At 40.0% G+C, this 144,179-nt stretch overlaps 3 protein-coding genes across 5 annotated transcripts; 1 reads left to right on the forward strand and 2 right to left on the reverse strand.

Moving 5' to 3' along the window:
* Window positions 1–13,993: 13,993 nt before the first annotated feature.
* On the reverse strand, window positions 13,994–72,611 carry LOC134839506 (uncharacterized). Its single transcript, XM_063855084.1, has 5 exons — window positions 72,152–72,611; window positions 67,615–69,169; window positions 66,201–66,249; window positions 14,866–15,118; window positions 13,994–14,460 (listed from the first exon to the last, which is right to left on the reverse strand). The coding sequence occupies exons 1-5, from the start codon at window positions 72,533–72,535 to the stop codon at window positions 14,155–14,157; spliced, it is 2,547 nt and encodes an 848-aa protein (XP_063711154.1). The 5' UTR covers window positions 72,536–72,611; the 3' UTR covers window positions 13,994–14,154.
* A 4,704-nt stretch (window positions 72,612–77,315) lies between these two features.
* Window positions 77,316–120,269, forward strand: LOC134840340 (uncharacterized). Of its 2 annotated transcripts, none has more exons than XM_063856102.1 (7): window positions 77,316–77,482; window positions 78,333–78,532; window positions 115,383–115,553; window positions 118,277–118,403; window positions 118,831–118,975; window positions 119,369–119,517; window positions 119,902–120,269. In XM_063856102.1, exons 2-7 carry the CDS (start codon window positions 78,379–78,381, stop codon window positions 120,125–120,127), a joined length of 972 nt encoding a protein of 323 aa, XP_063712172.1. In that variant the 5' UTR covers window positions 77,316–77,482; window positions 78,333–78,378; the 3' UTR covers window positions 120,128–120,269. The 2 variants fall into 2 exon arrangements, with proteins under 2 accessions (XP_063712172.1, XP_063712173.1); XM_063856103.1 differs by having other exon boundaries at window positions 78,336–78,532.
* Window positions 120,270–133,641: 13,372 nt separating this feature from the next.
* LOC134840685 (ammonium transporter Rh type B-like) lies at window positions 133,642–136,835 on the reverse strand. Of its 2 annotated transcripts, XM_063856657.1 has the most exons (4): window positions 135,352–136,835; window positions 134,792–134,955; window positions 134,191–134,426; window positions 133,642–133,881 (listed from the first exon to the last, which is right to left on the reverse strand). In XM_063856657.1, exons 1-3 carry the CDS (start codon window positions 136,469–136,471, stop codon window positions 134,220–134,222), a joined length of 1,491 nt encoding a protein of 496 aa, XP_063712727.1. In that variant the 5' UTR covers window positions 136,472–136,835; the 3' UTR covers window positions 133,642–133,881; window positions 134,191–134,219. The 2 variants fall into 2 exon arrangements, with proteins under 2 accessions (XP_063712727.1, XP_063712726.1); XM_063856656.1 differs by having other exon boundaries at window positions 133,642–134,426; window positions 135,352–136,834.
* Window positions 136,836–144,179: the final 7,344 nt, after the last annotated feature.

The following is a 144,179-nucleotide window of genomic DNA, read 5'->3' on the forward strand; positions in this document are numbered from 1 at the left end:
TTCGTGAAATTTTATCATACGAGCGTGTATTTTTGCTACTTGAAATGTTGTACATGTGTCTTCGGGGAACCAAACAATTGTTGCTTGTGTTCTGGTTGTAGGGTCGCAATAACCTTGGTCGTTTTTACAAGGTAATCTAATTCCTTGATAAATCATTGTGTTGTCTGATAAATCTCGTGTGAGTTGTATTTTTTCGAGTTGTATTTTCCAATCGAAAAACATTATTTCTTGGTGTCCTTTATTTTTTGTGTCTGCTTTGCAGTTTGATGGGTCATTTATACCAATGTGTGGTATCCAGTGTTTATCGTGCATGTCATAGGTTAATCGTCCGTGTGCGCCGTTGTATGGGTATTTTTCATCTAATTTTATATGTCCTTGATATCTTTCAAGTTCTGCTTGATGTACAGAATCTGAAAAAACTTGGAAATATACTAAATTTCTATCTGTGTTTTTATTTTTTGTGATGTTTAGTCGGAGTAACTCGTTTTTACAATCTTCGGGATTGAGATGTAAAAGTTGTTCTATATTACTCTGGTAGAATGATTCATGGTCAAGTCGGTTTTTATTTCCGTTTGAGACTTGTGAACAATGTACTTTCTTTTCAGAAAATGTTGCTGTGAATTTATATCCTATAACTGTAGTTGCTCGGGCTTTTGAATAAAGTGTTGCTATGACATTTGTAGTTTCTATGGCTTGGGGTTCTGTTTCGCACTGTGATACTTGATTTATTGCATACTTGTGTAGTGTTTTTTGTTCGTTTTCTTCACAATCGTAATGTGTTACTAATAAATCTTGGGGTCCTGTGCGGGGAGAAGGGTTTATGTTTTGATTTGAGATTACTAGAAAAAGGAGTTGGAGAAAAATTAATAATTTTAGAATATACATGTGTATGATAATCCTGAGTATGGGTTATAAAATGTGATGTAACCAATTGTTTTTTTTGTATATCTGTCGTATTTATATATTACTTCAGTGGTTATAAATGGTGGTGGTAGTGATTGAGCTGTTATGTTTGGTGGGTTTAATGGGTAGGGATGTTGAGTAATGTTGTTTAATTTAACTGTGATTTCAAACTTTAATTGTAAACTGTTTTGTTGGAGTATTTGGATATTGTGATCACGGATATCGTCGTGAATGTCTTGTCGGTATTGTAATCTATTAAGTGCCCAGTTGTGGAGGCGATTACTTTCTAGATGTTGTCCAAATAATGGTGGAGGGGCTGTAAATGTATTCCAATCTAGTCTTAAAGGGATATTTGTTGATGATTGTTCTCGATATCTGGCGTCGAGATTATTTGGAAAATTTAAGTTAAAAGGTGGTGGTGAAATCTGGCTTATTGATGGTGTTGATGGTAGTGATAATGTTTCTGGTAGTGATGAGGATGTTGTTGTATCCGTAGAAATATCTATTGGATCATTGACTAAATTTAATTCACCTTGTGTAAATGAATGTGTTGTCCAATATGGTAGTCGTGATGCCTGGTTTGGGGGGTTAAAGGGATTTTCACGTATTTGTTCAGATGTTGGTGTTGAACCTAAGTAATCTGATGGTAGGCTTGAGGTGCTACGTTGTGAAAGAAGCGTAGGGGTTTCTGGTAATATACCAATGGGGTTTTCTGGAGTGTTTTGTGATGGGGATTGAGGTATATCAAAATGAACTCGGGGAGTTAGAAAATTCCTGTTCCGTCGAGGATGTATAATTTGTCTTTTTATTTCGACTGTATTTTGGTTTTGACTAGGATTTCTTATTCTACTTAATTCTTGTGGTAGTGTTGGGTATAAGTTATATGTTGGTTCGCTTAGAGGTGCTTGTCGTTGAACTGGTTCTAGTGGTTCTGATAAACGAGCGTGTCGTTCTTCAAAAGTGTATGGGTTATCTTGAAAGGAAATTCGTGTAGATGTTTGAGGATTATTGGTAGTTGAAGGTGTTGTTGGGTTATCTTGGGATGATGTCGGTGAAGACTGACTTGGTGACTTTTGGGTAGCATTTTTTGATAGCTTTTTGGTCTATTCTTTTAGTGAAAAAGTTAATGTTTATTAAAGTATTCTTCTAAGAAAAGAATTAGAAGGATTGTTGCTAGAGCGAATGTGATGATTGCTTTCTTTATACATTTGCATATAGTCAAAATGAGGGATGATAGAAATGTTATGAAAATTACAAATAGTAGAAAAATATCAGTTCTACTGAAAATAGTTCGTATCATTTAGACAATTTTATAAATCGTACCTGTGGATATAATCAAGGGTTTTTGAAAGTTGGAGAAATAGTTCGAATATAGTGTAGAAAATTAAAAAAATATTACAAAAAATGATTAAGAGTATTAGAAAAGATTCAAGGATATCAAAAAGAAATATTATGAAAGTTTCAAGTATCGTAAAAAATTGTTTGAGGTTTGTGATAATTTTAGTGACTGTTTGATAGAAGAGCATTTAAGAAATGGCTTCGTGATCGAATATTTTTTGTTGTTTGGGGCAATTTTCAAGTGTGGTCGGATTATTTATTAGTTTTTTGACAAGTGGGTTGAGTTTTGTAAAAAATTGTTGGGGGCAATTTTTATGGTGATCGGGAGGTCTTCTTTGTCTTTATTTTTATTTGTCAAATGATCTGGGGTATTTTTGAGATTTTTATACTTTAGGCTAAATAAAATGGTCGTTCTTTTACTTTAGGCTAATTTAACATATTTGTTTGGGGGGTATTTGAGGGCTGAGTTGGGGAAATATTGTTGATCTTTGGTTTATTAGATAAGGGAGGGTTATGATATTATGGTGATATTTATTTTAGTTGTCAAGTTGGAGTGGTTTGCTTATTTTTGACCTGGAGGTCGTAGAGTTATAGTTATAGATATGCCTGGAGTTTAATATTTTTCGTCTAGTTGGTTTGTGTTAAAGTTATAGAAGGTGACGGATTGGATGAATCCTATTGGCTAATTTTGAACTAGAATCGCTGCGTGTTTATCAGCATGTTATCTTGAAAAATGAAAGTGTGAAATGTTTCAGAGGTGCAAAGATTTTTAAATGTAGAATTTAAGGTTGTTTTTGAAATTCAACTTTCTTTAATATTTTAGATTGTGGGATGAATACTTTATAATTTTTACGTGGTTGATTTCTAAGTCGTGAAGACTCTCTATGTTCTGATTTGTCGATTTGTTTTTGGGGTATTATTTGTTCTGTCATTTTTCTATTTTTTCTTTCTTTTTGAGATGTATTTTGATCGAGATTTTTTGTATTGTTTTTTGTGGTGTTTGATTTTGTATTTTGATTTTCGAGGTGAATATCATTTTGTTCCTTTGTTATGTTGTCCGTATCTGGGTTATTTTGAATAACTTTTAAATCTGTAAAAGAATATAATTGAGTTAGTTCGCGGAGTGCGTATTCTTTTGGATAATAAGGTAATAGGTTATTTCGGTGTTGAACGATTTCTTTTTTATCTGAGTCGGTGATTTTATATGTGACATCAGTGGGTTTTGCAATTATTTGGTATGGTCCTTTACGAAGGGGTTGTAACTTTTTTGAAATTCCTTTTTGAGTATTAAAATTGGGTATTAAAACAAATGTTCCAATTTTTAAATCGGAGGCTGGTGTAAAGCGTGAATTTATTTGTTCATTAATATTTTGCCTTTGTAACAACTTTTTTGTTACCTTTTGGTGAATTTCATTGTGTTTTTTATCTCTGTTTAAAATCCATTCGGTGTGTGTACCGGAGGCTAATTTAAGAATTTGTGGGTGATGAAAATGATCTTCATCGTGTGTATGTAATGGTAGGTTATAACAAATTGAGTCTTTATTTGGTTGACAATAACCTTGTGCGTTTTTATGAGAGTTTGCTGTAAACATTATTGGTTTGCGTGGCTTTTGGTTAAAAACCATTCCATATGGTGACATTCCTAAAGTTGTCGTGATTTGTGAATTATATGCTAAGGGAAATAGTTTTACATCTGCTGACCATTCGGTATATCTTGTATCATTTCCATTGATGATACATCTGAGGTATTCTTGTAATGAACGGTTCATACCTTCGACTAAGCCGTTTGTCCAAGGTGCGTGAGATGTACGTGGTTTGTGTTTAATGTTATATAAATGACATAGTGTGATGATTTCATTATTTATGAATTCTGTACCGTTGTCTGTAACTAAAATTTCTGGTAGTCCGAATTTTGCTATCCAGTGTTCATAGAGTGTTGTGTAAGCGTAATAAGCGTTACAATGTGGTACTGGGTTAAGTGCTACATAATGTGTAAATGCGTCAACAATTACCATAATGTAGGAGTTTCCTTCGGATGAGGGTGAAATTGGTCCTTTGGTATCAAATGAGATACGATGATTAAAGTACAAACTTTGTCCTTTAAAATCTTGTTTTTGTGCTATTTGTTTTTGATTTGGGTAAGGTTTATTTAGTTGACATACTATACAGTCATTGCATAGTACTTTTATCCAAATTGGTGCATTTGGGAAATAAAAGTTTTGTATAAAATTTGAATATGTTTTTTCTGATCCAGAGTGTCCTTTAATATTTTGTGTATGTGAAATATTAAAAGCTATAAGAATCATACTTAAAGGGAGACAGGGAGCTGTAGATTCATTTAGTTTGTATTCTAGAAGGTCTGTGTTTTCGTTAATTGTTGTATTGTTGAATTTTCGAAAATATCGGAGGAGTGTTTTGTTTCCTAGAATAGTTGAATCTGCTTTGATAGGTTTAGTTTTATATTTGTGCCATGATTTCAGTTGTCGAATTACTGGGTCAAGGTTTTGATATTGTTTCAGTGTTGAAATTGTAATTGTTTCTGTTGGGGGGAGAAAAATGTTTTCGATTTCTAATTTAGATAAGGGTATTGTGTCAAGTGGGTCATGGAGGTCAAAAACTTGATTTATTGTGTATTTTGAATCGTTTGTTTGTGGTCCTGATAAGTTTATTTTATCACTCAGATTTTCTTTTTCAATTAGTGGAAAATGGTCTTTTTTAGGCGGGTGTTGTTTTATTCTTTTTTGTTGGGTGTTGTTTTTTATCCATTGTGAATATGGGATTGGTTTAAAAGTTGATGTTCCAAGTAGATCAACTTCATAGTGATTATTTTGACAATCTAAATAAAGTGGGGAATGTTGTAAATTATTTATTTGTGATTGTTCAACGTCAGTTTTTACTGCATATTTGCATTCCAATCGGGGTGATGTTTCATTTTCTGCAAGGTAGAATTTTATGTTTTTGGGTATTTCAACTGTGGTTTTTCGTGTAAGTAATTCAGGTGGCGTATTTCGACTTAAGGTGTCTGGTAATGCAAGATTTTTTCCTGCGGTCCAAACTATATGTAAGTTTGGGAATTTCATTAAAATGAGTTGAAATCTATAAACTCGGTGGTTTGGATTAGACTTTTGTGTAAAAAGAAAGATGATTGGTTTGTGGTCTGTGAATAAAACTGTGGGATGTTTTGATCCAAGTATCAGAAATTCATATTCTGTTAGTGTATATATTATGGCTGTACATTCTCTCATTAGAGTTGAGAGTCTTAGTTCTGCTTGAGTGAATAATCGAGAATTTGCTGATATGAGGTTCATTTTATTTGTACTATTATGTGATTGTAATAATGCTGCGCCGATGCCAAAGTTCGAAGCATCGCACATTGCATAAAATGGTTGATTTGAATCTGGAATTGTGTTTGAAATTTGTTCAGTTAGAAGTTTTTTAATTTCTTCAAATCGTGCTTGATGTTCTATATTCCATTCAAAATTATTTTGTTGTCTAAGTATGTTATAGAATGGTCGTAGATATAATTGCATTTTATAAACATATTTGCTTAAAAAGTTTAACATTCCAAGGAATTCTTGGATTTTCTTTTTATTTGTTGGTGGTTGGAGTTTTTGAATAGCGTCTATACGTGATTTCAATGGAGTGATTGTTTTTCTTTCTATATTATGCCCTAAGAATTTAACTTTTGTCAAAAAGAAGTGTGATTTATCGGGGGCGGCCTTCAGATTTTCGTTCTGAAGTATTTGGTGATATTGTTCTAAAACATTGAACATTTCCTCTTTTGTTTGTGATTGCATAAAAACATCGTCTAAATAGGTGATTGCGTTTTTCTTGAGTATTAGTGGTCGAAAAATTTTGCTCATAAAAGCTGAAAATGCTGCTGGTCCTATGGATATTCCATAGAATAAGCGGTTGAATTCGTATTGTTGATTTCCAATAACAAATTGTGTTAAGCGTCGTGGTTGTTCATCTAATGGCATTTGATTATATGCACTATTCATATCGGCGGTGGTAAAGTATTTTCCGTTTATTTTTGTTAAAATAACTTGTATTGGTTCAATGGGCCAATTACACTTTGATTCATCTATGAGTGAGTTGAGGTATCTAGCATCGAGAACAATTTTTAATGATTCTCCTTTGGCTAGAATGATAACAGGGTTGATAAATGTGTTGCCTTTTGGTTGTTCCTCTTTGTTTACTGGTGATATAATGTTGTATTGTTCTAAAATGTCGAGTAATCTGTTCACTTTATCGTGTAAGTGAATTGGTACTTTACTTGCTCTTTGTTTTTTGAAAACTGCGTCTGGTTTTAATGGGAGATGTAGTGATGAGCTGATTTTGCCAACATCAAATTTGGATGTTGCATAGACTGATGAATATTTAATTAGCTGTTTTGCTAGTTTTTCAAATTCGTCTTGTGTTATTTGTGAATGTTGGAAATTAAACATTGTTAAAAATTTCTGTTGATTCTCTGTGTAGTTACTTATGTTGAATGTAGGTTTGAAATATGGGGTTTTTGTGAAATAATCCGTATTTCTGTTTTCGTTACTTATTATATTATTTATAGATAATTCTTCATTAAGGATTGTGGATTGGCAAATATCTAGTAATTGGAGTATATTTTTTACACGATATGCTTTTTCGTGTATTGGTAATATTGTAGCGTTGGTTTCGCAATAGCCTAAAAGTCCTAAAGGTAATGTTACTTGGTAAGGTGTATTGTTGTATACATGTAAGGAAATAATATCTGAATTCGATTTTTTCAAATATTTTATTGATGAGATTGTGATTTTGAAAAACTTATGAATAGGTTTGAATTCAAAATCTGACATATAAAATTTTTGTTTGTTTTGTTTTTTATCATATTGGTGAACTTGTTTGATTGAAAAATTATAGATGTTTCCTGATAGTGGTTTCAAGTGTTTTCTTTGTTGGTTATATATTGGGTAAAATTTTGAAAAAAATGGTGGTTGTTTATTTAATCTTTGAAAAAATGTTAGGGATGTGTCTTTTGTTTTTGTATATTTATCTTTGATTAATATTTTACTATTCAAGATGTTGATTGTTGGTATATATTTAGAGATAAATGGTATTCCAATGATATTATGTTTAATATCAGTGATATGGAATATTTGTTTAAATGGTTTGGTTAAAATTTTGTTTTGCTCCATTGTTCTTGTGGGGAGAAGAAATAATTGAATTTTTCCGTAGTTTATTAATGTTGATCCTTGTGCTGTTGCTAGTTTGCTGGAGGTTTCAAGAGGTGTTAGCTTTGGGTGTAAGGTTTTTATTTCATTCCATGTGGGAATGTTTATTATATTTGATTCTGCTCCTGAATCAATTAAAAAATCAATTTCAAGATCTGGTGGTTGAAATTCTTTGCTTTTTGGACTTTCCAAAAGAAATGGTATTGTCCAAATTTTTTCTTTGGGTTGTTCTTTTTGTATGTTTTGATAGATGTGATTTGTATTCAAGCATTTTGTTTTTTCTTTCTCATTGGGTTGGTTTGTAGTGTTTATTTCATTAGTTTTTTGTGTCGTCGGTGTGGAATGGACGGGTTCAATATAATAATTGTGAAGGAGTTCTGATTGATTTTCATATATGTGTGATGAAAAAGGTTCTTCATATATAACAGGTTCATAGTCATTTTCGACTTTTATCATGTTGATGGAGAGAGTGTTTTCTGCATCGCTTTCTGAATCTGATGATCCACAGTTTATTTGGTTGAGTTGTAACGTATCAGTTACTGTGTCATCAATACCTGGAGGGTCTGATGTTGTTTCTGGATTAGATTGTACTTGATTATTATGTCTTTGATGTTTAGGTGTACTACTTCTGTGGCGATTATTAGAATTATTATAGTTATTATTATTCCGGTGTGGTGATTGGGAATAATTTCTATAACGATTATTATAACTTGAGTGTCGATTTTGTGAATTATTTCGCGATCTGTTTTGGTAATTATTGTTTGGTCTGTTATAGTTCGATCTATTATATGAGTTATTTCTTGATTGATTGTTCGGGTAATTCTGGTTTCGGTTGTTTGAATAACTTCTATTCCGATTATTTGAGTAGTTTCTATTCCTATTGTATGATGAATTTCGTGATTGATTGTTTGGATAATAATTATTTCTTGATTGGGAATTAGATCTAGAAACAAATCGTTGTGTATTTGAATGTGATCTGGAGTAGTTATTTCGACTATTTGGTCTATTGTAGTGATTTTGTGATGAATTATGCGTGTTTCTTCGTTCTGGTGATCTTCCTCTATAACTTGAGTTATATGGTGATTGATTTCTTGTATAATTTGTATTGTTCGGGAGGGGTTTTCCTGAACTGTTGTTGCTGTAGACTGTTTTGTTCGGTAGATTTTGATCTTTTTTCATGTATTGATAGAATGATTTATTTGGTTCTTTATATTTTTGAGGTTTATGTTGATTGTCTTGCTGTTTTTGTCTACATTCAGAAATACTATGTCCGTATCGTCGGCAATAATTACACCATTTTTTGAAAGATGGTTTGCCTTTAAAGTTTGGGTGTTTTTCGTAAATTTTGAGTATTTCAGTGATTTTTTCAACGAGATCTGTATCTGATTCCTGTATATTGTTTATATTTGTGGAAGCTGTTTCAATTCTGTTAACGTATTGTAATTTCAGATTTTCCGTTTCTTCCAGTTTCATTGTGATTTCTGCTTGTTCTAGTTTGTCTACTAGTTTTCGAAAATCTAAATCGGGTTCTCGAATTGACGAAGGATGGGATGCTCTCTTTTTTATTGCTATTTTCCTTAATTGTGGTGTTAAGGTCATCATTAAGATTTCTGTCATCTTTGTGTTTTTATAGTCATGTGTATTTAATGAAAATGCTTTTCGAACTAGTGTTTCAATTCGTACTGCTAATTGCTTGATGGTTTCGTTTGGTAATCTGCGAATTTCATTACATAAAACTCTTTGTTGTTGTTTGTTTCTTTCGGAGTCAAACATTTTTGAAAATTCTTGTGTAAATCTTTTCCAATTTGATTTTATTTCTATAGGCAATACTGAAAACCATTTTTGGGCTGCGTCATCTAGAGTTGTTTGTATTAACGCTGTGCGTCGATGTATCCAGTTTTGATGTAGTGGCGTATTAATTGGTTCGGGTCCTATATTTAAAATCAAATTTGCTGTGACTGCATTTAAATAGTCTTCTACAGAATATTCAGGGTCTGTTCCTGTGAATACCATTAAAGGTTTATTTGATGTTATTGATGATCCACCCATAATGTATGGATTCATCGTCATTTGTAATGATTCTGCTGCATTTGGCATTTGAGAAAAATTTGAAAGTTGATTTCTTGTTATTTCGTGTTGTTGAAGATAATATGGGAGTGGTATTTCATTTTGCATTTGTGCTGGTTGGTACGAGTTTGCAATCATTGGGTTTTGTTGCTGAATTGGTTGAAAAGATTTATTAATTGGGTTTTGTTGTTGAATTGGTTGTTGAATTTGTGTATCTGTTGGTTGTGGAGAAAAAATTCTATGATATGTATGTGGTTTCTGTATTCCTTGTCCACGATATTCTTGATTATTGGGTGTAAATATATCTGGTTGTAAGAAATCATCATCTGAGGATAAGTAATCCATTTGATAAGATGTTTGTTTTTTATTTTTATTTTGTTGAAAAAATGGATAGTTTTCACTACGATCCTGTGGAGGATGTAAATTTGTTTGGAAATTTACTGAGTTAGGTGGTGCCATTGGGTTATCCCAGTTTCGAGATCTTGTATAATTACTAAAATTTTTTCGTGGTTGATAATTTGTTTTTGATGGATGTGTGTAATTATAATTATGGTCTGCAAAGTTGTTTCTAGTGAACGTTTTGCGTGTTTTTGGCGGTATTGTCATGGGTCTGTATGTTTGGTAATCCATGTGTGAATATTTTGGAGCAACCGAAGGTTTAACGGTTGATTGTAATGTTACCTGTGTTTGTGAAGAATTTGTATTTCTTGGTGTTGTTAAGTTTGGACGTATTGGTGAAATACTTTGTTGTGTAGTTGTTGTGTGTACGATTTCTTCATTTATGAAGTGTGATGGTGTCTGGATATCTTGTTGAGTAAGATTCCTAGTTCCATTGAGGTTTTCATTGTGTATGACTGTAGAGTTTAAACTATTATTTTGCATATCGGGTAAAAATGTATTATAGTTTAATGGTGTTGCATCAATGGTTAATGGTATTACTCGTACATAATCTCTTACATAAGATATCGTACTTATTGCTTGACTTGAGATTGATTGTGGGAAGTTTATGAATGCGGGATGAGACCATTCGGGGTCCCAAACATAGTCTGATTGTTCTGTGATGGCAGTATCATCGTTTGAGTTTTGGGGTCTAAAATTTTTTCTTGCTTGTGAAATTAAATCAATATTATGTGTGAAATAATCTATTATGAACCATGCCAAGATTTTTTGTAAGTCGTGTTTTGTATGTTGTGAAACTTCATCTTTCGTGAAATTTTCTTTAATTATATTTAGAAAACTAGAGAGTAGTGTGATTTCATGTCGTACTCTTATATGTTTAGATGTTTCTGTCGGTGAGACATTTGGTATCTGGATTTCGTTTTCTAATATCGAGATATAACTATATATTATCGCAAAAACTTCATTGGTGAATATGGAGTTTGCTCTTTGTGAGTTATGATATTGGATGCTTTTTATATATTCTGAGAATACTTTTGAGAATTCTAAATCAAGGTCGTCTGTTTGAATTATATATTTACTGTGATTCTGGTTTGGTGAGCTGAATTCTATGGAGTAGATTCCGTATTGTTGTGTTAGGTTACATATATCTTTTAGATAGTGATCGATAATTTGTCTTTTGATTTTTACATCTGGGAATTCTGTTTTACATGGACTGATTCCGGGTTCAAACAAATTTAAGAGTAAATTTTTGCAGAATATATGCTGTCCTCTATCAGTGGTTGCATCTACGATAAAGGGGAAAATATCATCATCATCTGGACTTTCTTCACCTGGGGTGTGCGTTGAGCTCATTTTTTCGTTCGATGACTGTTAATATGTAATTATCAATGTGTCTAATTGGTTGATTCCAATTGTATAAATGTACTGGTTTGTGTTTATACTGCTTTTTTATTCTTCTTTTTCCTCTTTTTGATGAATTTGAAGTTGTTTCTGAGTCAGAGAAATATAATTGATCGTGAATTGGGCAATTTTTATCTATTGATTCTTTTAGTTTATAAAGTTCGTCTAAACTGTTGGTTTCTGATTCTGAAAATGCGTTTCGATTTTTTGAAAATCTTTTTCGTGTTATTTGTCTTTGTTTAGTTATTATTTTTCTCTTTAATGTTTGTCGTTTTGTTCTAATGTATCCAACTGTTTGTGTATGAGGTGTGATTACAAGGTCGTATTTTTTGTTATTTATTTCACAATTGTGTAAAACGATTGTTTGTTTATTTCCTAGGTTTTTAAATGACATAAGGTTTAGGATGATGGATGCAAAAGGTTGTTAAATGATTTCTATTTGCTTAAACTGTTAGTCCTTACGATTTTTTTGTTAGCCTAACCTGGGTCTATTTGTTCAGGGTTGGGGAGAAAAGTATATCGATTCCGAAGAATGATTTTATACTTTCTCGTGGCTAGTATAAGCTAAGATGTTAACTTACTTAATCTTACTTAAGGGTAGTGATTGTGTTCAGGGTTGGAGAATAGTAAATCGATCCACAGGGTTCAGGTATAATTAGAACGCGAGTAGTTCGTTAGATACTATTTTAAACTTACTAAGTCTAAGATTTATCCTGGGTCTGGTAAGAGGGGGGATCAAGTGAAGGATGAATAACCGAAGTTCTTCACTGTTTATCCTAATTTGAATGATTAGTTTTGTTCAAAAATTTCTATTAGTCCTGGGTTTTTAGAAAGGGTTGGATAGTGAATCGACGTTTGAGGTCGTTAGACACTCGTTTAGTGGGTGGGGGAGAACAAAGTTGTTCTTTTTGATCCAAGGATAGGCCTTGATGATCAAGTTTTAAATTTAATTAAATAGAAAATGATTTAAGATCCAAGGATAAGCCTTGATGATCTGATTTTAAAATTAAGTGAATTTAAGTTTAAAATGTTTTAAATTTGTGTAAAGAATAGATTTAGTATTTTTATGATATTAGTGAGCTTATGATTGCTGTTATGTTTAGGCGATGAAGCTGGAACAACAGGATGATTTATAATTACTAATCATTTATTGTCATGCTACTAATTTTTATTTTGATTTTTCAATAAATATTTTTCAAACATGTTTTGTATATTACTGCAGAATTTTGGAAAACGATCTGAGATCTTTTTATCAATCGTTATTGTATATTAATAATTTTGTTTAGTGCCTGAAATGATTTTGAAGATTGACTTCAAAATTTTATGTTTGCAAATGAAAATCTAAATTCATTGCTAGTAGTATTCTAAATACAAAAGTTTGTTCTGGCTTTTGCCGAACTATCATATAACTATATGGTAAGTTTCTGCTTTGTCGTATGTCGTCTCTGGTTCGAGGTCTTCTTCCAATTCCGGGTAGTTCTGTTATCGTTCGGAATATTGGCTCTGATCTATTGAGTCGTAGAGACATTTCGATTAAATTATTGTCGTATAACATTTTGTAAATGTTTTGTCTAAATTCTAATCTATTATTGGTTAATGCTAAGCTATTAAGGTCTTGTTCGAGACTTATGGTCGCACCAGATGAGTTATTATCGATGGGTATAACTCATAGAGTAATTTCGGATAGGGTACACCGTCTGCTCGTCACGCTATCTTATTTTCGGCCGGATAGATTCGTGCAACTTCTTAGTCTAATACCGATCCTAATCTTACTCTTATACTATCTAGTCTCAGGTTGTTTAACTAGTCTCTGCTAGGCTCAATAGATCTAGGGTATACTGGTTTATTGCGGCTGCTGAAGTACTCGGGAGAGTTCAACTAATTTCTAAGTTAAATTCAAATCTCTCTGGTGCTGAAATTACAAGTAATTTCAGCACTTACAAATAAGTGGATTGTTAGTTAGATGGATCATGATTGGTTAATATTAAATACTTTACATTGGTAAAATATCTAATTTATCCAATCATAAAATGTAGTTTAGATCAGGTTCCATTTCGAACTAACCTACTTGGAAGTTCAGTCAAAATATAAAAAAAATTAAGGAAGTTAAACTTCATGAATTATGGCCAGAAGCCAGAAGTACTATAGATTCCTTAGACTCACTAGGTAATGAGGATCTACTTAACAATATCCCCCTACGGTAAGGGGGAGATTGTTCAGTAGATCCCATATGTGGGCAGAAACTTTTTTCCGGTGCCTAAAAAAATAATACTTAGATGCGCCACGACGGCCAAAAAATAACCAGCCTCGTTCCAAACGGTCGATGATACTTCACTTTTAGGCAAAAAAGCTGAAATGTCGCACAATTAAGTACCTCATTACCTAGTGAGTCTAAGGAATCTATAGTACTTCTGGCTTCTGGCCATAATTCATGAAGTTTAATTTCCTTATTTTTTTTTATATTTTGACTGAACTTCCAAGTAGGTTAGTTCGAAAGCTTCCATGTTAGCGTTATATGTACACGCTCTAATCCCAGATATGTCATAACTTTTTGTTGATTGGCTCAGATATGTTTTGAACAAATCAACCAAGTTTAGGCGTGCGTTCGTTAACTAGATATAAATAGACTTTCTAAAAAGATGAAAAGTTGAATTCAAAACAAATTAGAAAAACGGCTATTCGCTGAAAATATCAAAATTAAGTATCAAATCACTGTTAATTAAATCTATTTATTTATTTAAAAGTTGGATGGATATGGTTTTGTGGTCTTATTTTGTTTGCAGATCATCATCTTATCTTCATCATCATCTTCCAAATAGTCAGGGGTTAAAATTAAGCTCTATTTTTGCGTTTTTAAGATATACGTGCGAATCAGTCGCGTGTTTAAGCTCGGCATCCAATGAAATCGGGGCATTTCGTCCTCCTTTTGATCATAGAGAAATACCATCAGAGTGTTTAAAAGTTGATAAAATATCGTCTGATCATTCAGTGAAACTGCGAGCAGGCCTTTAAAACATAGACTTGGATTCGCTTTTTCATCCTCGAAAATGTCTTTGAAACACTTGCCTTTGCGGATCAAAAGAATAAAAGCATAGTTGATGAAATGCATGAGCTGAAGAAGATATGTGGCCTGGTACAAAAATGACTGGAAAAATATAACCAGAATTACTTGAAGACTAGTGCACATAAGCAAGTCATTTTTGAAAACTATCGTGAAAAATTAAAACACTGATTTTTTTCTAATAATCACCAAATGTTTGAAATCTTGGGACTCGAGGATATTCGAGATTGTTAAAATCTGATGAAAATAATTTGGTAGTTTCTTATTCAGAAACTAATGGCGGCTCACACTTTAGTCAACTCATCTAAACGGTTTAGTCAAAAAGTCCCAACTTTTTTGTTTTTAAGAGGAAGTTCGTTTTTTAGAAGATTTAGTGTAAGCTTTGTCGTTTTCTAATTACACTTTTAACGCTTTTTGGTGAAAAACTGATTAATTACAAACTCCAGCGTTACTACTAATCTAAGTAATTCTGCTTGATTTTGGCCATGCCTGATATCCCGAAGACATGTCCCAGGAGGCGCAAAACTGATCAACAAAGAGGGCGGTTTCCTCAGACTGATGATTGGCTCCTTCAACATGCTTGTCGGTTTCAGTCACCAAAAAATACGATGTCTTCATTGTACCTCTTTTAAGTTCAAATGAGGGCACAAATAACTTTAATTTCCCCGCGCTTTTTCGTGATGAGTTTTGAAAAGTTTGAGCACCTGTCAAAGCGCAAGCTGGAAGATTGTTCTTTCCAAATCTACAACATGAACAAGCATGATCTGTGGTTGTTGTGCAAGCAACCCAAAACGTTCCGGTCACAAATAATGTTGAAAACAATTTACACTTTTCTAAAACATGTAAGAGAGGCAAAATATAGTAAATGCTAAAATTATGGCAATATTCTTTTAGGTCAACGCATCTGAGCAAAGTTAGTTAACTAAAAAATCTCATTTTGACGTTTGAAATCAACTTTCATTTCTTTTCCATAGTACAACCGCGTGAAAATATAATTTGGAAAATTTAATTAGCCTAAAATTAGTAGCACAAAGTTGAAACAGACAGAAAAAATTGAAAACAGCAATCTGCCAATTTTGAGTAAGTTTTGCACGCAAGTTTGAGTTTTAGGGTGATCTTGAGTCAAACTTTCTGTCTGAAAATTAGCTTTTGGATGCAAACGTTTTTTCGAAATGAGTCATTTGCTCTTATTAATTAGTTCTGTCTATTCCAACTTTTTGTAATTCTCTTTATAATTTAATAGCAAAAGATTTCTTCAGACAGAAATAATGAAAAAGAGCAGTCTGCCACATTTATGCTACTTTTGCGGGCAAACTTGAAATTTCAGGTGACCTTGAGTCATATTTCTGTCTGGAAAAGTAGTTTTTGCATGCAAAGGTTCTCTATGACAAAAGCTCTTTTTAATTAAATCTGTCTGTTCCAACTTTTGGCAACTTTCTCTGTTCCAGGTGACCTTGAGTAATTCCTTTTTTGTAATTCTCTTCATAATTTAATAGCAAAAGATTTCTTCAGACAGAAATAATGAAAAAGAGCAGTCTGCCACATTTATGCTACTTTTGCGGGCAAACTTGAAATTTCAGGTGACCTTGAGTCATATTTCTGTCTGGAAAAGTAGTTTTTGCATCAAAAAGATTTCTTCAGACAGAAATAATGAAAAAGAGCAGTCTGCCACATTTATGCTACTTTTGCGGGCAAACTTGAAATTTCAGGTGACCTTGAGTCATATTTCTGTCTGGAAAAGTAGTTTTTGCATGCAAAGGTTCTCTATGACAAAAGCTCTTTTTAATTAAATCTGTCTGTTCCAACTTTTGGCAACTTTCTCTGTTCCAAATTTTGGCAACTCTCTCTGATAAGCATGCATACGCACACTCAGTAAAAATAAAAAATAATAGATTATAATGAATTTTTATTGTCAGTCTTCATAACTATCAAAAAGAATTATTTATAAAAGATTGAAAATGGATTATAATGTTACTATTTTTCGAAACAATAAAAATCATTATAATCGTTTATAATCAGTTATAATCGATTCTTTTAAAAAAATTCTCAACCTTTATTGAATTATGATCCATAGTAGTATAGATATACGACACTGGGATCGGGGGGGGGGGGGGTGATCCCTACAGGGATCATTGGGTATAGATTATACCTAATGATCCCTATGTAAATATTTATACCTAATGATCCCTATGTAAAATATTTATACCTAATGATCCCTATGTAAAATATTTATACCTAATGATCCCTATGTAAAATATTTATACCTAATGATCCCAATGTATAATTTTTATACTTAATGATCCCTACAGGGATCATTGGGTATAGATTATACCTAATGATCCCTATGTAAATACTTATACCTAATGATCCCTATGTAAAATATTTATCCCTAATGATCCCTATGTAAAATATTTATACCTAATGATCCCTATGTAAAATATTTATACCTAATGATCCCAATGTATAATTTTTATACTTAATGATCCCTATGTAAAACTTCGGTAAATTATTGAGTATTCCCACTGAACGTTGTGGAAACGGGAATGGAATTAAGTTTCGGTCGGTGCATGTTTTCCCTTCTAAAGTTTGGGGGTATTGGCTTGTTTACATGTAAAAGGACGTTATATACCTATTATATGTAATAGGAAAGCACCAGATTTTGGCAGCGTAGCTTAACTGTTGGCTGCGGTGAACGATTTCCTTCAAAAATGCATGTTTTATTGCTGAATCTCAAAGAAAGGAAAATTCGTCAATTGCGGCGGCCGCCACCTCTATTTAGGCAAAAGCTAATGATCAATTTGACCGAAATAAGAATGAAAAGTTTCTTTATGCCAAATGAAAGTAAAAAACAAAGAAAAATTATGCAACACTGAAAACTCTAAAATAATGAAATTGGCTTGAAAATTTTGACATTTCCATTTTCCGTGTCTACAGGAGACTGAAAAATAAACGTCTGAAATCTATGACAAAAGCTTTGATTTTATAGAAAGGTTGAAAGAGCTAATAAGTTGAAGTGGGTTAAGATCTTGAAAAACGAGAACACTGATGAAAGCCAAAAGTGCCCAGAAATATTGTCAAAACTTGTACCTAACTTGTTACTATAAAATTGAAGTGGAACAAAATTTCTTGGGGTCCGAGTAGAGGAAAACGCATGGCGCTCGACTCTCAGCCGAAAGGCGGCGTTTCGAAACCCGTCCGGAAATTGTACTGAAAGGAGGCAACAGTTGCTGGTATGGTGATATCCCCCCATAGATCGATTTTGTATTTTTTATAGTAATCTAACTTCTCGGATTACTGCTATTCAGTTAAAAATTGGGTAAAAATGTCAATTACTAAAAAATGTAGTGTTTAAAATGAAATTGAAAAGTGTACAAAACAGCCATATTAAATTGTTAGTTAATGGGTAAGCATGTGAGTTAGGAAACGTTTCAAAACATGATCATTTATGTAAGCAAAATCAGAAGCATCACCATTAAAGTTTTTATCATAAATCAAATGTGCAATATAAATGCAAAAAGAACCGCACATGGTAGAGTTTGAGTCTTGCATGGGAAAGTGTGTCATCAATTCAGTCACCTGATGAAAATTCTCATTCAATCGTTTATACAGATTGGTGTACTGCCAAAGAGGAAGACCGAGAGGATCAGCAAAATATAAAACATTTCTTCTGTTGCAAATTACAATCCAATGTGTCCCCGGAGAATCTGATTTTGAAGTGTTCACAATCATAAAGATATTGTTTGGGATGTGAGGTGGAAAATTTTTCGCTGCAAATACTCCAAGAAACTTATATTTCAGATGTTTACAGTTCTGAATGAGATCCTGCAACTGAATTTCATCCATTTTTAGACGGTCGAAATTGGAAGGACGTTCTTTGTAACTTTGCGGTCGGATGTAATAAATACATTGGATGAGCGTATACCCCAAACAAAAATTTCAAGGTTTGCTGTCAACGCGTTTGAGAATTGAAGATCGAGTGAAACTGAGCAGTTAGTAAGTTCTGGATGCAAGAAGTCATGAGCTGCCTGCTGTGTGCTAGTGAGATCAAAACACATAATAAAGTGCTGTTGGTAGTTATCCAGAGTGATTCCCAGCCCGCAGTGCAACAAACCTAGCGCTGATAGTGTGTTGAAGAAGAGACGTTTATGATCTTGTGTACTGATTGGTGTACTTGCTATTGGCAAACCGTTCCGTCTCAAGGTAACTTGCTCCAATCCAAACTTTTGATAATGAAAAGGATTCGTTCGGTTTGTTCCTAGAAATGCATTATTTGTGATCAATGCTATTATAATTTGTCTCACCGGTTCACGAGCAAAAATGTCTTCCTGTTGCCAGCTGCGCTGACCAGCTGTTGCAAGAAATGTTTTTGTAATTTCTTCTTGATATGGGTAGTTCGCAGGAGTTTTGAGCAAAGTTGATTCAATGGCAGAGAGCACATGGTCGGTCACAGTCATTTTTCTAACATATAGGTTCGCTTCGTGTATTTGCAGCTTGTAATGCTTGGCAGCATCTTCAGAATAATGAGAAAGTCTTCAAGAGAACGTCTGTAGGAAAGTCTGAGGGTAACACCGCTCAACAAATGCTTGTCACAAGTGAAAAAATCAACTCCAGCGGGTCCAAAGAACCAAATTTCCCTCGATTCACGAACCAGTTCTCGTTGAGATGTGAAATCAGCTGCATCTATTGCAGCGGGATTGTTTTCAAAACGATATCCCTGACACTTAAGCCATGAATCCTTGGCTCCTTTGCTGTTAGAAAATTCTTTTCCAATAAAGCTTTTATGCGCAAAATTACTATTGGCATTTGAGATTTTGAGTCCATTAGCAGAGAGGGTACAGTCAGAGAAAAGGGAATACAGGGAGTTGTTTACGAGGAACGGTGAATCAGACACAGTAGGATCAGTGTTGTCGTATCGCAGATCAGCTCCATTTGATTGCGTTACTTTACATCGTATTTCCAAATAAATTTTTTGCAGGTCAACAAAATTATTACGGTCACCGGTGATTTCAAATTCAAGCATTGGTCCATTGGGTGAATAGACAGGTCCAATTTTTTGATCAAAAGGGTTTTCAAAAGTAATCAAAAGAGGTTGTTTTTCAAACAAATCCAGTGATCTATGGGTAGCTTCATTGGGTAACAAATTAGCGATCATTTTTGATGTTTGAGAAAAAATCTGCTCGACTTCTCACTGGTCTGATTTTTCTTCGAATGGTTGTTTTTCTTTTTCGAGCCCCTACTGACCTTCCTCTTCGTAATCCATTCATTGGTGTCTTTCGACGACGACGTCTACCACCACCGAGTTGTTTTCTTGCAGTTTTTGTGACAGTGTTTTTCAATGCTTGTTTAGGAGACTTCTTTTTCATAGCGACATCAATTAGTTCTGGCGCTGCACTCATCAAAAGTTCTCTGCCCAGTTTTTTCGCAGCCGGTAGAATAACCCGTCGTGCAAACGGTATAGCAACACGACCAATACCAGCAGCCAAAGCGCCAAACCCACCACTGCCGCGTTGTCGGTAGTGTCCAGAGAAATGAGGAAGTGAAGCTTGCTTTGCATAATATTGTTCCATTGGTTTTCAATCAAAGCGCTTGAATTTTAGAGTCAACACAACTTTACCAGTTCCTGCAAAGGGCACTACTCTTCCAGTTTCTGTGCGCAACTGCAACGATATTGATTGTACAGATGAAGTGAATAATTTTTTGTAGTCTAAATTAGTGAAGTTTTTTCGATGATTAGGTTCAATGCTGCAGGCACTATCGTTTTTGATGCGTCTATTTGAATCAATGACGCGTAACAATGGGGCCTTTGCATCACCAACAGTTTGGTATTGAAAAATGTCAATATAGACAAAAATTAGACTTGTCCCACTTGATAAGTCATATGGGAAATGAGATTCGTACAGTTCGTTTCCCTCATAAGATGCATCGAAGGAGGGTATCATATTGTAACCAACGTGATATTCACCGTTCTCATCAAGCTTTGCATTGTAGCCTAACAAACTGGGTATTTGGGGACTTGGGAATGAGATTCCTTCATTTGCGTTCATCCAAATGCTCATGCTATTCGTGATTTCTTGAGGACTCGCATCAAAATGAATTTTGTCTTTGAGTTTTGTTTTTATCTTATTAATCAATTGTTCTATAAAAGTGTACTCTCCTGATTTGATAAAAATTTTTTCGCCATAGTAGGGTCTGGAAATTGTATTCCGATTGCCAGCGTTGGATTTACTGGCTACTACTTCGGATGCTCTGAAGTACGTAAATTCCTCATCAGTAACATTGTTTAATTTTGTGGGGAAAATTATTTCTGAGAGAGCAACTCTCCAATCTCCGTCTAAAGCTATTTCCTCTTTACAAAAATTTCTAAAACTGGCCAAAGTGTTGTCTGGGAAATAATCCATTGATGCTGTTGAAATCAAATGTACAGTAAACTCATCACTGCCCATTTTCGTTATAATCAGCTTTGTTTCCAATTAAACTAAGTTCTTTTTCATAAAATTTTCCGCTGATTTCTTCCTTTTCCGCATCAATGAGACTGTATGTTGGAGGGTTTACAGTAGGAATGGCAACTATTTCAAAAACTTCGTCTGTAAAAATCTGCTTGTAACCTTTTCTAAAAGGCAAGTCAGTCTTCGCTATTCGCACATAGTCACCAACATAAAATTTTGGTTTCTGTACCAACTTCGATGAACTGTTTGCAATTAATGAAACTAAAGCAGGTACATGTTTTCTTGTGACCTTGTTTGGAGCCAATTTTGTTACTCTATTAACGCGTGAGTTAAACGTTTGAACAAAATTTTGTAATTTTTCAATATAACTGTAAGTCCATTCAAACTCCAAGTATTTGTAGATAATACTTTTCAGCGATCGAATGTTTCTTTCGGCAAACGCTGATTTTTTTTCACTGTGAGTATCGTATTTGATGATTTCTCGTTTAGTACATAATTTTTCGAACTCTCCTTTAAACTCGGTGCCTTTGTCAACCCAAACTTTTTTTGGTTGTTTTGTTTTGATCATTTTTTTGAAAGCTTCGGTTGTTTCCTTAGCATATTTGGTCTTCAGGGGTTCCACTCGTAAGTAGCGAGAGAGACAATCGACAGCAACTAACAAATATCGTACCCCTCGGTTATATTTAGCCAATTTATCAACATAAGCCAAGTCAAGAGACCAAATTTCGTTGATATCGTTAACAATCACTTTTAGCCGAGGATATGTTTTACGAAACAATCCATACTTTGTATGTGATGATTGAGATCTCAGAAAATTTTAAACTTTTTTTGGTGAGAGTTGACTAGCATTTGTTAAATTTTTAACGCTACCAAATGCAGCTGGACCTTTCGTGTAGAGTAATTTGAGTTTCTTTTCTTCACTGATAGTAGGATTTCCATTCTTTTGTTGACGTCGTCGCAAACGATTCTTTACTGCTTTCATAGTTTTTATCATCGTCGTCATCGTCGTCGTTGGTGGTTGGGAAAAACTCTTTTTTCTGGGTTTTTCTTTTGTCGGATTGCTTGGTTTTGGGTTTGAGAGTTGTCGATCGAGTCTTCGAAGAGTAGGGTTTCGATCTCTTCGAGTCCTCAGTTGTCGGGTTGTCGGAGACGAAGGAGGCAGAAGTTGAGGGCTTAGCTGCTTCGCTCTTAAGCGAGCGGAGAATCTGTTTGGCATAAGTGTTGGACACTAAGCTAGGATCAAGATTCAGTTCTTTCAAAATTTGAGGATAAAAAACACCCTCAAGTTTTTTTGTGTTTTGCTGTGTATCGTACAAAAAGGATTCAATTTTAACGAGTGTTGGTTTTCCTTGAATTAGAACATATCCGTCAGTGTCTAATGTCAAGGATTCAACTTTGAACAACTGCTTCAGCACTATGTTTGCCCTTTCCAATTTATTAGCTTCCAATAGCTCTTGAATGGATTCCATAACCTTTCGAAACACTTCAGCGGTTTTTCCATAACTTTTTTCATCCTTTTTTTCTAATCTCTTTGAACTTGTCTGCTGCTGAGAATTGTATGATTCAATATTTTCTTCTGCTTCATCATCACCATCACCACTGAAATTAGTAAGTGCAGATAAATTTCTTTTTCGAAGATTTGGTACTACATTACTAGGGGTTAAAGGAATAGGAGATGTTGGGTTTAATGGTGGTGGAGAGTCACGCCTGATATTTCGTTCTCGAAATCGTTGTATGTAATTGAGTTGAGATGATTTGTCGTTAATTAATGGATTATGAAGGATTTGAGATTGTGGTGCAGTTTTTTCATCTGGAGCATATGTTTTTCGAGGAATGAGGATGAATTCTTCAGCATACAAGCTTAAGGTTCTAGTTTTTCAGGTAAATGTAACACGATTCTCCGATTGATTTAACCAGTGAAATATTGTTTGCCAAAACTTTTCGTTTTTCTCGGATACTAAACTTAGGGTCAACAATTTTTCCAAATGGTATTTTCTTACTCTCGATGAAACTCTTGTTAGCTGGATCATGTCCCAGAAAAACATTTACAAAACAATCGCAAAGAAATCTAATAAAATTTGAATCAGCTCCTGTCAAAATTGATCTACAATGGCGACTATTGAGCATTTGCTTCATTATACATAATTCTTTCTCTTTCATTTTCAAGAGATGTGATAACTGCTTTTGAGGATGGTAAATAGAAAATGGTTGGTGATGGTGGAACTATGTTTGACGAATAACGAAGACATTCTGAAGTTTTGGGATCCAAGTCTATCAACAGATGACCGAAATCTTCTTTCGTTGCTAACTGATACGCATGACGGAGGAATTTTGCATTATTCAACTGTCTGCCTAAATAATCAATTTGTTGAATGTCTCGTGGTGATTTGAACAAAATTAAGTGAGTTGTATTCAAATCTATTGTACGTGATTGCTTACTTTGCTGAAATAAATTGTGCTTGAGATAAATAACATGAACATTTTTATGTCGACCTGCTGTAGCTAATTTAACAAAATCTTTTTCATTAAAAATTTCTTCATAGGTACCATCAAAGACAATCATACAATCCCGTAAGTTATTAACAATTTCAAAGCTGGGCAATTTTATAAATTCAATATCAAATTTGTTGTGAGAAACAAAGGAACGGTATTTGGGTTGATCGTGAAGATAAAAATAAAATATCTTGTTATACGATGGATAGAATGTACCTTTGAGAAGCATTTGAAAAATTAAATCAGTTTTGCCAGATCCCGAGGGACCTGAAACGGACATAAACAGACAATCTTTTGTTGAAATGATCTTATTCATTATTATAACTTGGGATTGGGTAACATGTAACCAACTGTACTGGATAGTATTGAAAGCCAAATGGCAGTCTCATCACAACTAAGGTTGTAAAAAGATGTGCCATTCTGCCAGATGACACAACACAACCTTCCGGCGACGTAAAAAAGGACGGCTAAAGGCCTTATGAACGAAAAAGTGTTGCGAAGGAGGGTCAGAATGTTCTAGAATTTTATTTTTCAAAATTTCGATTGAAGAGTGAACATTTCTGAGAAATAGAAAAAGTCGGCCATTTTGACTAAAAAAGAAGAGAAAGAACAACGACAGATATTGTGAAAAACAGTCGTACAAGAGACGGAAATCACGAAGCCTCTTATCGTGGCAACAACGCACGATAAGACACTTGTCAACAGATATTGGTGGAGAAGGAGGCTTCAGTGGGGGGAAGAAATATACCACGGGACCCTCCCGGGACACGAATTATAAGAGATAAGAGCGTTATCTCAGGAATATTACGGGAGCGGAGGCTTGGTCCCCCAGAGACTGTTCTATGTGAAGGGACTGTATAAACTAACTTTATAGCTGCTGGAATGTCATAGATCTTAATTAACACCGTTATTGTTTAATATTTCAGAATATGAGTAGCTAGAAAAAGGAAAGGGTCAATTCATCTCCAATGGATTTAATATAGAACTGTCACACAAAAACATGTTAAAATAGGTTGTTTGAGCCGTGTTTTTAATGACAATCACGTAGTCTGAGGATCCGAGACTCAGCTATGTGGTTGTGTTCGCATGTAAACGAAAGCTGATCAAAAGTCGTTTGACTGATGGCCTAAAAATGGTAACTTTTTACTTTGCCCTAAACAGACCAGAAAATCAACTGGCAAGGTCGAGACGGTGAAAAACGAGTAGGATTAAGGTAACTGACGCCTGCCAGTCGTTAATAGGTACTTTTCCTACGCTCCGTCGCTGTGTAGTATTTGGGCGAATGTTACATAGACGTTTTTATGGCGCTCCTGGGTGGGCCTGTTAAAGGCATGAAACCATCATGATCAGCAAGCGTTTCAGCGACGAACCCTCCGCTCCGGGCGTATGCCCGAGTTAGAGGTCTTAATGACCGTTGTTGTACTAGGGGGAGGGTGCGTACCCTCCGTCTAGTACAATTTAGCTTTTTAACTTAGTTAACACCGAAAATTCCGGGGGCCGGAGGGTTAGGTGGGAAGTCATGAACCCGCTTGTCCCGAGGTCCCGGGACCAAAAACAACTAAAGAGAAAGCGTAAAACCAAACAAAAATAGTGCATAACCAAGAAAAAGCCAAAAACGTTTTTATTTAAAAACAAAAAAGTACAAAAAACAGTAAAAAATCCAAGAAAGACCAAAAACAGTAAAAAACATAAAGTGACAGTTTATATGTTATTTCCGGACGAGATGTGATCTGACCTTCCTATTTGTTGTTGTTTCAGATTGATTTATATCATTTCTGATAGAAAGGTTGTGTGTTTTGGTGAAGGGTTGGATACCCTCCCTCGAGTGTAGTTTGAGTGTTTAAGCACGTTAATGGTGATTTTGCCGGTGACCGGAGGGTAGAGTGGCAAGCTGACCGACGTGTTCCACGCTCAACAGGGACATCAAGGGCAACATCTTCAACGACTGTTGGGTATCGTTGAAGCAATTTTAGTATCGTTGGGGTACTATTTCATTAAAACTTAAGTGGTGGGGGGCACGATTGGCGCGGTCCGATTGTACCCTCCATCGATTACAAATTTCCGAGTTAAGGGTCTTAATTCGGGTATTTTGGTGCAAAGGAGGGTATAGTACTATTCATTAACGACTACTAATAGGTTATTATCCTTATTACATATTACTTATCTCCTCAATTAGATCCAAAAAACACCCAATTTTGTCGAAAATCATCGATTTTCGACCAAACTGTAGACCCCCAAATTTTTGGATATCCGAGCTTTTCCGATAGGCCAAAAGCTTTTATATAGAGAGTAGCTACGTAGTTCGATCCCCTTCACTAAAGAAACCGCGTGAGCAAAGACTCAGTAGAAGTTAGAAAAACGGAAATTTTTCGATCAAAATTTTGATAATTTTCTGAATTTTGTCAATCTGTTTTGGCGATCGAGATTTTGAGTTTTTAGAGTTAGAGCAATAAAATTTTTTGCGTTAGGAGCGTGCTAGCATAACGTGCTCGGTTACTAGAGAAATTTTAGGGTAACCCTCCGAGTAGTTCCGTGGATAGAGCTAACGACTTAAGGTTTGGAAAAGGAAGGAATCGGAGGGTCCAAATTTGATAGTTTTTGGCCAAATTTTTGTTTCTAAACCAATTTTGGTCCAATTTTTTGCATTATTCCAGTGCCGTACAGGGCTACTACGCTCATTTCAAGTATTTTTAGGCACTCTGGACCGGAATTGCGGAAAAAGTCTTTCAGAACCTATATAGGTGGTGAAAAAAGGCCATTTTGACGAACGCGTTTTTGGCGATTTCTCAAAGACTAGTTGTCCGATCGGGATAATTTTGGTACCATAAGTCGACGTTTTTGACCACTTTTCCTAATCGCAACCGTTTTTGGGTTGATTATTTCGGAAAAGAAAAATTTTTTAGAATTTGTTGGTTCGGAGGGTCCAAATCACGAGGAACCCTCCGAGCGGCATAAAATTTTAATGAAATCACCTTTTATCCTACTGGGAAGGTTGACCGAGTCAGCCAACCTAGTTTTAAGCCAGGTAGACCGCTCTCAGAGGCTTTACTGCGGTGATATAACCCTTTTTCTTGATTTTGGGTGAACCCTCCGAAGTGACCCTCCGGAGTCAGCTAAACCCCTTAGCAACCCTCCTTAGTGGAAAATTTCCACGAGATCACCCAAAGAAGTTATAACAGCTCCACTTAGAGCTCCTAGTTTGTTTTGACGCTTTTTGAAGCTAGTGGGAGAACCTTCTAAGCGAGATTAAAAAATTTGAAAATTTTGGAGGTACCCTCCGAAGTAACCCTCCGGAGCATATTAAGCATCTTATTGACCCTCCTTAGTAAATTTAAGGGGACCCTCCGAAGTAACTTGAGTGATTAGGGTACCCTCCGAAGTAGCTTGGGTGATCAAGGTACCCTCCGAGGTAACCCTCCGGAGTGTCTTAAACCTCCTAAAGATCTTCCTTGTTAGAGACTTGAGTAAACTTTCTGTGGCAATTTGGGAAACGGAAAATATCCATTTAATTAGGATCATATTAGGATATTAGGCGTGCTTATCAGGGTCATAAGAACCCATTCTGACCCGGGAATTTGTGATCAACTTTGGATTCTACATTGGGTGTATCAGAAGTACCCGAACAAAGAAATTTTTTTTTTTTTATTGTGATTTTGGTTGTGTGGTTGCCTTGAGCTACTTAATAGGAAAGTTCGGGCAATCCGGGAACAAATAAAGGAAGACCTCGGTGGGTGTATTAGGCAAATACACACCCACTTGAGAAGAAAAAGTGTTCCCTACTCTCGTGCACTTGGAGCAGTCCGAGTGTGGGAGAGCTTTTTCATAGATTTTACGAATTTTCGATCAGAGGTTGCCTTGAGCTACTTAGTAGGACAGCTCGGGCAATCGCAGGGCACCTAAAAGAAGACCTCGGTGGGTGTATTAGGCAAATACACACCCACTTGAGAAGACTGTGTCCTGGGCTTTGTTCTTTCGGATCGTTCCGATTGAGGGAAGTCTTTTTCTTTAAGACTAAGTCTTACTGATCTGTTTCTGAGTCATCACTGCTTTTTATCAAAGATTGTTTATTTTTAACAAAGCAGTGACTTGATATATTGTGTGGCGATAAATTGATACTGACAAAAGGTCGCTGTCACCTGTAGGATATTCTTATCTGATTATCTATTGTGTTTTGTGTGTCGATTATATCTTGTGGAAACTTAGTGATACTGTTATACTATACAACAGGGTTGAGTTAGCATTATATCAATACTGGGTAGACCATGTGTGTAACTTTAGCTGAGTCACTAGTTTAGTCGGGAGATTTGACTAGATCTTGTTTGTGGTACGTTTGCATTGCCATCAAATTACGAATATTTTCAATTTGTTAAAAACTATGCAGCGCAGGGACTCGCTAGGATCGACTACTAAAATTCCCAGGCTAAGCAAGGGAAACACGCGGAAATTTAAAACTAGGCGTAGCCAAACCTCGTTTAGCAGCGCTTCCGACGTGTTTGCTGAAGACGAATCGACTAAAGGTCAACCTGATCTTTCAGTGAGCGAAATGAAACTAAGGAGCGAGAAAAACCTCGATGGCAATCAAGGGCGGAGCGCCGAAGCCGGGCCTGCGAGCGAAATGCTGGTGGATCCCTTTGACGAAGGGGAGCGAACGCTCATTCGACCCGACTTTGAGCCAGACGAGGTCCTCGAACGGGAGGAAGTCGAGAGGACAGAGGAGACCTCGGAGCGTCCCGAGGTCGAACCTCGGGAGGAAGTGTTGTACAGGGGAATGTCCAAATCAGAGACTAAGAGCTATAAATGGAGAAAGGAACCTTCACATCCGACAAGTGCACACTCATCTTTGGCCAAACAGAGCAACAACGCGATGATGTCGAGTATGAGTTCGGGTGAAGAGCAGACGTTCCCGAAGGCAAAGAAAAGGTGGAAGTCTTTGTACGATGAGCGCGTGACGTCGCTACAAGCCGGAGGTCTATCCTCTAGTTACGACCAACCGGAAATAACCCATCCGGATGTGAACTTCACACCGTGCCCAAGGAACGACATGAGCAGGGAGGCGTCTTCTGCCTCGCCGACCAGGCCTATGTCAGATGGGATAACGATGGGAGCATCATCAACGTTTGACAGACTGATGACGTCAATGCACAAGCAAAAGGGCGGTGCTTCATCGAGTACTAGGCTACAGCCACAGTTGACCTCGTCTTCTCTGGGGCTAACCCCGCCATTGGGGGCAGCTGGTGACATAAGTGATATGTTCGCTGGTGTGATGAATGGCCTGGATGAATTGAGGCGGGACATGACTAAGAGGATAGATCAAGTTGACGAGAGAGCTCACCATGGTCGAGAGAGTTTGCAAGATGAGCTAACGCACGTGAAGTCGCAGGCGAGGTTTGATCAGGCTCAATTGATTCGTAACACCGATCAATGCCTGGCCGAGAGCCTGGCACAGGCAAACAAAGAGTCAGAGGAAAGAGAGGCTAGAATGACAAGAGAGATCGAGCGATTGTTGAATGATCATGATAATACCTACGCCCAAACGATGACTGGCCTGGAAAGGAGGTTGGACGCCAAATCTGACTTGATGATGCGGAAGCTTGACGCGATCCTGAATGGGAGTAGTTGGCAGGAGCATTCCAACTCAAGGGAGCGCTCACGCCATGCGAATGTTGGAGATGGTACGGGCAACAGTGCCAGAGCCCAGCAAGGCTCGAGAATGAACTACGAACATAGAAACAAGGAGCGGCCAAGGGCAGCCCCGCAGAGGCCTGGCTGGACGAATCCAGTCCCACCGGAGGCAGATGCCACCCCGGAGACAAGATTGCCAACCGTGCCACAAGTCAGTTCAGTACCATATCTGACTACAGTCTCACAAGACACAACGATGTATGCCTCGATGTTTGAGCCTCTGAACAGATCTCTCGAAACATTCATCACCAAGCTCTCGAAGTCAACCGAGAGAGGAGAGAGGTCAAGAAGGACACTGAAAAAGCCGAAGTCATATAAAGACGAGTCGGACGGCTGCATTGATACTTGGATAGAGGTGATGAAGTTACACTTTGAGGAAGAGAATCTCTCAAAGAAACAAGAGTGCAGCGAGCTGACGAGCAACCTGGAGGGTACTGCATTAAATTGTGTAATGGCGAAAAGAGCCAATGAGAGAGACAGCGCTCGCAAGATATTCGACATCCTGCCGAATCGTTTCGGCTCTGGAGTACAAGGGCACCAGGCTATGGTGAAGTTCGAGAAGAGGCGTCAGAGAGATGAAGAATCAATAGATAAATTCTTGGACGACCTTGAATTGCTCAGGAGGAGAAGCAACCCGGATGAGAGAATATCCGAGCGAAACTTGGCGATTGCTTCGAAGTTCATGGATGGAGTAAGGAGTGAGGAGTTGAAGACGATGTTGGCCACTCACTTCACCCTGTCGCTTGACCAGGTACCCACGCCTGACGACTTGCGTATGAAGTCACGCGAGTATTTACTCATAAAACCGAGGGCGCAAAACCGTTACAGCAATTATGGCAACTATAGCGGGACAAACACTGGTGCGAATTCCAGTTAGTACAAACCTCGCGATGACATGGACAAGAGGAGGTCGTGCGCGAATTGTGGTTCGATGGACCATCACGTTTCTGCGTGTTCTGCATACAAACAGAACATGAAGGCCATAGGCTACTTTCTCGAGGACGCCGACGCGACCGACGAGGATCATGAGGAGTACGTCAGAGGGCTCATCATGAAATATGGTCCGAGGTGTTTCTTCTGTAATTTGGAGGGACACTTCAAGTCGGATTGTACTCAATTTTGGGACGCAGTAGCGGACGCGAAACATCCCCGCCACGAAGAGGCGCTTTCGGGTGTCAAGGCCAGTCGAGCACGTCTGATGAACGAGGCTGAATCTCGGCGAAAGGAGACGACACCGAGCACCCTCACGACCAAAAAGGTTAAGACATGGCCTGACGAGGTGGTAGCCTCGAACCTCGAAACAGAGTCGTCTAGCCCAATCAAGGTGGAATACGGCCTGGCGGCAAGGACAGCGCTGCAGAATGTCAAACAGGACCTAGCCACGAAAGAAGTGGAGCAATGGGTAAGGTCGGAGCTGGAGAGCACAGATCTTCGGGAAAGTCTTAATGTCCTGGGTAAAACGACAAAAGCAGAAGACAAAGAAGAGCCCAAGAAACAAGGACTAAAACTGAACGTTATATCTGGTAAGACTTTCGGCATGACGAAGGCGGGGACCAAAATAATGTCCATCATCTCAGTCGCAGGGCACCAGGTGGTCAAGAACTTGAGTGAACCATCCGAGATTACACTAGTCCACCTGGACATCTATGCCGACTACCTGAAGGAGAAGGATCCCAAACTGGACTCCAGGGCAGTGCGAGCGCTGCTCACAACGGGAGGTCCGAGGCTGATGAAAGTGGACGGACATTTTATCGATGTCCATGGCCCTTACCCGATCCTGATGAATGTAGATGGCATCAATATCTACACGAAAGCTCACATAACTGATGCGAACGATCAGGTTGGCCGGATATACATTGGTAAAGAGGAGCTGAAGGTCAGACGAATCGGACACAACGCGATACTCGAACAAGATGCGGTGCATATTGGTTGCGAGGCCGATCTGGCCGCACACGTTCTGGACGTGCAAGGCAGACAACTTTCAGTAAAGGGTCTGCTAGACACGGGAGCAGTGGTTAGTGTCATGCCAGTCAAAACTTGGACTGACATGGGTTTCGAAAGGTCGGATCTCATACCGACAAACATCAGGTTGGCAGCTGCCAATCAGGGAGCGATCTATGTTACCGGACGAACCCCGATCATTTCACTGCAGCTCGGAGGAAGACATCTTTGGATGAGCTTCCTAGTAGTAGAGAATTTGGACGAATCCGATCAGTTCATCTTAGGAAGGGATTTCGTTCGCAACTTTGACGTCACGATCGATCTCAATGACGGATTGATTAGGATCAAGGATCCTGAGAGAAAGTATGAGAAAAACCCCCTTAATAAGATCTTAATTAATCAGGCCAAGGTGCCGATTTTTCTGGATCGAAAAGTTAGATTAAAACCAAACCAAGCCGTAGTAGCGACGTTTAGGATGAGGAACTTGAATGAACTCAGCAATGACAGACAGGTGTGTCTGGTACCGAATCCAAACAGTAAAAGCTCGGCTACTTTAGGAAGAAGCTTCTCACTCACTCAGAGCGGACTGTGTGTGAGTGTGTTATTGAACACAGAAGCAACAACAGTGACAATACGGAGGGGAAAGAAACTTGGCTACGCTTTGCCTCTGAACGCAGACTTTCAGAGTGTGGAGAACTTGAAAAAGTTTGATGTAACTAAATGTCCATTGCATGCGAACCAAGAATGTATAATGAAAAGAGTGAATGAATTAAAATCTTCTAGGAAATTGTTTTCAATGAAGTCGGAAACAGATGATGGGCTGTCTAGTTGTTCCAACTTTCCTGAGAGGCCGACGGAAGCAGAGTTAGCAGCGAATAAGCCTGTCCTACCTGAGATAGAACACCTGAAGGTTAAAATATCAGATAAGGAATTAGATTCGCTCAGAGCGGTGCTAAATCGGAACGCAGACGTTTTTTCAAAGCATAAGGCCGACATAGGTTGTTGCAATTTTGTAGAGCACGAGATTGAGATAGAAGAGGGCTCGGTACCTCATAGGGAAGGGGCGAGAAGAATGACCCCAAACAAGTCAGAAGCGTGTAGGAAGGAAATCGAGATGTTAATGGAGTACGACATGATCGAGCCGTCGAAGTCTTCATGGGCTTGTGGTGTGGTCATGGCGAAAAAGAAAGGGGGACAACTCAGATTTTGTTGTGATTTCCGTTATCTGAACGCAGTGACTATAAAGGACGCATACCCGATTCCCCGCATCGATGAGAGCATATCCAAGCTGGGAGACGCGAAGTTCTTCACGACGTTGGATTTGGGCTCTGCATTCTGGCAAGTGCCACTCAGAAAGCAAGATCGAGAGAAAACAGGTTTCGCGTGTGAGCTGGGACTGTTCCAGTGGAAGAGGATGCCATTCGGATTGTGCAACGCGACGGCCACATTCCAGCGACTGATGGCCCAGGCACTCACGAGCGTCACTAAGAAATACGGGAATCTCATCATGTGTTACGTCGATGATGTCGTGATTGCAACACCAACCTTGGAAGACCACATAGAGAGGTTGGAGGAGGTGTTTTCTTGCATGAAGCAGGCGGGTCTGAAATGTAAACCCTCTAAGTGTGAATTCCTTAAAGTATCTGGGCCGCCTGGTTGACAAACATGGAGTGAGACCAGATCCCGAAGCGGTTGAAGCGGTGCTGACCTGGAAGGCACCTAAAACAGATACACAGCTGATGAGTTTTCTGGGATTCGCAAATTATTATCGAGAGTTCATCAAGGGGTATGCTGACAAAATATACCCCATGCAGAGGTTGATGAGAAACAAGGGCAAAAAGTTCACCTGGACTGATGAGGCACAATTTTCATTTGACAACATCAAGCGTGAACTTTGCGAGGCACCGGTCCTAGGCATGCCAACAGAGAAGGGGATATTCGTGCTGGACACGGATGCATCAGTGGTTGCGATATCGGGCATACTTCACCAGGAGCAGGAGTGGAACGGGAGAACGGTTCTTCGTCCGATAGCCTACGGGAGTAAAGTCCTGGGTGATACTGAAATGAAGTACGGCGCACCAAAAGCGGAGATGTTTGCGGTGATCACTTTCGTGGAAAAATACAGGGCCTACTTGGGGAGTGCTCCCTTCAAGTTACGTGTGGATAACCGTGCCCTTGCCTGGCTGAAGACCTATTCGATGGACCAAAGCTATATTGGTCGTTGGATCGTGCGCCTGGATGGATACCACATGATCATAGAGCACCGTACTCGTGACAAGCACCAGAACGCAGATAGCCTCAGTAAAAAGACAGAATTTTATGAGCGCCTCGAGGACAAACAGGCTAACCAATCAGAGATCAAAGACGGGTTTTCCTTTCTGGATAAAGAAACCTACGACAAGCTGCCACTTACTAGGTGGTTAGACAAGTCAGGACATCCTATACCTGGACACCCTGACCTTCCAGTGGAGACAGCCGCTGAGATAAAGCTTTTAGCCAGAGGCGAGCCCGTTCCGTTGGATCTGCTAGTCCGATCCAACTTGGTGCAGCAAGAACTAACCAGGCTGGGTATAAACAGCATGGCTCTATTGAACAGGACGGTGAACGTGGCGCCGGACGTCATGGGAAAACTCCGTGACTTGTTGGACAGGGAAGTGGATAGGCATGATCGTGAATGGATGGAGACAATGCAGCGGTTGACTGTCGACGAGAGAACAGAGAAGAGGCCAGTGTCCATTCGCAGCCGAGGCGTTGAACGGGATTGCAGGTCGATCGTCAACCAGCTGGTGAGCTCGATGCCGAAAGAAGTCTTGTTGAGAACTTCGTTCACTGAATATGGAACATTGAATCAGAACCAAACTACTGAGGAAGTCAGGATCAGGTCGAAATCTAGCTTCACGAGGAGAGTGCACTTCACGGATGCAAAAGAGGAATACGAGCCGAGCCCAGCTTGCTCGTCCGCGGACGAGACAATGTCCGGAGAGTCTGACACCTTCGAGCCAGTCAAGGACGACTCGTCTGAGGAGTCAGACACCTTTGAGCCCGTGCAGGACGACTTGTCCGGGGAGAGGTTGATTAGACCACCTATGGGCAGAATTTTGTCCGGGGAGTCCGGTTCGAAGCGACCGATGGACAGAGTTTTGTCCGGGGAGTCAAGAAACTTCTCAGAAAACTTGGAATATGATGTTGGGGAATCAGCCGACTCAAGTGTTGACTCGAGACCCCAGTCCTGGGACAACACGTCTGAAACAGCTTCCAATTCCGATATGTCAGAGATCGCAATCCACTCCTTAATGGTAGACTGGAAGCAGCGTGGGCTGGACCGAGAAACACATCAGGATCCAGACAGGGACAGATACACCTCAGATGAAGAGGGCACTGTGGTAGATAATGCCGCAGACGAGCTCGAGCTGATAGCAGTTTCGAAACGTCCAACCAGATTGCTGCCACATGGTACGGTCGTCCGTACCAATCTGGAACCATCTGTGCAGGAAGCGACGCCTTTGAAAAAGATATGGTGTGTCAAGTTGATGGACGATGCTCATGCTCCGGAGATAATGAGTGGGCAAATGAACGTGGTGAAGACGTGTTTGAAAGCCAGGTACAGGCTGTCGGATCTCCTAAGGGCTCAACGAAATGACAGAATGGAGCACCAGACAAGGGAGATTTGGAAGAAGACAGCTACAAAATCCTGAAGCAATTCTACCTGAAGCGAAACAACTTGTTGTACCTGAACAAGGACGGAATCGTAGCCTGCAAACGAAAAGAGGAGGACAAGGTCCTTTATAAACACAATTCAATAGTGTTACCACAGTTGTACCAGACCGAATTGCTCTTTCGTTCACATGATCAGATGGGTCATCAAGGCGTGGACAAAGTATACAACAGGATACAGAAACGATTCGAATGGCCGGGATTGAAGAAGGCTTGTGAGAAATGGATAGCCGCATGCCTGTCTTGTCAACAGGCAAAGGATCCCAGGAAACTAAGGTTCCCCCTACAGTCAATAGAGTCGTCAGGTTTCAACGAAGTGGTGCAAATTGATCATCAGAAAATCTGCATGACAGCAACGGGCTATAATCAGGTGCTGGTAATGATCGACCATTTTACGAAGTATGCGGAAGCAGCACCCTGCATGACAGCATCGGCGGAAGAAACATGCGATCATCTGATAAATGTATGGATAGCGAGGCATGGCTGCCCCATCACGTTCCAATCGGACAATGGCAAAGCATTCGTGCGCAGGCCCACTCGACCACTTATCATCCGCAAACGAATGGCCTAGTCGAGAGGCAAAATCGCACACTGGTATCCATGCTGAGAGTCTATTGCTCGCGTTACATGGATGACTGGGACAAGCACTTGCCGCAAGTGATGGGTGCTTACAACAGCACGGAGCATTCCACCACGGGAATAAGTCCGCACATGATGTTAACGGGTCATGAAAAAGCGCTCCCGTTGACGTTTTTCTACCCTGAATATGAGGGGAAGAGGACAGCACCGCAAACGTACGTGCGGGATGTAATTAGAAGACAGCAGGACCTCAATGACTTATGCAGGAGGAATACGCAACAGGCGCAGATTAGACAAAAAAGGAGGTTTGACAAAAGGACAGCTGATGCGAAGGCCTACTCAGTTGGCGACTACGTCTGGGTGTTCCAGGAAGTGGTTCCACCAAAAGGAACCAAGAAATTATTAAAGAAATGGCGTGGTCCATTTCAGATAACAGAGGTGCACCAAGGAGGTCGTTTTTATCGGCTGAGCACTGGAAGAGCGGCTCATTACGAGAATATCAAACCCCACAATGCCTCGTCAGAGGATTGGTGCATCCCAGCGGACATGCAAGAGGGAGACTATTTGATAGTGGATCCTGCTTGTGAAGTGAATGAAAGGGGTACTCGCGACAAGAACGACGGGAATGAGGTGGTGGACGATTGCGATCTACCACTGGATCTCGAGTTGACCGAGCGAGTAGAGGTGGACGATGAAACTCTACCTTATGCCGAAGAAGACTGGGACTGCCCGGAACAAACCGAAATTGACAAAGGAATACAGCCTGACTTTCCTCTCACTATGGAAACACGCCAAAGCAAGAGAGGAAAAAACCAGAAGAAATACAATCCGTACGGCGAGGACTTCGTTGTAGACAGGATAGTAGTAAGTGATGTCATGGACTCGCTGGTGGGACTGGACGAAGTGGCGATGCTAGAAGAAATCGACCTTGTGAACGATATGGATCAAGATTGGATCGACGATCGATCAGAACCGGAAGTGGAGTTCGAACCAGAAGCGGAACAGACTCATGAGCAAGAACTAACAAACTTGCGCGTGCTCGAATGGCTCCAGGATCTGCCGACAGATCCAAAAGAGACGATCCTGACGATTCAGGACGTCGATAGAGACGGCGTCAAATACATCAGTCATGACAATACCGAGTCCAACTGGGTCGCCGCAGATGGTCCTCTACGTGTTCCACAATCCAACCTCGATCTCCTAGATTTTGGGCGATCGACGGGGACGTCGATGGATATTTTTGTCCGGGGAGTGGGGGTAGGACTCACCCACACCGAAAATCTGGTAATAAAAAAATTGAAATCGGCAAGAGAAACCGGAGAACTAGAGACAGAGGGCGAGAACGCTAAAAAACCGCCTTTTGGACGAATCTTTGAATCGTATTTTGATCTACCGAACCATTATTCGAACAATATCGTCATAACGGACAGCGATTTCATACTCACGGAACGCACGTGCGCCATAGCGATAACCGCGGACGTAAGCTTCAAAACAGCACTAGCGGCTGACTTCAAGAGAGCGTATAAAAATATCGAGTTTTTGTGGAAACAGAGGCCTGGTGTAGGAGGAATGATAGCGTTGCCCCCTGTCGCATCACAGATACCAGGGAAATATTTGTGTTTTTTGGTTACGAAAGCTACTGATAGGCAACACGTGAATCCGGAGAGCTTGGTATTGGCCTTGACTCGACTTAGGGATTTCCTGGTTGAGAGAGGTGTGACCTCTCTCTCGTTACCAGCTTATGATCCCAATAGAGGGAAGCTACACCCGAGAGAGTTGTACGCTCTTGTGCATGTGATATTTTCAGAGACTGACATAGAAGTTTACTTACATAAAAAATACTATCTGAGTATATGCTAAGAATTGCGCTCGGCGATAAGTGGTTTTTATTAAGTTATTCGATAGGAATTGGAGTCAAGTTTCAGGTTAGGTTAGGTTTTAGGTACATTATTAGGGATTATGTTTTTATGTGATAGTGTAGGTGTGTGATGTTTATGTGTTTATGTTATGTTATTGTTATGATTATGTTTTTTGTTTTATGTCATAAAAGACCTGGGGCACTCCAGGTCATCAAGGTGACAGCGCACATTCGTGCTACACTTACAAAAGTAAAGGTGGACGATCCACCCTGGTGCTAAATTTTAAATCGGAATTGAAAAAAGAATTTCAATGGAGAGTTTTAAAGAATTGATTGATGTTGTATCCAAAAATGATGGTTCTAAGTCGCAACTTGTTTTTTTTTAGATCTTGATTGATCGAAAATTGTTTACTGAACTCTGAATCAGACGAGACAGAAAGGAATTACACGACACGACAACAAAAATCAAGACGATAAGAAATGGGTGACACGAACGAACTCATGGAATTTCTCTCAGCGAGTCTAGGAGCGACTCTAGACGAGATCTATCAGCGGCTGATCGATTGTGATTTCACACGAGAAGACCCGGGGTTGGCGATGTTTGTGGTCGCACTCCTCAATGCACTAGGACGAGAGGGTCGAGGGAATCGCCCTACAGAAGTCGTGTTGATGTTGGCCTTCGGTGAGTCCGGGACCGCCGAGAGAGGCCGAAACCGATTGATGAGATGGAGGCGTGGAGAAATGTTTGGCCACGACCTGGCTCGTGAGCCAGGACTAGGTGAGCAAAGGGACCACCGGCTAGGTGAGATGCCCTTACCCGTCCAACCTGCGCAGCCACTCATCGGAGCGAAGAGACAACGTGATGGGCCAGGCCCGTCACACTCGGTCGACTCTCCAACAGCTGCTCCTCCCCCGAAGAGAGTGAGAGTGAGCGAGATAGAGATCCAGACGTCGGAGACGATTGAGACACTGGAGAAGAAGGAGAGAGATCAGAGCGAGCTGTGTGCCAAACTTCAGGAGTACAGGGCGATAGCTCGAGAGAGAGACGAATGGAAAAAGAAATATGAAGATCTGCAGGTGGCCTACATGGAGGATGAGATAAAGCACCTGAAGGAGCTGTATATGGCGAAGGTGAGCCAGGTGTCACCGGAAGTCCTGGCGAGCATGAGATCCTCGGAGGGATCCAACGACAAACGCCCCAGGACAACAGCGCAGGAGCTATGCGCATCGAGAGGACCTGAGGTTCTGGATTTGCGTGCATCAAGGGGGCCCGAGGCTCCTCAGCAGACACGACCGTCTGCTTCGAGTCAGAGGTTCACGATACCAGACCCTTCTGACACCTATCTAGCTCCTCAATTCCAGGAATCATTTAACCAAGTGGCCAGAGCCGCGATGGATGAGATCAACAGAGGGGCACTGAGCGGACACTGGTTAGGATCGTTCCTTCCCAACGTCGTGATCATTCATCAAATAGCTCGGAGCGAGCAACCCGCACGATAGCGTGTTCTGCGCCTGGTGGAGTCTTTGAGAAGTCTCGCGTGGTAGACATCAGGAAGAATCTGATGGCACGTCATCAGTTCACGCAAGTGCCAGCCGAGCATCCTCGAGCCTGTCTGAATGACATGAGCTGGAACCCCGCCAGGAACGACCAGGTAATTCCCCCAGGGAGTCGCCATTTGATCATTGGAGACAGTTTGGTGAGAGATCTGAATGAGATCTTCGTCTGGGGTCAAACTACCATTCTGTCCTTTGGAGGAGCCTCAGTGGCTCAGGTCATCAAAATGATGGAATTCCAGAGCGAGGATCATCTGGATACATTAATAATAATGCAGGGGACCAATGACGTCTCGAGAGCCCCCGTGACTCCGGAGAACAAGTGGGAACCTCTATTGGTGTGTCTCTTGAACGAATTGAAAGAAAAGTACAGACCCAAGCTCGTGATCTTGTGCACGATACCACCAAATCCTTTGGTGGGCACCATAGCTGCAGATTTTATGAATGGCAACGTGACGCGGTGGAATGAAAAGACCCGCAGTTTGGTGAGGAACAACCCTGGCGAGTTGCGACTCCTGGATCTCGAAAATATGCTGCGCATGACTGACCACATCGCGCTCACTAAAGATGGAGTGCACTTCAATACCCAACGAGGGAGGCATTGGATTAATGATGTGTTTCAGACGCAATTGAGGGAAGCGGAGCAAGAGTCGAGGGCGACCGGTTCTTTGGCTCGGACCAATTCGACCGGAGGGAGTAGAATAAGGGCAACCGTGCCCAAATCCCTCGCCAACCGTCTAGGGCCCTTGGCAACGGAGACGGTTGGGGTCGCAACCGTTGCTCCAAGTTCAAACGTGAGAGACAGGCTAGGGACTGCTCCTCCTCCCAGGCCGCAATCGATTGGAAGCCGACTCGGGAGATCAGTGGAACAGAACAACAGGAATAACTCCCAGACCGCGTCTAGGAGGAACGATCCGCCTACCACGACAAATCCTGCTTCGATAGCAGGACCGTCTACAAGTACCGTGCCAGCGGAGGGAATCGAATCAGGCAGCGGGCTGCTTTGGAATAGATCAGATCCTAGTCATTGGGGTCAGTATAAGACGGACATGTCGGCGAAGTTGAACATGAATACCTTGACGTGTCGGGAGGACGTGATGAGAATGACTGGCGGAGAAAGTCCTACAGTATCGCGACTTTATCGGATACCGGGCGTGGATTGGCTGCTAGCAGAGCAGGAGAAATTCAGCTCCTCGACCTCACTCCGACATGTAGACTTGAATGGATTACCTCATGACAATACCTTTGGACCTTTGAACACCCGGTCGCTCACCGATGTTCGAGATAGGACCCGGGAAAGGACACCACCTGCTCGCAAGGGCAAATTCCAGACAGAGAACAAGCCCAATAACAAGCATCACAAGATGTACAGGCAGTTTGCTAAACCACCCGGTCAGACGCCTGGCGAGTATTCAAGGGACTATCCCCGAACGACAACGGTGGTTGGAGACGATAAGAGATATGGGAAACTGAAGGCCCCAATAGGCGATGGCCTTTTTGCAGCTTATGATCCCTTGGATATGAAGGCTGCCAAGTATCTGATTGTGGCCGGCTCCGATTATCTCTACACGCCCCGTTCTCTCTTTTGGCCCGATGTGATTTTCTTGACGGCACCTAAATTGGACTGGGGACAAGCAATCGGCATGATGATAAGCGTGCGAAGGGTGGTCAGTATGGAGCCACAAGTAATAGTGGTTGCAGGCTCAAATGATAATCTGCAAAGCAGGGGCTTATTGTCACGTCTGACGGATGGGTCGATCCCGAGTAACGAGGTTATAGGGGAGGCGATAATGACACTGCTCTCGGCGATGGCCGAGGTAGAGGCAGCAGCAAGACAACGCTTCACCATGAATGTGGTGAAGGTGATCTTTGTATTGTCACCAGGCTACGCTGCGTTGCCAGAACCCCTTCAATTTGTGTACACAATGGTCACAACAATAGCAGAGGGGATATTCAACGTGATAATTCATGCCCCAAACAGAGTAGTGGACCCAGATAATTACTACCCATCCCGATCTGAGCTTCCCGCCGTTTGGGCTGACATTTCGAATGCCATACAGGGGGTCAGAGATTGTAGCACAACTCGGTTGGTGCTGGATGAGGTTCTGGGGTTGGAGCTGTCCAACTTCGCCAGATTACTGAAGTTAAGACCAGGGGTAGATGACGATCATCTGTTAGTAAAACAGGTGGCTGATGATCTCTGGTTCAGACAGATGGATCATGCAGAGAATGAGCAGGGAAGGATGATCAGAAAGAACATGACGTCAGCGGAGGAGGACCTCATGGCAATGGCTTTGCGTACGAAGCCGCACAACAACGTATGGTTGTATTTGTCACCGAGGCTGTGCATCTTGGGTGAGGACGCGTTCGAGCATGCGCCGGCAATAACTAAAGAGATACACGTGTATCTAAAGAACCTATTTGATGTCCGGGAGTTAGCTGGAGGCAAGATGTTGAAACTGATGCAAGACGTAAACACGATGTCGCTGGACAAGTTCCAAGCTGACGTGCTGGCCACGAAGGCACAGTATGAACGATCAGATGCTATCTTGGGTGGAATGGGAGTGGGATGGACACCATCTTTCCTATCGACGTGCTATCCGAAGGCATCTAGGAACCTGATCGCGAGTTTCGTCAAGGACATCAGGAAGTTGTCGATTGGCCTGGTGCTAGCCTTATACGTGACATTTGGTCATGAAAACTTTGTGAAAGGACCGGCAAACCTCTTTACCCAAGCGTTGGCAGATTTGAGATTGGATGGACTCCTGACTCTGATTGCCATGACCTACGGTCGACTGGGTGTCTTGCTTGTGCTGTTGCGTTACCCTGAACAACTACAGGGACCCAGTCGTGAGTTCAATGCACAGTTGGAAACCGCGTCGCTCAAGAAGATGAAGGACTGGAGGACTCTCCTGCTTCAATACCTCTTGCAACAGAACAGAAGCGTCACGGGAGAAGACAAGGTGGCGACGAACGCAGGCGAATGTAAGCAGTATTGTGGCATGCCCTTACTGACGGACTTGGCTGTCATGATGCGGATTGATCCGTTGGCTCTGGTCCATGGGCTGAGGGAATTCGTCACAGTGGTGTATGGACCGGTGATGTCTTTTGCGTTCCCGGATGTGCAAGTTAAAGCGTACAGGAATTCGGTGTTGTACGTCAACCTGGTCTCAGTCGTGGATTGTTCCGTGCTGAATTGGGTAGAGCAGAGTGAACTGAGAAGGCTGGCTAGCGACGATAGGCTGTTCGGAAGAATAGCAGAGCCAGGCTGGGTGTTGATGGACTTCAACAACCACTTCAAGTGCCGAATGGGCCGTGAGGATCTGTCCCACATCCAGTTTAACCCAAAACTTTGGAATTTGAGACCAGTGGTGAAAGATACAGGAGAAGCTGTGGGAGTACCTCAATTGCCAGGAGCCTACACCCACGCGAAAGAGAATCAGCAAACATGGCTTCCTGGGTCCAGGCCACTGCCGGACCAATGCCCTCGATATCCACCGATAAGGAGGATGTTGTTGGGAGTCACATCTCCCATCATTGCCCCTTGCATCGGAGTAGCTCGTGACGCAGAGAAGAGAATGCTGAAGTGGAGTGGAGGGATGGAGCCGCGCTTCATCAGCTGGAACGCTGCCGCCGCGCACACGTTTGACTTCTCATTCCCTGATGCTTGGAGCAGGAAAAAGATCAAGGCACTACCCTCCAGGAGACCAGAGGTCTCGGCTGAAACGTGGAACGAAGTGTATTCTCCCACGGATGACTTATCGAGACTGAAGTGGTCAGGAGAAGCGAAGGTAGTGATGCTGGAGGTAGCAAGGGAGAGCAGAGGAGGCTCATATATAACGATAGAAGACCTAGCTCCACATGGCGAGGAGTTAGTAGAATTCCTGGTGGATGGTGAATTGTTTTATCACGCAGGAGACATGACCGTCCCGGCTCGGCCGGACTCGGACATAGACTCACGACATGGACCTTCAGGACCCAGGCCGAAACCTGATGCAGGTGAGGATGAATTGATGGATCAGGACGATAATGATGACGAGACCGGAAGTAAGACTGAAAAACCGGGAGAGACCGATCTAGGAGCGTTGGAGAGGGACTTGCTAGAATACCGGTTCAGTGAAGACGACGATGGGGAAGTCGATGGGAGTTTATTGCTGATGGCACCATCGTCCTTCATGTCTCCTACAAAGGAGGCATCGGCCGATCTATTTCCGATGGACCCAATAAGCCAGGCTAGAGAGTGCCGAAGCAGGGATCCGCAGAGACTGCTTCATGAATCACCGAGGAGGAGGAAAATAGAAGAGTCAATGAAGATATCATTCCTCAGTACGTTACCAGAAGAGGAATGGGAAAGATATCAAATGGAACTGGAAGGCAAGACAGGAGCAACCTGGAGCCGAGTGAACTTCATGGAAAAATCATGGGACGTGATACGACGATATGGGACACAATCCATAATGAAGGTGGGATTGAATCAACCCATCATGCGTGAGGACCTGGAGAAAATAGTGAACTCCATGGAGTCGGATGTTCTGACCGAGTCAGTTACAGAAGACAGTGCCGATGATCAGCAGGGCACAAAGAAATTACTTGTTAGACGAGCCAAAAAAGGGCTGAAGAGACTGAAAGGAAGGTCAGGGAGTCGAGTCGTGAACCAGAGGGTGGTGAAGTCAAAAGCCAAGACAGTGGTGAACTCTCTGATTAGTGCGGGTCGTTCAGGCGAGAGCGGGCAAGGAGATGGTGCGACACCAGCTGGGGGAGAAAAAGAAAACCTGATACCCCCTATGCTCTTGGCAGGTCTGACCATAACCGCCACGAGATCGAAGAAGACGGCGCGAACCCTGGCAGACACTAAGTTAGAAATGGAAATCCTCAGTCAATGTGGATCTGGAGGACTTGAAGATTATAGACCCTCGCGAATCAACATGGCCAAGTTGAAACTGGAAGGACAACTCGACGTGGTCGAGTACAGTCGAATAACTGTGCCGGAATCGGTCCACATGGGAGATCCGGCAGGGGGTTATGTGGAGATGTTGAAAGCGAGGAACTCCGCGAGAGGGCACCTGATGGCTTGGAGCGAGAAGCGAGTCATGCAGGAATATCTGAAAGAGCTCACGGAGAATTCGAACTTGAATCGAAAAGAATACGGAACGGTAATGTCCTCTGAAGCGAACGAAGTCGGATTGGAAAAATTGCTAGAAATCTCCTGGAGGGCGGCCCTCCAGAGATACTTCGACGAGGCGATGCATGCACCTGCTACGGTGGCGGCATACCTGGCTCATCCTTGCGTGAGAACTGATCTGCAAGTACGGTTGGCTTGGTGCTTGATGGGCATCAAGAGAGCGGAATATGAAGCCAGTAATGATTCGAAATCACGGGAACAGGAACTGGAGTTGATGGAAGCTCTGCGAGCGTTGATTTCGAAAGACGATTCTGCGATAGCATGGGCTAAGCGTAAGGATGCCCTTTGCTTTGTCAGATTCGTGGTGGATCGTATCCCCACTCCTGTTTTGGGAGAATGCATAAAGCTCATTCGGCAGGAGGGAGTTGATTGTGAAAGGAACTTCCTTAGGGCACTCCTGGAACTATATCAGGACATGCCATTGACTGTGCCAAGCAAGGAGTCGAGTGATATGGAAAGCTATCGCAAGTTGGAAGAGGTGAGAAGATATTCCAACAAAGAATTGAAAGTGAGCCGAGAGTTGATTGAAGCGGTCAGAGGACAAAAAGAGTTTGCAACACTAGGGAAACTGAAGTCGTTCCAATATGTGTCTGGCATACCGGGGATGGCGTATAATCCCTTCGTGAATGAAGAAGCCAGGGAAGCGTACTTCGACTATGAGCAAGTCATAGTACTCAATTTCTGGGTCGAACGTATTAAAGAAACTGGGATGCTGATGGTGGAACAACCCAAGCTGGGAATTATTTTGGAAGAACGAGTGGTCGAACCCTCGGTTCCCGAGCTAAAGGGGCAAGTGAGTTTTGATTGTGGTTCTTGGGACGGTCCCTTGAAAACCAGTCTAGTGACGATGTGGGAACTCATGAAGCCTTCTTGGTGCCCTCATCCTAATGCCGGTTTAATCTGGGACATGACGGCGGATATTACGTTAGACCTAGATGATGATGCGAGTTTACAGGATCTGGCCATGATACACCATCTGCTGGCCATGAAGTCGACGAAGCGGAAGAGCAATCCATCCACGGAGCTGCCTGAGGAAAGTCCATCGAGCGATTGGTTGAAGCAAGGCACATGCTTTGCTCAACAAAGTAGGATGGAAGGGCATGTTTGCAACTTGGGACATTGCCTGATTACGCTGAGCGAGCAGCATCGACAACTGGCACGATTGTACGGAAGATTGAGCATGTCAGATAAGAGTGCCATGGAGTTGGTTGCAGACTGCCATGGGGTGACGGACGTGAACCTGATCACAGCCTTGGGATTTTGTAGCATGACGAGTTCGATAGAATCACTCGAGCCCCTGGAGCGTGCCCATGAGCTAGTGACGTCCCTCAGCGTGGAAATATTCCCTGGAGCATTACAAACAGAGCAGAAGATTGGAGGCTGGCGAGAAGCTCTATAAAATGAAATGAATCTGAAGGATAGTGAAGCCTATCACAGACCTACTGGTTCAAAATATATGGTGGGTTCAAGCTCCGCGCCATACTGTAATAGCAAGTATCCTACGCACATGGTGGTAATGGATGCGAGGACGCAACAAGTATTGGTTGACCAACTTTTCTCTGTGCCAAAGTGCGTGAGGTTGGCCAGAATGTCGGAAAGGCCATATGACTTGTTGGCAAAGATCTTTCGGGCAGTCCCGAAGAGATCCGAAGGCGAGTTGCAAGACGTTGTGGGTGAAGAGTTCATGAGACTGAACGAAGGCAATGTGAGTGAGTTCCAGAAACAGAAAGCGAGTGGAGCCTTACCCACTGAATTCCCCACCATAGAAGAGAAAGACGATTTACATAGAATCCTGATGGAAGTGGAACCGTTGCTGGGAGCCTCAGGGTATCGGACCCGAAGGAACATAGTGAGGACCCATGGGGAGTATCCTTGCCACTGCTTGGCGCAGACGTTGTGGTACCCCAAACGCGGGAATCTGATCCTAGTTTGGGACGTGGAGGAGTTGTACTCCACGGGGTTGCCCGATCAGAATCAACAAGTGTCAATCGTGGTGGTTAGCGCCATGCTAGCAGTGAGATGGCTGGAAGCTAACGCGGACACAAGTCAGCAGGAGACGGCCGTGCCGACTCCTGAACAGCTGAGCAACGTAAAAATGAGTCGTGAATTGGATCTTTTCAGAACCACCTGCAAGGTTCTGAGGATACCTAAAGCCATTGAAAGAATATGGTCAAGGCAAAGATTGATGCCTTGGTTCCGTGCAGTGATGACATCTTGGATGTATGAACGCGCGAAGCGTCACATGTCAAGGAACACGGAAGCCTATCAATCTTTCCAGCTAGATATAGGACCAGGAGCCTATAAACGGGCATTCTTGACGCACAGAAACGCGGTCACCACAGCGGTGAAGCGGGTAGCTGGAACGCCTTGTGTTACTGAAGATGAGAAGAAAGAGGTCTTAAGAGCTGACCTAGAACGAAACGTGAGCCTATGTCTTCACAACAGCTTTTGCAGGAACCGGGAGCAGAAGGTGAATGTGGACTTGCTACCTTGTTGCAAACCGAGGCTGTTGGAACAGGAGGGTTGGGGCACGGCCCGCAACTCTCTCGACATGTTAGAAAAAGTCCTGGAAGACAGTGACGCTGAACATCAGGATGGAGAAATGATGGAATGAAGATGACCAAGGAAGAGAGGAGAAGGAGAAAAAACTCGATTGTTTTTGTGTGTAAAAACTTGAACAAATCAACCAAGTTTTGATTATTGAACTTGTTAAACTTTTTGTTTTGATCTAGTTTGGTCAGACCAAACTTTGAAAATTGTTGCAATTGTTAAAATTGTTGAAATTGTTGATTTTAGTTACTACTATCTATGTATGTATATAAGGAGCATAGGTGAGTATATTTACCTATTTATTCACGACTGAAGTTTTTAACCTGTGTAAGACACAAATTCACTGTGTGGCGACATGGCAAGTTTGAGTAAACTCGCTCTGGAAGGGTGGGTAACTCAAGAACTTTCCTAGCCACAGAGTTTCTTAGTTTTAATATTGAAAGGACCGCATAAATGACTGATTATACTTGGTGAGTAATGTTAAGTTAATTTTAACGGGTGCGTGGCCGTGCCACGTCCCACTTTTTAATCACAAAGAGCGAAAAGAAGTTTTATGGCAAGACGAAGTAAAGTAGTCAGAAAAGAAATTTTATCTAAGACACTCCTCATGGTGCAAATTTTGTGAAAATGTTGAAAGGCAGTGAGATGTAGTACGATGCCATTTGTGAACACGTAGTGAGTTGAGGTGGAGTAGATAAATTTCATTTTCTTATGCAATTTGTAAGATTGATTACAGAAAACTGGATAACTACTTGACGATAACCCGGTGTTATGCGATCAATAGGGACATTGATGGAGACTTGTCCGGGGAGTATGTGCCATTCTGCCAGATGACACAACACAACCTTCCGGCGACGTAAAAAAGGACGGCTAAAGGCCTTATGAACGAAAAAGTGTTGCGAAGGAGGGTCAGAATGTTCTAGAATTTTATTTTTCAAAATTTCGATTGAAGAGTGAACATTTCTGAGAAATAGAAAAAGTCGGCCATTTTGACTAAAAAAGAACAACGACAGATATTGTGAAAAACAGTCGTACAAGAGACGGAAATTACGAAGCCTCTTATCGTGGCAACAACGCACGATAAGACACTTGTCAACAGATATTGGTGGAGAAGGAGGCTTCAGTGGGGGGAAGAAATATACCACGGGACCCTCCCGGGACACGAATTATAAGAGATAAGAGCGTTATCTCAGGAATATTACGGGAGCGGAGGCTTGGTCCCCCAGAGACTGTTCTATGTGAAGGGACTGTATAAACTAACTTTATAGCTGCTGGAATGTCATAGATCTTAATTAACACCGTTATTGTTTAATATTTCAGAATATGAGTAGCTAGAAAAAGGAAAGGGTCAATTCATCTCCAATGGATTTAATATAGAACTGTCACACAAAAACATGTTAAAATAGGTTGTTTGAGCCGTGTTTTTAATGACAATCACGTAGTCTGAGGATCCGAGACTCAGCTATGTGGTTGTGTTCGCATGTAAACGAAAGCTGATCAAAAGTCGTTTGACTGATGGCCTAAAAATGGTAACTTTTTACTTTGCCCTAAACAGACCAGAAAATTAACTGGCAAGGTCGAGACGGTGAAAAACGAGCAGGATTAAGGTAACTGACGCCTGCCAGTCGTTAATAGGTACTTTTCCTACGCTCCGTCGCTGTGTAGTTTTTGGGCGAATGTTACAAGACAGTTTTGAAATCGATAAAGAGAGCAAAATGAAAATGAAACAGACTTGTGTGAAAAAGACAACTTCTGCAGACGGAAGAGAAACAGAATTAAAAAATTTCCAAGATCTGTTTTCGTGAGATAAAGACTGTTCGGCACCACCAATGTCTACAAAGTCGCAATCATTGTTCTCGACAGTGGTGGTTTCTTCAATTTCCATGTTTACTGGAAGACTTTTTTTGCTTATTTGTATCAAGGTTGATAGTTACAACTGCATACCAATCGCCTTTTTTTCTCTCTGATCTATTGCCGTTTGGTTTGTATTTTATTATATATCTTGCTATGTTTTTGTCTGTCAGAAGTATCCGAACAATTTTTTCTACGTTTCCGGTACTGATTTCGTCTAATAACTCTTTTGGTAAATTCTCACCTGTTAAACTCACATTTTGTGTGTTTTCTTTTGGCAAAAATATTTTTTTGAAATTTTGAATTTTCAAACACGACATGTTAGCAACTAGTAATCACACAAGATCAAAAGAAAATGAAAACAATCAATAAGTATATTTATTATGATTCACAAAACTTGGCGTATATATGTGATTCGTCATTTCGGTTCAACAGGCAAATCAACTCCTCGTTCAATGAAGAAAAACTCATATTTTGTGAATTTGTCATGGTTACAATTAGATTTGAACTTAACAACAAAATGAGCAGCAACTCTGATAGTGGCTTGAACTAAATGCATTTCCTCAACGTTATCAGTTTTGACTAATTCTTTCAGTTCAGCTGGAAGCTGATGGTCATGCAAATGGATTTGTCTTCTCTCTCCCAGCTGAGGTTGGAGCCCTTCCAGGTTGAGATTGAACAACGGAATTGACTGGCGAAGTTCCTGGAGTCTGGACATTGTTAGGTGAAAGTAGTCAAGAATTGTAAAAAATTTCCGTAAATTATCAATTTCGATATCGTTCAGTGTAATTTGTTCGAGTTTTTGCAGGAGAGGTTTTCCTCGACAATCTAATATGCCTGTCCGCGTAAGAGTAACTTTAATTCTTGGTGTTAAATTGTTTTCAGGACTCTGATTAGTCATCGAAGCGTAAACCACCAAATTTGGAGATAAGGTTGTTTGCATCATTGGACAGTTCATTTTGTAACCAATCGAAAAAGCTTTGGATTTTCTACGGGTACAATGCTTTAATAATTGATGCAAGGGAAGTAAATGAGATTGTCGTTTGCAAATATGTTTTTCTTGACCCAATAACTGTTCAATCTTTGGGCAGCCAATATCTTCCAAATTTGTCACGGGTAATTTCAAGTATTCAGCTAATGAAACAGATTTTTGTGTACCTTTTGCAAAAAAATGGGAGTTAGGGTTCCTCAAACGAATGCTGTCAAAAATTTGATCCAAATATGAGTAAGGGTATTCACCTTCGTCCCAACGGAGCCCGTGTAGAAATTTAGATACCCAACTGTAAGCTTTTTTCTCTTCTTTTGATAAATTGTTGAATTGAACTGGTGGCAGAAAATGAATTGTATCAATTGTTTTAGCAGAGCAAGCGGAAATTTCCTTCATGATCAAAGGTTTCTTGCCACATTTAAATCCTTCAATATCTAAAATAATGAGATGGTTGAAAAACAGATTTTTAGTTTTCTTTCTTTGGGTTAACATGACTTTCACTCAACATTCCAACAAACGAAATAACTTTGGTTTGAATGTTTTAAGAAATAAGCAAAAAGGCAATACCTGTCACGTGACCCAGGTAACCGTTTTTTATTGGACAAGGCAAAACATATGTGTACCCAGGACCGATATGATTTTTTTCTTGCAAATATCCTGCTGCGTCATGCAAAATAGCATGTATTCTAAGAAATTTGAAATGTTTCAAGTGTTTGTCGAGCGACGAATTGTCTATTCCAATTAAACCACCATATGGTCTGTTTTTCAAAACAAAATCCAAATTAATATCAGCATCCAAATACAAACAAGTGGCTAACAAATACTGAAATCTGACTGATTTGTCTGGATATTGTGATTTTAAGTCTATAAAAATTTTATGAATGAGTTTTAAATCGAAAGTTGAAATCATGTTTACTGAACTCAATATAATAAAAAAGGAATAATGAAAAGTATCAATTAAAACTTAACTTTCTCTTCAACAATAAATTTCACAAATAGCACATCAGTATCTACATCAAGTTTTCCATATCCACTTGTCAAAATATCCATTATTTTACAAAAAGCGGCAGAATGGGGTCCATTAATTAAACTTTCAAATCTTTTCAAAGTTTCTGTATTCATCTCATCTGTTTGAACATGTCTGCTTTCTGTATGTTTCTTTGAAACTGAAGTCGAAATTCTTACGGATTTGCTTAACGTCGACGATGCAGCAGGCGTAACTGTATTATCAATTCGTTTCTGTCCCCCAACGGCCGGAGATTTCTTGCAAACGTTTTGATTTGGTGAAGTTTGTTTGTTAGATGATGTTGCAGAAAGCAATAAATTGGGTAAACGTTTTTTGATTGCAGTGAAATCTAACAAATCGAGATTGGCTGCAACAGGTTGTGCTGAATAAGTGAGAGCTAGTTTAAGCTTGTCAAATAACTCACCGTTTCCTTTGACATCTTTAGCAGGAGAAACTAAGTATTTGAAGCAAGTGAAAATACAAGGAACACTGAAACATTTTTGGGAAGGAAAAAATTGGTTTAATTGTTCCTCTGAATCTACTTGAATCAATATATGGTAATGAGTTTTTTTTTCATTCTCGACTGAAAAAGGGCAATATTCAGATTTGAAGTGGCTTCCAAAAGCATAATTTTTAAAAGTAGATAAATTAGGAATTTTTTCAGTGATAACAAATTTGAAATTTGGTTGAAATTTTTTGAAATAATCAGGTAACACAACTTCGAACATAGCTTCTGCCATTTTGTAAAGGAAAATTAATTCGAGTCGTGCTTGAAATCGTTTGTGTTTGAGGAAAGTTGAGATTTCCTGGCTCGTTTACAGTTAGACTGTGGTTTGTCTTTGTTTTCAACAGTATCAGAAATTTCACTTGTTTGCGCTCGGATTGACTTTCCCGACTTTAGTAATTTTGAAAATTCTTCGCTGCTTAAGGAAAGTCTTTGTACACATTCAAATTCAGCGCCTTCAGTTGCTTTTTTGAAAACTTTCAGGAATACATAAGTTCCAGTTTGGTCATATGTTTTCAATGTAGCACGCACTAATCTTTTACTGTTTTCCGAAATATCAAAATAGCAATCGCCAAAATCTTTATCTGCATTTGCTGTGGTGCTTGTTTTGGTTTTATTCATTGTAACGAGTAAATTTTCAAAGTAACTTGATTCAAAACTGAATAGAAAGAAATGAATGGTTTCGATTGAATGTATATGTCTGCAAAAGAAAGCGTTGTATCTATTTTAATTTATATACACATGTACTTTATATCGCAAAGATATTGGATTGCAATTTAGTTCAAATGGATAAGTATTTTTTGCATGTACAACTGATAAGAATTTTAATGGGTGTTAAAGGTCACAATGTTTAAACGTTATTTTTGATACAAGCTATTTGTTTGAATGCAATTTAGATAAACATAGAATACCACGCAAGGTAACATAAATATTTTACACGCCCTCCCTTATTAAACTGATCAAAAACTACATAGGATGTCTTGAAATTTCTAATTTTAGAAGAACCAATCCCTATTTTAATCTCTTGAGGCGTTTTCACAATTCATTTCAGTTTCATTTCTCTCCGCGTTACGTTTGTCCTTTTCTTCCAACTTTTCTTCAAAAATGCCTTGTTATATTATTGCCGGATATTCCAATCACGAAAGAACCATTTTTTATGAAACCGTTCACGGTAATTTTGTAGCAATAATTAACGAAGAAAAAAGTTTCAATTCTGATGAGTGGACTTGTACTCATCACGTTATGATTCCCAAAATTTTTTTACATTTATTCAGTAAACTTTCCTTAAAAAATTCAAAGAAAGACGAAGAACTGAATATAAAGTATTTGAGTTACCTTACAAATTCTGGTAAATATACGGATCCTGACGAGCCTCTTGCTCTTCAGGTTGATATTTCAACTTTATCAAAACCAGTAAAAAAATTTTGTATAAATACGATTGTGATGTTACTCCGATGTGTGAAAACCAGTTAGAATACTTTGAAGAAATTTCATTTTTTGATCGTTTATGGGGAATGGAACAGATTGAATCACCATCATTAGTTACCCCGAAAGCTGATCCTTCTCCTACAGTGTCACCATGGCTTGATGAACCAGATTCTTCAACTCCTACGCGCACCCCCGAAGCGACAGTGAGTAATCATATGGAAAATTTGACTCCTTCTCTATGCCTTGCACCAAAGAAAAAACGGAAGCTAACAACACTAGAGAAAGCGCAGGAGTATTTGGACCTTATATAACTTTGAAACTGAGGTTGAGTTTTATTGATTTTTGTTTGTTTTTATTGTGTATAATAAATTAACTTTAAAATTGAGTTTGAGATTATATCTTGTGTTTGTTCATATTTTATCACACGATTGTGTTCTGATTAAAATTTTAGTATAAAAGCCTTTAAAATTTGAATTTAAAAAATCATTTCATTTTCAATTAATTGACTATTTTTTTTCAATTAAAAACAAAAAAAAAGTTCGTAAAATTTTCATTTTTTCCACAAATAGGAGTTAACATATTAACATTGAAGTTCTTATTTACATTAATGATCTGGAGAAAAAAATTGAAAAGCATCCATATATATGCTAATTTTTAGAAAACAAGCATAATTTTTAAAAGTAGATAAATTAGGAATTTTTTCAGTGATAACAAATTTGAAATTTGGTTGAAATTTTTTGAAATAATCAGGTAACACAACTTCGAACATAGCTTCTGCCATTTTGTAAAGGAAAATTAATTCGAGTCGTGCTTGAAATCGTTTGTGTTTGAGGAAAGTTGAGATTTCCTGGCTCGTTTACAGTTAGACTGTGGTTTGTCTTTGTTTTCAACAGTATCAGAAATTTCACTTGTTTGCGCTCGGATTGACTTTCCCGACTTTAGTAATTTTGAAAATTCTTCGCTGCTTAAGGAAAGTCTTTGTACACATTCAAATTCAGCGCCTTCAGTTGCTTTTTTGAAAACTTTCAGGAATACATAAGTTCCAGTTTGGTCATATGTTTTCAATGTAGCACGCACTAATCTTTTACTGTTTTCCGAAATATCAAAATAGCAATCGCCAAAATCTTTATCTGCATTTGCTGTGGTGCTTGTTTTGGTTTTATTCATTGTAACGAGTAAATTTGTAAGCAATAATTAACGAAGAAAAAAGTTTCAATTCTGATGAGTGGACTTGTACTCATCACGTTATGATTCCCAAAATTTTTTTACATTTATTCAGTAAACTTTCCTTAAAAAATTCAAAGAAAGACGAAGAACTGAATATAAAGTATTTGAGTTACCTTACAAATTCTGGTAAATATACGGATCCTGACGAGCCTCTTGCTCTTCAGGTTGATATTTCAACTTTATCAAAACCAGTAAAAAAATTTTGTATAAATACGATTGTGATGTTACTCCGATGTGTGAAAACCAGTTAGAATACTTTGAAGAAATTTCATTTTTTGATCGTTTATGGGGAATGGAACAGATTGAATCACCATCATTAGTTACCCCGAAAGCTGATCCTTCTCCTACAGTGTCACCATGGCTTGATGAACCAGATTCTTCAACTCCTACGCGCACCCCCGAAGCGACAGTGAGTAATCATATGGAAAATTTGACTCCTTCTCTATGCCTTGCACCAAAGAAAAAACGGAAGCTAACAACACTAGAGAAAGCGCAGGAGTATTTGGACCTTATATAACTTTGAAACTGAGGTTGAGTTTTATTGATTTTTGTTTGTTTTTATTGTGTATAATAAATTAACTTTAAAATTGAGTTTGAGATTATATCTTGTGTTTGTTCATATTTTATCACACGATTGTGTTCTGATTAAAATTTTAGTATAAAAGCCTTTAAAATTTGAATTTAAAAAATCATTTCATTTTCAATTAATTGACTATTTTTTTTCAATTAAAAACAAAAAAAAAGTTCGTAAAATTTTCATTTTTTCCACAAATAGGAGTTAACATATTAACATTGAAGTTCTTATTTACATTAATGATCTGGAGAAAAAAATTGAAAAGCATCCATATATATGCTAATTTTTAGAAAACAAGATAAAAAAATATCAATTTCTTTTTTTGAAAAAAAGATAATTAACGTCAAAAAATCTGTAAAAAAATAATTTTGGATAAAAATTCATGTTGTCATATGTTTATTCATTTAGTTATCATACAAATTAAACATAATGAAAAACAGTATAAAAGATGTTTAAAACCAATTTTTTGATAAAAATAATTATTTTTTTAATGTTTTTTAGTTAGAAATTTGACTTTTTAATTACAAAAAGGAAAAAAAAAACATTAATTTTTTCTTTTTCTTCAAATTGGAGTTACCATTTGATCATTGATACTGTTGTCTCCAAAAATGATCATTATGAAAAAAATACAAGTATTCATCATCATGCTAAATATTTGAGAAAAATAATAAAAATCATATTTTTTAATTGATGACTCATCGTTTTTTCATTTTTCCGAAAAAATGCAATTTTCAACCAGAAGACGCAATTTTTTATTATGAGCAAGAGGTGTTATTATGAAAGTGGATTGAGGGGCACGACTAATGAGATTGTGGGAGTAGATGTTTTTTCAATAGTCTTCGAGAAAAACGCTAATCCCTTTAATCCCCCCTAAAACAACAAACTCATTTTTCTTTACAGAAAAGTATTTTTTCGGACTTTTTTTTCAAATCGAAAGACAATTGAGACAAATTCATGATGACAGGGACCGTGCGACCGCTCCGTGATTAACATCATTGATAACAATGCGCCTGGAAAGTTAAAAAACTGTCATTTTTCAGTTTTTGCTTTACTTATTCATCATTTCAACTGTTTTTGATACAAATTTTGACATTTTTATAGGATGTTCTGTCCCCATGACAATTGGGATATTTAGGATCTATCATGTGTTATGACATGCTCAACTTTTATTCACAATTTCGAAAATTTCATCAATTTATAATTTGAATTGATAAAATTTAAAACTAAAACTTTTCTCTCTTGGCTCTAAAATCATTTTGGATTAAAATTTAGCTCAAACTTGGTTTGTTTAGATTAGTTTCTATCGTTTGTAGTAATTATTAACAATTCAAACAACAAATAAATTGTTTCGCCCAATCGAATTTGAGTTTGACAGTTATGGCGGGAAATTCAAATCTAATTCAAATTTTGGCGGGAAAAGAGTTCAAATTCAAAGTTAAGCGGGAAAAGCTATTCAAATTCAAACCGAGAAGGGAAAAAGGAATTGAAGCGCAGTAGTTTAGACCTTTTGGTGTTTGGTTGGGATTCATTCCCTTTCCTGCTTCGCTTTAAAACAGTTCCAGAGCGAAATGGGTTTCAAGTGTAACTATTGTCCCAAAGTTTTTACAATAAAAACGAATAGATCTCGTCATGAACGGAACTTTCACGCTGTTGAAAAAGAATTACCCGTTTTTACTTGCTACCATTGTATTTTTAGCAGTTTACTGCTATCATAATTACAGCAGTATATTGAATCAGATCATCAAAAATTTAACAATTTATGTCGGTATTGTCGGCTTGGTTTTTGTGAATTTAAAGATTTCAAGGGTCACATGCAATCAGAGCATGGGCTACCTGTTTTGAATCAACAACTTACATCACTCAGCAACCCCTCTAGCTCAATCACACAAGCAAACGATATTGATAATTTTCCAGCTTCAATTGAAGTTCATGAATCAGCCATGAAAAATACGTTAATGACTTTTATTATTCCCAACCAAAATATTGAACATGATCTTATCGAATTTATGACCTTGAAAAAAAATGAGATTCAAACTTTGATACTAGATAGAACCTGTAATGGACCCTGCAAAGTACAATTTTCGGTTAAACTTACTTTAATCAAGCATGCTACTGTTGTTTCGGACCAAAGCGTGCAACAACCTGAAGACGAACGCGTTGAAATTTTCGCTAATTCTATGATGACTCCCCTTTATGCAAACGGTTTGTCTGATGAATTATTTCTCGAAATTCTCAAAAAAATGGAAGCTGTGTTCCAGAATTTTTCAGCCCATGGTAGCGGCTGGGTTCTGCAGCGTGTAAATGAGCTTTACATTAAAATCGGAAAAATGTTGCCAATCAGAGGCTCTTCGTTTATACCTCTACCTGCAAAAATAGCAAATTCGCAACAATTGATTAATATTCGTAATCACAACGACCACAATTGCTTTTTGTTATGCTACACTGCCGCCTATCATCTTAGATATAAGCCTGATCTAATTGTCGGTAGGCTAGTTGATCCTAAACTTGAAGAGACAGATCCACACACCTATACAAAGCCCGGAACGCATCAGGCTTCTGATGATTTCTTTATGCCTATGAGCTTGAACATGATTCCTCAATTCGAGCGACTTAATAACGTTCAAGTAAACGTGTTTCAATATCAAAAAGGAGATCTCATTCCAATGATTGTCTCAAAGTTTGAAAGCTCAGATAATTTTATCATGGATTTGCTTTTGTTATATGAACCCGGAATGCACCACTTTGTTTTGATAAAAGACCTGCTCCGATTTGTTTGTGAAGTTCGAAAGCAAAAATTCCGAAATTTCCTGCAGTTGTGTCGTAACTGTTTTCAAATTCATTACAATGAAATTGATCATAAAACGTATGAGCGATTATGTAAAGATCATGAACCAGCTGTAGTGATAATGCCAACAGCTGAAAATGGCTGCCACAAGTATAAATTTGAAAACTTTCAAGCTCTCTGGTATGCACCTATTGTTGTTTATTTTGATTTCGAATCTTTCCTGAATCCCGTTACAACCTGTATGAACAACCCACAAATTTCCTCATCTCGCGGTCTAGAAAAACATGAACCCTCCGGGTATTCAATGGTTGCTATTGACCATGAGTCCTCAGAACCATTTTTCTTTAATCTTGACAGCTCTGAAAATTGTTTAGAAAATTTTATCAAAGAGTTACATCTATTAGCCCGCGACGTATACATCTATAAACGGAAAGTGCCACATTATTTGGGAGATCGCAGCCAACTGTGTAAAGAAGAAACTTTAAACTGTTGGATTTGTCAAGAAAACTTCAGTGAAAGCGAAGAAAAGTGCCTAGATCACTGTCACTCTTCGGGAAAATTTCTAGGATGGACCCACGACAAATGTAATTTAGCGCGAAGAAACATAAATTACATTCCAGTCGTTGGACACAATTTGCAGAATTATGACATGCATCATATATGTCTAGCGTTGAACGAATGTGACTCGCGTAGTACAATACAAGTCATTCCATCCACCGATGAGAAATATATTTCACTAATTATCGGAGTAGTGGTTAAAACCATTACACGAAAAGATCAAACAACACAAAACATTTATGAGTATCTTCGTTTTATATATTCTTTCAAGTTTCTAAACTCATCACTACAAAAGTTAGTTGACAACTTGCCTGACAACAAATTTACAATTCTGGAAAACCACTTTCAAAACGTAAGCCAAACTTGTAGAACTCTCATACGTAGAAAAGGATTCTATCCTTATCATTACATGACCGACCGTAAAAAGTTTGACGAAAAAGAGTTACCGCCTCTCGAAAAGTGGGTGAATAGTTTAGACGGAGATAAAATTGCTATTAGTGCTGATAACTTGGTTGAAGCAAAAGAAGTTTTCAATCAATTCAATTGTCAGAACCTGCGCGACTATCATGACTTATATTTGTCATGTGACACATTGCTCCTAGCCTGTGTCTTTGAGGAATTCCGCTCTATCAGCTATGAAACATACAGCCTTGATTGTGCTCATCATTTCACCGCTTCCAATTTAGCTGGTGACGCTTTCAAGCGGGTATGTAAAGCTGATGTTGAATTGCTAACGGATCGAGATCATTTAGACATGGTTGAAAAAATGATGCGAGGTGGTACTGCATCAATCTTTGAAAAACGACAGTTCACTGCAAACAACAGGCAAATGAATGAAACATTTAATTCGAGCGAAGATACTACCTATGGCTTCATGGTTGATGCCAACAACTTATACGGTGGAGTAATGCAAACTCACAAACTGCCTGCACGTCATTTCGAGACAATCGGAGTTAGAAATGAAAGAAATAATCAAGAAAACGAAGATGAGAATTCCATGTCAATAGAAGAAATTTTAGCAACCCCTGACGATTCAAACTACGGTTGAATTGTTGAAATTGATTTAAAATACCCTCAATTGTTGCATGAAAGTCACCGTGACTATCCACTGGCAACCACTAAGGAAGTTGTTCAAAAAGATTGGTTGAGCAGATACCAAACAAATATCTCAGAACAAATGAAAAACAATGAAAACTGTGGACCCACAATAGGTAAAGTGAAAAAACTTTTACAAACTCTACATGATAAAACTCATTATATAATTCATTATAAACTCCTGAAACTCTACGTGAAGCTTGGCCTTATCGTTACAAAACTGTATCGCATCGTAAAGTTCAAACAAGAAATGTGGCTCGAACCGTACATAACTCTAAATACAAACAAACGGAAAGCGGCAAAAAACAAGTTTGAAGAAGCCCTGTACAAACTATTGATCAATTCAATTTATGGAAAAATGTGTGAGTCAAAAAGAAAGAGAATGAAAATCAAGATTTTACGAGATGCTGAAGAAACAATGCGAAATATAAGTAAGTTTGAATTTGAAACCTACAAAATTTTTGGCAAAGACATGGTTGCATTGACATTAGCACCAACGAAAATCAGATGGGATGTACCCACAATTGTAGGAGCGTGTATACTAGAGCTAGCAAAGTTTGAGATGTACAAATTTCACTACGAGGTTATGAAGCCCAACTTCAACTGTCACCTCTTGTACTCAGACACTGACAGCCTAATGTACGAAATAAGAACGGAAAAAAACTCCAATTTTTATGAGAAACTGTACGAGAAACGTGAAATTTTGGACAATTTTGACTTCTCCAATTATCCATCGGACCACTTCCTCTACAATGCAGAAAACAAACTTACAGTTTTAAAGTTTAAAGACGAGTTCCCGGGTGATATAATTACAGAATTTGTTGCATTGAAGCCAAAGCTTTATTCAATACTATCGCAAAGTAAGTACATTTCCTTCAAAATTACCGGCTCAAAACTGTTCAAAGAGCGCTTTTTATTTTCAAAAATTAAAAAATTTCGAAAGATTTTTCAAAAAAAATTTTTGAAATATTTTGAAAAAAAAATGTCAAAAAATTTCGTTGAAAAAACTTTAAAAAAAAAATTTAAAAAAAATTTTGTAAAAAAAAATTTTTTCGTCATCAAAAAAAAATTTGAAAAAAAAAATTGGAAAAAACTTTTTATGGAAAAAAATTTTTGTGAAAAAATTTTTTTCTAAGTGAAATTTTTTTAGATGACTTAGGTTTTTTTGTGCTTCTGTGGGTGGGGGTAAGGGGGGGAGGTATGGGTTAAATGGTTATCACCTTTTTTTAAATGAGGGGGGTGTGGATCTTCTGAAAAGGATGCGTTCATACTTTTTTTATTTTCAACTTCAAGTAAAGTTTAAAAACAGTTAGATACAAAATGATTAGTGAGCATCATTTTTTTATAGATACACGGAAGCACTCAGCATTAGGAATCACTAAGGTGACTCAACGGTTGCTAACTCATGAAAAATACATCGAAACTCTCGCGTCTGGAAACGTTGTACGAGCTGAAAATACTCGCATCATCTCCGAGAGGCACATTCTGAACACTGTTCGAGCAAACAAAATCGCATTATCAGCATATGATGATAAGCGGTACATCCTCAGCGATAGTATCTCTACATTGCCATACGGTCACTATAGAACAGTAAATGCTTCTATCTTTCCCGATAGCAATCAGGATGATGATGATGATGATAGCGAAAGGAATGTGAGTGAAATTAATAGCACCAGTCACCACAAAGATCAAGATTTAGACGCTTGGCTAAAATTTTTCGAGGAAGAAGAAGAGTTAGTCGACTGGGATCAGCAGAGCTCGAACCAAGAAGAAATCTTCACGCAGGATACGAATTATGGGTCAGAAGATAGCTTTCTTGTGTTGGATACTCAACCGAGCCAATCGTTGAGAGACCTGTTAAATAGTATCACCAGCTATGAAGATCCAGATCCAGGTAGAATTCGTGTCACGGAAATTGCTGAGAGTGATATTGAAAGCGATGATTTGGTTGATCCAAATGCAGTTACTTCTTCTTCGTCGTCAGATGATGAATGGTACTTCGACCGCGAAGCAGTTGAAGATTCAGCACCGCAGTCAAAGAGACGCAAAACAAACAAAAAACTCTAAGGTTATGTGTTTGATTCAAGTTGAATACAAAATTTAATGTTGTAAATTAGTGTACTATATTATACTTACTTTCAACGTTTGTTCACTGTTAGGTAATGGCGGGCTACTTTAAATCCACTTTTTGGTTTTGTGTTACTATTTTATCTGGAGTGGTTTTGAGAGTTTTCAAATTGGAATTGTAACCAAACTGTTTTTGGTGCATTTAACCGACACTTGTTTTAGAAGATTGTGTGTATAATTCAACCATTTCATTTCATATCTATTTTCACCAAGACCATAGATTTTGTGGAAACATTGAAAGAACCAATTCGCAAAGACCTTCAACAGCAAAACGCATTGAATAGTTTTACTTCAATTGGAATACAACATAGCTTGCCGAGCTATAGGTGGCGGAAAGAAATAATTTATCGCCAGAACGATTTTGTTTTAACCAACACAACTTTCACATGGGGATCATTAGCTATAAAAATTATACATAGGGATCATTAGCTATAAAAATTATACATAGGGATCATTAGCTATAAAAATTATACATAGGGATCATTAGGTATAAATATTTACATAGGGATCATTAGGTATAAATATTTTACATAGGGATCATTAGGTATAAATATTTTACATAGGGATCATTAGGTATAAATATTTAAATAGGGATCATTAGGTATAATCTATACCCAATGATCCCTGTAGGGATCACCCCGCCCCGATCCCAGTGTCGTATATCTATACTACTATCCATTATAATGGATTATAATCCATTAATTATTCCTTAATTTTGTCATTGCTTCATTTCGTTTTATTTTTGTTTTGTTTTATGTGCTTTTCAGTTGGTTACCGAACTAAAAGAAACTGTAATTTTGTAATTATAGCCAGGGGCGGTTTTAGGGGTGGGGGCTGGGGGTTCTCTCCTTGAGATATCCATTTTTGGTGACGGAGTCTAAAAATTATCCAAAGGCGCCTTTGGCACCAATGTATACTATTTTTCATGGGGGAGAGTGCGCCAAAAAAACGCGATTTTCTGATCAAAGTTTTGCAAAAGTTGTCTAAAAACGCCTCTTTGGCCTGTTTTTTCATAATTTTGCCTGCGGCGCCAAAAATTTGATCAAAGTGAGGTCTTTATAGTGAGTTGCGACTGCTCACAAAATCAATTTGGTCAACCTAAGAAACAGGTTTCGAAATTTTTTTGAAAATCCGCCCCCTCTCCCCGAAAAAGTCCCAGATCTGCCCTGCTTATAGCTTAAACTTACCTTAATTTTCATTTTTACTGTATTTTCATGGAGAATAGCTAAATTATAATCCATAAAAATTGATATTTTTGTGAGATAATTTTTTGATAGAAAAAGGGATGATAATCTATTATAATTATTATAAGAGATTTTCGGAAAACTTATAATCGAATCGATTATAATTGATTATAATTTACAAAAATGTCACCAAAAATGATATCAGTTTAATGCATTTTAAATTGTTTAAATATCTAAAACTGGCGCTCATAATTAATTATAGTTTTGCTAAAAGTACAATTATAATTATAATATAATCGATTATTTTCTCTTTTTACTGAGTGCGGGTATTGATTCACTGTTCAATTTGAAGTCGCAGCTCGTTTATGATCTTTCCTGCGGTAGAAATGAACGGGTGCGAAGACGAGCTTCATGTTTACAATGCCGATATACTGTGCATGACAAAAAGTTGACAATGTCGGTGGCTTTGAGCAACTTAAGCGGTCAAAAAACGGTTGTTCGAAGTTATTTAGATTTTTTTTATTCATTCTTTACGCGGTTGTACGGATGAAGTGAAATTGAAACTAATTTCAGACGTCAAAATGCGGTTTTTAGGTTATTTAATTTTGCTCCGAATCGTTGACCTTATAAAATATTGCCAAAAACTTGGCAGTAACTTTAAATTAACCGGACAGAACGAAAAACAATCGAAATTTAAAATGTGTTTTTCCCAAATTGGATTCAGAGAAGAGAAAAGTAGAGGAGAAAAAGTTGTTACGATTTTTAGCAGAATTGTCGTGGTTTTATTAAATAAGCAATTTTGGCAATCAAAAACTTTACCCCAAATCTCGGTAACTTTGGTTTTTTCTAGTTCATCAACACTCTCGCTAAAACTCCAAATTGTTTGATGAAAAAATCATATCAAAAGAAGCTTCTCATGTAATTCAGCAAAATTCTAGAAAAAAAATCTCCAATAACTTGTATAGGAGATTATAGTTTTGCTTCACATTTCAGAAGGGTCAATTTACTACATAAAATTCGAAATTTACTACATAAGAAATATTTGCTTAGAAACTTTGAAGTTTTATTTTTTCTAAAATTTTGTTGGGCTATGTATGTGAGAAGCTTCTTTTGATATGACTTTTTCGTGAAATAACTTGGTAGTTTTAGCGGTATATCAACTAACTAGAAAATAACCGTTAAGAATACTACTTTTTGCTTAAGATTTTGGTTGCGAAGCTGTAAAATAAAATACATCATGATCAATCTGGTTAAGATGTAAAACAAAATTTTTGTTCTCTTCATTTTGTATCTAATCTAGCCCTACATGAGAAAAACTTGTTTTGGGTTGTTTTGTTCGTTTTGACAGAATAATTTAAACCAGTACTGAAAAGTTTTTAAATAATTTATTGGCAACGTACTATTTTTTCTGAAAAAATTCTGACCTCCGATCTGAAAATTGCTTAAAATAGTCAGACCGGTGCTAAATGAAGAATGTTTTGCAGCTAGAAGTTTGAAGTTATACTCAAAAAATTTGACCTCTGAAAAAATGCAATCTTTTTGGTTTGCTCATTTGACAATTCAAATGCAATTGCGAAAATTAGGTTGTACTTTCAACTCTGTTGCACTGTCTGGAATTCAGAAATGTTTCAAAAATTTAAGACGTTGCCCGATAAAAACGTCAAAAGCTAAGCCCCAGCATGAGTAATTTCGGTACGTTAAACATCAAGACATCAAAAATGGCAACGAGCGCAAAAAAAACTTCGCTTAAGAAAAAAACATAGTCTGTAACACGGGGAAAAGTTAGAAATCATTAGAGAGTCTGGAAAACCTTTATTAGATCTTTTGAAATTCGCAAAAACAAAAAATTATTTATTGTTGCTTTTTTATTATTATTGTTACAACTATTACCATGACTATTGTGATTTCTTATGATTATTAAAATGATTATTATGAGAATAATTATTATTTTTTGTATGATTATTCTGAATTAATGTTTAAAAATTTAATATCAGCACTATCATACAGAAGTGAAGGGGAACCTCGCATCATTTGCACAACTCCACAAATATATCATTGCTAGCTAGCAAGAAAAAAAAATAAAACAAAAACAACAAGTTTAAAAATTTGAAAGAAAACATGATTACAAAAAATTCATATTTCATCTCTAATAATGTTCAATGCGAAAAAAAACACGTCCGATCTTCAACCGCCGGCTTTAAAGTTGGAGTCAAAAAAAATTTTGAATCATAAACTTTCAAAACTACCATGTTTTAATAATCCTATTTTCATTCCAGAGGGAGCGTTAATAGTATAAATTTTTAGTCACAAACCAGTAATATAAAGGCACGGTTTACTCACAAACCAAAAATATATAAATCATAAACATTTAGGCTGGACAATTTATAGGACAAAAAAGTGTCAGAGAGCAAAAACAAATTGGAATAATTTTCTTGAAACAGTAATCTTTTTTCACTCTTTTCATTCCAGCACTGAGCAGCCGCAATCCAATCGCCGGCATGAAGTAAAAACACAGGGCAAACAATTTTGCCCAAACCGTAAAAAAAATCAAACCGTAAAACAAAACCAAAAATTGTTTCTTTCGCAAAAAAACTTCCCTGATTTAGCAAAAAAGTGAAAAAAGATAATCAGAACAACTAGGTCAATTTTTTGTAATACGGAATGTTTTTGTGTTCTAGCTTTTGTTGGATTTAGTTTTTTACTGTTTCAAGCTGAGTTGATACCTCTATCATAATGATTTTTTAAATGAAATTGTTTTTTTTTGTTCCGACCACAGAATTTTTATATTCGGGCCGTCTTTCTTAGCTTTTTTTTACTACTTCAAGAAAACCGCAAGAACTACCTGATGGTCAGGTTTAGCATCACATTTTTGATCGCGATTAAGATTATTAAAAAATTTGAAACAAAAATTTCTCAGTGTCGAGAAAAATTGGTCTGAACATTTTCGATTTTCAGAATAATTTAAGTGAAATTTTTTGAATTTGGAAAACATTGATTGACTTCCCAACTCCATTCAAATTCCACGTCATTTTAGCTAGTATTACTTCCAACATTTTGAAATTTTCCTCCGTATTCGAAGTAGCTTTTTGACTGTTTTTTTTTCATGACTTATTGTGGTTGAAACAATTAACAATTTCTGCTACTTGCACAGCAACCGGTTTGTTTTGTTTTCACCAAATTTTTAATGAAAATGGACCTTATTCGAATTTTTTATTTTTTTTATGGCAGGTTGCCCCGAATTTTCGTGCAAATGTTCTGAACTTTTTAAAAATAGATTTTGGGGCTGAAAGAGCAAGAATTCTATTTATCCCTAAAGATCATTCTTGGTGGTACCTGAGAGGCAAAAAAAACTTGCAAAGAATAAAATAGTTAAATGGATAGGCAAGTAGCGCAGAACGCTGCCACCATAGTTTTGTTTTCCTAAGTAAAGCAATTCGAACTGTTTTCCTTAAACATCCACAAAAAATGACGAAACCATAACTAATTGTATCAAAATTAGCCGGTTGTTGTGCAATGAGCAAAAAGAAATCAAATCGCTCTCTTGTTTTCAGTTTTTTTTTCAGAAAAAAATCTCTTTTTAAGGCGGGGAGAGACTGAAGACAAACTTTAAGTACCAATTATTTATAACTTACTTGTCTAAAATTTCTCTGAAACATGAAATTATGATGATATGAAAAATATAAAGTCAAAAAAAGTTGTCTGGAAGCGAAGGAATAAGGAATATTTTGATGCAGAAATTTTTTTAATATTTTTTCCTTTGAGCATAGTTTAGTCCAGTACTTAGACGCTTGAGTATCACACATCAGCCGACTTCAGTATAAAAACAGCATAAGAGTGAAACCTGTGAAGTATAACGACACGGTTGCGAGTGCTTTCGTTTTTTTTGTTTTCCAAGCAAAACCGGGTACCACAAACAATCATCGTAGCGGGGCGAGAAAAAACTAGTTTGCAAAACTTAGTTTAATTTCAAGCAAAAAGGTCTCATTAGAACATTTTTGATTCAAAATGTACAAAAATTTGTTCTGTTCCATGGAACTTAAATTTTGTACATCTAATTGGGAACTCGTTCCATAAGATCTATTCGCTCGGATTAGAGTAAAATTTCCAAATCAATTTTTCTTCATTAGCTTCACTTAGCGTTTCCTTGACAATAATTTTTTTTTAATCAAAAAAAATGTTCTGCAAAAAATAAAAAAGGTTCAGAAAAAATTTTCTGACTCCTTTTCGTTTTAAACTTTTTATCGGCAATTGTTACTTATGCTTAGCTGTTTAAAGTTTTACGCGTTCGTATAAATCTCTCATCACGCCATGCTCAAAGAAATTTTTTTCTTAGTTTTTTATGAGCGTGGTCGCAAAACCATGTACTATTTGCACAAGAACCGTATTCTGGTTAACTACATTGATTTGGCTTTGTTCCGGAGTTTTTGATTGCCGTTACTCCAAATAATTCGTTCTTTCACATTGAAGAAATGATTAATTGAAAATGATACTACTTACTCTTTCAGCTTCTTCACACCAAAATATCGGGGCTGAAGAATCCTCAGATCTAAAATTTACGGCAAGATTTTAGTATTGGACGTGAAGATTGCTATCTGTTGAAAAAAATTGAATAAAACTGTCTTATGTGGTTTGGATGGCAGTTTTTGTTTTGGTGGCATCTTTTTTTTGATGCAGCCGCCTTTTGAGGGGGGAATTTTCCTCTAAGTCAGTTTGGCAGTTTTTTCGAGCTTTCAGAAAAGTTTTCGGTTTGCCAAAATTAGTTTTTATGATATTTATAATTGAAACGTCAACAAGCAATTTGGAAAAACTACCAAAAAAATTCAATTATTTACCTACAAAATTCGCATAAATATTTTTAGGAAGAACGCAAAAACTTCAATTTTCGATTCAATTTACACAGTTTTTTAAAACGTAAGTTTTACCCCTATGAAAAAAGGGAGAAAAAAAGGGAGAAAAAAGCAATAAAACCACGCAAAGATAAAGTATTAAGAGCCAGTCTGTTGGTTTTGGTTGTTCAGGCAAAAAAATAAAATCTTGAAAAGCAAACGCATTTTTGTCGAACTGAGTTTGTTCAAGGCATGGAAAGAAGCCGACAAAAGTTGTAAGAAAATTTTATAGATTTAATAAATAAATAATTTGTTTAGCAGAAGTTGAATCAAAAACAGTTTTTCTTCCCTTTTGAATTAATTTGATTGACCTGAAAATCTGGTAAACTAGTTTTTTGAGCCAATTATGAAAAATCTAAAATCCAAAAAATTAAGGAGAGTAGATTGTCAAAGAGACATGTACTTTTTAAAAACTTTACGCCAAAAAAAAGACATTTCAAATTGTTATTTCGCTGTCAGTATTCTTCCGTAACTTCTCAGCAAGACTGCTTGTATCAGCGCAAATACCTGATTGTACTGACTGCCGTATAACTTTGGTGTATGACCGAAGACTTGGTTTTTGCTTGAAAAATGAATTAGCATTCATTATTGTCCCTAATTGGTCAAATTGGTAGTCTTTAAACCCCCATTATTTCACAAAATAATTACGAAAGCAGCAGAACTTTTCGAAGGACAAAAAAACCTCGTCAAAAATTACTAGTTAAAAAGTGAAAATTGGTCTGGAGAAAAAACCACCCCGACCACCGTCACTTTCTTCAAAAGTCGGACCAATAACGAAGTCAATACCTCATAAGAAAAGTTTCATTTTGTTTAGCTGAAACAATGTAAAAACCGTCAGTTCACCTAAAATTTTACTATTGTTAATTGCAATATTTGCTATTCGGATTGCAGTTTTGTGGGCTTAATGTCCGAGACTCGATCTAGCTTTGGGCAGTGAAAAATGCTTCTAATAGTTTCATTATACCCTCAGCTATTCTTTCCTTTGCCAGAGTTATCAACGAAAAAATTGTAAACAGCTTTCCTACCTTTGTCAACGTTTTTGTTGAGCCAGAAGAAGTTTTTATCTGCTGCATTTGGTAGAAAACTGACGAAGAAATCCAACAGCTGTTGTAGTTGACCTGATGGCAACATCTCATTGTTTCCTCCGCCTTCTTCCTCAGTCAGACAAACTGGCTGGCCGATTAATGCACAGCATACCAGCACCCGCAGATCGCTAGGTTGTTTGTGCAATTTCTCTGCGAATCCTTTGTCAGAGAAGCTGAGCTTTGAAAGCTTTTTGCCGGCCGTATGACAAAGACGTTTACCATGTGACACGTGGTTACAAGGCTTCAGTGACCTTATATTTGACTGGTTCGTTTCTGGTTTTCGTTCAGCACTGCTCGCTTGATTTCCTTTCTTAGGTTTGTAATTCAAGTTGTCATTGTTTACAATTTCGGAAACTTCTGCAGGTAAATTTGGCTGCAGCTGCAGAAGCTTCGGATCCACTGAGTTCTGGTTAATTATTTGTGGTCGATATGCTACATAGTTTTCATGGCCATTTTCTTCAGGAGTGGGTTCAACCGGTGTCCCACTAAGTGCTAAGTTGAACTCAGATGTTGATTGGTTATTAACCTGGTCCGAATCTAGAGCAGTTAGATGGCTTCCACTAGTGCCAGCCGTGAACAAATCACTAGAACTTCCTTTCAAACTATTTGTACCGCTTTTGAAACTGCTGCTGCATACAGATTTGAACCGACTTCGGCTTATGGTCGGCTTCTCGTGTTTAACCATCGCCAGGTGGTTCGCAAACAATGAGTAAACAACAGATCCGAAGGCGAATCCTTCCCGTTCAATGTTTGCTTTTCCCATTTCATGTCTTTCCGGCTTTCGATCTTTGAACTTACCAAATTCGGTGTCGTTATTATCAATGTAAAACATCTCACAGCATGTGTCAAATATTTTTGCATGTTGCGCTACCGACTTTAAAATGTGGGAACTCTTGCAGCCGAGGAGGACATCGAACTTCGGGAGACTGTCAAAGTTTCGAATTCGGAAATTATCCATGTCCTTGTCAATGTCGCCTCTGTTGGGCCACTTTTGCATAGGACATTCGGTTTCGGTTGAGGATTCGGATTCGCCATTTCCGACTAACTCTCGTCTAGCCGCCCGACAACCTTTATGCATACTGTGTAGTTTTTCAAGTAAATCTTTTTCGAGGCTAGTGTTATTGGGTTTCTCCTTGAACTGATCATCACGGTAACCACAGAAGTATTGTTCGTAAATTGCCATTCTCAATTTTCTTAGAGCTATTCTCGTTTTGTTCTCCTCGTCGTGATAATAGTCGGCACTATATCCATCCTTTTCTAGCTTCGTTCGTTTCTCGGAATACTTGTTTACAGAATGATGAAACTCTTCGCACTTTTTGATGTATTCCTTGAGTTGATAAAAATGGAACACAAGGTTGGCTTCTTTCATTTCTTCAACCAGCTCCCTCAGGGTCTGCATCCAGTGACGTCTCGCCACTGTCATTTTGTCAAAGTCGGAACTTACGAACACTATGCAACAAGCTTTCACATTTCCGCGCGCATGCAAGTCATAGAGCTTTAAAAAATCAAAACATCTTTATGATAATGTCGAAATCTACATGCTAAAAAGTGACCCTGCTAAAACCAATTTTTGATTTTAAGGGAGTTTGTTTTAAAAGAGGTTTTTGGCTTTCAATCAGTTTGTTACCGAGCAAGACCACGTGGTGTGGAAACATCTGGTCTGGAGTTATCGAGCAAATTTTAAAATGCAATTTGGCACAAAAGCTTCTTAAAACAGTTTTTGATTGTAATTCTACGATGGGTGAGAAACTGGAAAGAGCTGCATTAAGTCTAACCACAGTCAAAGCTTGCTTCGTAAATTAAAGTAGCAATCATTTACACATTCCACTACAATAATTTTTTCTAAGACTCTTAAATAACAAATTTATAAAAAGAATACAGACTTCAACAGGGATAGCCGGTTTCGATGCAGTTAGCAGAGAATGTTCCGACCATTCAAATATTTGGCTCTTTTCCAGTTCCCCTTTTTCAAAATACCGAGTTTTATATTTGTTTTACGTGTTATTACGGCTAAATGCGTGATGTTGTGCTGTAAAGTATGAAGAACAAATCTGTTCACAGTTGATTTGTTCACCACGCCAAGTTTCATTGCATTATGACAATAGTAAATAGATTTTTCAAAATTGAATTTGAAAGGGGGGAAAACTGGAAAAGAGCCAAATATTTTTTTTCAAAAGAAAATTTTTTTTTGCGTGTGGGTTGTGATGAGACAACTAATTGAACGAGTAGACAAACTGTGAATTTGTCATAATTGGCCACGGTTGTCTTCGAAAAGAAAAGAGCAAGCAAAAAATGAAAAAAAAAACTCGTATTTTGTTTTGCAGAATAAAGTTTGAATAACCAATCTTGTTTGCATAATGTTTAAATAACCAATCAAAAATGATTTACTTAGACCTACTCGCCCGCTTTACTCGCTCAGCAATTCATTTGATGCTATTAAGTTATCCTGAGCATAAATTGAAACGTATTGTAATACAAGATGGAACGAACTCCGTCCGTAAGAAAAATTTTCCGAACACCAATGATTTGAATAAGATGCAATAGGAACTAATCGTTCTGATAAGAAATACATTCAACCCCAAAATGATTGTGATATGTGAAGTACCGCCCATTTTGAATAACAATGAAGCAAATTCAACAGTTGAAACCTACAACAGCTCTGAAATGAAAACTACGATTTCAAAAATTAAGGATTTTATTTTTTAAAAGTGGCGTTTTCCGTTTTCAAAAAAGACATTTTAACAAAAAAAAATAAAGTTAATGTTTTAAGGCACTTTTGGAGTTTTTTTAACCAAAATTTTTTTAAACCAAAATGGTTGGCGCGCATACCCCCTTAAATTTATTGGATAGTGGCCCCCAAGGATTTTCGTTTTTAAAAGTGACGTTTTCCGTCTTTAAAAGGGACATTTTAACTTAAAAAAAATAATTAAAAGTGACGTTTTAGGGAACTTTTGGAGCAATTTTAGCAAAATTTTGCCTTTGTTGGCGCGCATTCCCTCCCTAAATTTAGTGGGTAATGGTCCCCAAGGTTCCCTGGTCAAGAGGTCGAATTCCTGGGGGAGTAATGTCCAAGAGCCCTCTAAAACCGCCCCTCGTACAAATATTTTTTGTAATAACTTACGCCCTATGAATTTGTATTTAATTCCGTCCGAACTAGTATTTAAATCCCCCTAATTTATCAGCATTAACGAATGTTGATTATATGTGCAACTTAATTAAGACAACATTTTTGTTTGTAAGAAATGTTCACTGAATGTTGTTCAAAACAAAAGTAAGGAAACACTTTGTGCAACACTGAATATTGAAAAGACTGGTCGATCAAAAACTTCTGGTCTCGAATTAACCAAAATAAATTCAGCTTGTCCAATCGAAAATTACGGACTAATAACTTTGATTGAAAAAAGAGGTCAACATGAAGTCAAAAATAAGGGAGTACAAGTACACTAGTAGACAAAATTTAAAACAAATTCACTTTTTTCTCTGGAAAGTTTTTTAATTTAACATTAATTTTGGACACTGTTTTGTTCAAATTTTACTTATTTTTTAGATCGACCGACTGACTGTAAATGATCTGAACTACCCTCACGGAGAGTCTCAATTTTCGTTACTTATTTCTTAGATCGACCGACTGACTGTAAATGATCTGAACTACCCTCACGGAGAGTCTCAATTTTCGTTACTTATTTCTTAGATCGACCGACTGACTGTAAATGATCTGAACTACCCTCACGGAGAGTCTCAATTTTCGTTTTGAAGCAATTTCTTCAACTTTCCAGGTCTGAAAGTGCCAGTTTTTATCATTTATAAGAAGTTTTTTCAAAAGTCTGAAATTATTTAAAAAAACAACAGAGACGAGGAAAATTGTCACACTGAGTTTTGCCATTTTTGCATTGAAAGGTACGCTATCATTTTTTTCTTCCTTCATTCGAAAAAGTGTTCACTCTCATAGAAAACCGAATAAAAATGGTGCAAACTGGCTTTTTCAGACCTGGAAATTCAAGTAAGTGTTTCAAATTTAAGGTTTTTAGGAAGGGTAGTAGCTTACATCTCTTGCAGTCGTTCAATCCAAACCATTTTATAAAAATTTCAGTAATTGTTGTCGAAAATTGTCTTTAAAATCTGGTGGTTTAAATAGTGAAAACCTGATTTGCGTTTAATTTTGTCGACTAGTGTATGTAGAAGATAAACATCAGCTAACACTTCGAGAAATTTTGTGAATAAATCGAGACACGAAGTGTCGAGATGTGAACGAATTTCGATATACAATGTAGGCTGTTGCTTATCTGGTATGAAATTGAGCAAAACTCTAAATTGAAAACTTTTCCCGCAACTTTTTCTATTTGGTTGATCGCTCTAGGAAAGATATTGATTTAGTGTTCCAAATTTTGCACTAGTTTTTCAAAAATGGCAGAAAGTAATCTGAGCACATATGTTTTATAGCTTGAGATATCCTTAAATGACTATCTTAGTCTCGAACCTTGAAAAGTGTGCCCAGGCAATACAGCATCAGTGGTTTGCCGTTATCCGTCATTATCTGGTCATGTTTGCCGCCTATTTCCATTTCTTTATAAAACTGGGCTTCATTTTTCAAAGACAAATTCCCCTCACTCGCTGGAATACAAGGGTGGCTCGACAAAAACTCTCTCGCCAGTCGTTTTTTGATGCAGGATTCTTCGGAATTTTCGCCCAAATTGCTCTGGGTGAATTCGGGATAAGTGTACAAAGTTTTGGCACCTTCGAGTTCACAGAACTCACAAATGAACAAATATCCGCGCTCCTGGAATATTTCGGATAGTTTTTTACTGCCGCTTTGCTGCGCCGAGTTGGTATTTTGGCGATTGCCAAACATTGTTTTGAACATAGCAAAAGTTGTTAAAAGCAAGGAAATATACAAAAATTGAAATGAATTATTGGTAATACAAGCACCCAATGCAATACAGAACGCAAAAATGAGATGTCGATTCAAAAATATTAAACTTTGTTTAGAATGATTGCTCATGAAAGACTACAACACATTTCATGCTAACAAAACAAATTCAATTGTTGTAGATTGCAATAGCAAATGTTTGGTCAGATTTGCCGTATTTGGTTTTCATTTTAAATTGTGCCTTAAAGCTTCAAGATGGGTTTCATATTGTAGGTTTTTCCAAAGTTCAAGGAGTTCTAGGAGATTACTTTTGTGCATCACTTCCGGGTTGCAATTTTTGTTGCTGCAAGTAGACCTTATCTTTTAACAGATCAGGTATTTTTTTGCGTTTGGTACATTTCGTATATCATATTTTCTAACACTAACAAAAAACCTAGGATTTTCGGGTAGATGGCGAGTTGGGGGTCATTTGCAAAATAATTTAGTCTGCAAAAAATCTTCAAATTGAGGGTGATTGAAAATGACAACTAAGATGTACCCTTAGGGGGGGGGGGGGATGAGACCCTCATGCGCATTTATGAAATGGCGAAAGTTTGAATGTGTTCGGCCACTTCCAACAAAACCTTTGTCAAAGATGTATTTTTGCACCGTTTTCTTTGTATATTTTGAAATCAATTTTGCGGCAAAAATTTAGTTCTTCGGATTTGCATATTTATGTTAAGAAAATTTTTTAACCTAACTAGCCCGCTGCTGGTGCTAGATAAATAGGACTGCAAGACATTAAAACGATATGACATTTAGACGAAAAATGAAATGTAGAACCAGTTCAAACAAGTTTCTATTATATAATTTGATATTTATCTCTGTAAAGTATTTAAAGTAAACAATCCAGATTCAGTATTAAGACTTATGAAATTTTGTAAAGCTGAAACTATTCATAATTTCAGCCAGAGAAGTTATAAGTTAGCTTGGAAAGCAGTTGCCTCTTTCTCTCCTCTAACTTCACAAGAATACCAGTATATACTAGATCTATCTATTATAGGAAATATAAGAGTAAGATTAATATCGTTATTAGACTAAGAAGTTGCACGAATCTATCCGGCCAAAAAAAGGTAGCGTGACTAACAGACAGTGTACCCTATCCAAAATTACTCAATGAGAAGGCCATATTGGACTTCAACTCAGATTTATTACATGTAAATTGAAGTGTTCGAACTTAAGAGAACTATATTTTTCAAAAAAAAAACAACTAGAGTTTGCGTGCGGTGTCGGCTTAGGGCAGAGGTGTTCATTAATGATTTGCAATATAATTGTTGAATCAAAATGAATAATTGAAATAGTGAAAAAGCCAACAATCACTTATTTTCAATTATTGTAACTATTGTCAACAGAGTGAAAACAGTTTCGGGTGAAATCTTAGTAGTAAATGTGTGAGGGAGAGTGGGGGGTTCCCCATGTTTTAAGATAGGGAAAAAATTTCCGGTACCGCTGGCTATGTATAAAGATAAAGAATAGGTTTTCTTATTGTATTATGATAATTAAAATTTTTTCCATTGTATTAAGATAGGGAATAGAAATGATAGGGTTTCAGTGTGATGGTAAGAGAATGGTAAGAAAAACGACATTTTTTTTGGTTTTTCCCTAGTTTTTTCGTAAAACTCCGGGCGCGCGTTAACTAATTGGTAGGTAAAATCAATGATTAATTAAGTGTAGATTGTGAAATGAAGGTCTTGCAATTAGTTTTTTGTTTCATGGTAAGTCAATGGTAAAACTTTTTGGCAAAAACTTAGATTTTTCTCAAAACGATTGAAATTTTTTCAAAAAAAGTTCAAAACACAATAAGATTTGATATAATTTGCCATATTAATTTTTTAATTAGATAACCTAAGTCTTCAAAACACTGCTTTATTTACCTGAATCTATTCTGAAACCTAACTGAAACGCAGCTGAAGCTGCCGAATACTCGAAAAAATGGTCAAAATTTGAAAACTGTTACGTACAAAACATCAAGGTAGACTCAGCATCTGTCCAAATTTTAATTTTTTACGCTCAATATCTACTTTGCTACTAATTCTCTGTTCTAGAAGATATTTATGTTGTAAACCAAAATCAGCTCAAAAAAAATAATTTTTAATTTCAATTTTGAAATGCTGTTGAAAATTTCCGTGTTTCGATTCTAACTTGGAGTTTTATAAGATTAATCAAATTTCGTTTGAAAGAGACAAAATAAAAATAAAAATATATACAATTCGAAAAAATCAAGTCACGGGTGATTTCTGAGAAAAATTGTATTTTCTATTATTTTACCATGAACACATATTATATCAAATTTTCTATCACAATTATCATCCTAGGTTCGTATATGAAACAGGTTTGGAGAAATTTCTATGTCAAATTTCAAAACCTGTATCTGTTTTTTAACTGAATTGGTGGATACATACACTTTTCTGATAAGCTTTTCTAATACACTTAGCACTAATTTAGCACTAAAAAATAACTTTTTGGAAAAAATGTATCAAATAGCCGATCTTTTTTGTCTCCCAAACAAAATTCAAGGAAATCTGCTTGAAAACTTTACGTTTTCCTTAATTTCACCTAATTCATTGAACGATAGAAACAAAAGCCCGATAAAATTCTTATCGATGTGTATACTTGCCAGTTTTGACTTTCGATTTTTCTTAGACTATAATTCATAACCTAAAATCAAGAACAATTTTAACGAAATTCACAAATAAATAAAATGAATTTGAACAATATTTTCCTGCACACTCAAAACTAATATATGATTGGATTCTGCTTGATCTAGCAACTCTCAATTTATTGTTTTTCAACCCAATTTGAATAAAATTTTGCTCAAAATATGAATTTTAGATTGAAAACTGTATCATTTCAACGAACGTTTTCTAATCCAAAGCAAATTTAACATCAAAATACCCATTTTTACTAAGAAACTTCTGAATCAGATAACTGTGTATTCTTCTGTGTTCCCTTATATTTTTGATATGTTCGAAAAGATTTAGTTCAGAGTTAAATAATTATTATTCTGGAACTTCTAGCAAAAACATCTCATTCTTTTCTTTTATTCGTCAATTTTAAAATTTTTTTCTAAAGTCGTTGGAAAACATAAAAAAAAACTTAAGAATCTCTATAGCCTTCAATAGTCTGGTTACGAACACGGTACACCAAGAACGTATTCGAAGACAACAAACTAGGAAACTTAAAAAAAGGTAGCTAGGCAAAACAATTCATATAGTCAATGTTTTAGAAATATCTTGTACTTTATAAAAAAAAAATTAGTAATTACGTTTCCACTCTTTCGATTATAATATGTACTTTAGTTGTAATTTCAACACAACCGATTCGCTGTAAGAGCTCTACTATTTCAGTTATTACTGTACATGAAAAATTTTTGGATTGATTTTCATTGAGAGTTTCACGACAATTTGAACTCGATTGTCAAAAAGTAATTATCAATTTTGTTTGGTTCTTGTATTTCATTGTTTGTTCTTAATAATTTTTCAATAAATTGAGTTTTTGATTGGTAACATAAACTCAAAAAATTTGCTAGATAAAGGAAAAACAAGAAAACTTGTTGTGTGACTTAAGTTAGGCTCATTCTTTTTTCAAATGGCTATTTTGGCTTGTTTTCTTCAAAAAATATAGATAATTCAGATAGTAGCTAACTTGAAACATTTCATTCCGTAAGTTGGAACAATTTCTGAGCATATACCCAATAATCATCAAACAGTTGTTTATTGACATCATTCAGCCAACCTCGGCTCAAGATTCCAGTCAACCTCGGGTCATTTCATTTTCAGACTTTCAAAGTCGCGCCGATGTTCATTCTGCGACTAAAAATTCCTTGTGTGGACGATTTAAAAACATTCAAACTTTGGTCACGATTGTCTCAACTTTAGTCACGATCACCTACAAACTAGTCTCAAGCACCTGTAAATGTGTCCCGGTGTAGTCTGAAACTAGGTGGTGCGACAGTCTAGACAAAATTTGCAGACCTGGAGTGCTTCGATAATAAACAAAGGTCCGAGAATCGATATTTTTACGATCCAATTACTAGTTTTTGATGGCCTGATATCACACGGAAAAGTTTCAAACTTTCGAAAATGAGGAAAAAGGCACAATCGAAAAGGCAAAATTTTGCTGACTTAAAATAAAGGTTGCCTAACTGTATAGCAAAAACGTTAAGTTGACGAAAAAAGCTATTAACATGCCTTTACCAAACTATGGCACAGAAAAAACACAGCAGTCTCGAAAAATGCGTCAATTGTGGCTAACTTTTATGTGGTCGCTCCGGTTGCATATTAATATAATTTTTCCTGGTTTGCGCCGGTCGTGGAACAACAGTCTTTTAATTTCAGTGACTAATTTCGGTCTGGAAAAACCCAATTTTTTCTGGCGACACTAGATTCGGTCGCAATTTTGATAAAACCACAGCCTCAGGCTAGGTCGTGCGCTTACGAACACTAACTTTTTTGTCTTTTTAGGTTGTATTTCTGGCGAAAAGTCGACAAGGAAAAGTTCGGTAGCCTGAAAAAAATCTTAGCTGCGTGTAAACATTGAAGCGGCTTGCAGATGTTTAGAAGAATAGAGTTTCCTCGTTTTGACGCTTTTGCATCAATTGAGCGCCAATTTCTCAACGAACTCTTTCAATTATTGAGAACTAGAACTCTTCAAGCAGCCCAAATTCTACCTTCGGTCAAATAAAACATTCATTGAGAGCAGGTGTTTTTTCATAGCGTTTTGTAGTCGAAGACCTATTGCGTGGTTGCTTATTAAACATTGATGGCTTTTCAAACCGTTTTTGAAATTTTCAACGCATCAGAATCACAAACTGAGGCCAATTTGTGAAAAACATTTTTAATTTCTTATTGAGGGACACTTTGTAAAGACTTTCCTGTGCTTTTTTATTCTCGATTTTCACAGGTAAATTTTTATGAAACCTTTTTTGGGTTCCCCAAACTTAACCGTCCGAAAAGCAACTTGTAGATCAACGGTGCTCAAGTCAAGTCCAACACTGTTGCTTAAGAGTGTGTGTTTGGACAGTTTCACCATCATTTTGACCTCGCGATTCGATCATCACCAAAAAAAAACATTGCTTGCGACAATTTTTTTAAAGATTTTTTGATACTATTTGTGTGGCACGTGCAAAAAAAATCAGCTTGGATCTATTTGATATATCAAGCAGCCATAAAAAATTTCGGAGCTCATAATGTTGGAAATGACTCATTGTTACCTTGCATTAGCCGTGCATGTTTTTAAAATTTGCCAAATCGCATACCAGGGGGGCGGATCTAGGATTTTCTCGACCTTTTAAAGGCACTTTTTGAAAAATTTTTAGGCACTTTTAGGCACATTTTTAGGCACTTTTTGAAAAATTTTGACCAAAAAAAATTGCGCTTGTTCCGCGTGCGCTCCCCCCTCAAATTTGCACATATTGGGTCGGGAGGGAGTTGAATCCCCAAGGGAAAAAGCGTCCCCCTCCCCTAAATCCGTACCTGTAGCCTACCCCAGTGGGCCTGCAAACAACAAAAATTCTCATCAAACAATTAAATACACGAAATCTAAGCGAAGACATTTTATCATCGTCAATATATGCTAATTTATAAATATATTTTAAATATTCAATTTTACTTCAAACTTCTAATATACATTGACCAAGCTAGATAAGAACATGCCCGAACCCAGGTCGGGGATTTCAGTCGGGTCCATTGAGACTCATAATGGGTATCATGATAAAATTAAGAAGTTCGAAATGGATTGTATTTTGTTTCAGCAGTAGAGAGGACTTCACATAATCACCTTCGAGGAATACTAGAGGCATGAAGCTGTGGACTGCAGTCGGGATCTGTGTGGCGTTCGTGACTCTGATGTGCATTGTGATTGTGAACGAGACCATCTCTGTCGTGGATGTCCTCTCCACTCTAGTATCCTCAGTCACCACTGTCGCCCTCAGCAGACCTCACGAGTACTCAAGTAAGATATCAATGAATCCATTCCTCTCCGCTCTAGTATCCTCACTCACCACTGTCGCCCTCAGCAGACCTCACGAGTACTCAAGTAAGATATCAATGAATCCATTCCTCTCCGCTCTAGTATCCTCACTCACCACTGTCGCCCTCAGTAGACCTCACGAGTACTCAAGTAAGATATCAATGAATCCATTCCTCTCCACTCGTGTATCATCACTCACCACTGTCGCCCTCAGCAGACCTCACGAGTACTCAAGTAAGATATCAATGAATCCATTCCTCTCCGCTCTCGTATCCTCACTCACCACTGTCGCCCTCAGCAGACCTCACGAGTACTCAAGTAAGATATCAATGAATCCATTCCTCTCCACTCTAGTATCCTCACTCACCACTGTCGCCCTCAGCAGACCTCACGAGTACTCAAGTAAGATATCAATGAATCCATTCCTCTCCACTCTAGTATCCTCACTCACCACTGTCGCCATCAGCAGACCTCACGAGTACTCAAGTAAGATATCAATGAATCCATTACTCTCCGCTCTAGTATCCTCACTCACCACTGTCGCCCTCAGCAGACCTCACGAGTACTCAAGTAAGATATCAATGAATCCATTCCTCTCCACTCTAGTATCCTCACTCAGCACTGTCGCCCTCAGCAGACCTCACGAGTACTCAAGTAAGATATCAATGAATCCATTCCTCTCCGCTCTAGTATCCTCACTCACCACTGTCGCACTCAGCAGACCTCACGAGTACTCAAGAAGATATCAATGAATCCATTCCTCTCCGCTCTAGTATCCTCACTCACCACTGTCGCCCTCAGCAGACCTCACGAGTACTCAAGTAAGATATCAATGAATCCATTCCTCTCCACTCTAGTATCCTCACTCACCACTGTCGCCCTCAGCAGACCTCACGAGTACTCAAGTAAGATATCAATGAATCCATTCCTCTCCGCTCTAGTATCCTCACTCACCACTGTCGCACTCAGCAGACCTCACGAGTACTCAAGTAAGATATCAATGAATCCATTCCTCTCCGCTCTAGTATCCTCACTCACCACTGTCGCCCTCAGCAGACCTCACGAGTACTCAATTAAGATATCAATGAATCCATTCCTCTCCACTCTAGTATCCTCACTCACCACTGTCGCCCTCAGCAGACCTCACGAGTACTCAAGTAAGATATCAATGAATCCATTCCTCTCCACTCTAGTATCCTCACTCACCAGTGTCGCCCTCGGCAGACCTCACGAGTACTCAAGTAAGATATCAATGAATCCATTCCTCTCCACTCTAGTATCCTCACTCACCACTGTCGCCCTCAGCAGACCTCATGAGTACTCAAGTAAGATATCAATGAATCCATTCCTCTCCACTCTAGTATCCTCACTCACCAGTGTCGCCCTCGGCAGACCTCACGAGTACTCAAGTAAGATATCAATGAATCCATTGCTCTCCACCCTAGTATCCTCACTCACCACTGTCGCCCTCAACAGACCTCACGAGTACTCAAGTAAGATATCAATGAATCCATTCCTCTCCACTCTAGTATCCTCACTCACCACTGTCGCCCTCAGCAGACCTCACGAGTACTCAAGTAAGATATCAATGAATCCATTCCTCTCCACTCTATCATCCTCACTCACCACTGTCGCCCTCAGCAGACCTCACGAGTACTCAAGTAAGATATCGATGAATCCATTCCTCTCCGCTCTAGTATCCTCACTCACCACTGTCGCCCTCAGCAGACCTCACGAGTACTCAAGTAAGATATCAATGAATCCATTCCTCTCCGCTCTAGTTTCCTCACTCACCACTGTCGCCCTCAGCAGACCTCACGAGTACTCAAGTAAGATATCAATGAATCCATTCCTCTCCACTCTAGTATCCTCACTCACCACTGTCGCCCTCAGCAGACCTCACGAGTACTCAAGTAAGATATCAATGAATCCATTCCTCTCCACTCTAGTATCCTCACTCACCAGTGTCGCCCTCGGCAGACCTCACGAGTACTCAAGTAAGATATCAATGAATCCATTCCTCTCCACTCTAGTATCCTCACTCACCACTGTCGTCCTCAGCAGACCTCATGAGTACTCAAGTAAGATATCAATGAATCCATTCCTCTCCACTCTAGTATCCTCACTCACCAGTGTCGCCCTCGGCAGACCTCACGAGTACTCAAGTAAGATATCAATGTATCCATTGCTCTCCACCCTAAAATCCTCACTCACCACTGTCGCCCTCAGCAGACCTCACGAGTACTCAAGTAAGATATCAATGAATCCATTCCTCTCCACTCTAGTATCCTCACTCACCAGTGTCGCCCTCGGCAGACCTCACGAGTACTCAAGTAAGATATCAATGAATCCATTGCTCTCCACCCTAGTATCCTCACTCACCACTGTCGCCCTCAGCAGACCTCACGAGTACTCAAGTAAGATATCAATGAATCCATTCCTCTCCACTCTAGTATCCTCACTCACCACTGTCGCCCTCAGCAGACCTCACGAGTACTCAAGTAAGATATCAATGAATCCATTCCTCTCCACTCTATCATCCTCACTCACCACTGTCGCCCTCAGCAGACCTCACGAGTACTCAAGTAAGATATCGATGAATCCATTCCTCTCCGCTCTAGTATCCTCACTCACCACTGTCGCCCTCAGCAGACCTCACGAGTACTCAAGTAAGATATCAATGAATCCATTCCTCTCCGCTCTAGTTTCCTCACTCACCACTGTCGCCCTCAGCAGACCTCACGAGTACTCAAGTAAGATATCAATGAATCCATTCCTCTCCACTCTAGTATCCTCACTCACCACTGTCGCCCTCAGCAGACCTCACGAGTACTCAAGTAAGATATCAATGAATCCATTCCTCTCCACTCTAGTATCCTCACTCACCAGTGTCGCCCTCGGCAGACCTCACGAGTACTCAAGTAAGATATCAATGAATCCATTCCTCTCCACTCTAGTATCCTCACTCACCACTGTCGTCCTCAGCAGACCTCATGAGTACTCAAGTAAGATATCAATGAATCCATTCCTCTCCACTCTAGTATCCTCACTCACCAGTGTCGCCCTCGGCAGACCTCACGAGTACTCAAGTAAGATATCAATGTATCCATTGCTCTCCACCCTAAAATCCTCACTCACCACTGTCGCCCTCAGCAGACCTCACGAGTACTCAAGTAAGATATCAATGAATCCATTCCTCTCCACTCTAGTATCCTCACTCACCACTGTCGCCCTCAGCAGACCTCACGAGTACTCAAGTAAGATATCAATGAATCCATTCCTCTCCACTCTAGTATCCTCACTCACCACTGTCGCCCTCAGCAGACCTCACGAGTACTCAAGTAAGATATCGATGAATCCATTCCTCTCCGCTCTAGTATCCTCACTCACCACTGTCGCCCTCAGCAGACCTCACGAGTACTCAAGTAAGATATCAATGAATCCATTCCTCTCCGCTCTAGTATCCTCACTCACCACTGTCGCCCTCAGCAGACCTCACGAGTACTCAAGTAAGATATCAATGAATCCATTCCTCTCCACTCTAGTATCCTCACTCACCACTGTCGCCCTCAGCAGACCTCACGAGTACTCAAGTAAGATATCAATGAATCCATTCCTCTCCGCTCTAGTATCCTCACTCACCACTGTCGCCCTCAGCAGACCTCACGAGTACTCAAGTAAGATATCAATGAATCCATTCCTCTCCGCTCTAGTATCCTAACTCACCACTGTCGCCCTCAGGAGACCTCACGAGTACTCAAGTAAGATATCAATGAATCCATTTCTCTCCGCTCTAGTATCCTCACTCACCACTGTCGCCCTCAGCAGACCTCACGAGTACTCAAGTACGATATCAATGAATCCATTCCTCTCCGCTCTAGTATCCTCACTCACCACTGTCGCCCTCAGCAGACCTCACGAGTACTCAAGTAAGATATCAATGAATCCATTCCTCTCCGCTCTAGTATCCTCACTCACCACTGTCGCCCTCAGCAGACCTCAGTGTACTCAAGTAAGATATCAATGAATCCATTCCTCTCCGCTCTAGTATCCTAACTCACCACTGTCGCCCTCAGCAGACCTCACGAGTACTCAAGTAAGATATCAATGAATCCATTCCTCTCCACTCTAGTATCCTCACTCACCACTGTCGCCCTCAGCAGACCTCACGAGTACTCAAGTAAGATATCAATGAATCCATTCCTCTCCACTCTAGTATCCTCACTCACCACTGTCGCCCTCAGCAGACCTCACGAGTACTCAAGTAAGATATCAATGAATCCATTCCTCTCCGCTCTTGTATCCTCACTCACCACTGTCGCCCTCAGCAGACCTCACGAGTACTCAAGTGAGATATCAATGAATCCATTCCTCTCCGCTCTAGTATCCTCACTCACCACTGTCGCCCTCAGCAGACCTCACGAGTACTCAAGTAAGATATCAATGAATCCATTCCTCTCCGCTCTAGTATCCTCACTCACCACTGTCGCCCTCAGCAGACCTCACGAGTACTCAAGTAAGATATCTATGAATCCATTCCTCTCCGCTCTAGTATCCTCACTCACCACTGTCGCCCTCAGCAGACCTCACGAGTACTCAATAAAGATATCAATGAATCAATTCCTCTCCGCTCTAGTATCCTAACTCACCACTGTCGCCCTCAGGAGACCTCACGAGTACTCAAGTAAGATATCAATGAATCCATTCCTCTCCGCTCTAGTATCCTCACTCACCACTGTCGCCCTCAGCAGACCTAACGAATACTCAAGTAAGATATCAATGAATCCATTCCTCTCCACTCTAGTATCCTCACTCACCACTGTCGCCCTCAGCAGACCTCACGAGTGCTCAAGTAAGATATCAATGAATCCATTACTCTCCACTCTAGTATCCTCACTCACCAGTGTCGCCCTCGGCAGACCTCACGAGTACTCAAGTAAGATATCAATGAATCCATTGCTCTCCACTCTAGTATCCTCACTCACCACTGTCGCCCTCAGCAGACCTCACGAGTACTCAAGTAAGATATCAATGAATGCATTGCTCTCCACTTTAGTATCCTCACTCACCACTGTCGCCCTCAGCAGACCTCACGAGTACTCAAGTAAGATATCAATGAATCGATTCCTCTCCACTCTAGTATTCTCACTCACCACTGTCGCCCTCAGCAGACCTCACGAGTGCTCAAGTAAGATATCAATGAATCCATTCCTCTCCACTCTAGTATCCTCACTCACCACTGTCGCCCTCGGCAGACCTCACGAGTACTCAAGTAAGATATCAATGAATCCATTCCTCTCCTCTCTAGTAACCTCACTCACCACTGTCGCCCTCAGCAGACCTCACGAGTACTCAAGTAAGATATCAATGAATCCATTCCTCTCCACTCTAGTATCCTCACTCACCACTGTCGCCCTCGGCAGACCTCACGAGTACTCAAGTAAGATATCAATGAATCCATTGCTCTCCACTCTAGTATCCTCACTCACTACTGTCGCCCTCAGCAGACCTCACGAGTACTCAAGTAAGATATCAATGAATCCATTGCTCTCCACTCTAGTATCCTCACTCACCACTGTCGCCCTCAGCAGACCTCACGAGTACTCAAGTAAGATATCAATGAATCCATTCCTCTCCACTCTAGTATCCTCACTCACCACTGTCGCCCTCAGCAGACCTCACGATTACTCAAGTAAGATATCAATGAATCCATTCCTCTCCACTCTAGTATCCTCACTCACCACTGTCGCCCTCAGCAGACCTCACGAGTACTCAAATAAGATATCAATGAGTCCATTCCTCTCCACTCTAGTATCCTCACTCACCACTGTCGCCCTCAGCAGACCTCACGAGTACTCAAGTAAGATATCAATGAATCCATTCCTCTCTATTCTAGTATCCTTACTCACCACTGTCGCCCTCAGCAGACCTCACGAGTACTCAAGTAAGATATCAATGAATCCATTCCTCTCCACTCTAGTATCCTCACTCACCACTGTCGCCCTCGGCAGACCTCACGAGTACTCAAGTAAGATATCAATGAATCCATTGCTCTCCACTCGTGTATCCTCAGTCACCACTGTTGCCCTCAGCAGACCTCACGAGTACTCAAGTAAGATATCAATGAATCCATTCCTCTCCTCTCTAGTATCCTCACTCACCACTGTCGCCCTCAGCAGACCTCACGAGTACTCAAGTAAGATATCAATGAATCCATTCCTCTCCACTCTAGTATCCTCACTCACCACTGTCGCCCTCGGCAGACCTCACGAGTACTCAAGTAAGATATCAATGAATCCATTGCTCTCCACTCTAGTATCCTCACTCACTACTGTCGCCCTCAGCAGACCTCACGAGTACTCAAGTAAGATATCAATGAATCCATTGCTCTCCACTCTAGTATCCTCACTCACCACTGTCGCCCTCAGCAGACCTCACGAGTACTCAAATAAGATATCAATGAATCCATTCCTCTCCACTCTAGTATCCTCACTCACCACTGTCGCCCTCAGCAGACCTCACGATTACTCAAGTAAGATATCAATGAATCCATTCCTCTCCACTCTAGTATCCTCACTCACCACTGTCGCCCTCAGCAGACCTCACGAGTACTCAAATAAGATATCAATGAGTCCATTCCTCTCCACTCTAGTATCCTCACTCACCACTGTCGCCCTCAGCAGACCTCACGAGTACTCAAGTAAGATATCAATGAATCCATTCCTCTCTATTCTAGTATCCTTACTCACCACTGTCGCCCTCAGCAGACCTCACGAGTACTCAAGTAAGATATCAATGAATCCAGTCCTCTCCACTCTAGTATCCTCACTCACCACTGTCGCCCTCAGCAGACCTCACGAGTACTCAAGTAAGTTATCAATGAACCCATTCCTCTCCACTCTAGTATCCTCACTCACCACTGTCGCCCTCAGCAGACCTCAAGAGTACTTAAGTAAGATATCAATGAATCGATTCCTCTCCACTCTAGTATCCTCACTCACCACTGTCGCTCTCAGCAGACCTCACGAGTACTCAAGTAAGATATCAATGAATCCATTGCTCTCCACTTTAGTATCCTCACTCACCACTGTCGCCCTCAGCAGACCTCACGATTACTCAAGTAAGATATCAATGAATCCATTCCTCTCCACTTTAGTATCCTCACTCACCACTGTCGCCCTCAGCAGACCTCACGAGTACTCAAGTAAGTTATCAATGAATCCATTCCTCTCCACTCTAGTATCCTCACTCGCCACTGTCGCCCTCAGCAGACCTCACGAGTACTCAAGTAAGATATCAATGAATCCATTCCTCTCCACTCTAGTATCCTCACTCACCAGTGTCGCCCTCGGCAGACCTCACGAGTACTCAAGTAAGATATCAATGAATCCATTCCTCTCTATTCTAGTATCCTTACTCACCACTGTCGCCCTCAGCAGACCTCACGATTACTCAAGTAAGATATCAATGAATCCATTCCTCTCCACTCTAGTATCCTCACTCACCACTGTCGCCCTCAGCAGACCTCACGAGTACTCAAGTAAGATATCAATGAATCAATTCCTCCCAACTCTAGTATCCTCACTCACCACTGTCGCCCTCAGCAGACCTCACGAGTACTCAAGTAAGATATCAATGAATCCATTCCTCTCCTTTCTAGTATCCTCACTCACCACTGTCGCCCTCATCAGACCTCACGAGTACTCAAGTAAGATATCAATGAATCCATTCCTCTCCATTCTAGTATCCTTACTCACCATTGTCGCCCTCAGCAGACCTCACGAGTACTCAAGTAAGATATCAATGAATCCATTCCTCTCCACTCTAGTATCCTCACTCACCACTTTAGCCCTCAGCAGACCTCACGAGTACTCAAGTAAGTTATCAATGAATCCATTCCTCTCCACTCTAGTATCCTCACTCACCACTGTCGCCCTCAGCAGACCTCACGAGTACTCAAGTAAGACATCAATGAATCCATTGCTCTCCACTTTAGTATCCTCACTCACCACTGTCGCCCTCAGCAGACCTCACGAGTACTCAATAAGATATCAATGAATCGATTCCGTTCCACTCTAGTATCCTCACTCACCACTGTCGCCCTCAGTAGACCTCACGAGTACTCAAGTAAGCTATCAATGAATCCATTCCTCTCCACTCTAGTATCCTCACTCACCACTGTCGCCCTCAGGAGACCTCACGAGTACTCAAGTAAGATATCAAGGAATCCATTCCTCTCCACTCTAGTATCCTCACTCACCACTGTCGCCCTGAGCAGACCTCACGAGTACTCAAGTAAGATATCAATGAATCAATTTCTCTCAACTCTAGTATCCTCACTCACCACTGTCGCCCTCAGCAGACCTCACGAGTACTCAGGTAAGATATCAATGAATCCATTCCTCTCCACTCTAGTATCCTCACTCACCACTGTCGCCCTCATCAGACCTCACGAGTACTCAAGTAAGATATCAATGTATCCATTCCTCTCCATTCTAGTATCCTTACTCACCACTGTCGCCCTCAGCAGACCTCACGAGTACTCAAGTAAGATATCAATGAATCCATTCCTCTCCACTCTAGTATCCTCACTCACCACTTTAGCCCTCAGCAGACCTCACGAGTACTCAAGTAAGATATCAATGAATCCATTTCACTCCACTCTAGTATCCTCACTCAGCACTGTCGCCCTCAGCAGACCTCACGAGTACTCAAGTAAGATATCAATGAATCCATTCCTCTCCACTCTAGTATCCTCACTCACCACTGTCGCCCTCATCAGACCTCACGAGTACTCGAGTAAGATATCAATGAATCCATTCCTCTCCATTCTAGTATCCTTACTCACCACTGTCGCCCTCAGCTGACCTCACGAGTACTCAAGTAAGATATCAATGAATCCATTCCTCTCCACTCTAGTATCCTCACTCACCACTGTCGCCCTCATCAGACCTCACGAGTACTCAAGTAAGATATCAATGAATCCATTCCTCTCCATTCTAGTATCCTTACTCACCACTGTCGCCCTCAGCAGACCTCACGAGTACTCAAGTAAGATATCAATGAATCCATTCCTCTCCACTCTAGTATCCTCACTCACCACTTTAGCCCTCACCCGACCTCACGAGTACTCAAGTAAGATATCAATGAATCCATTCCTCTCCATTCTAGTATCCTCCCTCACCACTGTCGCCCTCAGCAGACCTCACGATTACTCAAGTAAGATATCAATGAATCAGTTTCTCTCAACTCTAGTATCTCCACTCACCACTGTCGCCCTCAGCAGACCTCATGAGTACTCAAGTAAGATATCAATGAATCCATTCCTCTTCACTCTAGTATCCTCACTCACCACTGTCGCCCTCATCAGACCTCACAAGTACTCAAGTAAGATATCAATGAATCCATTCCTTTCCATTCTAGTATCCTTACTCACCACTGTCGCCCTCAGCAGACCTCACGAGTACTCAAGTAAGATATCAATGAATCCATTCCTCTCCACTCTAGTATCCTCACTCACCACTTTAGCCCTCAGCAGACCTCACGAGTACTCAAGTAAGATATCAATGAATCCATTTCACTCCACTCTAGTATCCTCACTCAGCACTGTCGCCCTCAGCAGACCTCACGAGTACTCAAGTAAGATATCAATGAATCCATTCCTCTCCACTCTAGTATCCTCACTCACCACTGTCGCCCTCATCAGACCTCACGAGTACTCGAGTAAGATATCAATGAATCCATTCCTCTCCATTCTAGTATCCTTACTCACCACTGTCGCCCTCAGCTGACCTCACGAGTACTCAAGTAAGATATCAATGAATCCCCTCCTCTCCACTCTAGTATCCTCACTCACCACTGTCGCCCTGATCAGACCTCACGAGTACTCAAGTAAGATATCAATGAATCCATTCCTCTCCATTCTAGTATCCTTACTCACCACTGTCGCCCTCAGCAGACCTCACTAGTACTCAAGTAAGATATCAATGAATCCATTCCTCTCCACTCTAGTATCCTCACTCACCACTTTAGCCCTCAGCAGACCTCACGAGTACTCAAGTAAGATATCAATGAATCCATTCCTCTCCACTCTAGTATCCTCCCTCACCACTGTCGCCCTCAGCAGACCGCACGATTACTCAAGTAAGATATCAATGAATCCATTCCTCTCCACTCTAGTATCCTCACTCACCACTGTCGCCCTCAGCAGAACCCACGAGTACTCAACTAAGATATCAATGAATCCATTCCTCTCCACTCTAGTATCCTCACTCACCACTGTCGCCCTCATCAGACCTCACGAGTACTCAAGTAAGATATCAATGAATCCATTCCTCTCCATTCTAGTATCCTTACTCACCACTGTCGCCCTCAGCAGATCTCACGAGTACTCAAGTAAGATATCAAGGAATCCATTCCTCTCCACTATAGTATCCTCACTCACCACTTTAGCCCCCAGCAGACCTCACGAGTACTCAAGTAAGTTATCAATGAAACCATTCCTCTCCACTCTAGTATCCTCACTCACCACTGTCGCCCTCAGCAGACCTCACGAGTACTCAAGTAAGATATCAATGAATCGATTCCTCTCCACTCTAGTATCCTCACTCACCACCGTCGCCCTCAGCAGACCTCACGAGTACTCAAGTAAGATATCAATGAATCCATTCATCTCCACTCTAGCATCCTCACTCACCACTGTCGTCCTCAGTAGACCTAACGAGTACTCAAGTAAGATATCAATGAATTCATTCCTCTCCACTATAGTATCATCAGTCACCACTGTCGCCCTCAGCAGAACTCACGAGTACTCAAGTAAGATATTAATGAATCCATTCCTCTCCACTCTGATATCCTCACTCACCACTGTCGCCCTCAGTAGACCTCACGTGTACTCAAGTAAGATATCAATGAATCCATTCATCTCCACTCTAGCAACCTCACTCACCACTGTCGTCCTCAGTAGACCTCACGAGTACTCAAGTAAGATATCAATGAATTCATTCCTCTCCACTATAGTATCATCAGTCACCACTGTCGCCCTCAGCAGAACTCACGAGTACTCAAGTAAGATATTAATGAATCCATTCCTCTCCACTCTGATATCCTCACTCACCACTGTCGCCCTCAGTAGACCTCACGTGTACTCAAGTAAGATATCAATGAATCCATTCCTCTCCACTCTAGTATCTTCAGTCACCACTGTCGCCCTCATCAGACCTCACGAGTACTCAAGTAAGATATCAATGAATCCATTCCTCTCCATTCTAGTATCCTTACTCACCACTGTCGCCCTCAGCAGATCTCACGAGTACTCAAGTAAGAAATCAAGGAATCCATTCCTCTCCACTATAGTATCCTCACTCACCACTTTAGCCCCCAGCAGACCTCACGAGTACTCAAGTAAGTTATCAATGAAACCATTCCTCTCCACTCTAGTATCCTCACTCACCACTGTCGCCCTCAGCAGACCTCACGAGTACTCAAGTAAGATATCAATGAATCGATTCCTCTCCACTCTAGTATCCTCACTCACCACCGTCGCCCTCAGCAGACCTCACGAGTACTCAAGTAAGATATCAATGAATCCATTCATCTCCACTCTAGCATCCTCACTCACCACTGTCGTCCTCAGTAGACCTCACGAGTACTCAAGTAAGATATCAATGAATTCATTCCTCTCCACTATAGTATCATCAGTCACCACTGTCGCCCTCAGCAGAACTCACGAGTACTCAAGTAAGATATTAATGAATCCATTCCTCTCCACTCTGATATCCTCACTCACCACTGTCGCCCTCAGTAGACCTCACATGTACTCAAGTAAGATATCAATGAATCCATTCCTCTCCACTCTAGTATCTTCAGTCACCACTGTCAACCTCAGCAGACCTCACGAGTACTCAAGTATGATATCAATGAATCCATTCTTCTCCACTCTAGTATCCTCAGTCACCACTGTCGCCCTCAGCAGACCTCACGAGTACTCAAGTAAGATATCAATGAATCCATTCCTCTCGACTCGAGCATCCTCACTCACCACTGTCGCCCTCAGTAGACCTCACGAGTACTCAAGTAAGATATCAATGAATCCATTCCTCTCCACTCTAGTATCCTCACTCACCACTGTTGCCCTCAGCAGACCTCACGAGTACTCAAGTAAGATATCAATGAATCCTTTCCTCTCCACTCTAGTATCCTCACTTACCACTGTCGCCCTCAGCAGACTTCACGAGTACTCAAGTAAGATATCAATGAATCGATTCCTCTCCACTCTAGTATCCTCACTCACCACAGTCGCCCTGATCAGACCTCACGAGTACTCAAGTAAGATATCAATGAATCCATTCCTCTCCATTCTAGTATCCTTACTCACCACTGTCGCCCTCAGCAGACCTCACTAGTACTCAAGTAAGATATCAATGAATCCATTCCTCTCCACTCTAGTATCCTCATTCACCACTTTAGCCCTCAGCAGACCTCACGAGTATTCAAGTAAGATATCAATGAATCCATTCCTCTCCACTCTAGTATCCTCCCTCACCACTGTCGCCCTCAGCAGACCTCACGATTACTCAAGTAAGATATCAATGAATCCATTCCTCTCCACTCTAGTATCCTCACTCACCACTGTCGCCCTCAGCAGAACCCACGAGTACTCAACTAAGATATCAATGAATCCATTCCTCTCCACTCTAGTATCCTCACTCACCACTGTCGCCCTCATCAGACCTCACGAGTACTCAAGTAAGATATCAATGAATCCATTACTCTCCATTCTAGTATCCTTACTCACCACTGTCGCCCTCAGCAGATCTCACGAGTACTCAAGTAAGATATCAAGGAATCCATTCCTCTCCACTATAGTATCCTCACTCACCACTTTAGCCCCCAGCAGACCTCACGAGTACTCAAGTAAGTTATCAATGAAACCATTCCTCTCCACTCTAGTATCCTCACTCACCACTGTCGCCCTCAGCAGACCTCACGAGTACTCAAGTAAGATATCAATGAATCGATTCCTCTCCACTCTAGTATCCTCACTCACCACCGTCGCCCTCAGCAGACCTCACGAGTACTCAAGTAAGATATCAATGAATCCATTCCTCTCCACTCTAGCATCCTCACTCACCACTGTCGTCCTCAGTAGACCTCACGAGTACTCAAGTAAGATATCAATGAATTCATTCCTCTCCACTATAGTATCATCAGTCACCACTGTCGCCCTCAGCAGAACTCACGAGTACTCAAGTAAGATATTAATGAATCCATTCCTCTCCACTCTGATATCCTCACTCACCACTGTCGCCCTCAGTAGACCTCACGTGTACTCAAGTAAGATATCAATGAATCCATTCCTCTCCACTCTAGTATCTTCAGTCACCACTGTCAACCTCAGCAGACCTCACGAGTACTCAAGTATGATATCAATGAATCCATTCCTCTCTACTCTAGTATCCTCAGTCACCACTGTCGCCCTCAGCAGACCTCACGAGTACTCAAGTAAGATATCAACGAATCCATTCCTCTCGACTCGAGCATCCTCACTCACCACTGTCGCCCTCAGTAGACCTCACGAGTACTCAAGTAAGATATCAATGAATTCATTCCTCTCCACTCTAGTATCCTCAGTCACCACTGTTGCCCTCAGCAGACCTCACGAGTACTCAAGTAAGATATCAATGAATCGATTCCTCTCCACTCTAGTATCCTCACTCACCACTGTCGCCCTCAGCAGACCTCACGATTACTCAAGTAGGATGTTAATGAATCCATTCCTCTCCACTCTAGTATCTTCACTCACCACTGTCGCCCTCAGCAGACCCCACGAGTACTCAAGTAAGATATCAATGAATCCATTCCTCTCGACTCTAGTATCCTCACTCACCACTGTCGCCCTCAGCAGACCTCACGCGTACTCAAGTAAGATATCAATGAATCCATTCTTCTCCACTCTAGTATCCTCAGTCACCACTGTCGCCCTCAGCAGACCTCACGAGTACTCAAGTAAGATATCAATGAATTCATTCCTCTCCACTCTAGTATCCTCAGTCACCACTGTCGCCCTCAGCAGACCTCACGAGTACTCAAGTAAGATATCAATGAATCCATTCCTCTCCACTCTAGTATCCTCACTCACCACTGTCGCCCTCAGCAGACCTCACGAGTACTCAAGTAAGATATCAATGAATCCATTCCTCTCCACTCTAGTATCCTCAATCACCACTGTCGCCCTCAGCAGACCTCACGAGTACTCAAGTAAGATATCAATAAATCCATTCCTCTCCATTCTAGCATCCTTACTCACCACTGTCGCCCTCAGCAAACCTCACGAGTACTCAAGTAAGATATCAATAAATCCATTCCTTTCCATTCTAGTATCCTTACTCACCACTGTCGCCCTCAGCAGACCTCACGAGTACTCAAGTAAGATATCAATGAATTCATTCCTCTCCACTCTAGTATCCTCACTCACCACTGTCGCCCTCAGCAGACCTCACGAGTACTCAAGTAAGATATCAATGAATCCATTCCTCTCCACTCTAGTATCCTCACTCACCACTGTCGCCCTCAGCAGACCTCACGAGTACTCATGTAAGATATCAATGAATCCATTCCTCTCCACTCTAGTATCCTCAATCACCACTGTCGCCCTCAGCAGACCTCACGAGTACTCAAGTAAGATATCAATAAATCCATTCCTCTCCATTCTAGTATCCTTACTCACCACTGTCGCCCTCAGCAGACCTCACTAGTACTCAAGTAAGATATCAATGAATCCATTCCTCTCCACTCTAGTATCATCACTCACCACTGTCGCCCTCAGCAGACCTCACGAGAACTCAAGTAAGTTATCAATGAATCCATTACTCTCCACTCTAGTATCCTCACTCACCATTGTCGCCCTCAGCAGACCTCACGAGTACTCAAGTAAGACATCAATGAATCGATTCCTCTCCACTCTAGTATCCTCACTCACAACTGTCGCCCTCAGCAGACCTCACAAGTACTCAAGTAAGATATCAATGAATCCATTCCTCTCCACTCTAGCATCCTCACTCACCACTGTCGCCCTCAGTAGACCTCACGAGTACTCAAGTAAGATATCAATGAATTCATTCCTCTCCACTCTAGTATCCTCAGTCACCACTGTCGCCCTCAGCAGACCTCACGAGTACTCAAGTAAGATATCAATGAATCCATTCCTCTCCACTCTAGTATCCTCACTCACCACTGTCGCTCTCAGCAGACCTCACGAGTACTCAAGTAAGATATCAATGAATCCATTCCTCTCCATTCTAGTATCCTTACTCACCACTGTCGCCCTCAGCAGACCTCGCGAGTACTCAAGTAGGACATCAATGAATCCATTCCTCTCCACTCTAGTATCCTCAGTCACCACTGTCGCCCTCAGCAGACCTCACGAGTACTCAAGTAAGTTATCAATGAATCCATTCCTCTCCACTCTAGTATCCTCACTCACCACTGTCGCCCTCAGCAGACCTCACGAGTACTCAAGTAAGATATCAATGAATCGATTCCTCTCCACTCTAGTATCCTCACTCACCACTGTCGCCCTCAGCAGACCTCACGAGTACTCAAGTAAGATATCAATGAATCCATTGCTCTCCACTTTAGTATCCTCACTCACCACTGTCGCTCTCAATAGACCTCACGAGTACTCAAGTAAGATATCAATGAATCCATTCCTCTCCATTCTAGTATCCTTACTCACCACTGTCGCCCTCAGCAGACCTCACGAGTACTCAAGTAGGACATCAATGAATCCATTCCTCTCCACTCTAGTATCCACACTCACCACTGTCGCCCTCAGCAGACCTCACGAGTACTCAAGTAAGTTATCAATGAATCCATTCCTCTCCACTCTAGTATCCTCACTAACCACTGTCGCCCTCAGCAGACCTCACGAGTACTCAAGTAAGATATCAATGAATCGATTCCTCTCCACTCAAGTATCCTCACTCATCACTGTCGCCCTCAGCAGACCTCACGAGTACTCAAGTAAGATATCAATGAATTCATTCCTCTCCACTCTAGTATCCTCAGTCACCACTGTCGCCCTCAGCAGACCTCACGAGTACTCAAGTAAGATATCAATGAATCCATTCCTCTCCACTCTAGTATCCTCACTCACCACTGTCGCCCTCAGCAGACCTCACGAGTACTCAAGTAAGTTATCAATGAACCCATTCCTCTCCACTCTAGTATCCTCACTCACCACTGTCGCCCTCAGCAGACCTCACGAGTACTCAAGTAAGATATCAATGAATCGAATCCTCTCCACTCTAGTATCCTCACTCACCACTGTCGCCCTCAGCAGACCTCACGAGTACTCAAGTAAGATATCAATGAATCCATTGCTCTCCACTTTAGTATCCTCACTCACCACTGTCGCTCTCAGCAGACCTCACGAGTACTCAAGTAAGATATCAATGAATCCATTCCTCTCCATTCTAGTATCCTTACTCACCACTGTCGCCCTCAGCAGACCTCACGAGTACTCAAGTAAGATATCAATGAATCCATTCCTCTCCATTCTAGTATCCTCACTCACCACTGTCGCTCTCAGCGGACCTCACGAGTACTCAAGTAAGATATCAATGAATCCATTCCTCTCCATTCTAGTATCCTTACTCACCACTGTCGCCCTCAGCAGACCTCACGAGTACTCAAGTAGGACATCAATGAATCCATTCCTCTCCACTCTAGTATCCTCAGTCACCACTGTCGCCCTCAGCAGACCTCACGAGTACTCAAGTAAGTTATCAATGAATCCATTCCTCTCCACTCTAGTATCCTCACTCACCACTGTCGCCCTCAGCAGACCTCACGAGTACTGAAGTAAGATATCAATGAATCAATTCCTCTCCACTCTAGTATCCTCACTCACCACTGTCGCCCTCAGCAGACCTCACGAGTACTCAAGTAAGATATCAATGAATCCATTGCTCTCCACTTTAGTATCCTCACTCACCACTGTCGCTCTCAGCAGACCTCACGAGTACTCAAGTAGGACATCAATGAATCCATTCCTCTCCACTCTAGTATCCTCACTCACCACTGTCGCCCTCAGCAGACCTCACGAGTACTCAAGTAAGTTATCAATGATTCCATTCCTCTCCACTCTAGTATCCTCACTCACCACTGTCGCCCTCAGCAGACCTCACGAGTACTCAAGTAAGATATCAATGAATCGATTCCTCTCCACTCAAGTATCCTCACTCATCACTGTCGCCCTCAGCAGACCTCCCGAGTACTCAAGTAAGATATCAATGAATTCATTCCTCTCCACTCTAGTATCCTCAGTCACCACTGTCGCCCTCAGCAGACCTCACGAGTACTCAAGTAAGATATCAATGAATCCATTCCTCTTCACTCTAATATCCTCACTCACCACTGTCGCCCTCAGCAGACCTCACGAGTACTCAAGTAAGTTATCAATGAACCCATTCCTCTCCACTCTAGTATCCTCAGTCACCACTGTCGCCCTCAGCAGACCTCACGAGTACTCAAGTAAGATATCAATGAATCGAATCCTCTCCACTCTAGTATCCTCACTCACCACTGTCGCCCTCAGCAGACCTCACGAGTACTCAAGTAAGATATCAATGAATCGAATCCTCTCCACTCTAGTATCCTCACTCACCACTGTCGCCCTCAGCAGACCTCACGAGTACTCAAGTAAGATATCAATGAATCCATTGCTCTCCACTTTAGTATCCTCACTCACCACTGTCGCTCTCAGCAGACCTCACGAGTACTCAAGTAAGATATCAATGAATCCATTCCTCTCCATTCTAGCATCCTTACTCACCACTGTCGCCCTCAGCAGACCTCACGAGTACTCAAGTAAGATATCAATGAATCCATTGCTCTCCACTTTAGTATCCTCACTCACCACTGTCGCTCTCAGCAGACCTCACGAGTACTCATGTAAGATATCAATGAATCCATTCCTCTCCATTCTAGTATCCTTACTCACCACTGTCGCCCTCAGCAGACCTCACGAGTACTCAAGTAGGACATCAATGAATCCATTCCTCTCCACTCTAGTATCCTCAATCACCACTGTCGCCCTCAGCAGACCTCACGAGTACTCAAGTAAGTTATCAATGAATCCATTCCTCTCCACTCTAGTATCCTCACTCACCACTGTCGCCCTCAGCAGACCTCACGAGTACTCAAGTAAGATATCAATGAATCGGTTCCTGTCCACTCAAGTATCCTCACTCATCACTGTCGCCCTCAGCAGACCTCACGATTACTCAAGTAAGATATCAATGAATCCATTCCTCTCCACTCTATCATCCTCACTCACCACTGTCGCCCTCAGTAGACCTCACGAGTACTCAAGTAAGATATCAATGAATTCATTCCGCTCCACTCTAGTATCCTCAATCACCACTGTCGCCCTCAGCAGACCTCACGAGTACTCAAGTAAGATATCAATGAATCCATTCCTCTCCACTCTAGTATCCTCACTCACCACTCTCGCCCTCAGTAGACCTCACGAGTACTCAAATAAGATATCAATGAATCCATTCCTCTCCACTCTAGTATCCTCAGTCACCACTGTCGCCCTCAGCAGACCTCACGAGTACACAAGTAAGATATCAATGAGTTCATTCCTCTCCACTCTAGTATCCTCACTCACCACTGTCGCCCTCAGCAGACCTCACGAGTACTCAAGTAAGATATCAATGAATCGATTCCTCTCCACTCTAGTATCCTCACTCATCACTGTCGCCCTCAGCAGACCTCACGATTACTCAAGTAAGATATCAATGAATCCATTCCTCTCCACTCTAGCATCCTCACTCACCACTGTCGCCCTCAGCAGACCTCACGAGTACTCAAGTAAGATATCAATGAATTGATTCCTCTCCACTCTAGTATCCTCACTCATCACTGTCGCCCTCAACAGACCTCACGATTACTCAAGTAAGATATCAATGAATCCATTCCTCTCCACTCTAGCATCCTCACTCACCACTGTCGCCCTCAGCAGACCTCACGAATACTCAAGTAAGATATCAATGAATCGATTCCTCTCCACTCTAGTATCCTCACTCATCACTGTCGCCCTCAGCAGACCTCACGATTACTCAAGTAAGATATCAATGAATCCATTCCTCTCCACTCTAGCATCCTCACTCACCACTGTCGCCCTCAGTAGACCTCACGAGTACTCAAGTAGGATATCAATGAATCGATTCCTCTCAACTCTAGTATCCTCACTCACCACTGTCGCCCTCAGCAGACCTCACGAGTACTCGAGTAAGATATCAATGAATCGATTCCTCTCCACTCTAGTATCCTCACTCACCACTGTCGCCCTCAGCAGACCTCACGAGTACTCAAGTAAGATATCAATGAATCCATTGCTCTCCACTTTAGTATCCTCACTCACCACTGTCGCCCTCAGCAGACCTCACGAGTACTCAAGTAAGATATCAATGAATCCATTCCTCTCCACTCTAGCATCCTCACTCACCACTGTCGCCCTCAGCAGACCTCACGAGTACTCAAGTAAGATATCAATGAATTGATTCCTCTCCACTCTAGTATCCTCACTCATCACTGTCGCCCTCAACAGACCTCACGATTACTCAAGTAAGATATCAATGAATCCATTCCTCTCCACTCTAGCATCCTCACTCACCACTGTCGCCCTCAGCAGACCTCACGAATACTCAAGTAAGATATCAATGAATCGATTCCTCTCCACTCTAGTATCCTCACTCATCACTGTCGCCCTCAGCAGACCTCACGATTACTCAAGTAAGATATCAATGAATCCATTCCTCTCCACTCTAGCATCCTCACTCACCACTGTCGCCCTCAGTAGACCTCACGAGTACTCAAGTAGGATATCAATGAATCGATTCCTCTCAACTCTAGTATCCTCACTCACCACTGTCGCCCTCAGCAGACCTCACGAGTACTCGAGTAAGATATCAATGAATCGATTCCTCTCCACTCTAGTATCCTCACTCACCACTGTCGCCCTCAGCAGACCTCACGAGTACTCAAGTAAGATATCAATGAATCCATTGCTCTCCACTTTAGTATCCTCACTCACCACTGTCGCCCTCAGCAGACCTCACGAGTACTCAAGTAAGATATCAATGAATCCATTCCTCTCCATTCTAGTATCCTCACTCACCAGTGTCGCCCTCAGCAGACCTCACGAGCACTCAAGTAAGTTATCAAGGAATCCATTCCTCTCCACTCTAGTATCCTCACTCACCACTGTCGCCCTCAGCAGAACTCACGAGTACTCAAGTAAGATATCAATGAATCGATTCCTCTCCACTCTAGTATCCTCACTCATCACTGTCGCCCTCAGCAGACCTCACGATTACTCAAGTAAGATATCAATGATCCATTCCTCTCCACTCTAGCATCCTCACTCACCACTGTCGCCCTCAGTAGACCTCACGAGTACTCAAGTAGGATATCAATGAATCAATTCCTCTCAACTCTAGTATCCTCACTAACCACTTTCGCCCTCAGCAGACCTCACGAGTACTCGAGTAAGATATCAATGAATCGATTCCTCTCCACTCTAGTATCCTCACTCACCACTGTCGCCCTCAGCAGACCTCACGAGTACTCAAGTAGGACATCAATGAATCCGTTCCTCTCCACTCTAGTATCCTCACTCACCACTGTCGCCCTCAGTAGACCTCACAAGTACTCAAGTAAGTTATCAATGAATCCATTCCTCTCCACTCTAGTATCCTCACTTACCACTGTCGCCCTCAGCAGACCTCACGAGTACTCAAGTAAGATATCAATGAATCGATTCCTCTCCACTCTAGTATCCTCACTCATCACTGTCGCCCTCAGCAGACCTCACGAGTACTCAAGTAAGATGTCAATGAATTCATTCCTCTCCACTCTAGTTTCCTTAGTCACCACTGTCGCCCTCAACAGACCTCACGATTACTCAAGTAAGATATAAATGAACCCATTCCTCTCCACTCTAGCATCCTCACTCACCACTGTCGCCCTCAGCAGACCTCACGAATACTCAAGTAAGATATCAATGAATCGATTCCTCTCCACTCTAGTATCCTCACTCATCACTGTCGCCCTCAGCAGACCTCACGATTACTCAAGTAAGATATCAATGAATCCATTCCTCTCCACTCTAGCATCCTCACTCACCACTGTCGCCCTCAGTAGACCTCACGAGTACTCAAGAAGGATATCAATGAATCGATTCCTCTCAACTCTAGTATCCTCACTCACCACTGTCGCCCTCAGCAGACCTCACGAGTACTCGAGTAAGATATCAATGAATCGATTCCTCTCCACTCTAGTATCCTCACTCACCACTGTCGCCCTCAGCAGACCTCACGAGTACTCAAGTAAGATATCAATGAATCCATTGCTCACCACTTTAGTATCCTCACTCACCACTGTCGCCCTCAGCAGACCTCACGAGTACTCAAGTAAGATATCAATGAATCCATTCCTCTCCATTCTAGTATCCTCACTCACCAGTGTCGCCCTCAGCAGACCTCACGAGCACTCAAGTAAGTTATCAAGGAATCCATTCCTCTCCACTCTAGTATCCTCACTCACCACTGTCGCCCTCAGCAGAACTCACGAGTACTCAAGTAAGATATCAATGAATCGATTCCTCTCCACTCTAGTATCCTCACTCATCACTGTCGCCCTCAGCAGACCTCACGATTACTCAAGTAAGATATCAATGATCCATTCCTCTCCACTCTAGCATCCTCACTCACCACTGTCGCCCTCAGTAGACCTCACGAGTACTCAAGTAGGATATCAATGAATCAATTCCTCTCAACTCTAGTATCCTCACTCACCACTTTCGCCCTCAGCAGACCTCACGAGTACTCGAGTAAGATATCAATGAATCGATTCCTCTCCACTCTAGTATCCTCACTCACCACTGTCGCCCTCAGCAGACCTCACGAGTACTCAAGTAGGACATCAATGAATCCGTTCCTCTCCACTCTAGTATCCTCACTCACCACTGTCGCCCTCAGTAGACCTCACAAGTACTCAAGTAAGTTATCAATGAATCCATTCCTCTCCACTCTAGTATCCTCACTTACCACTGTCGCCCTCAGCAGACCTCACGAGTACTCAAGTAAGATATCAATGAATCGATTCCTCTCCACTCTAGTATCCTCACTCATCACTGTCGCCCTCAGCAGACCTCACGAGTACTCAAGTAAGATGTCAATGAATTCATTCCTCTCCACTCTAGTTTCCTTAGTCACCACTGTCACCCTCAGCAGACCTCACGAGTAGTCAAGTAAGATATCAATGAATCCATTCCTCTCCACTCTAGTATCCTCACTCACCACTGTCACCCTCAGTAGACCTCACGAGTACTCAAGTAAGATATCAATGAATCCATTCCTCTCCACTCTAGTATACTCAGTCACCACTGTCGCCCTCAGCAGACCTCACGAGTATACAAGTAAGATATCAATGAATCCATTCCTCTCCACTCTAGTATCCTCAGTCACCACTGTCGCCTTCAGCAGACCTCACGAGTACTCAAGTAAGATATCAATGAATCCATTCCTCTCCACTCTAGCATCCTCACTCACCACTGTCGCCCTCAGAAGACCTCACGAGTACTCAAGTAGGATATCAATGAATTCGTTCCTCTCCACTCTAGTATCATCAGTCACCACTGTCGCCCTCAGCAGACCTCACGAGTACTCAAGTAAGATATCAATGAATCCATTCCTCTCCACTCTAGTATCCTCACTCACCACTGTCGCCCTCAGCAGACCTCACGAGTACTCAAGTAAGATATCAATGAATCCATTCCTCTCCACTCTAGTATCCTCACTCACCAGTGTCGCCCTCGGCAGACCTCACGATTACTCAAGTAAGATATCAATGAATCAATTCTTCTCCACTCTAGTATCCTCAGTCACCACTGTCGCCCTCAGCAGACCTCACGAGTACTCAAGTAAGATATCAATGAATCCATTCCTCTCCACTCTAGAATCCTCACTCACCACTGTCGCCCTCAGCAGACCTCACGAGTACTCAAGTAAGATATCAATGAATCGATTCCTCTCCACTCTAGTATCCTCAGTCACCACTGTCGCCCTCAGCAGACCTCACGAGTATACAAGTAAGATATCAATGAATCCATTCCTCTCCACTCTAGTATCCTCAGTCACCACTGTCGCCTTCAGCAGACCTCACGAGTACTCAAGTAAGATATCAATGAATCCATTCCTCTCCACTCTAGCATCCTCACTCACCACTGTCGCCCTCAGAAGACCTCACGAGTACTCAAGTAGGATATCAATGAATTCGTTCCTCTCCACTCTAGTATCATCAGTCACCACTGTCGCCCTCAGCAGACCTCACGAGTACTCAAGTAAGATATCAATGAATCCATTCCTCTCCACTCTAGTATCCTCACTCACCACTGTCGCCCTCAGCAGACCTCACGAGTACTCAAGTAAGATATCAATGAATCCATTCCTCTCCACTCTAGTATCCTCACTCACCACTGTCGCCCTCAGCAGACCTCACGATTACTCAAGTAAGATATCAATGAATCCATTCTTCTCCACTCTAGTATCCTCAGTCACCACTGTCGCCCTCAGCAGACCTCACGAGTACTCAAGTAAGATATCAATGAATCCATTCCTCTCCACTCTAGCATCCTCACTCACCACTGTCGCCCTCAGCAGACCTCACGAGTACTCAAGTAAGATATCAATGAATCGATTCCTCTCCACTCTAGTATCCTCACTCACCACTGTCGCCCTCAGCAGACCTCACGAGTACTCAAGTAAGATATCAATGAATCCATTCCTCTCCACTCTAGTATCCTCACTCACCACTGTCGCCCTCAGCAGACCTCACGATTACTCAAGTAAGATATCAATGAATCAATTGCTCTCCACTCTAGTATCCTCACTCACCACTGTCGTCCTCAGCAGACCTCACGAGTACTCAAGTAAGATATCAATGAATCCATTGCTCTCCACTCTAGTGTCCTCACTCACCACCGTCGCCCTCAGCAGACCTCACGAGTACTCAAGTAAGATATCAATGAATCGATTCCTCTCCACTCTAGTATCCTCACTCACCACTGTCGCCCTCAGCAGACCTCACGAGTACTCAAGTAAGATATCAATGAATCCATTCCTCTCCATTCTAGTGTCCTTACTCACCTTTGTCGCCCTCAGCAGACCTCACGAGTACTCAAATAGGACATCAATGAATCCATTCCTCTCCACTCTAGTATCCTCACTCACCATTGTCGCCCTCAGCAGACCTCACGAGTACTCAAGTAGGATATTAATGAATCCATTCCTCTCCACTCTAGTAATCTCATTCCCCACTGTCGCCCTCAGCAGACCTCACAAGTACTCAAGTAAGATTTCAATGAATCCATTCCTTTCCACTCTAGTATCCTCACTCACCACTGTCGCCCTCAGCAGACCTCACGAGTACTCAAGTAGGATATTAATGAATCCATTGCTCTCCACTCTAGTATCCTCACTCACCACTGTCGCCCTCAGCAGACCTCACGAGTACTCAAGTAAGATATCAATGAATCCATTCCTCTCCACTATAGTATCCTCACTTACCACTGTCGCCCTCAGCAGACTTCACGAGTACTCAAAAAAGATATCAATGAATCCATTCCTCTCCACTCTAGTATCCTCACTCACTACTGTTGCCCTCAGCAGACCTCACGAGTACTCAAGTAAGATATCAAGGAATCCATTCCTCTCCACTCTAGTATCCTCACTTACCACTGTCGCCCTCAGCAGACCTCACCAGTACTCAAGTAAGATATCAATGAATCCAATCCTCTCCACTTTAGTATCCTCACTCACCACTGTTGCCCTCAGCAGACCTCACGAGTACTCAAGTAAGCTATCAATGAATCCATTCCTCTCCACTCTAGTATCCTCACTCACCACTGTCGCCCTCAGCAGACCTCACCAGTACTCAAGTAAGATATCAATGAATCCATTCCTCTCCACTCGTGTATCCTCAGTCACCACTGTCGCCCTCAGCAGACCTCACGATTACTCAAGTAAGATATCAATGAATCCATTCTTCTCCACTCTAGTATCCTCACTCACCACTGTCGCCCTCAGCAGACTTCACGAGTACTCAAGTAGGATATTAATGAATCCATTCCTCTCCACTCTAGTATCCTCACTCACCACTGTTGCCCTCAGCAGACCTCACGAGTACTCAAGTAAGATATCAATGAATCCATTCCTCTCCACTCTAGTATCCTCACTCACCACTGTCGCCCTCAGCAGACCTCACGAGTACTCAAGTAAGTTATCAATGAATCCATTCCTCTCCACTCTAGTATCCTCACTCACCACTGTCGCCCTCAGCAGACCTCACGATTACTCAAGTAGGATATTAATGAATCCATTCCTCTCCATTCTAGTATCCTCACTCACCACTGTCGCCCTCAGCAGACCTCACGAGTACTCAAGTAAGATATCAATGAATCCATTCCTCTCCACTCTAGTATCCTCACTTACCACTGTCGCCCTCAGCAGACTTCACGAGTACTCAAGTAAGATATCAATGAATCCATTCCTCTCCACTCGTGTATCCTCAGTCACCACTGTCGCCCTCAGCAGACTTCACGAGTACTCAAGTAAGATATCAATGAATCCATTCCTCTCCACTCTAGTATCCTCACTCACCACTGTTGCCCTCAGCAGACCTCACGAGTACTCAAGTAAGATATCAATGAATCCATTCCTCTCCACTCTAGGATCCTCACTTACCACTGTCGCCCTCAGCAGACCTCACCAGTACTCAAGTAAGATAACAATGAATCCATTCCTCTCCACTCTAGTATCCTCACTCACCACTGTTGCCCTCAGCAGACCTCACGAGTACTCAAGTAAGCTATCAATGAATCCATTCCTCTCCACTCTAGTATCCTCACTCACCACTGTTGCCCTCAGCAGACCTCACGAGTACTCAAGTAAGATATCAATGAATCCATTCCTCTCCACTCTAGTATCCTCACTCACCACTGTTGCCCTCAGCAGACCTCACGAGTACTCAAGTAAGCTATCAATGAATCCATTCCTCTCCACTCTAGTATCCTCACTCACCACTGTCGCCCTCAGCAGACCTCACCAGTACTCAAGTAAGATATCATTGAATCCATTCCTCTCCACTCGTGTATCCTCAGTCACCACCGTCGCCCTCAGCAGACCTCACGATTACTCAAGTAAGATATCAATGAATCCATTCTTCTCCACTCTAGTATCCTCACTCACCACTGTCGCCCTCAGCAGACTTCACGAGTACTCAAGTAGGATATTAATGAATCCATTCCTCTCCACTCTAGTATCCTCACTCACCACTGTTGCCCTCAGCAGACCTCACGAGTACTCAAGTAAGATATCAATGAATCCATTCCTCTCCACTCTAGTATCCTCACTCACCACTGTCGCCCTCAGCAGACCTCACGAGTACTCAAGTAAGATATCAATGAATCCATTCCTCTCCACTCTAGTATCCTCACTCACCACTGTCGCCCTCAGCAGACCTCACGATTACACAAGTAGGACATTAATGAATCCATTCCTCTCCACTCTAGTATCTTCACTCACCACTGTCGCCCTCAGCAGACCTCACGAGTACTCAAGTAAGATATCAATGAATCCATTCCTCTCCACTCTAGTATCCTCACTTACCACTGTCGACCTCAGCAGACTTCACGAGTACTCAAGTAAGATATCAATGAATCCATTCCTCTCCACTCTAGTATCCTCACTCACCACTGTTGCCCTCAGCAGACCTCACGAGTACTCAAGTAAGATATCAATGAATCCTTTCCTCTCCACTCTAGTATCCTCACTTACCACTGTCGCCCTCAGCAGACTTCACGAGTACTCAAGTAAGATATCAATGAATCGATTCCTCTCCACTCTAGTATCCTCACTCACCACAGTCGCCCTCAGCAGACCTCACGAGTACTCAAGTAAGATATCAATGAATCCATTCCTCTCCACTCTAATATCCTCACTCACCACTGTCGCCCTCAGCAGACCTCACGATTACTCAAGTAAGATATCAATGAATCCATTGCTCTCCACTCTATTATCCTCACTCACCACTGTCGCCCTCAGCAGACCTCACGAGTACTCAAGTAAGATATCAATGAATCCATTGCTCTCCACTCTAGTATCCTCACTCACCACTGTCGCCCTCAGCAGACCTCACGAGTACTCAAGAAAGATATCAATGAATCGATTCCTCTCCACTCTAGTATCCTCACTCACCACTGTCGCCCTCAGCAGACCTCACGAGTACTCAAGTAAGATATCAATGAATCCATTCCTCTCCATTCTAGTATCCTTACTCACCACTGTCGCCCTCAGCAGACCTCACGAGTACTCAAATAGGACATCAATGAATCCATTCCTCTCCACTCTAGTATCCTCACTCACCATTGTCGCCCTCAGCAGACCTCACGAGTACTCAAGTAGGATATTAATGAATCCATTCCTCTCCACTCTAGTAATCTCACTCACCACTGTCGCCCTCAGCAGACCTCACGAGTACTCAAGTAAGATATCAATGAATCCATTCCTCTCCACTCTAGTATCCTCACTTACCACTGTCGCCCTCAGCAGACTTCACGAGTACTCAAGTAAGATATCAATGAATCCTTTCCTCTCCACTCTAGTATCCTCACTTACCACTGTCGCCCTCAGCAGACTTCACGAGTACTCAAGTAAGATATCAATGAATCGATTCCTCTCCACTCTAGTATCCTCACTCACCACAGTCGCCCTCAGCAGACCTCACGAGTACTCAAGTAAGATATCAATGAATCCATTCCTCTCCACTCTAATATCCTCACTCACCACTGTCGCCCTCAGCAGACCTCACGATTACTCAAGTAAGATATCAATGAATCCATTGCTCTCCACTCTATTATCCTCACTCACCACTGTCGCCCTCAGCAGACCTCACGAGTACTCAAGTAAGATATCAATGAATCCATTGCTCTCCACTCTAGTATCCTCACTCACCACTGTCGCCCTCAGCAGACCTCACGAGTACTCAAGAAAGATATCAATGAATCGATTCCTCTCCACTCTAGTATCCTCACTCACCACTGTCGCCCTCAGCAGACCTCACGAGTAATCAAGTAAGATATCAATGAATCCATTCCTCTCCATTCTAGTATCCTTACTCACCACTGTCGCCCTCAGCAGACCTCACGAGTACTCAAATAGGACATCAATGAATCCATTCCTCTCCACTCTAGTATCCTCACTCACCATTGTCGCCCTCAGCAGACCTCACGAGTACTCAAGTAGGATATTAATGAATCCATTCCTCTCCACTCTAGTAATCTCACTCACCACTGTCGCCCTCAGCAGACCTCACGAGTACTCAAGTAAGATATCAATGGATCCATTCCTCTCCACTCTAGTATCCTCACTTACCACTGTCGCCCTCAGCAGACTTCACGAGTACTCAAGTAAGATATCAATGAATCCATTCCTCTCCACTCTAGTATCCTCACTCACCACTGTTGCCCTCAGCAGACCTCACGAGTACTCAAGTAAGATATCAATGAATCCATTCCTCTCCACTCTAGTATCCTCACTTACCACTGTCGCCCTCAGCAGACCTCACCAGTACTCAAGTAAGATATCAATGAATCCATTCCTATCCACTCTAGTATCCTCACTCACCACTGTTGCCCTCAGCAGACCTCACGAGTACTCAAGTAAGCTATCAATGAATCCATTCCTCTCCACTCTAGTATCCTCACTCACCACTGTCACCCTCAGCAGACCTCACCAGTACTCAAGTAAGATATCAATGAATCCATTCCTCTCCACTCGTGTATCCTCAGTCACCACTGTCGCCCTCAGCAGACCTCACGATTACTCAAGTAAGATATCAATGAATCCATTCTTCTCCACTCTAGTATCCTCACTCACCACTGTCGCCCTCAGCAGACTTCACGAGTACTCAAGTAGGATATTAATGAATCCATTCCTCTCCACTCTAGTATCCTCACTCACAACTGTTGCCCTCAGCAGACCTCACGAGTACTCAAGTAAGATATCAATGAATCCATTCCTCTCCACTCTAGTATCCTCACTCACCACTGTCGCCCTCAGCAGACCTCACGAGTACTCAAGTAAGATATCAATGAATCCATTCCTCTCCACTCGTGTATCCTCAGTCACCACTGTCGCCCTCAGCAGACCTCACGATTACTCAAGTAAGATATCAATGAATCCATTCTTCTCCACTCTAGTATCCTCACTTACCACTGTCGCCCTCAGCAGACTTCACGAGTACTCAAGTATGATATCAATGAATCCATTCCTCTCCACTCTAGTATCCTCACTCACCACTGTTGCCCTCAGCAGACCTCACGAGTACTCAAGTAAGATATCATTGAATCCATTCCTCTCCACTCTAGTATCCTCACTTACCACTGTCGCCCTCAGCAGACCTCACCAGTACTCAAGTAAGATATCAATGAATCCATTCCTCTCCACTCTAGTATCCTCACTCACCACTGTTGCCCTCAGCAGACCTCACGAGTACTCAAGTAAGCTATCAATGAATCCATTCCTCTCCACTCTAGTATCCTCACTCACCACTGTCGCCCTCAGCAGACCTCACCAGTACTCAAGTAAGATATCAATGAATCCATTCCTCTCCACTCGTGTATCCTCAGTCACCACTGTCGCCCTCAGCAGACCTCACGATTACTCAAGTAAGATATCAATGAATCCATTCTTCTCCACTCTAGTATCCTCACTCACCACTGTCGCCCTCAGCAGACTTCACGAGTACTCAAGTAGGATATTAATGAATCCATTCCTCTCCACTCTAGTATCCTCACTCACAACTGTTGCCCTCAGCAGACCTCACGAGTACTCAAGTAAGATATCAATGAATCCATTCCTCTCCACTCTAGTATCCTCACTCACCACTGTCGCCCTCAGCAGACCTCACGAGTACTCAAGTAAGATATCAATGAATCCATTCCTCTCCACTCTAGTATCCTCACTCACCACTGTCGCCCTCAGCAGACCTCACGATTACTCAAGTAGGACATTAATGAATCCATTCCTCTCCACTCTAGTATCCTCACTCACCACTGTCGCCCTCAGCAGACCTCACGAGTACTCAAGTAGGATATCAATGAATCCATTCCTCTCCACTCTAGTATCCTCACTTACCACTGTCGCCCTCAGCAGACTTCACGAGTACTCAAGTAAGATATCAATGAATCCATTCCTCTCCACTCTAGTATCCTCACTCACCACTGTTGCCCTCAGCAGACCTCACGAGTACTCAAGTAAGATATCAATGAATCCTTTCCTTTCCACTCTAGTATCCTCACTCACCACTGTCGCCCTCAGCAGACCTCACGAGTACTCAAGTAAGATATCAATGAATCCATTCCTCTCCACTCTAGTATCCTCACTCGCCACTGTCGCCCTCAGCAGACCTCACGATTACTCAAGTAGGACATTAATGAATCCATTCCTCTCCACTCTAGTATCCTCACTCACCACTGTCGCCCTCAGCAGACCTCACGAGTACTCAAGTAGGATATCAATGAATCCATTCCTCTCCACTCTAGTATCCTCACTTACCACTGTCGCCCTCAGCAGACTTCACGAGTACTCAAGTAAGATATCAATGAATCCATTCCTCTCCACTCTAGTATCCTCACTCACCACTGTTGCCCTCAGCAGACCTCACGAGTACTCAAGTAAGATATCAATGAATCCTTTCCTTTCCACTCTAGTATCCTCACTTACCACTGTCGCCCTCAGCAGACCTCACCAGTACTCAAGTAAGAGATCAATGAATCCATTCCTCTCCACTCGTGTACCCTCACTCACCACTGTCGCCCTCAGCAGACCTCACCAGTACTCAAGTAAGAGATCAATGAATCCATTCCTCTCCACTCGTGTATCCTCAGTCACCACTGTTGCCCTCAGCAGACCTCACGAGTACTCAAGTAAGATATCAATGAATCCATTCCTCTCCACTCTAGTATCCTCACTCACCACTGTTGCCCTCAGCAGACCTCACGAGTACTCAAGTAAGATATCAATGAATCCATTCCTCTCCACTCTAGTATCCTCACTCACCACTGTCGCCCTCAGCAGACCTCACCAGTACTCAAGTAAGAGATCAATGAATCAATTCCTCTCCACTCGTGTATCCTCAGTCACCACTGTTGCCCTCAGCAGAACTCACGAGTACTCAAGTAAGATATCAATGAATCCATTCTTCTCCACTCTAGTATCCTCACTCACCACTGTCGCCCTCAGCAGACTTCACGAGTACTCAAGTAGGATATTAATGAATCCATTCCTCTCCACTCTGGTATCCTCACTCACCACTGTTGCCCTCAGCAGACCTCACGAGTACTCAAGTAAGATATCAATGAATCCATTCTTCCTCTCCACTCTAGTAACCTCACTCACCACTGTCGCCCTCAGCAGACCTCACGAGTACTCAATTAAGATATCAATGAATCCATTCCTCTCCACTCTAGTATCCTCACTCACCACTGTCGCCCTCAGCAGACCTCACGAGTACTCAAGTAAGATATCAATGAATCCATTCCTCTCCACTCTAGTATCCTCACTCACCACTGTCGCCCTCAGCAGACCTCACGAGTACTCAAGTAAGATATCAATGAATCCATTCCTCTCCACTCTAGTATCCTCACTCACCACTGTCGCCGTCAGCAGACCTCAAGAGTACTCAAGTAAGATATCAATGAATCCATTCCTCTCCACTCTAGTATCCTCACTCACCACTCTCGCCCTCAGTAGACCTCACGAGTAATCAAGTAAGATATCAATGAATCCATTCCTCTCCACTCTAGTAACCTCACTCACCACTGTCGCCCTCAGCAGACCTCAAGAGTACTCAAGTAAGATACCAATGAATCCATTCCTCTCCACTCTAGTATCCTCAGTCACCACTGTCGCCCTCAGCAGGTCTCAAGAGTACTCAAGTAAGATACCAATGAATCCATTCCTCTCCACTCTAGTATCCTCACTCACCACTGTCGCCCTCAGCAGACCTCACGAGTACTCAAGTAAGATATCAATGAATCCATTCCTCTCCACTCTTGTATCCTCACTCACCACTGTCGCCCTCAGCAGACCTCAAGAGTACTCAAGTAAGATATCAATGAATCCATTCCTCTCCACTCTAGTATCCTCACTCACCACTGTCGCCCTCAGCAGACCTCAAGAGTACTCAAGTAAGATACCAATGAATCCATTCCTCTCCACTCTAGTATCCTCAGTCACCACTGTCGCCCTCAGCAGACCTCAAGAGTACTCAAGTAAGATACCAATGAATCCATTCCTCTCCACTCTAGTATCCTCAGTCACAACTGTCGCCCTCAGCAGATCTCAAGAGTACTCAAGTAAGATACCAATGAATCCATTCCTCTCCACTCTAGTATCCTCACTCACCACTGTCGCCCTCAGCAGACCTCACGAGTACTCAAGTAAGATATCAATGAATCCATTCCTCTCCACTCTAGTATCCTCACTCACCACTGTCGCCCTCAGCAGACCTCACGAGTACTCAAGTAAGATATCAATGAATCCATTCCTCTCCACTCTAGTATCCTCACTCACCATTCTCGCCCTCAGCAGACCTCACCAGTACTCAAGTAAGAGATCAATGAATCAATTCCTCTCCACTCGTGTATCCTCAGTCACCACTGTTGCCCTCAGCAGACCTCACGAGTACTCAAGTAAGATATCAATGAATCCATTCTTCTCCACTCTAGTATCCTCACTCACCACTGTCGCCCTCAGCAGACTTCACGAGTACTCAAGTAGGATATTAATGAATCCATTCCTCTCCACTCTGGTATCCTCACTCACCACTGTTGCCCTCAGCAGACCTCACGAGTACTCAAGTAAGATATCAATGAATCCATTCTTCCTCTCCACTCTAGTATCCTCACTCACCACTGTCGCCCTCAGCAGACCTCACGAGTACTCAATTAAGATATCAATGAATCCATTCCTCTCCACTCTAGTATCCTCACTCACCACTGTCGCCCTCAGCAGACCTCACGAGTACTCAAGTAAGATATCAATGAATCCATTCCTCTCCACTCTAGTATCCTCACTCACCACTGTCGCCCTCAGCAGACCTCACGAGTACTCAAGTAAGATATCAATGAATCCATTCCTCTCCACTCTAGTATCCTCACTCACCACTGTCGCCGTCAGCAGACCTCAAGAGTACTCAAGTAAGATATCAATGAATCCATTCCTCTCCACTCTAGTATCCTCACTCACCACTGTCGCCCTCAGCAGACCTCACGAGTACTCAAGTAAGATATCAATGAATCCATTCCTCTCCACTCTAGTATCCTCACTCACCACTGTCGCCCTCAGCAGACCTCACGAGTACTCAAGTAAGATATCAATGAATCCATTCCTCTCCACTCTAGTATCCTCACTCACCATTCTCGCCCTCAGCAGACCTCAAGAGTACTCAAGTAAGATACCAATGAATCCATTCCTCTCTACTCTAGTATCCTCACTCACCACTGTCGCCCTCAGCAGACCTCACGAGTACTCAAGTAAGATATCAATGAATCCATTCCTCTCCACTCTTGTATCCTCACTCACCACTGTCGCCCTCAGCAGACCTCAAGAGTACTCAAGTAAGATATCAATGAATCCATTCCTCTCCACTCTAGTATCCTCACTCACCACTGTCGCCCTCAGCAGACCTCAAGAGTACTCAAGTAAGATATCAATGAATCCATTACTCTCCACTCTAGTATCCTCACTCACCACTGTCGCCCTCAGCAGACCTCAAGAGTACTCAAGTAAGATACCAATGAATCCATTCCTCTCCACTCTAGTATCCTCAGTCACCACTGTCGCCCTCAGCAGATCTCAAGAGTACTCAAGTAAGATACCAATGAATCCATTCCTCTCCACTCTAGTATCCTCACTCACCACTGTCGCCCTCAGCAGACCTCAAGAGTACTCAAGTAAGATATCAATGAATCCATTCCTCTCCACTCTAGTATCCTCACTCACCACTGTCGCCCTCAGCAGACCTCACGAGTACTCAAGTAAGATATCAATGAATCCATTCCTCTCCACTCTAGTATCCTCACTCACCACTGTCGCCCTCAGCAGACCTCACGAGTACTCAAGTAAGATATCAATGAATCCATTCCTCTCCACTCTAGTATCCTCACTCACCATTCTCGCCCTCAGCAGACCTCAAGAGTACTCAAGTAAGATACCAATGAATCCATTCCTCTCCACTATAGTATCCTCAGTCACCACTGTCGCCCTCAGCAGACCTCACGAGTACTCAAGTAAGATATCAATGAATCCATTCCTCTCCACTCTAGTATCCTCACTCACCACTGTCGCCCTCAGCAGACCTCAAGAGTACTCAAGTAAGATATCAATGAATCCATTCCTCTCCACTCTAGTATCCTCACTCACCACTGTCGCCCTCAGCAGACCTCACGAGTACTCAAGTAAGATATCAATGAATCCATTCCTCTCCACTCTAGTATCCTCACTCACCACTGTCTCCCTCAGCAGACCTCAAGAGTACTCAAGTAAGATACCAATGAATCCATTCCTCTCCACTCTAGTATCCTCAGTCACCACTGTCGCCCTCAGCAGACCTCACGAGTACTCAAGTAAGATACCAATGAATTCATTCCTCTCCACTCTAGTATCCTCACTCACCACTGTCGCCCTCAGCAGACCTCAAGAGTACTCAAGTAAGATACCAATGAATCCATTCCTCTCCACTCTAGTATCCTCAGTCACCACTGTCGCCCTCAGCAGACCTCAAGAGTACTCAAGTAAGATACCAATGAATCCATTCCTCTCCACTCTAGTATCCTCAGTCACCACTGTCGCCCTCAGCAGACCTCACAAGTACTCAAGTAAAATACCAATGAATCCATTCCTCTCCACTCTAGTATCCTCACTCACCACTGTCTCCCTCAGCAGACCTCAAGAGTACTCAAGTAAGATACCAATGAATCCATTCCTCTCCACTCTAGTATCCTCAGTCACCACTGTCGCCCTCAGCAGACCTCACGAGTACTCAAGTAAGATACCAATGAATCCATTCCTCTCCACTCTAGTATCCTCACTCACCACTGTCTCCCTCAGCAGACCTCAAGAGTACTCAAGTAAGATACCAATGAATCCATTCCTCTCCACTCTAGTATCCTCAGTCACCACTGTCGCCCTCAGCAGACCTCACGAGTATTCAAGTAGGATACCAATGAATCCATTCCTCTCCACTCTAGTATCCTCACTCACCACTGTCTCCCTCAGCAGACCTCCAGAGTACTCAAGTAAGATATCAATGAATCCATTCCTCTCCATTCTAGCATCCTTACTCACCACTGTCGCCCTCAGCAGACCTCACGAGTACTCAAGTAAGATATCAATGAATCCATTCCTCTCCACTCTAGTATCCTCACTCACCACTGTCGCCCTCAGCAGACCTCACGAGTACTCAAGTAAGATATCAATTAATCCATTCCTCTCCATTCTAGTATCCTTACTCACCACTGTCGCCCTCAGCAGACCTCACGAGTACTCAAGTAAGATATCAATGAATCCATTCCTCTCCACTCTAGTATCCTCACTCACCACTTTAGCCCTCAGCAGACCTCACGAGTACTCAAGTAAGATATCAATGAATCCATTCCTCTCCACTCTAGTATCCTCACTCACCACTGTCGCCCTCAGCAGACCTCACGAGTACTCAAGTAAGATATCAATGAATCCATTCCTCTCCACTCTAGTATCCTCACTCACCACTGTCGCCCTCAGCAGACCTCACGAGTACTCAAGTAAGATATCAATGAATCCATTCCTCTCTATTCTAGTATCCTTACTCACCACTGTCGCCCTCAGCAGACCTCACGAGTACTCAAGTAAGATATCAATGAATCCATTCCTCTCCACTCTAGTATCCTCACTCACCACTGTCACCCTCAGCAGACCTCACGAGTACTCAAGTAAGATATCATTGAATCCATTCCTCTCCATTCTAGTATCCTTACTCACCACTGTCGCCCTCAGCAGACCTCACGAGTACTCAAGTCAGATATCAATGAATCCATTCCTCTCCACTCTAGTATCCTCACTCACCACTTTAGCCCTCAGCAGACCTCACGAGTACTCAAGTAAGATATCAATGAATCCATTCCTCTCCACTCTAGTATCCTCACTCACCATTTTAGCCCTCAGCAGACCTCACGAGTACTCAAGTAAGATATCAATGAATCCATTCCTCTCCACTCTAGTATCCTCCCTCACCACTGTCTCATCCACCAAACTGTCTCATGCAACCCCCAAGTGAAAAGAAAACGTGAGTTATTTCTTGTGTTCCCCCGGTTTCCTCGCACAATAACAGGCTGTTGTCGTATGCGTAGCAAAAACGCAAAATAATATTTTTTGCTGTTGTGTTTTTTTCCAACTTTCTCAGCGTCAAGGCTCATTTGTAATCAAACTGAATGTCTGTGCTTGCTCAAAAAAGTTTTGAAAATGACTGCAACTTTTGTTTTCTCTGTGAAGTTTTTTTTCTGCGCTTTTTATGCTTTTTAAAATCTAAACAAGAAATTTAACAAGAAATTCCGCTAATGGAAACATTTTTTTATCGATATAAATCAAAGATTCCTTCCATATATTTTCTTTTTCGGTTTTGTCTGAATAATTGATAAAATGGAAGCTCTCCCTTTATTTAGTCCTGGCTCTGAGTGGGAAGTATCAGAACAGAAGTGTGTTCAACTTGAGTGACATCTGCACTTGCGAAGTGGAGACGAGTGATTACAGCAGCGACTGCAGTGTGTTCACTGTCCACAAACCAGCACTAGTGGGAGTGGTCGGAAGCACCGACATGATCCTCATGCTAACTGGTAAATAGTGTAGATTTTGCAGCGGTGTTTGCTGGGGTGGATTTCAAGGGGGAGCTAGACTCCTCCACTCCTCGGTGTTTTGACCCTCTCCCCGTCTGATACTATTTTACGACATTTGTTTATCGCCCACCGGCCATTTTGTTTTTTAGTTCAGGGGGAGCGCGCGCCAAAACAACGCGATTTCTAGGTTGGAAAACTCCGATAACATTATCCTGAAAATCCGCCGCATAGAACTAGACCAATTTCTTGGGTTTTGGTAGAACTCCTGCTAACCCAAGTCAAAACTGCTAACCCAAGTCAGAATTCTGCGCCGCAGGTAGTTTTTTTTTAAAATAAAAAACGCCGTTTTTAGTAGTTTTGAGAAAATGTTTGCTTAAAAATGGTATTTCGCCCCGCGCTGAGCGAATAGAGTTGAGTAGAGCCTTCCATCAGTGTTTGCGAAGAGCGGCATTTGCTTAAAACTTTGTTTTTCCGACTTTCAATTAAATTGACGGAATATTTCTCGTTTTTTTTGTATATCATCTGAACACTTTTGATCTCTTGGCTTAAAAATCAACAATCCTTAAAAATCTTTTTGTCACACCGCGCAGAAAAAAACTACACTAATTGGACATTTTGGTACATATATCGTAATAAGGTAAGTCCTCTTAAAACCTCAGCTGCAAAGCCACCCTAGTCGATCAAGGGAGGTTATCTTGCAAGATCTTGCAAGATTCTTGCAAAAGAGGGTTATCTTGCAAGATCTTGCAAGATGGAGGTTATCTTGCAAGATCTTTTAAAGAGATGCATCCTCTTTAAAAGAATCTTGCAAGATTCTTGCAAGATCTTGCAAGATAACCTCCCTTGATCGACTAGGGCAATCGTTTAAAATTGAAATGAGGCAATGTTCTTATTATTACGATACCACACTCAAAAATTTCACCTGTGAATTTTATAGTGTATGGGGTAAAAACTATATAAACAAAAAAGATTCATTTTTTTCAAAATTCTTTCTCATTTTTCAATCAATTTCATCGGGAAATTAATGGCCAGTCGAAAAATCTCTGCTCCACCCTGTTACAAGTAATCTTTTGAAATACATAACTGGCTCGATTTTTTGTTATGCCAGATCTTTGAATAAGTTATTCTACCTTACAAAGCTTGCCCTATAACTTCTGGGATAATTCAATGCCAGATTTGTTTTGAATTGAAAAAAATGGCACAAAAAAGCTAATCGTATCGCTTAGGATTTTGAAGCAGTCTTTAAGGAAAAAAAATATCAATTAAAACTTTCAAATCGGACAAAAATTTATATATGTTTTGGCAAATCCTCTCCCAAAATTTTTTTTTGATATAAACTAACAGATTTCTCATCAAGCTAGTTAAGCGTTATATAGACCAAATATTTGCAAGGCCTCATTATTCAGGTCTTTCAAAAATGAACTTTGTATTCGTGTGTGTTGTAGTTTTTTTAATATTCATGCAATATCAGGTACAAAAAATCATCAGAATGGGTTGAGTGATATACCGAAACGAATCTTTTCAGTCATGATTTGATGCCTTTTAAAAAATTTTCAAAAAACTTTCTCAGTATTGAGAAAAACTGGCTTAAATTTTTGATTTCTATTTTCTATTTGAGCAAATAAAGCGAGCGAGCAGGCTTAAAACATCTTATTTATGCAATTTGAGCCCTGAGTTAGTTTTTGAAATTTTATAGCCTTTTTGGGAAACTTTTTTTAATTGGAGAAGTTTTGAAAATTTTCCCAAATTTGAAAAAAAATTTGTTTTTCTAGTCTTTTTTCTGAAAAAGTTCTTCAACAACTTTTACTAAATTATTATAACTGGCTATCCTTGTTTCAGTGTTTGCAACTGCTTTGAACTGATTTAAATTTCCGCCTACGATGAACGTTTTAATAAAAATGCTAAAAAGTCTTTATTATTTACCACTATTTCGCCAAAAGGGCAGTTTTCACCACCTCATATTGAGTACTTTTTCAATTTGAGCTCAAAAAATCAATTTTTGTCTGTTTGTGTAACTTCTTTTGTTGAGTTCAATAATTTGTATATGCCGACACCGAGTGTATTTTTTTCGATCTCTAGAGTAAAATTTCTTCGAAAACCTCTTAAGCGTTCTATATGATAAAGCAAATGAACCGAAATGGTTTGAAAGCTCACAATAACCAAATAGGCGTGGGGTTGACAGAGACTGTTTTATATAATAGCTGAGCTTGAAACCCTGATGTTCCGACCGCATTTTGATGCTGATTACAAAATCGTTGGTTGAAAAATTGATATGAAAAAATTGACAGAAAAAAAAACATATTTTTTTATTATCTGATTCCTTAAAAAGTTATTTAAAATACAAAAAGATGTATTAAACGCCTCATGTCTTAATAAAAAGGCCAAACTACTTGCCTCAGTTACACTTGGAAAGATTTAACCCGCTGCTTACTGGCATTATCAGAACGCAATATATCGTGCGTTAATTATCCCATTTTGGTCGAGTTAGTCATTTTCAAACCCCCATCGTTTAAAAAAAAACTGAAAACGGTTCATTTTTTTTATTCACGCTCCGGACAAAAATGTTTTTGAAATTCTTTAATGTTTTTTTTTGAAAATTTAGTCAATTTTTTTTCAAGCGACCACTCTTATAGATACCAATTCTGTGGGAACATTCAGTTATTCGCCCGGATACGCGCAGTCTTGCTTAACTTTCTGCTATGAAAACTTGCTACTATTTTCAGTGGGTCCCATGGACTGGCAGAAGAGGGAGTCGGTGGTGTTCGAGTGTCGACACTCCTTCGTCCCCCTCATCACCTTCTATGCATTCCCTCTGCACTTCGAAACTGTCGTCAATGAAATCATCGGCGGGTGAGAAGAAAAAACTAATTGAATACTTTTTCACATAAATTGCTGAAGTTCTGCTCGTTGCTAGTTAGTGAAAACAACACAGACCACCTCAAATTATCCAAAAGAGCTGCTAGTAGCTCCTAATCAGGGGCGTAAGAGCTAAATAACTACCGTTAGACCGGCAAGGCGACAACTCGTCGAAAGCGACAATTGTTAGTGTTTTGGCACTGAATGTTTGCCGCTTAATCTACAGTTACGCATTCTCGTCTGGTCCAAGTTATCGCTTAGTGAAATGTTTCTAGCCTGAAAAAAAAAACAGATGTTTTTTTTTTCTTCGTTTTTCACCAAATGTCACTTATGACGATCGACGAGTTGTCCCCTCAAAATTTTGACTAGTTCGAGTTCGACTAATATCTCCCATTTAATGTCTGAAATGTGTGCATTCTAGGGAGAGTGTGGCCTCTGTTCTTGACGAGACTGTTCTGAGCAGTCCCTCCCCCTGGATCAACTCCAACACCATCAACCAGGTGTTGCTATCCAGAGAGGAGCACTACAAGACAGGCAAACTGGAGAATACTTACATAAAGACATCTGTTAGTCAATCTTTTTCACATGTGTCGCAATTTAGTAGGGAGGTGATTTTGGTGTTTTCTAGCTGTGATGCGGAAATTCTGGCTCTCAAACCTTTTTTCCATAAAATCGCGAGAACTAATTCATCGGTTAAGCCTATAAGAATTTTGTACCTATACGAAACGCAACCCTTATGCAAGGGGGGATAGTAAACATATCCAACATTTCTTAGATATCCTAAGTTTCAAGTTTCTTATAACTTTGAAGTTTCTTATAAAGCTCACACTTTCTTTGTTTCTGATAACTTTCTTTCAAGTTTCGCATCAACTACTAACAAGTTTACTGAAAGTTCTTTCAAGTTTCTTAATCACTTGTTAAAGTTTCAAGTATCTGATAATGTTCTTTTTGTCCTGAAGGTACTACAGGGCTCTCACGAGTACGATGACCTCACCCAGGTCATGTTCGCCATGCGAGAGGGTCAAGTGGTCATGGTGGACAAGTTGTACAAGGGCACTTTTTGGGCACTGGTCACCCTCATGTGCACTGTTCTACTCTCAGTGGAAAGGTATGTAGTTGGGGATTGAGACACTAGACGACAAGCAAATTAGACGATATAAAAAAAGTGGAATATAGGCGAGACCACAAAATGCATATAGTCCGTTTTATCCCGTTTTATTAATATCGTATAGTTTGAACGTCAACACACCCCTTCCCCCGTGTCATCGGGATATAATTGGGATGTCATTGGGTTGTAAACTAGAGTATGATTGACAGCTGTTCGTACCATCGGGTTTGATTGACAGCTGTTGCTACCTGTTCACACCTGCCGACCTTTAGTTTAGAGTCTGATATTGACAGGCACCAGCTGTTGTTTCCGAGTTGAATTGAATTACATATGAGCACAATTCAGAATTAAAATTATGTCGAAAATCTCGTGTTTTCTTAACAGGTCAGTGGCATTCATCAACAGAGCGAAGAACAACAGACAGCAGAAGCTAATGCAAATAAACAATAACAACAATACCAACCTAACAGCCACTGAGATACGAGTGTCCGAAGCAGGCGACGACGCTGACATCAGGGCCACCCCGTCTCCGAGTGCACCCGATCCGAACTTCGGAAACAAGGATGATGGTGTGAATTCACGAGTGTTCTGGAGCGCAAGGAGTGGATAATTATCTAATCGGAACACGACTGCATTTATGCACTCAAAACTTCAGAATACATTGCAACTATTGCAGCACTTAGCATGTTTTTGCCCTGAGATCGGATCACTTAATTGACTGCATGATAATTTTTCATGAACTTCTTCAAGTGTCAGAGTTTGTTTACTGTTTTCTAAAAGTAAGCTTTACTGTGCTTTAATCAAGAGGTTTCAGAGGTTCTTCATAAAGGTCCATCATCGAGATATGCTTCATAAGGCATTCTGTTTGCTTCTTTCAATATTGAAAACAAATTTCACATCATTGGTACCAAAAATGGTTATTTTTAAAAAAAAAAATTTTACATCCTCCCCCGAATATTATAAAAAAAAAATCAATTCGTTAGAGAGGGATGAAAATCGTCTGAGCTCAAGCAACTTAGTCTTCAATATAGCGATGACAGTTCTTTATCAGGTGCCATATACCATATTGCGGATGTAGAACTTTCTCAAAGGGGGGGGGGGTATTTTCAGAAACTTTCGAAAACTTTGTTGACATTTTTTTCGGTGAACCAAATTGATTTTTCGAGCGCTTCGCATACTATAAAGGCCCAAATTCGACACAAATTTCGGCATAGCAGGCTAATTCAACAAAACCGGGTCATAATTGACACTTTGGAAATTTGTCATTAAAAGGCCAAACTGTGCATTCTGTGCATTGTATGCGCTTTCCACAACAGGCCAAAATCAGATTTGTTGCGGAATCCACATCATTGCTACTTTTCTTTGATCTTCTTTGTTGTTATAGATTCCACAAACATATGCTTCAAACACTGTTCCGCTCAAAACCGCTCCAAAAATAGACGAATTTGCGAAATCCGCAACCGTATTTGCGGAATCCAAAACAGTTTGTGGAGTCCACAAACAAACAATAAGACATGTGTATAGTTTAATTGAGCTGTTGCAGAATCCACAACTGTAAGCGGAATCCGCAAATTGTAAGTGGATTCCGCATTTTGTTTGCAGATTCCGTTTACAAAAAAATCAGGCGAATTTAGAATTTAGGGGAGGCGGGGGCTCGGACGCCTTCTTTTCCTCAGGGATTCGACCCCTGCCGAACTAATAGGTCCTCCCTTTGGTACTTTTTAAGAAATCCAACCCAAAATTTTTCTAAAGGCGCTTCAGGCGCCAAAAAATACTAACTTTGAAGGGGAGCGCGCGCCAAAAAAAAACGCAATTTTTTTGTCAAAATTTTCCAAAAAATTCCCAAAAACGGCTTTTTTTATCTATTTAGAAAATTTGGCCAAATCGGTGTCTTTTTAATCTTTAGGAATGCTTGGAAATTCAATTTGGTCGACTTTAAAAAAAGAAAAGGTTGTCGAAATTTTCCAAAAAGTGCCCAAAAACGGCTTTTTTGACCTATTTTTTTTTAAATATGCCTACGGCGCAGAAAATTTGGCCAAATCAGTGTCTTTTTAATCTTTAGGAATCCTTGGAAACTCATTTTGGTCGACTTTAAAAGAAGAAAAAGTCGTCAACATTTTCGAAAAACTTTTGAAAATCCTAGATCCGCCCCTGAAAAAAAAATGCGTTTGTTCGGCGAGCTTTCCATTTCAAATTTAGTATATACTGGCGCCAAAGGCGCCTCAAGAAAATTTTTAGGTTTAGTCATCAAAAACTGATGTCAGAAACTAAAACCCAATAAAACCGCGAGGGAAAGACACCTCGGTTGGTAAGTGGGACAAATATTTCCACCGAGTACGAGTCTAGAGGGAAGATCGGATCGTATATCGGTTACACTGTTAAATGCTCTCATTAAAAAAAAACACCCTTGAATATTATTTTTTAGGTTGACCGAATTGATTTTCCGAGCTCTCCCAAAGAACTTAAAGGTCCTTGTTTGGGCCAAATATTGAGCCTCGCAGGCAAAATTTTGAAAAAACAGGCCAAAAAAACTTTTTTCAATTTTTTGGAAATTTATCACCAAAACATTGCGTTTTTTCGGCGCGCGTTCCCCTCAAAATTAGTATATACTGGCGCCAAAGGCGCCTCAAGAAAATTTTTAAGTTTAGTCATCAAAAACTGATGTCAGAAACTAAAACCCAATAAAACCGCGAGGGAAAGACACCTCGGTTGGTAAGTGGGACAAATGTTTCTACCGAGTAAGAGTGTAGAGGGAAGATCGGATCGTATATCGGTTACACTGTTAAATGCTCTCATTAAAAAAAAACACCCTTGAATATTATTTTTTAGGTTGACCGAATTGATTTTCCGAGCTCTCCCAAAGAACTTAAAAGTCCTCGTTTGGGCCAAATATTGAGCCTCGCAGGCGAAATTTTGAAAAAACAGTCCAAAAAAACTTTTTTAGATTTTATGGATAACTATCACCAAAACATTGCGTTTTTTTGGCGCGCGTTCCCCCTCAAAACTAGTATATATTGACGAGCAAGGCGCCTTTAGAAAATTTTTAGGGTTCGTCGTCGAAAACTGATGTCAGAAAATAAAACCCAATAAAACCGAGGGAAAGACACCTCGCTTGGTAAGTGGGACAAATATTTCTACCGAGTACGAGTCTAGAGGGAAGATCGGATCGTATATCGGTTACACTGTTAAATGCTCTCATTAAAAACACCCTTGAGTATTATTTTTTAGGTTGACCGAATTGATTTTCCGAGCTCTCCCAAAAAACTTAAAAGTCCTTGTTTGGGCCAAATATTGAGCCTCGCAGGCAAAATTTTGAAAAAACAGGCCAAAAAAACGTTTTTAGATTTTTTGGAAATTTATCACCAAAACATTGCGTTTTTTCGGCGCGCGTTCCCCCTCAAAATTAGTATATACTGGCGCCAAAGGCGCCTCAAGAAAATTTTTAGGTTTAGTCATCAAAAACTGATGTCAGAAATTAAAACCCAATAAAACCGCGAGGGAAAGACACCTCGGTTGGTAAGTGGGACAAATGTTTCTACCGAGTAAGAGTGTAGAGGGAAGATCGGATCGTATATCGGTTACACTGTTAAATGCTCTCATTAAAAAAACACCCTTGAATATTATTTTTTAGGTTGACCGAATTGATTTTCCGAGCTCTCCCAAAGAATTTAAAAGTCCTCGTTTGGGCCAAATATTGAGCCTCGCAGGCGAAATTTTGAAAAAACAGGCCAAAAAAACTTTTTTAGATTTTATGGATAACTATCACCAAAACATTGCGTTTTTTTGGCGCGCGTTCCCCCTCAAAACTAGTACATATTGACGAGCAAGGCGCCTTTAGAAAATTTTTAGGGTTCGTCGTCGAAAACTGATGTCAGAAAATAAAACCCAATAAAACCGAGGGAAAGACACCTCGCTTGGTAAGTGGGACAAATATTTCTACCGAGTACGAGTCTAGAGGGAAGATCGGATCGTATATCGGTTACACTGTTAAATGCTCTCATTAAAAACACCCTTGAGTATTATTTTTTAGGTTGACCGAATTGATTTTCCGAGCTCTCCCAAAAAACTTAAAAGTCCTTGTTTGGGACAAATATTGAGCCTCGCAGGCAAAATTTTGAAAAAACAGGCCAAAAAAACGTTTTTAGATTTTTTGGAAATTTATCACCAAAACATTGCGTTTTTTCAGAGCGCGTTCCCCCTCAAAATTAGTATATACTGGCGCCAAAGGCGCCTCAAGAAAATTTTTAGGTTTAGTCATCAAAAACTGATGTCAGAAACTAAAACCCAATAAAACCGCGAGGGAAAGACACCTCGGTTGGTAAGTGGGACAAATGTTTCTACCGAGTAAGAGTGTAGAGGGAAGATCGGATCGTATATCGGTTACACTGTTAAATGCTCTCATTAAAAAAAACACCCTTGAATATTAATTTTTAGGTTGACCGAATTGATTTTCCGAGCTCTCCCAAAGAACTTAAAAGTCCTGGTTTGGACCAAATATTGAGCCTCGCAGGCAAAATTTTGAAAAAACAGGCCAAAAAAAACTTTTTTCAATTTTTTGGAAAATTATCACCAAAACATTGCGTTTTTTCGGCGCGCGTTCCCCTCAAAATTAGTATATATTGACGAGCAAGGCGCCTTTAGAAATTTTTTAGGGTTCGTCGTCAAAAAATGATGTCAGAAAATGAAAACCAATAAAACCGAGGGAAAGACACCTCGGTTGGTAAGTGGGACAAATGTTTCCACCGAGTACGAGTCTAGAGGGAAGATCGGATCGTATATCGGTTACACTGTTAAATGCTCTCATTAAAAAAAACACCCTTGAATATTGTTTTTTAGGTTGACCGAATTGATTTTCCGAGCTCTCCCAAAGAACTTAAAAGTCCTGGTTTGGGTCAAATATTGAGCCTCGCAGGCAAAATTTTGAAAAAACAGGCCAAAAAAACTTTTTTCAATTATTTGGAAAATTATCACCAAAACATTGCGTTTTTTCGGCGCGCGTTCCCCCTCAAAATTAGTATATATTGACGAGAAAGGCGCCTTTAGAAAATTTTTAGGGTTCGTCGTCGAAAACTGATGTCAGAAAATAAAACCCAATAAAACCGAGGGAAAGACACCTCGGTTGGTAAGTGGGACAAATGTTTCCACCGAGTACGAGTCTAGAGGGAAGATCGGATCGTATATCGGTTACACTGTTAAATGCTCTCATTAAAAAAAAACACCCTTGAATATTATTTTTTAGGTTGACCGAATTGATTTTCCGAGCTCTCCCAAAGAACTTAAAGGTCCTTGTTTGGGCCAAATATTGAGCCTCGCAGGCAAAATTTTGAAAAAACAGGCCAAAAAAACTTTTTTCAATTTTTTGGAAAATTATCACCAAAACATTGCGTTTTTTCGGCGCGCGTTCCCCCTCAAAATTAGTATATATTGACGAGCAAGGCGCCTTTAGAAAATTTTTAGGGTTCGTCGTCAAAAAATGATGTCAGAAAATGAAAACCAATAAAACCGAGGGAAAGACACCTCGGTTGGTAAGTAGGAGAAATGTTTCCACCGAGTACGAGTCTAGAGGGAAGATCGGATCGTATATCGGTTACACTGTTAAATGCTCTCATTAAAAAAAACACCCTTGAATATTGTTTTTTAGGTTGACCGAATTGATTTTCCGAGCTCTCCCAAAGAACTTAAAAGTCCTGGTTTGGGCCAAATATTGAGCCTCGCAGGCAAAATTTTGAAAAAACAGGCCAGAAAAACTTTTTTAGATTTTTTGGAAAATTATCACCAAAACATTGCGTTTTTTCGGCGCGCGTTCCCCCTCAAAATTAGTATATATTGACGAGCAAGGCGTCTTTAGAAAATTTTTAGGGTTCGTCGTCGAAAACTGATGTCAGAAAATAAAACCCAATAAAACCGAGGGAAAGACACCTCGGTTGGTAAGTGGGACAAATATTTCCACCGAGTACGAGTCTAGAGGGAAGATCGGATCGTATATCGGTTACACTGTTAAATGCTCTCATTAAAAAAAAACACCCTTGAATATTATTTTTTAGGTTGACCGAATTGATTTTCCGAGCTCTCCCAAAGAACTTAAAGGTCCTTGTTTGGGCCAAATATTGAGCCTCGCAGGCAAAATTTTGAAAAAACAGGCCAAAAAAACTTTTTTCAATTTTTTGGAAAATTATCACCAAAACATTGCGTTTTTTCGGCGCGCGTTCCCCCTCAAAATTAGTATATATTGACGAGCAAGGCGCCTTTAGAAAATTTTTAGGGTTCGTCGTCAAAAAATGATGTCAGAAAATGAAAACCAATAAAACCGAGGGAAAGACACCTCGGTTGGTAAGTAGGAGAAATGTTTCCACCGAGTACGAGTCTAGAGGGAAGATCGGATCGTATATCGGTTACACTGTTAAATGCTCTCATTAAAAAAAACACCCTTGAATATTGTTTTTTAGGTTGACCGAATTGATTTTCCGAGCTCTCCCAAAGAACTTAAAAGTCCTGGTTTGGGCCAAATATTGAGCCTCGCAGGCAAAATTTTGAAAAAACAGGCCAGAAAAACTTTTTTAGATTTTTTGGAAAATTATCACCAAAACATTGCGTTTTTTCGGCGCGCGTTCCCCCTCAAAATTAGTATATATTGACGAGCAAGGCGTCTTTAGAAAATTTTTAGGGTTCGTCGTCGAAAACTGATGTCAGAAAATAAAACCCAATAAAACCGAGGGAAAGACACCTCGGTTGGTAAGTGGGACAAATATTTCCACCGAGTACGAGTCTAGAGGGAAGATCGGATCGTATATCGGTTACACTGTTAAATGCTCTCATTAAAAAAAACACCCTTGAATATTGTTTTTTAGGTTGACCGAATTGATTTTCCGAGCTCTCCCAAAGAACTTAAAAGTCCTGGTTTGGGTCAAATATTGAGCCTCGCAGGCAAAATTTTGAAAAAACAGGCCAAAAAAACTTTTTTCAATTTTTTGGAAAATTATCACCAAAACATTGCGTTTTTTCGGCGCGTGTTCCCCCTCAAAATTAGTATATATTGACGAGAAAGGCGCCTTTAGAAAATTTTTAGGGTTCGTCGTCGAAAACTGATGTCAGAAAATAAAACCCAATAAAACCGAGGGAAAGACACCTCGGTTGGTAAGTGGGACAAATATTTCCACCGAGTACGAGTCTAGAGGGAAGATCGGATCGTATATCGGTTACACTGTTAAATGCTCTCATTAAAAAAAAACACCCTTGAATATTATTTTTTAGGTTGACCGAATTGATTTTCCGAGCTCTCCCAAAGAACTTAAAGGTCCTTGTTTGGGCCAAATATTGAGCCTCGCAGGCAAAATTTTGAAAAAACAGGCCAAAAAAACTTTTTTCAATTTTTTGGAAAATTATCACCAAAACATTGCGTTTTTTCGGCGCGCGTTCCCCCTCAAAATTAGTATATATTGACGCGCAAGGCGCCTTTAGAAAATTTTTAGGGTTCGTCGTCAAAAAATGATGTCAGAAAATGAAAACCAATAAAACCGAGGGAAAGACACCTCGGTTGGTAAGTGGGAGAAATGTTTCCACCGAGTACGAGTCTAGAGGGAAGATCGGATCGTATATCGGTTACACTGTTAAATGCTCTCATTAAAAAAAACACCCTTGAATATTGTTTTTTAGGTTGACCGAATTGATTTTCCGAGCTCTCCCAAAGAACTTAAAAGTCCTGGTTTGGGCCAAATATTGAGCCTCGCAGGCAAAATTTTGAAAAAAAACAGGCCAGAAAAACTTTTTTAGATTTTTTGGAAAATTATCACCAAAACATTGCGTTTTTTCGGCGCGCGTTCCCCCTCAAAATTAGTATATATTGACGAGCAAGGCGCCTTTAGAAAATTTTTAGGGTTCGTCGTCGAAAAATGATGTCAGAAAATGAAAACCAATAAAACCGAGGGAAAGGCACCTCGGTTGGTAAGTGGGACAAATGTTTCCACTGAGTACGAGTCTAGAGGGAAGATCGGATCGTATATCGGTTACACTGTTAAATGCTCTCATTAAAAAAAACACCCTTGAATATTGTTTTTTAGGTTGACCGAATTGATTTTCCGAGCTCTCCCAAAGAACTTAAAAGTCCTGGTTTGGGCCAAATATTGAGCCTCGCAGGCAAAATTTTGAAAAAACAGGCCAGAAAAACTTTTTTAGATTTTTTGGAATATTATCACCAAAACATTGCGTTTTTTCGGCGCGCGTTCCCCCTCAAAATTAGTATATATTGACGAGCAAGGCGTCTTTAGAAAATTTTTAGGGTTCGTCGTCGAAAATTGATGTCAGAAAATAAAACCCAATAAAACCGAGGGAAAGACACCTCGGTTGGTAAGTGGGACAAATATTTCCACCGAGTACGAGTCTAGAGGGAAGATCGGATCGTATATCGGTTACACTGTTAAATGCTCTCATTAAAAACACCCTTGAATATTATTTTTTAGGCTGACCGAATTGATTTTCCGAGCTCTCCCAAAGAACTTAAAAGTCCTCGTTTGGGCCAAATATTGAGCCTCGCAGGCAAAATTTTGAAAAAACAGGCCAAAAAAAATTTTAGATTTTTTTGGAAAATTATCACCAAAACATTGCATTTTTTCGGCGCGCGTTCCCCCTCCAAATTAGTATATATTGACGAGCAAGGCGTCTTTAGAAAGTTTTAATTGTTTGTCGCCAAAATGGATATCTCAAAACAGTACAAAGGGAGGACCCTTTGTGTCGTCAGAGGGTCGAATCCATGAGGGGGGAGATCGTCCGCTTCCCCATTCCCTCTAAATCCACCCTTATATATTTTATATATATACTCCCTGTTCACCCTGTTCACTCGTCATATAACTCAATTAAAATTGGTCAGTGAATCGACATGTAAGGTAAAAAATTGTCACGTACTGGGTAGAACAATGGAAGAACAGTAACTGGGTGGAACAGCAAAAGAGCCGATGAATCGGTGTTATGGATGTTTTGTAATCATGAGTTTTTTTGTAATGAGGTTAAATAAAAAAAAACTGTTCTCAAAATTAACAGTATTTTTTGTATTCAAAAGAGAATTTGCACCAATTGATCTTTTAATGGGATTTTGTTAGACAAAGGGATCTTTTCACCCCTCCCTAAAATTAATAAATTCGTTACAGGAGAGAAAAAAATCTAGGCTCAGCCAACTTAGACTTCAGTATAGCTGTAACAATGTTTGCTAGGTACCATAAACAGGGCGGATTTAGGATTTTCTCGGGGAAGGAGGTTGGATTTTCATAAATTTTTCAAAAATTTTGTCGAAGTTTTGATAGGTCGACCAAATTGATTTTTCGAACGCTCCCAGAACACTTTAAGAACCCTATGTTGACTAATATTTTGCTCAGCAGGCAATAAAAAGAGGTCAAAAATGCCGTATTTGGGCGTTTTTTGAGAAAATTTTACCAAAAAAATGCGTTTTTAAGCGCGCACTCCCCTTCAAAACTAGTATATAAAAGGCGCCGAAGCCAATTATAAAGCCAAAAATGGATGTCATAAAAATACCAAAAGGAGAATCTTTGTTTGATAAGGGGTTCGAATCTCTGACGAGGGGGGGGGGGGGGGGCATTTGTCTATAATTTTACATGGTTTTCTCATGAAAAAAGCAAAGATACAACATTTTTTGACCTTCTAGAGTTCACGAAGTGGTCAGTTATCTAAGATAGGGCAAAAGAAGGGATCACTTAACAAAAACTAATCCAGGCTGCCTGATGACACCCACATGCCTCCCAACTAGCATTGTCGTTACTTAATCAAACTCAATTTGATAAATATCAGAGGTAAGTTATGATTGAATAAAAAAAATCGAGCCAAAATAACATTCACTCAATTCTTTAATTTCTTGCATTTATATGAAATTAATCTAATTTTGTTAGAAAAATTTTCATTTAATTTTTTATCATTTATGGTGGGGGATGTTATCAAAAAGACCCATTTTATACAACATCTTAAATCAAAAATATCAACTTCAATTAATTTCAACTCAACTGAATTGTCTAAAAATGGTTTTGTTGACACCTAGTGAGTAAAGTTTATTAATCAATGTTCTTGTCAGACGCTTTTTTCTTCCAGAACTCATAATGATCGTTTAAAAAATAGTAAAGTTGCTTTTGTTTTTTTTTCAAACAGTTTCTTGTTTTTAGCTAACGTTTTTGGTCCCAAAACAGGAATTTGATTGGCTATATTTGTCGCTTGTTTTTATGATGTCATGCAAAAATGTGTCTGTAAACAATTTTATTAATAACAAAACAATGAGGGTTTTCATCCTATAAAAGTGCTTTTTGAATTGAATGGCCCGATTTTATGCTTCAAACCTCCTAAACTGAAAAACCTATTGTAGACTAATATCAGCTTGTCAAAATCGCAAAATTATTTCAAGTATTTCAAGTATTAACTACCCTTTCGATTAGATGAAACTATTAAAGAAAACATGAAGAATGTTAGCAGGTTTTTTTTGTGTAATTTAAGTATTATGTCAACAATTTATTTGTTTCAATTTCCTTGCTGATCATACTTAATGCAAAAATAATAAATAATAACTGAAAAAAAAATCACTTCAGTTCCTGTTTGAAGATAGTCTAGAGTAATTTAAAATGCTTTAGTCAATTTTGAATTGTTGTGAATAAAAAAATCGATTGCTCTTCTTCTGAGGAGGTTTAGTAGGAAAGACCTTCTATTATCTTATGATTTCTTAGTCATTTAAGTTTTTCCCACGAGATAAAATTGTTGAAGCAGATTGGAATTTCATTTAACCAGCGAGGGGATCGTGTAGTTTGATTTTTATACTGCAAAACAAAACTGTTATAAAATTGGTCTAAATAGATATTTGTCTCAAATTGTCAAAGCGGGTAGACTTAACCTTTTTTTTGAGTCGCCTAAGCTCACTATTTTATTCTTTCAAATAAACAAAATAACTTCACAGAAAATTTTTTAATAATATTACTAACAACGCGTCATTGAAAAAAAAATTGCAACAATTTTTCAATTTTCAATTTCAAAACTCCTTTAAATTTCACAAAATTGTTAACAAGTGAACTATCTCTTTACATTTGAGCTCAAGGCATTTGTGGTGAAATCGAATATTGGAACGTTCAAACTTTTGATCGACTATGAACCTTTGAAGGCTCTCGCAAACGTTCGATTCTATTTGACCTGCGTGTTATTGAATTGTTTACACTAAGTATCCTGAACTCACTACTTTGGCATACTTTGGAAAGTTTTTGGCATACCATTCTCGAGTCTGATGGTGTTTGTAGCAGCGCTGGAAAAATTGTCATCAAGAAAAGGCCAACACTTACTGGAGATTGTGTAAACATGCAAAAAAAACAGCATGGAAATAGGAAACTTTTCAACTAAAAATTAATTTTCATTTTTTTTCTCAAGAATTCGGAAAAACCCAATGAAATCTAGAATGTTCGAACGTTCGATGAATGTTCAAACAATCCTGAATAACATTCGAAGGCAACTTTCAAACGAATGTTGCGCCACTATAAGTCATCACTACTTTCCTGACTTTGCTGCCACTAAGGACTTTCGTCATTTAGCAAATGGGTAGAAATCGGATTTTCTCTGTAGAGGGAAAAAGTGGATTTTCAAAAAAATTTGTGATTTTTGCAGCCTTTTTGTTCCGACTTTCGATACGAAAGTAACGGAAAATTTGTGCTCGGGGTGGGTTTTTTTTCACTTCTGACAAATTTCGACTTTTTAACTAGCCATTTTTGACGGAATTTTTTTATCATTCAAAAGGTATTGTTGTCCTGAGCTCAAATTTCAAATCTGATATTTCACCTGTGATCATTTTTTGTAAAGTTACGGGGGTTTAAGGATTGCCATTTTGGCCAATTTGGGACAATTAACGCGCGATATATTTCGCGCTATTAACGCGTAAGCGGAGAGTTAATCCGTCCTAGAAATCGTTCCAAATTGGTTGAAAGAAGCTTATTTACCATAAATGATTTGTTCCAAGGAGCTATATCTATCATTTTGTACTTTATATGGCGTGTGGGGGATGATTTTTATAAAAAGTCTCAAATTTTAGAAAAAAAATTTTCATTCATTACAGGATGCACAGATAGTTGCTCAAGTTGCACAGATAGTCTATGATGAGTTTGGCTTAATAAATTCCCTTCAGCAATTACAAAATCTTTTCAATAAATTTGCAAAGAAACTTGCACGCCACCTTTTTAATATAAATTTTAGCAAAACAGGAACAAAGTTTGAAAACAGCTGAAAAATAAGCATTAAAACGTCCGTTTTGGTTGATTATATGAAATTTTAAAAATTATTTAAATTAATTTTAGGTTTTGACTATTATTTGACTCACGCGTTGATAGCACGAAAATTATCGTTTGTTGCTTATTCTAAGCTGGCCTTTCTGGCAACTTGCAAACCCTTTGCAATTAAGCACAACCGATCATTAATTTTAGTTTCAGTTCAAGTCATCAATATATTTTAGACAATGCAACAATCTGCTCAAAAAGGCTATTTAAAACGTCAAAAATGGTCTGAAAAAAAACACCGTAAGCACAACTATTACATCACAATTTTCGGAAGTCGAAACACATAGTTTTATAATTTAAAAAGGAAAAATTATTAAGAGTTTAAATTGAGTTTTTTTGAAGTTTTTCTATTTTTATGAGGAAATTCAGTTCCTTCTCAAGAAAATGTGTTGCGAAATGTTATTTTTCTGTTTGTTAGCATGAAATGCGGTGTTTGTGTGGCATGGCAAGTTAGGCAAAGACTCTCTAAAACAAATCCATTTTTAATACTTTGCGTGAAAATCCGTTGTGAACGGATCTATCAAAATAACTTGCCCTGCAAAATTGTGTACAAAAACGGACATATTGTTCCGACTTTCGAAACGAAAGTAAGGGAATATTTGTGCTCGGGGTGGGTTTTTTTTCTCCTGACAAATTTCGACTTTTCAACCAGCCATTTTTGACAGAATTTTTAAAAATCATTCAAAAGTTATTGTTGTCTTGAGCTTAAATTTGAAAAAATATTTCATCTGTGATAATTTTTGGTAAAATTATGGGGGTTTAAACATTGCGATTTTGGCCAATTTGGGACAATTAACGCGCGATATATTTCGCGCTATTAACGCGTAAGCGGAGAGTTAATCCGTCCTAGAAATCGTTCCAAATTGGTTGAAAGAAGCTTATTTGCCATAATTGATTTGTTCCAAGGAGCTATATCCATCATTTTTTGTACTTTATATGGCGTGTGGGGGATGATTTTCATAAAAAGTCTCAAATTTTAGAAAAAAAAATTTCATTTTTTTTTTTCATTTAATTTTTCAATGTTAATACTGCTCCACCTTAAAAGGCAGTCGGAACATTCAGGGCTTCACACTGATACGAGCAGTCTTGTTTTATTTATTTAGTCGACCTTTAAGCTCCTGCCAATCAGATTAAAGCTCCTATTTTGACCAACTTTTCTGCACCGAAAAATTGCCAAAAAATTAGCATATATTAAGCATGAAATATTAGAATATATTAGCTCGCCCCCTCAAAATTAGCATATAATAGCGCCAACGGCGCCTTCAGAAAAAAAATTTAAGGTCGTTCTGCTAAAATTATATGTCTTAAAATAGTATCAAAGGGGACAATTTGGGTCGGCAGAGTGTCGAGTCCTTGAAATTGGGGGGAGGGGCGTCCACAAGTCAAACCCACCAACCCCTTAACACGCCCTGGTAAAATAGCTATTTTAGCTTCAGCTTGGCAACAATTAAAGTTTCGTCGAATGCCACAAAGTGTTTATTTTCCCATAAGCATCTGAGGTCATGTCATGGTCACAGATGTTTAATTAACACACCTATCGGGGCCATGTTATTGCTCGTGACTCGATTCACTGACCGACCATTCTTAGTTAAAACCACAGTTTATATTGGTGTTTTTAGTTTATGTACTATTATATTAAGTTAATAACAAACTATTTATTTGTAAATTCAGTAAATATATCTTAAAGGCGTAGCTCTGTTTGCGCGCGACATTTAGTCGGAGTTCAACTTTTTAACAATTTGTTCAGCTGTGTCATAACTCCGAACTAAGTCGTTGTGTAAAATGATGGCCGGCCATTAAAAGCAAAAACGCCATTCGGTTATTAGAGGCATGTTTTAAGTTAAACTAATAACTTTTATAAACGTGTCATACCAAAAAGTAGATACAGACGAAATTGTAAACAAGTTTTTGCATCTCAATGATCGGTTTATACAATAATGTCCTGTTTTTTGAGCAACGAAGGATATGCTTTAGAGGATTAATTAGTTTTAATGACTGTTTTCGATTTAATTTCACACACGGTAGTTCTGAGTTCAGTTTTTGTATATGAAGCTTCTGAGTTCAGATTCTTAAGTCGGGCAAAGATAAATATGATAGACTGGTCCGGTTAAAAACGAAAAACGATAATTTACTCGTCCTTTTATCCAGGCAGAGATACATCATTTTCTTTTCACTTTCACGGATTAATATAAACCTAACTTTATTTTTACAGGTCCAAGGATTTTTTCCGAGCTGTTTGAATCCTCCTGACCAAATAGCACTTTTCATTTCAAGTAGTTTTGAGTTGGTCTATTTTTTTTATTTTCCAAGTTTTTTGTGTTTTCTAATTTGGCCTATTTTTCAAATCTATAATTTAGGGACCATTTGTCTATCATACTTCTAATTTAGTCGACTGATCACAGCTCTTCAGATGTTGGACTCGTCCTGTTTGTTGATGCTTTGCGACTCGCCGATGTCGTCGAAGTGCACATCTGTGAAGAAGTCGGAGTCGTTGTAGTACTGTTGTTTGGTGAGAGAACTGGTCGGCAACACTCGGATGATCAGCCCACTCAGAAGTCCCCCCGTTATTGCCAGGGCGAACGTGATCAGCAGGGCCCCCGTCTGTCGCAACGCCTGAAGCCACAACATCACTTTTTCTCAAATTTACAAACTGAAAGGCTTTAGATCTAAGATTTTTCTAATAAATTAATCATCAGAAAAACCTTTAGAAGCTTTTGCATCGATTTTAGATAAGGTGGCTTATTATGAACGAAAATGTTTGGAAGGAAAATCAGAAACTTTGCTTAAATCTTTTTTTTATATTTTTTTATGAATCAAAAGTATTTTCAACTTGGATAAAACTATTTGATGCAATCTTGGATGAAACAAGAGCAGAAAAAAATGATGATAAAATGAAACAAGAGTTTTATTGGGTCCATCTTTGTGTCAAGACTTTTATCAAGTTCCTTCAGTTACTTTTTAAAATTTTCCAAACGTACCTGATCGACGCCGTCTTTGAAGTCGCCGAAGACCCTGGTGGCGTCCCCGTATGATTCATCGGAGGCGAAAGCGGCCGCCACTATTCCACTCAGTCCAGCCAGCAGACCCGGCATCCCGTGCAAGTTGTTCACACCACATGTGTCGTGCAGCCCAATCACTCGGTCTGAAACGAGCTCGAAATTTCAAAATATATTTTTTCATAATTTAAGATAAATATTAATTTCCTTTTATATATGGCGTTTTAAATGTAAAAAAATTTAAATATACTTGCGCACAGTCAAGAATTAAAAATAAAATATCCTTGTGTTAAAAGTTCCTTCTACCGAAACTTATCCAGTCTGTCTAAAAATAATCCATTTCTATTTCATTCACATATTTAAGTTGCGGTTCGAGGGAGGAAATCTAAAATGAATGTCGTAACAAAACGCTCAACGCAAAAAAAAATCCGACACTTATCTGAATCGAATTCAAAATGATTTTGAGATTTAAACAAGTTCAAGGTCATACGGTATCTAAAAATTACCACATAAAGCCAAAAAAAATACGACGTCAAATTCACCTAGGAATCCCTGGATGTAAGCGAACCCGACTGTACTGAGAGCGCCGGCTGCCAGCCCGATGAACATGGCCCCTGCGGGGTGGATCATCATGTTGCAACTAGTACCCACGGCCACACCACCTGCCAGAGTCGCATTCTGAACATGTGCAATCGTCACTTTTCCGTCTTTCTCAGTCATGGCAGAGATGGCAAACGTGATCACGCAGGAAGCGCACAAGGCGATGTAGGTGTTCACGACTGCTCTCACTCGTTCCTCGTCTGTAGCCAGTGCACTGTTGAAACTAGGCCAATAGATCCACAGGAAGATAGTTCCAATCATTGAGAACATGTCGGATTTGTAGTCGGAACCCTCGGTTGGTCGGTTTCGGTGGTTCATTTCGTTCATCACCCGAGACACAGCGAGGCCGAAGTAGGCTCCGAACACGTGAACAAACATAGACCCTCCCATGTCGGCTGCTTTGATGTAGTGCACTCCGATTGTCTCGTTGATTTTGAAGATGAGAACCTCGAACGTCGACATCAGAAGAAGTTCGAATGCCGACAGTTTTCCGAGGACAGCTCCGAACGAGATGAGCACAGCTGCGCAAGTGAAGTCCGACTCGAAAAGCGTGTCGACTCCGATGTAAATAGCCGAGAGAGAACCTCCGTCTATTTTAGCTACAACCATCTTCGCGATTCCTCCGACTATGATTGCGTACTGTATCACGAAAGCGGACAACAAGAAGTTGTAGCTCACAGCACTCAGTCCGTAGTTCTTCAAAAACATCATGAGGAAGCCGAAACCCACGAAGATCATGACGTGAACATCTTGGAACATCGGGTAAAGACCGTTCAGTTTTCGTCCCGCTGAGTCCTCAATCTGGGACTCCTCCTGCGGATCATCGGCAGCCGGCTCATCACCCGCCGGATTGATGTCGGCTGAAATGTCCGCTTCTTGCTTCTGGGTGTCCGGCTCCTGTTTTACCACTACTTTAGCTGAATTATCCGCTTCGTGTTGAACAATCTTAGGAGCTGCATCGTCATCGTAGCGCACAAGAGCGGCGAACGCAATTAGGAAGAGGATTTCAGAGACGATCAAAAAGACGGAAAACTTCCGTTTATGGGATGCCAAGTTAGACATTTCGGCAGAGTTTTGTTAAATCCGCAAAGTTTTCAAAAATTAAATTGAGAAAATAAGGTTATATTTTTTCTGAATTGCAACCTCTGTTTCAACCTTAAGGCTAATGAATGGTGTGAGGTGAGATATTTATCGAGGCGTTTTTGATTGCTCAGATCTGTTTGAGTTTTGTTTGATTGGCGAATGGCAAAAGGGAGATACGGTATGGAATTTGTTTAACTTTCGGATCTTTCCGTGGCCTATTTAAGAAATAAGCAAACTCGCCACTTTTCAGTCAAATACAATCGGACGATTTTAGTAAATGGCAGATCGAACTGGTTAAAAAATGAGCTCGAGACAAAAATGAGTAAAAGCTATAAGTCAAAGAGTTGTATAACTTATCGCAGCGATAAGTTATATGTAGTAACTTATATGTAGTAAACAAAATAAGCTCATATTTTTTTTACCATACATCGATGAAAAAGAATAATAGCCGATTCAGAAGCACGAAAACGTCCAACACATATCTACTCAAATTTTAAGTTCATTTAATCTAACTTTTTTCCGTTTTTCTTCAATTTAAAAAAAATTTAACAAATTATTTCATAAGTGACAGGCAACATGGCGCTTCAAAATACAATAACTAGTAACTGAGTTGTAATTAGCGGGTTCAACTATGCGAACAATCGGATAGTCGGTTAACAGGTAAGTGGAGACTATTAGGTTAGCCGGTTAACGAAAATGTCTCGGAATTTAATTGAGCTCTGTTGTTTCCCAGGTCGAGGTGCTAACTTCATGTTTTGACCATCTTGACTGAATATCGGTATGTTTCGACCGTGCTCGACCGAAACAAATATGCTTGACCGTGCTCGACCCAAGCATAATTTGTTTCGACCGTGCTCGACAAAATTCGGATACGTTTCGACTTTGAAACAACAAGACATTACGAGGGCAATCAGTGTATTTTGTGAATTGCAAGCGGATTCTTTTGTTCTTATCTTCTTCTTTTGTTTTCGATCGTCACGACAAAATTTTAACATTAAAAGAGTTGTCTCTGGAATCCAGGAGCAAACAGACACAAAATTGTGCGCCTATACTGTGCACAGTTTGGCCTCAGAATGGAATTCAAACTTTATAATCTATGCTTTTCGGGTATTCTTTTTTATCAGAATGAAATGATTTTATTTTTTAGAAGATTGAAATGAGTTATTCGCAATTTGAATGAGGTGTATTTGGGTTGACCAAACATGCTAAACATACAATTTTTATGAAGGAAAAAAATGCTAATCAAACGCTTATCATGCAATTCCATGGGTACAAAACATTGAATGAAAGGTCTATGATGAATGATTTTTCATATACGAAAAATGAATGAATATTTTTCCATGAATAAAAAAATGAGTTTTTTAAAATTTAGTTTCTCAAAGTTTTTGGTGGTGTTCGTGACAAAAACCTTGGTTACTCAAAAGTAAAGCCACCACAGGTTTGACCGTCTTGCAATTTTGATCCTTGGGAAACGGCCTGAATTCTCGTAGATTTGTCTTATACAATTCACATAATGAAAGTATCAAATTTTTTTATTTTTGGCAAAAATTTTCAAAGCTCATTTTTTCTTAGTTTTTTATTAATTTTGCCTTATAAAGCAAACACACAAATTCCAACCATTTTTGAAAAAATTATCCAGAGAAACGGGAAAAAACTCAACTTTTGTGTATACAGGACTACCTTATTCGCATAAAAATTTAAAATTTGCAACAATAAAAAATATTTTGCAATAGAAAAATTGGGGAAATTTTTTAACTAATTCGAAAAATTTTTCGCTGTGGAAATTTTATGATAAGCATTTTTTGACAAATTTTTTTTTGTTTATGAAGGTACACTGACTAATGTGCCAAAACGAGAAAAAAATCTTCGAAAATTCGATTACTCTATTTTAGCATAATGAATGAAATTGGCATGCTTCGTTTTTTTTCAAAGATTTAGTATATTGAATTGTATGGTTACCATTTTTGGTCTATGGAGGTCAACCCGGTAGAGATGAACTATTTTTTGGCTATGAACTATTTTTGCTTCCATATTCTGGAACACTGGCTTGCATTTTAAGTCGAATTTGTTTAAAAAAATTTGTTGAATCTTTTTGACTCCGAATTACAGCGGGACAATTGGTATTTTTCGGCCGTGCTCCAGGTATGTTTCGACTGTACTCGACCGTGCATGGCCGTGCTCAAGATATGTTTCGATCATGCTCGACGTTTGTTTCGAACTTGTGCTCGACCCAAGCCACTCTCTCGACTATTCTTTCTCGGTCGAGCACTGACACCGATATATGAAGTGAGCACCTCAAACTGGGTTATAACTCAACTCAAACATCGTTATTAAATTTTCAAACAATGGTTTCAGTTATAAATAACCGGTCTCTAAAATTTTTCGATTTCTGCAAAACTCGATTTTTGAATTAAATCAGATAAACAGTGGCGTACTGGAGGAATCGACAAAGGTCGGGGGGAGGGAGGTTGGCGGAGTGTAACTCAAGTTTGGTTGTCAAACGTTCCGAAAGGCTGATCAACACTAAAAACTTTTAATAGGCGCATTTGGCGAAATATAAATTAAGCTAAATGGCGTAGCTTTTAGTGAACATTTTGAACAATTATAAACATCGCTTATGAAAACAAAGTCTAATACCAAATTGGCATGAAAATCAGAAAAACTCAAAAACCAGACACAAAAAATATATTCAATTAAAGTAGCAGGAGCAGTATCAAATCAACACTTGAGCAACGCCAGGGGCGAGCCTAGGATTTTCTCGAAGGGGGGAGGGGTTTCATAAAACTATCGAAAATTTTGTCTACTTTTTTTTGTGGACCAAATTATTTTTCTGGGCACTTTTAAATCACTATAAGAACTATATTTTGACAAAATTTTATGCAAACAGCGTTTTTAGGCCTTTTTGGAAAATTTGAACCAAAAAAGTATTTTGGCGCGCGTACCCATTCAAAATTAGTGTATTTTGGCGCCACATGAGCCTTTAGGAAAACTTTAGGGTCAGTCATTCAATAATGAATATCTCAAAATAGTACAAAGGGGTGACCTTTTAGGTCGGCATGGGGGCGAATCACTAAAGGGAGAGAAGGCCACCGCCCCCCCCCCCTAAATCTGCCACTGGGCACCACAGCTTTGAACTATTTGTCTCGAAGTGCTAAAGACCTTAAATATTTGCGGGCTTTTTCTGATTTTGGTTGAAAATCTAACAATTAGATAAACATATAGCTGTGAATTGTCGCAAAACAAAGGATTTTAATCCTCTTCTTAAGTTATAGTTTTCCTGATTTCAACAGAAATTGAGCTCGCTTGCAAATATTTTTATGTTTTCAATAGTTTTTTATTTGCTTAATTTAGACACGCAATCGTGCTTTGAGTTTTTAGGTTGCTTAAAAAATTGCGTCAAATTAAGATGCAGGCGAGATGAACTAAAAAGACAGATATCAAAAAATAAGATAAGATAAGATTTTTATACAACATTTTTCTGCAGCTAAATTCACGAATAGCTATGTCAAGGCAACTTCAATGGAACTTCATTTATATTCCGCTTCTAGAACTTTATATACTTAAATACAGATTTTTCTTTTCATGCAAAACATTGATACGCCTCGCCCGTGTCGCCCGGCAGCTCCTACCTGTTCGAGCTACAAACGACCAGAGCGAGTGTGACTTCAGCAGGGCTGAGCAAATTCGGACAGCCAAGCGTGCCCTCCTTTCTGCGGCAAAAGTCAGCCAAATCGAACTGCCAGGATCACCTGCAGCCAATGGATTTATTAAATTTTGATTCTTTAAATTTCAGATTTGAATTTCAAATTACTTCTTGTTAGGAAATTACTGTTTTCACTAAAAACGGGCCCGAGCCGTTCCTGGGTTTGAAATTATTGTTCTCTAGCCGCGCTTCAAATTCAGGCCTAATTCCAACTCTGATACGGGCTAATTAGGCCATGGCAAACATGTTCTTTGAGCTCTTTTTTCTTCCCCCATCTGCAAATTTTTCTGAAAAATGTTTCTGTTCAAATTGTCCGATTGTTACAGAATTTTGCGTGTGGACTAAATCGGCTATTGCAAGCATATTTGGTCTTCATATTTAGCTTGAAAATTGATGCTCATGTTAGATGGGGGGAGGTGGGGAGCAAAAAGAGCCGCACTTGGTAGTTACGACCGAGCTCATCAGTGTTTAATATGTCTCACTTGAAAATCTCTTCGTACGTATGTGTGAGAGAAAGAGAGAGAGAGAGAGAGAGAGAGAAAGAGAGAAAAACACTTTATTGTTGCATCAATTTTTGCAGTTACAAAACTGCTTGTGGATGGAACAAGTGTACCTAATTCGTCCCTCCCCCTTCGAGAGGACGACGTTAGAGGCAACATATAAGCAAACACTAAAAAATTTTGTCAAAAAACATGGAACCTATAATGAAATTAGTGAGGCCACTGAAACTAACAATGCGCTTTACATGCTATAAACTCTTCCAACCAAAGCAGAAAATAAATCAACCCTCGCGTTACTAGAAGTGTATAAAGTTGTAAGCATTACGAGGCCAAAGTGTGCATTTTCTGCATTGTAAGCGGAATCCGCAACAGGCCAAAATCAGATTTGTCGCGGAATCCGCAACATTGCTACTTTTCTTTGATCTTCTATGCTGTTTTGGATTCCACAAACAAATATTTAAGTGATTATACCGTTCAAAATCGCTCAAAAAACAGGCGAATTTGCGGAATCCAGAACAGTTTGTGGAATCCACAAACAAATGATAAAACATTTGTATCGTTAAAATGAGCTGTTGCGGAACCCGCAACTGTAAGTGGAATCCTCAAATTGTATCACTAGAATAGAAATTTACTAGATTAGATCAGTGTTTGGGATTAATGGAATCCCAATTACTGACCAGTATTTGGGATTGGCGCAATCCCAAATACTGACCTAATTTGTCGATATGCTGTGTTTTCAATACACTCTCAAGTCACTTCAATACACTCTCTTGAAATTGTTCGGTGTTGTGTTTCCAAAATACTAAAAGATGACATCCACCGATTTAGGTAACCAATGTTTTAAGACTTGCTCGTGAATTCCGCTGACAACGGTTAAGTCTTTGCTTTTGAATTCCGCATTGCTAGAGATAAGAATTCCAGCTCAGCTTTTAATTGTTCATATGCAAGTTCAGTATTAAACAAAATTCGGAATCCACTTACATTTGCGGATGCCACTTACATTTTGCGGAATCCACTGACAGTTGCGGAATCCAGAACAACTAGCTATATTTGCTTTTTGCGGAATCCGCAACAAACCAAATGTGCCGACAAAATTTACGTTACAGGTATATGTATGGGGAATCCACTGAAAATTTGTTTGTGGAATGCACTTACAATTTGGAATATATTTTAAGACTTGGCTCTGGAATCCAGGAACATACAGACATAAAATTGTGCTCCTATCCAGTGTACAGTTTGGCCTCTTAATGAAGATACTTGAATGCAAACTACTCATCTCCTCAACTTATTGAACTGTCCATACTGGTTTCAACACATGAAATTACTAATCCTTTAACTAATACACCTAAGATGGGCACTTTATAACAAAATAGTTACAAAAAGTTTCTGCAACCCCACGTGCTATTTGAGAGCTTCAAGGATAATTTTCGAACTGAGAACGACTTTTTCTGACTATCTGTTAAACTCTTCTAAAAGGTATTCATTTCGTAGCTGATAGCAGCAATCATCAAATCACATACAAAGACTACAAAAACAGAGCTCAGATTTTTTAATCCAAAACAACACAAACTAATCTTCTCTAATGCGTTTGGGGAAAAAGTATTTCCTCAAACTGAATCTTTAAAGGATAACTGATCACACTTAAGCGTGATATCGTTGCGCTTTTGAAAGCCAAGAACACTTTCACATAACACCCATTTTATTGATGATCTAATTTCTCTGTTTTGCGACAATTTTGCATCAGCTGAACTTTTCATTCGGCGATGTTGACAATTTTGCTTAATTTTAGCTTAAAAATCAGCATTCGTTTGCTTAAAATTAATTTTTATGGCAGGTGAAATTGATCGTTTTGAAATTGAGTGTTTTGTTGACAAATCGCTATTTGAAAAACAAAATCATTAAAAACAATAACTGAAATAAATTCAAGAACCATCTTGAAAAAAGTAATCAATAAATAATGGAGTGCAGCTACAAAACAAAGAAAGTTGCCAAAATCGTCAATTGTTTGTACGAATTGAAAAAAAAATCCCACAATTTTTTTTGTTATTGTTTGAAACACTTTCGGTTTAATAGAAGTAAGGCAAAAAAACCGAAAGCCAATTTTTGGACCCATTTCACCAGCGTAACAAAAAAATCAATCGCAGATTTATTTTTCTGTACTTTTCTTCGTTTTGAAGTTTAATTAGTTATTCATGGTTTATCTGAAATACTTCGGCCTTTTTACCCTTTTAATTCTGGTTTATTGTAGGAATGAATTGGCCAAGAGGTAACTTAACGCTACTTAATTATTTCAATAACAACTGCTGTGGTCGAAAAGTATCTGGAACTTAATTGTTGCGGCCAAATTTGAATCTAACGAAATGTTTAAAATTTCTTTGAGTTTCTCTTGTTTCGAAGGAAATTTTTCTGCAGATTGCGATAGGATGTTTTGCTACGTGACTGCTGGAGCCTAGCTAGGAGAAGTTGTAACTATGGCTGCTTTTCGTATCAGGGTGATGAATGAAAAACTGAACTTTCTGATTGCCCTCCAGTGGCTATGAAATAGGTGTACACTTCAAACTCTTAACCTTTTTGAGGAGAAAAATCATATTCTTTGTGTAGTCTTTTGACAATCTTTCTTCTTCTGCTACAAACTACGGAGTTTTTTAAATTGCAAACAGCATCGTGCAGTTAGAAAAAAGAGCTGGTCCATGGAAATTTGTGTACCAGATATTTGTGTCCCAAACAAAATTGCCCGAAATTGTTTCGCAAAAGTAATTTTGTTAAATTTACCTCATGCTCTTTATTGCCTTGATCTGTAGAGTTGAATTGATTGGTCTAAAAACAGATTTTATGCATACCAAAAAACCATAAAAAAGTCAAAGCGACACAAAGTATTCGAAAAAAAATCAACTGAAGTTGTAAAACGCGTTTTGCGCGCGGTGCAGTCACTTATTTCGGAAGATCAGAAGTTGAGAAGATCTCAAATCGGAAATAGGCTTTGAAAGTGCGGACTTCATCAATCAGTTTATAATTTTTTATTACTGTCCAGCTCAATTTTTGAATACTGATCTGGCTTGAAAGGTTCTTGAAAAGTTTCATTTTAGGAAGTTTTTAAATCAGAAAATTTTGTGCGCAGCACAAATTATTTTAATTTGTGTTTTTCATTTCTACGACTCCCGAAACATTCTGCTGAGCTTTGAAAATTATGAGTGCCTTGCATTCACCAGCATAACGCGTTTTCTATTCAAACAGCATTGTAGGTTCTCGGACGCCCGATGGTAACACGTTGATGACAAATCCCCCTGTCGATGTCGAATCTTGGATTTTGACTAGCTCTCTTTGATGTCGAGAGTTGACCAATGTAATTATCCTCAGTATAGTTGAATATTGAATGAACTGTTTCAAGACATAGCTTTTGAAGTTTTCAAATACTTCAGTACCGCCACTCACAAGCAAGAAAGCGCCAATTTAGCATCTTCACAAACTCACCGAACTCTAGCTT

Source organism: Symsagittifera roscoffensis, chromosome 2, assembly GCF_963678635.1.
Source record: "Symsagittifera roscoffensis chromosome 2, txSymRosc1.1, whole genome shotgun sequence".
NCBI classification, from domain to species: Eukaryota; Metazoa; Xenacoelomorpha; order Acoela; family Convolutidae; genus Symsagittifera; species Symsagittifera roscoffensis.

Excerpts from the sequence above, each read along its gene's own strand:
- LOC134839506 (XM_063855084.1), bottom strand. The coding sequence starts at position 72,535 with ATGTTCAAAACAATGTTTGGCAATCGCCAAAATACCAACTCGGCGCAG. Across the intron at positions 66,250-67,614 it reads CAACAAAAACGTTGACAAAG|ATCTGAGGATTCTTCAGCCC; the intron begins GTAGGAAAGCTG and ends CGTAAATTTTAG. Across the intron at positions 14,461-14,865 it reads ACATGTCTTCGGGATATCAG|TCATTTTTGTACCAGGCCAC; the intron begins GCATGGCCAAAA and ends ATATTTTTCCAG.
- LOC134840340 (XM_063856102.1), top strand. The coding sequence starts at position 78,379 with ATGAAGCTGTGGACTGCAGTCGGGATCTGTGTGGCGTTCGTGACTCTG. Across the intron at positions 78,533-115,382 it reads CAGACCTCACGAGTACTCAA|TCCTGGCTCTGAGTGGGAAG; the intron begins GTAAGATATCAA and ends CCCTTTATTTAG. Across the intron at positions 118,976-119,368 it reads ATACTTACATAAAGACATCT|GTACTACAGGGCTCTCACGA; the intron begins GTTAGTCAATCT and ends TTTGTCCTGAAG.
- LOC134840685 (XM_063856657.1), bottom strand. The coding sequence starts at position 136,471 with ATGTCTAACTTGGCATCCCATAAACGGAAGTTTTCCGTCTTTTTGATC. Across the intron at positions 134,956-135,351 it reads TTACATCCAGGGATTCCTAG|ACCGAGTGATTGGGCTGCAC; the intron begins GTGAATTTGACG and ends AGCTCGTTTCAG. Across the intron at positions 134,427-134,791 it reads TCAAAGACGGCGTCGATCAG|GCGTTGCGACAGACGGGGGC; the intron begins GTACGTTTGGAA and ends TTGTGGCTTCAG.